Source organism: Mauremys reevesii, linkage group 1 (assembly GCF_016161935.1).
Source record: "Mauremys reevesii isolate NIE-2019 linkage group 1, ASM1616193v1, whole genome shotgun sequence".
NCBI classification, from domain to species: domain Eukaryota; kingdom Metazoa; phylum Chordata; order Testudines; family Geoemydidae; genus Mauremys; species Mauremys reevesii.
Genome location: NC_052623.1, coordinates 282,050,439 through 282,194,617, shown reverse-complemented (window position 1 = coordinate 282,194,617; position 144,179 = coordinate 282,050,439). Strand labels below are relative to the sequence as shown.

The 144,179-nt window shown below is 42.6% G+C and overlaps 3 protein-coding genes and 1 long non-coding RNA gene across 10 annotated transcripts; 2 read left to right on the top strand and 2 right to left on the bottom strand.

Annotated features, from left to right (window-relative positions):
- Nucleotides 1–25,856: 25,856 nt before the first annotated feature.
- Nucleotides 25,857–136,309, bottom strand: POC1B (POC1 centriolar protein B). 7 transcript variants are annotated; one of them, XM_039497003.1, is made up of 12 exons: nucleotides 136,291–136,309; nucleotides 134,815–134,899; nucleotides 124,378–124,549; nucleotides 123,347–123,526; nucleotides 120,271–120,378; nucleotides 115,844–115,959; nucleotides 107,276–107,409; nucleotides 106,177–106,245; nucleotides 98,341–98,493; nucleotides 85,831–85,917; nucleotides 27,311–27,535; nucleotides 25,857–26,052 (listed from the first exon to the last, which is right to left on the bottom strand). In XM_039497003.1, exons 3-12 carry the CDS (start codon nucleotides 124,521–124,523, stop codon nucleotides 25,948–25,950), a joined length of 1,323 nt encoding a protein of 440 aa, XP_039352937.1. In that variant the 5' UTR covers nucleotides 124,524–124,549; nucleotides 134,815–134,899; nucleotides 136,291–136,309; the 3' UTR covers nucleotides 25,857–25,947. The 7 variants fall into 7 exon arrangements, with proteins under 7 accessions (XP_039352937.1, XP_039352935.1, XP_039352941.1 ...); XM_039497001.1 differs by lacking the exon at nucleotides 136,291–136,309 and adding an exon at nucleotides 136,010–136,164; XM_039497007.1 differs by lacking the exon at nucleotides 136,291–136,309 and adding an exon at nucleotides 135,844–135,862.
- Nucleotides 73,476–87,948, top strand: LOC120376900. The gene is made up of 4 exons (XR_005587473.1): nucleotides 73,476–73,711; nucleotides 85,822–86,031; nucleotides 86,688–86,774; nucleotides 87,712–87,948. It is a non-coding gene; the product is annotated as an uncharacterized LOC120376900 (long non-coding RNA).
- GALNT4 (polypeptide N-acetylgalactosaminyltransferase 4) lies at nucleotides 130,899–134,369 on the bottom strand. The gene has a single exon (XM_039497000.1). It carries the CDS (start codon nucleotides 134,079–134,081, stop codon nucleotides 132,330–132,332), a length of 1,752 nt encoding a protein of 583 aa, XP_039352934.1. The 5' UTR covers nucleotides 134,082–134,369; the 3' UTR covers nucleotides 130,899–132,329.
- Nucleotides 136,310–139,791: 3,482 nt separating the features above from the next.
- On the top strand, nucleotides 139,792–141,646 carry LOC120376884. The gene is made up of 2 exons (XM_039497008.1): nucleotides 139,792–140,607; nucleotides 141,009–141,646. Exons 1-2 carry the CDS (start codon nucleotides 140,113–140,115, stop codon nucleotides 141,150–141,152), a joined length of 639 nt encoding a protein of 212 aa, XP_039352942.1. The 5' UTR covers nucleotides 139,792–140,112; the 3' UTR covers nucleotides 141,153–141,646.
- The last annotated feature ends 2,533 nt before the right edge of the window (nucleotides 141,647–144,179 follow it).

Genomic DNA, 144,179 nt, shown 5'->3' with positions numbered 1-144,179 from the left:
AATATACAGCTAGTTATTTCTGGCTATTCCTATTACTCAGACATTATCTGAATGCAGTTTTTGGAAAACAACTAAAGGAGCCTCACTGGAATATTTTGAAAGGTGCTTATTTGTTAAAAAAGGATTGCAATTTATCTCTAAATAATGTTTCTGAGCCAGATCCTCATCTGTTATTGACCTGCATTGGTTTATACCAGCCAAAGGTTTGGCCCACTATATCTAACCTTGTAAAAAAGTTTCTGAAATTATTTGCCTCCCTTACACAACTGCTGTCCAAAGAAAACAAACTGGGCAGAGGGGAACAATCTTTTGTAATAGATGTTAAATAATGTTGCTGCGATCATTTAAAGCCATATTAAAGGGTAGCCTGCTCACACCTCCACACACAGAGGCATTCCAAGAAGTTGGATGCTGTAGGAGAGAGCAGAAATTACTTTCTCAAAAGATGCTAGACATAATAAAAAGTTTATGTCTAAATCTTACAACTAACAAATGGCAGCACAACTGAGGGAACAGCTCCCTAAATAGCCATTTACATAATGTTAAATATACCACGGTAACAGTAAAAGCCTAACTAGCCAGCTGTCAATGGACTATGTGCATGTGGAACTGCTGACATCCTCCATGTACTCATTGCTACTCTGCTCCTTAATCTGTTGCTAAAAGATGGCAGGAGCCTCTATTGAACAGCTGTAGAGTAAAAAAATGTATACAGAGAAGTCTCCGATTGTCTCCACTTCACTACACAACCCTGATTCACCCCAGAACAAGGCTATCCCATGAACTGAAGGAGGCAGAGGTCACATGAAGAAAATAGTATGTGGTCACATAATTAAAAAAACTATATCATAATGCATACACATGGGGGATGAATTAAGGTTCCACAGGCAACCTTAATACTGTCATATCCTAACTTTTGAGGGCTTGATTTTGCAATCTGATTGTTCTTTTAATGTAGTTTTTTTATGTGTAATGTTCTAGGTTTTTAAAAAAAAGCAAACTGAAAAACCAGAAATTCCACCATGTGGCATCATATGGACACCCACATGGTTCATCAGAGGAGTTGGAAAGATCCACTGCACAGATCTTGGTCACAGTAACTGATAGCAGTAGCAGGTTGTCATCCTCTATGTGCATCAATAAGACTCATACATTGTCAGTGGGTTTCACAGATACTTGCTGACAGCAGGGAAATGGTGAGACTCAGGATTCTTGGATTCCATTCCAGACACTGGAGGTGAATGTACTCTAGTGGGCAGACTCTTCTACCAGTTTCCCCCAAGTTTAGCCCCTTCTGCTCTGTTCCTTCCAACATGTTCCTGTCCTTTCCCCATTTCTGGCTCTTCATCCCATACACATTCTCCATGCGTACCTAGCCCCAGTCCAATCCTTATGCTTCTCATCCCAGTCCCAGTCTCCTTTCCCAGCTAGTCCTAATCTCATCCAGTCAACTCCCCATCTCCTCCTTGCTCCCACTCTCGATCTCCTTGCCCTGATAGTCCCAGTTACCCCTTTAGCTCCTTGTCTGAACCCCCCTGCCTGGCTTCCAATTTCACCCCTTCCCTGGCTCCCAGTTGCAGTCTCCTTACTCAGCCACCCCCAGTCTCCCTTCTCAGCTCCCAGTCTCCTCCCAACTGCCAGCTTCCAAATCCCCTCTCCACATAGCTCCTTGTACCAATCTACTACCCCATCCCAAGTGCTCTTTGTATTTTAATCAGGCAGCTTCCTTCTCCATGGTGCCTGGGCACAGCAGGGCAGGCATTAAGACCACAAGTTCCCTGCTCTTTGTTCTGGTGCCTAGACTCAGCTCAAATCCACAAAAGCCCAGAATTGTAAAGAAAAGTCCTGCTGAGCCCTGGACAAGAGCATGCCCAGTGCAGATGGAATCTTCAGAGTTTTTATCTGCAAAGTTCTAGCAAGAGAAAACATGATTTTTCAAAGACTAATAACTTGGCCACATTTCAGTGGATTTTCATGGGAATGTGATGAAGACGTCACTGACAAAAAGACCACACCCTGGCCAAATGTTAAGTCTCTGCTGCAAAGCATAGGACATCTTAATGCTTCTTAAAGAAAAGGTCACCCAATTTTTTTAACATGGGTAAAATAACATTTTTAATAGTTTTGTTCTCAGAAATTAAACCATTTTGGGTCAAATTCCAAAAAAATTCAGCCCGAGGCAGACACCCGGCACGGAAAATTACAGCCAAGCAGTTAGACAAAGTTATAAACAACTGGGAGAAAAAAACAATGGTTACCTCCCTTTTGTAACTGTTGTTCTTAGAGATGTGTTGCTCATGTTCATTCCAATTAGGTGTGTGCACGTCGCGTGCACAGTCGTCAGGAGGTTTTTCCCCTAGCGGTACCCATAGGGTTGGTCCAGGTGCTCCCCAGACTCGTGCCTTCATGGCACTGCATATAGGGCCCTGCCAACCTGCCACTTCTTTGGTTCCTTCTTGTTGGCTGGTTCAGACAGAGGGGTAAGTGGGTGGGTCTTGGAATGGACATGAGCAACACATCTCAAAGAACAACAGTTACAAGAAGATGAGTAACCATTTTTTATTCTTCAAATGCTTGCTCATGTCGATTCCAAGTAGGTGATTCCCAAGCAGTTCCTATGAGGTATCAGAGTTAATGGATTCGCTGATTGAAGCACCACTCTGCCAAATGCTGCATTGTCCCTGGCGGCCTGCTGAGTGATGGCATAATGTGAGGTGAAAGTGTGTATCTATGCCCATGTCACAGCCCTGCAAATCTCCTGTATAGGGACTTGTGCCAGGAATGCAGCCAAGGAAGCCTACACCTTCATGGAATGCACTGTCAGTGCAGGGGCTGGTACCTTTGCCAAGTCGTAGCAAGTATAAATGCAGGACGTGACCCACGATGAAATCTCTGGGACGACACCGAGAAGCCCTTCATCCTGTCCGCTACTGTGATGAAGAGTTGGTTTGAGTTACAAAATAGTTTTATTTTCTATATAAAAGGCAACGCCTGCCGAATGTCTAGGGAATGGAGCTTTTGCCCCGACCTGTTGGCATGTGGCTTAGGGTAGAAACCTAGGAGGAAAATGTTCTGGCTTGTATGAAACTGATTCCACCTTTGGAAGAAAGGCTGGGTGAGGCTGTAACTAGACTTTATCTTTATAGAAAACTGTGTATGGAGGTTCAGATGTCAAGGCCTTGAGCTCAGACACCCTCCTGGCTGAAGTTATCAAGACCAGGGATGCCACTTTCCATGAAAGGTAGAGGAGTGATCCTGTTGCTAAGGGCTCAAAGGGGGGTGGGGTGGGGAAGCATTAGCTTGGAAAGCACCAGGTTAAGGTCCCATGCAGGTATTGGATTTCGAACTTGAGGGTATAACCTATCTAGTCCCTTGAGAAAGCGGCCCACCATCGGACTAGCAAAGACTGATCAACTGTCAATCCCTGGACCGAACGCAGAGATCACTGTCAGGTGAACCTTTAAAGATGACTCTGCCAGACCTAGCTGTTTCAACAACTGTTTTAGTCTGAAGTCCCTCTTTTTTAGTCCTTGGTCAGAATCCCTTGCAAATCCTGCAGCGGTCTGTCCGATGGGACTTCAAACAGGATTTGTGGGGATCGCCTTTTGGCATAGGTTTATGGCAGGTCTTGCACAGCTTGAACCCTTGGGACCAAGGCATGCCCCAGTCCCAGGGAAGAGAAAACATGATGGAAGGGGGGGAGGGAAACCCCACAAACAGAAATTTAACTAACTACAGCTAAACTACTATAAAAACACTAATTCTAATCTAACTATTTACAGGTTTCAACAATAGTGACCACTAGGGGAACATTTGCTGAAGCAAGAGAAGAGAAACGCCCAACGACTGTCATGGGCGGTAAGAAGGAACTGAAGAGATGGCGGGTTGGCAGGGTGCCATGAAGGCACGACTCCAGGGGGCGCCTGAACCAACTTGATGGGTATCGCTAGGGGAAAAAGCTTCCGAGGACTGTGCACGCGGCGCGCACCCACCTACTTGGAATCAACATGAGCAGGCACTCAAAAAAGAACAGCATCTTAGAATGGGAAATGTTGGACAACCTTAATAACAGGTCGTGTTACCAGCCCCACCAATAAAAATCCCACCGACAGAGTTTTCTGGGTAAAAGTATTTGAGACTTCTTACCCACCTCTCCCTCTCTCTAGGGGTAAAAACTCTCAAATGAACCAAGTAATTCAAGGTTACATAATGCTGTCTGAACTGTAATTTCAACTCAAAATCCTCCTGCCGACACAATCCTCTGATTCAAACTTAATTCCAGAGCTGCAAATTATGTCCTTATTATGTAACTTGTTATCTCATGACAGCTCGCAGAAACTACCTTGGTAATTTCAGTTACCAAGAAGTTTTAAACTGAAGCTACAGGTTGATCCAAAGCAAATGGTTAACACCAAGGGAACCAATTTTCTTCCTGCTGTAATTACATTGAATGGAACTATGCCAATGATATGCCATGTGAACGTGAACAGAATCAAGATATCTACCGCATACTAGGCAGTAATCAACACAAAGAGAGATTTGCAAGCACAGTATTTTGATGCTGTCTCTCACTTTTACAGCGTTTGGCAGGCCTGTTGTTTATACACCATTAATATTGAATTGACGCTTTTGGGAAACTCCACCCATCCAGGATCAGGAAAGCTTCTTGATATGCCCAACAAGGTAGCAGCCAAGTGCACGACTGAAAGCTCCAAAATATTTTCAGAGGAAAGGGATGGGAGAGAAGACTTGGTGAAAACAGAGAGGGGAAGAGATAAGCAGTGAATTGGTAGACTGAGAAAAGGACACACAGCAGGGAATCAGATAAAGGATTGGTAGGCAGGGAAGCAGAGGCTGTGTTTGGGAAGAATAAGAACTATGATCTTATAGATTATATAGAGTGACTAACTATGGTGAATACAGACTAATCCGGTTGGGTGGGCCTGCTTGATGGACAGTCTATCTTTCTGATGAAGCAGTTCTCCTGAATAAGAAAATGCCAATCTAAAAAGTGGTGGTTAAAATACAAGACTAAAAATTATATTCACTGCAAGCTTCTACATTGTTTGGTAACTACTGTGCTAAAAAAACAGAGCTTAAATTGTCACAGCCACTCAGCACCGGCCAAATCATCCCCATTAAGTGCATTTAAGACACCAAAAGTGGAGGTGCAAATAAGTGGGTAGAATTTACACCCTGATGGGCAGACATGGTTGGCTGAAGCAGGAAAAACAATCAACTGTAGGGTGTTAGAAACTGAGAGATGGGGAACTAGTGTAAGGGGCTGAACTGGGATGGCTGTCTGAAGCCTGAGCCATCAGTGGATAGCAAAGTAATATGTTTCCATTGATCTCCTACATCTCATTTTCCTATCCACACAAGAGTGCAGAGCACAAATGGCAGAGAATGCCCCCCGCCTCCAAAGAAAAAAATCAGAAAATTAAATACTAAATAAACCTAAGAAGAGAGTTTCAGGCTTGCACATGGGCCTCTCTGACTCTAACTGAAGACATGGAGGTCAAAACTGGCAGAAATGACAGGGCAGTAAATTAACTGGCCACAATTGCAGACATCAGGGAGTTCATCTCTGAATTTAAGGCCCTGAGAAAGAATCTGATGTCCACGATTCTAGCAGTAAAGCAGGAAGTTACTGACTTGGGAAGATCATGTCACTGTTCTAGAAAATGGCCTACTAGAAACAAGTGAGAGAGACAGAGCTGCTGGAGCAGAGAAAAAGGGAGATGCATCTTAAATTAGATGATGTAGAACAGGGATCGGCAACGTTTGGCATGTGGTCTGCCAGGGTAAGCACCCTGGCAGGCTGTGCTGGTTTTTTACCTGCTGTGTCCGCAGCTCCGGCCAATCGCAGCTCCCATTGGCCATGGTTTGCCACTCCAGGCCAATGGGGGCTATGGGAAGCGGCACAGGCTGAGGGATGTGCTGGTGCTGCTTCCTGCTGTCCCCATTGGCCTGGAGCGGTGAAGTGCGGCCAGTGGGAGCTGTGATCGGCCGAACCTGCGGATGCGGCAGGTAAACAAACTGGCCTGGCCCGCCAGGGTGCTTACCCTGGAAGGCTGCATGCCAAAGGTTGTCGATCCCTGATGTAGAAAATAGAAAGAGGAGAAGCAATATCAGAATTAAGAGATTGCCTGAGAATACTGAAGGATAAAACCAGATCTTGTACAAAAAACCTTTATTTGCAGAAATGATCACACCCAAAGAGATGAAGAACTAATCTCTCATTTGCTGGTAGCTTCTAGGCTACTGACATTTATTCCAATGAAAAGCTGCCCAAAATTAGAGAAATGGTTTTTAAAAATATAGAAAGTTATTATAGAAAAACAAATTAATCAATTTTGTATCTAGCAAAATAGAGAGAGGACAAATAGATACTTAAATATTTTGTTACCATTTATTCACTATTCAGACAAAATATATTTGTCTGCAGGGGATGGGGGTGGACCCACCCCCACCACCCCTGTTCTATTTTTTGGAATTTTAATGTTTGACAGACATGTTTGGTTTGATTAATATGAGTTGAGTCAATAGTTTAATTTAATTTAATAAAATCACCAGAAACAACATGTCCTGAGTGGTGTAAAGAAGCTCACTCTTCAGTATGGTAAATAATCTGCTAAACAGAGAGATTTGATGATTATATTACGGCCTATTTCTCTAAACCAAATTGTAAGCTCTGTGTTGTAACGGTTAACGTTTTATTTCTGATGTTTACATGGCAATGATTTGTCAGCCTGTTAGAACTTCCTAAATAGTTGCATATAGAAAAAGAAATTATAAGCTAGTCAGTGGGTCAGTGATCATTTTATCCTGATCAATAGTTTGTTCTATGTAGGATCTTTCAAATTCTATAAGTAATTGGGTTTATATTCTCCTTCTCTGGCCCTGCCAAATCTATTAAGTAGAAGAATACGCATTCCTGGGTATTTCCCTTCTAAACTGCATGTTGACCTCTCAGATACTCAAAATACAGAGCAAAGGCACAATTCTCCCACCTTGAAATTCCTACCGTAGCCACTATTCAACACAAGAAAAGAGGAATAAATCTGAGAGTGTAAATTATACATGTATAATTTATAATTGCCGAGCAGCGCAGTCTTCAGAGCATTTTTCTTTCTTAATAAAATCAGGGCAAAATTACTGACATTTCATTTGTTATAATTTTTAATTGCACTGGAAAAGCCTTATATGTCTGCCTGTCTTTCTAAAATGAATCCAGGAGGCTGTAGAACAACATATTTGTTCAAGTTAAGGGCCCAATCCTGCATGCTCTCCATTCAGTTCAGCAGGAGTTCCATGAGCCAAGAGCTTGAAGGACCTAAATCAGTTAACTATGAAGCAAAAAACCAAAGACTGTTTGTTATGTAGATATCAATAAAGAAAATAGGAATTTAAGTTCAACTTATAAATCTGTCTTTAATTTACCTTATGGAAAAGTTAGTCTTCAATTGCTATTAATTTTGTTGAGTTCGGAGAACGTAGTGCTCAGTATGATGGCAGACTCAACAAAATATTTAAGTATGCAGGTAACTTTAAGAATGCAAATAGTCCCATTGACTTCAATGGAACCATTCCTTCAATGAGACAACTTGTGCCAAAAGTTACTTACTTGTGTAAGTACCTCGTTGAATCAGGGTTATAATATATTAGCAGTAGCCAGAATAGAGCATAACAAGTGCCTCCCAAGCTTCTCCAGTGAATCTCACTGCTGTCCTGTAATACTGTGCCTATTCCAAGGCTAGACCTTTTGCTGAGTAGATAGCAAAAGTCATGCCAAAGCATGTGGTGTTTTTGTGATGCAGATAAATAGGCACCAGTTACTGGACTGAGGGCACCAAGTGTGGTTAATTGTGCTTAAATCTGTATTCCATTATCCCACCGTTGTTTACATTTACTGTTTAACTACAGATTACTGCAAGTGCAAAACTCTCTGGGGAACTGTGAATTTACCAGGATAAGTGTTTGCAACAAATAAAAAACTAAGGGCTAAATTCTGACCATAGCAACAACACTGTAAATCTAGTGTAGCTCCATTTAACTTTAATTGAATTACTCTAGATGTACTATGGTGTAAATGAATGCTGAATTTGGTCATAAATTAGGAATTTATCCATCTTAAATTGCCCTTTCTCTTTCAAATCACTTTATTTATGTTCTAACCCAAACCCTGGGCTCTGTGCTCACAACATATATTTTAGAGTAAAAAATAAAACAATGATTAAAAAGCTCCTAATGTGTTAGACAGGTGCTCTCATGAGGAAGAAATGCTGCCTGGAGTATTTTGTCCTTTTCATCTCCCATGTATTGCATCTTTAATGTTTCGTTTTCCAAAATGTGCAAGATGAAGGTAACATGAAGCAGCAGGCCTTTTGCATGTGACTATTCTGGATTTCACCTACTTTTAAAAAAATCAGCAGGCAGAAGGTTTGATAGCTTTGAACATCACATAATTCTATCGCTGACACAGTTGTTTGTAAAGCCCTAATAAATAATGGCCCCTGCAAGCACGCTCTGCTTCTAAATGATTAATCTTATCCCAGACCTTGATATTCAATACAGGTGTAGGAATAAACACCGTAAGCCTTTGGGTTCCATCATCAGGGCCTGGAAAGGCTTCAGTGAAATTCTATAGTACAGAGACAGGCAAGTTCCTGCTACTTTCCCTTTGTTCTAATGTTTTATCTCTCTGAAAGGAATAGGGATTTCCTCTGGGGATTAGAAGTAGGAAGCAACTTGAGATAGAGGTCATTACAAGACAAAGCACGAAAGGATGAAAAAAGTGACTATATAACAGAAGTCTTTCCCGCCCCCCCTTGTCTTGGCAATTACTACCTCTTCGACAGCTGAACGGGAGAAGCTGCTGCATTTGTTTTAACCAAGTCTGTAAATCCTTGTTGCTCCTAGGACTCGCAATTGGGATTTTTTTTCAAGAAAGTGATCTGAGAAATTTAGCCCAGCTGAGGATGTTTTGTTGAATAAGAGCCTGATCCAAAGGCTCTGGGCACTGAGATCAGCAGGAGTTTTTCCATTGATTTGAATAGGCTCTGGGTCAGGCTCGAAGCTCCTTTTCTTTTCCCACCCATACCATGATGTTATACCTCCTACCCAACCCCATCTCTCCTTTTGCTGATAAGGGCAGGAACTGAAAGGAGGTTGAGAGAAGAGATTTAATTTAATTTTACAATGTAGAGGCAGTAAAGCACAAAGATGAAAATGAACCATTTTCTGATTATTTATAACACACCTGTAATGTGCATTTATGAATATGTTAAAGGCCCCTTATCTAGTACTGCCCATGGAACTGCTAACTTCCATGGCAGAATAATCTGAATAATGGCAGAAAAAGTCATTTTGTGTTATATTAGCTGCATCAGTGCTAAGTACCATAGCTCATCAATATATGGTTAAATAAAAGAAAGCCTTGTGTCTTTATTATTAAAAAGACACTAAAATAACAGCAACTACATTAATGTGTCATGAACCTGCCTTGTAACACTGAGTAGTAAATGTAGCTTATTTACCATTCACTGAACTGGCTTGGGAACAAATTTTTCAGCTTAATTTTAAAATCTACAATCAAATCAATATTGTACTTAGAGAGCAACTTTTGATACACAGATAAAGGGTATTGTGACTCACTTCCTAGAACAGGTGCAATACCACAACAAATGCAATCTACATTCCTTGCAAAGAAAAATACCTTTATGTGCTTTTTCCAATTAACAGTTGCCTTTAATTTTCCCACAAAGCAAGGGCTTCTATTGTATTATGCATCTGAAGCATGAAAAATTCCCGGAGGGGACACTCTGACAAATACATGGTGTTCCTGGATCCAATGCACAAGAACGCATTCTTTAACCATTTGGGGCAAAGAGTCCAGAATTTCTCTACTTCACAAAGCTTGCAAGTACATAGAGTAGAAATGAACGATGATAGTCTTGGGGCTAGATTCTGATCTCACACCATTGTATTCAAAGAGGTGTGTGAAAGACAGTGATCAGATCAATGGCAAGGTCTCTGTAATAGAATATTTAAGAAGGAAGTTCTGCCTGCTTATATGGACAGTAAAAGTCCCACAGCACTTTTTTCTTTCTTTTTTTTTTTTTTTCCTTTTTTTCCCCAGATGTCCTTAATCAAATTCCTCCTCCTTTCATTCCACTGTGACCTGCTCAGGTTAGTTGCCAATCACCTCTCCGGAGATAGCTGTATTTCAGGAGACTGTGCTGAGTGCATAAATTATTATAACTGAGCTATTTAGTGCCAGATGATGCTCTCCCATGAAAAATCACAAGAAGTAAAATTTCACAGGGAAACTCTAAGAGCTAAACATTCGGAGTTTGTGACTAATCATCATGTCAGAAAAGTGAGGAGTTGCCAGACTGCAGAGGGGTAAAGAGACCTGACCTTTCTCTTAGTGGGCGGATTGAGCCAATAGCAGTTTGTAAACTCAACCAACACTTTTCTCCTGGGTTTCTTAGTTTCTTCAGAATTTACACTTTCATTGTAAAAGTTTCTAGTTTTAAAGATTATGAACGTGAAACGTGCAGTGTTGGCCTTAATGAGTCTGCAACTAAGCACAATCAATCCCTAAGAGATGTGGGAGTATCTCAGGTACCTTCATCTCGAGAAATTGTAGCTCTGAAGCCCAAGGATGATAACTGATACATTGACAATCGTGTTGAGTAAGTACTCAGGTGCCTTGGAGGAAGAAACTGCTCTGGGTCAATATAATATCCGACATCATATAACGTTTCAGGAATCAGGTTTGCCAGGAGTAGAGCTGGGTGAAAGATTTCTGGTGAATAATAAATTAGCCAAAAATGCATTTTGGGGGGCATTGAAACTATTCGGGTTCAATTCAGCGAATAATTTAGGCAAAAACTAAATGGAAAAACTGTTTAAACAAAAAGCCAGAATTGTTCATTTTGGCCATTTCTAAATGAAAGGCATGGAGCATTTTGAAACTAAACATTTAATTTTGACCATTTAGAAACTCGGTATTTGACTTCATTTCAGAATGGTGTTTTCATTTAGAAATGTAGCTTTTTTTTAAAAAAGGGTAAAAAACACCCCAAAATGACCAAAAATGAAACATGCCTCCCCCCAAACCCCATTCGTTTTGGGTCAAACAAAATGTATTTTTTTTCCTTTTCGGTGAGAAAAACTGAAAAGTCAGATATGGTCTGAAGCCAGGGGCAGCTCTACAAATTTGGCCGCCCCAAGCAATCATGCCCGGGAGGCGCCCCCGAGCCGCGGGAGCAGCGGACCTGCCGCGGGCATGAATGCGGAGGGTCCGCTGGTCGCGCGGCTCAGCTGGACCTCCCGCAGCTGCGGGCGGCAGGCTGGGCCGGCGGACCTGCCGCAGTCATGCCTGCGGGAGGTCCACCGGAGCCCCGGGATGACCGGACCTGCCGCAGGCATGACTGCGGACGGTTCGCTGGTCCCGCGGCTCGGCTGGACCTCCCGCAGGCATGACTGCGGCAGGTCCGCCGGCCCAGCCTGCCGCCCCCCTGGGAAACGGCCGCCCCAGGCGGGTGCTTGCCCCGCTGGGCTCTAGAGCCGCCCCTGTCTGAAGCAAACCAATTTTTTTTCCAGATGTTTTTAGTTCATCCCCTGAACCAAATTTTTCAGCAGTTCTAGTCAAGAGAAAAGGAACAGTACGTTTTATTCATGGCATGAACAGTTACTTCAGTCTGAATTTGCTGTGGTATCTAGAAACATCTAGTTCACATTAAGCATGGTTAGAAGCTTAAGATAGGCTGTAACATAGTCACTTGGTGATGCTTCACAGGGGTGATGCACCTTGCTACCATCTGCTTTTAGCATGAGAGAGCCTTGTCTGTGCCTGCCAAGAGCCAGCTCTCAGACAACCCTGGCCACAGGCAGCACAAATACTCCCCTCTCAGCCCCTGCAGGCTACACTGTCCCTTTACAGGCAAGTAATAGGTATACATCAACCTCTGAGCCCTTGAAGCATCCCACTGGAGTGCCCAGCCCCTGGCCCACTGCCCACTCACAGAACTCTGATCCACTGCTCCCAAAGAAATAGTACCGGGGCGGCTCTATGTATTTTGCCGCCCCAAGCATGGCAGTCAGGCGGCTTTCGGCGGCATGCCTGCGGGAGGTCCACTGGTAACATGGATTCGGCAGCATGCCTGCAGGAGGTCCTCTGGTCCCGCACCTTCAGCGTCCCTGTCGCCGAATTGCCACCGAAGCCGCGGGGCCACCGGACCTCCTGCAGGCATGCCGCCAAAGTCAGCCTGACTGCTGCCTTCATGGCGACCGACAGGCTGTCCCCTGCGGCTTGCTGCCCCAGGCACGCACTTGGTGCGCTGGTGCCTGGAGCCACCCCTGAATAGTACACACCAGCTGACTAGTTTTAACTCTGAATCACCAGTCTGCTTAACACTCAGAACTTAGATATATTTATAGTGAAAACAAGAATAAGTTTATTATCGAAGAACAGAGATTCAAATGATAGTAAGAAAGAATATTGGAAACAAGTCATAACATGCTTTCTGGAGCCTAAATTTAAACTCACTAGACATTCCGCCGTTTCCTACAGAATCGCTTACCCCAAATCCTTTTCCAAACGTTTTCAGCAAGGGTGACATCCCCCTTTCATAAGATCAAGTCCAATGGCAGCTTGTCCTCACAGATGGAAGGATGCCAGAGCATCTCTCTGCATCCCCAAATACACTAGCCCAGCCCTTTGATGTTCATCTGAAAATAAGGTACCTGTTTCCTCCCGCTATTTACCTTTTCCTGTTAATTTCATTCTGACATCTCCATAACTTCTTCGTTAGCATTTGACTCACTATGAGGGTGACCAGATGTCCCGTTTTTATAGGGACGGTCCCATTTTTTGGGACTTTTTCTTATATAGGCGCCTATTACCCCCCACCCCCATCCCATTTTTTCAAAGTTGCTATCTGGTCACCCTACTCACTATGCTAATAAACTTCTCATGTAAGACATAGAATACACAGAGGTCCACTCAGGAGATAACTGTCTCCCACCTCCTGCCTGAAGAAGTTTTTCTCCAGGCATGGTACTTTTGAGTGACCCAACTTTAGCTACAAAGCCCAGAGAAAAGACGGTTACTCACCGTTGTAACTGTTGTTCTTCGAGATGTGTTGCTCCTATCCATTCCAGTTAGGTGTGCGCGCCGCGCGTGCACGGCTCTTCGGAAGATTTTTACCCTAGCAACACTCGGTGGGTCGGCTGGGCGCCCCCTGGAGTGGCGCCGCTATGGCGCAGGATATATACCCCTGCCGACCCATCCGCCCCTCAGTTCCTTCTTGCCGGCTACTCCGACAGTGGGGAAGGAGGGCGGGTCTGGAATGGATAGGAGCAACACATCTCAAAGAACAACAGTTACAACGGTGAGTAACTGTCTTTTCTTCTTCGAGTGATTGCTCCTATGCATTCCAGGTAGGTGATTCCCAAGCCTTACGTAGGCGGTGGGGTCGGAGTTAGATGTTGCAAAATGCAAAACTGCTGAGCCAAAGGTTGCATCATCTCTGGACTCTTGGGCCAATGAGGCAAAGGTGTGGACCGAGGGCCAGGTAGTTGCACGACACATCCCCTGAAAGGGTACGTGAGCCAGGAAGGCAGCAGAGAAGCCTGAGCCCTGGTGGAATGTGAAGTAAGGTGGCTCTATGGAACATGGGCCAAAACACAGGAGGTGCGGATGCACAACGTCATCGAAGACGAAATCCTCTAGGAGGAGACAGGCATGCCCCTTGTCCGGCACGCCAGCACGACGAAGATTTGGGGGCGTTACGAAGGGGCTTTGTCTGCTCGATATAGATTGCGGATGCCCTACGGACGTCTAGGGAGGACAATTGTTGCTCTCCTTGCTATAAGTGAGGCTTCGGAAAGAAGACCGGAAGGAAGATATCCTGGATGATATGAGAGGCTGACACCACCTTTAGGGAGGAAGGCCGGACGTGGTCACAACTGCCCTTGTCCTTGAGAGAGACAGTATACTGTGGGTCCATCGTGAGCGCCTGAAGCTCGGAGACTCGTCTGGCCTATGGAAAGGCTACAAGGAAAAACTGTCTTCCAGGACAGGTATGTCAGCGAGCATGTCGTCAGTGGCTCGAATGGGCAATCATAAAACTGGTTAGAACCAGGTCAAAGACCCAGGTTTTGGCGGGGGCCAACTGGGGGGGGTATAACGCTCCAAGTCCTTGAGGAACCTAGAAACCACAAGGTGTAAGAATACGGAGTGGCCACTCTCCGCTGGGTGGAAGGGAGAGATGGCTGCCAAGAGTGCCCTTAATGAGGACCGCGCCAGGTGCTGCTGTTTGAGAGACCAGAGGTAGTCCAAGACGGAATGGATCGGGACCTCGGCGGGAGAAACATTGTGCGTTTCGTAGCAGCAGGAGAAACGCTTCCACTCTGCCAGATACGTTAACCGAGTGGAAGATTTCCTACCACCCAGGAGAATCCTGTAGAACCGAGGCAGAACAATGTAATTCGGATCGGTTTAGCCACGCAGCAGCCATGCTGTGAGGTGCAGGGATTACAAGTCTGGGTGGTGAAGCTTGCCGTGATCCCGCGTTATGGGGTCTGGGCAAAGAGGTAGGGAAATAGGGTTGGCTACCGACAGGGGTAGCAACCTGGTGTACCAGTGCTGCCTGGGTTACACTGGAGCGATCATGATCGGGTGCGCTCCGTCCCTGCGGAGTTTTAGCAGGACCCTGTGAACCAGCGGGAACGGTGGGAAATCGTACAGCCGATGGCTCATCTACGGCATCAGAAAACCCCTCCAAGACTGAGCCCGGGGAGAGGCTTTGGAATGAGGAGAACTTCTCTCTCTTTTCGCTCTCGCGGGAGCGAAGAGGGCAATGCGGGGAAAGACCCACTTCCGAAAAACGGAATGGATAATGTCCAGAGGAAACGACCACTTGTGAGACAGGAAGGATCTGCTGAGGCGATCCGCCAGCTGAAACGCCTGGTATACAAGGCAGACTGCTCTCAGCTCTCGGACATTGATGTGTAAGGACAGCTCTTGAGCCGACCGAAGGCCGTGAGTGCGAAACTGACCCAGGTGAGCACCCAGCCGAGAGATGGGGTGTCTGTCATGAGGGTCCCCGAGGGGTTAATGGAACAGCCTGCCTGGATACACCAGGGAGGGCGCTGACTCCCGGTCGAGGGAGCCTAGGATGGTCAGGGGGAACGAGACGACCAGGAGTATGCTATCTCTGCCCGGGTGGTACACCAAGGTGAGCCACGATTGAAGTGGACGGAGGCGAAGCCTGGCATGTTTGGAAACAAACGTGTAGACAGCCATGTGACTCAGGAAACCTAGGCAAGTGCGAGCCAAAGTTGTCGGGAAGGTCCGTAGACCTTGTACAATTGTTACCATCGCATGAAACCGAGGCTGAGATAAGCAGGCTCTGGTGAGACTGGAGTCCAGGATGGCCCCAATGAATTCTATTCCCTGTGTGGGAACCAGAGTGGACTTTACTATTGATCATCAGGCCTAGACACAGGAACAGGTCCGTGTCGATGCCCACATGACTGGTAACTTGGGCCCGGAGGTCCCTCGAATAAGCCGATTGTCTAGATACGGAGAACGTGTATCCAACGGTGGCGAAGAGAGGCGGCGACTACAGCCATGCACTTTGAATACACTTGGGCTGTATAGAGGCCAACCGGGAGGGCCGTATACTAGAAACAACGGTAGGCCCCCAACCGGGGGTACCTTCTGTGTGGAAGAGAAATGGCGACGTGAAAATACGCGCCCTTCATATCGAGGGCAGCATACAGTCTCCGGGATCCAAGGATGGGATGACGGTCCCCATGGGTACCATGCGGAACTTATCTGCATCGTGAACTTGTTGAGGTCCCGCAGGTCTAGGATAGGTCTGAGACCTCCCTTCGCCTAGGGGATTAGGTTTCGTCCTTAGGTACCTCCTGTATAGCTCCGATGAAGAGGAGCGTCCGCACCTGTTGCAAGAGGAATCGCTCGTGAGAGGGGTCCCTAAGAGGGACGAGGATGGGTAGGCTTTTGCCCCATTGGTGGTTAGAAGGACCTTAATTTTGGCTCCTTTGGGGGCCTGATTGACGCCTACGACCGCGTAAGTGACGCCTGCTGGCAAAGTCCTGTCTTTGTCTAGGAGCAGGGTAAGAGCGGTGAGGCTGGGGACGGAAAGGTCGGCGCTAAAGCACCGGCGTGTGCATGCCGAGAGAGAGCGCAAAGTGACCCTGCTGCCCTTCAGGCTTTGCAGTCTAGGGCCCGTTTTTCCAGAGAACAGGCCTTTGCCATTGAAGAGCAAGTCCTGTATAGCGTACAGCAGCTGCGAGGGAAGGCTCGATAACTGGAGCCATGAAATGCGCCTCGTGGCAACACCCGAGGCCAGGGTCGTGGCAGCGGAGTCAGCTGCATCCAACGAGGCCTGGAGGGAAGCTCTAGCCAGCTTCTTCCTTCGTTCCAGGAGGGCATCGAACTCTTGAGAGGAGTTCTGAAGAACCGACTCTGTACATTTGCCCACCGCCACCCATAGTAGCGGCTAAGCAGGGCTTGCTAGTTTGCTACACAAAGTGGCAGGGCCCCCGCCGAGTACATCTTACGGCCCAGTAAGACCATTCGCCTAGCCTCCTTGGCTTTAGGGGCTGGTGCCTGCTGGCCATGGCGTTCCATCCCATTGAGGGACTGGACGACAAGGGAGCGGGGGGGGGGGTAGATGTACCTATAGGTACTTGTACCCCCTGGACGATACCATGTACTTGCGTTCCGATCAGAGGAGGGCCCGAGGAGTATGTTCCTGCCCCCGCCTCATCTGGGGAGGAGGCAGAAGAAAGGCCAGGGACAAGCGGGTCCTGTGTGGGCTCACGCTCCTGGACGACCTCCTGATCCGGTGGGATCTGGGAGCCCGGTGGCTGAACCGGGGCTTGCTCCGTACCGGTCGGAGGGGGACGGCTAATTGTCGCCTCTGGCACCCAGAGCTCCGGCCAACGGAGGCGAGATGGGAGCACCGGTATGCCTCTGGCGTGGTAGTACCCCCAAGGTGACTAGAAGGACCACTGATAGGTCTTCTGGAAGACTCTGGAGGGCACATTGGAAAACAGGGTACTGCGCATATGAAGTGTCCGCACGTGGCAACACTGATGCGTGGCTGGATGGCCCTGAAGGAGCTGAAGAGCCTTTGGTAGAGTCTCCTTCTCTAACTGACGTCACTCGACGCGGCACCGGGGATCGGTACCGGGAGACATACCGGTACCGAGAACGGGACCTGCCACCGGAGCTGTGCCGGGCGGTCGACCGAGAGCGCGAGGCTCGATGTTCAGGAGTGGCTACAGGAGTCTCGGTGCCTGGGGCGGTACCGGGAGCGGGATCGGTGCCGAGTGTACCGGGCCAGCGAAAGGGACGCGGACCGGTGCCGTGAGTACTAAAGGTACCGAAATAGAGAACGGTGCCGAGACTGCGAGCGGCGTCGGGACCTCGATCGGTGACAGGACCGAGAACGTCTGCGGGACCGCGATCGGGAACGGTGCCGCTCTGCGGTACCGACGCAGGGTGGCGTGAGCAAGACAGGCTCGCCGATAGACAATATAACCCGCACCGGCGGTGTCGGGGGTTAAAGCAGCGCAGGCTCTGCCCTTGCCATCAACTCCCTCGCTGTGGAAATGTTTCCAGCGTGGAGGGAATAGTGAGCTCGACCACAGCTCGCACCGGGGAGCGTTCAGGTGCTGGACTCGACGGCTCTTGCGTGTCCGGAGTCTACGGTGCTGATACTCTCAGTGCCGCAGCAGGTACCGGTGCCGGGCAGTACGACGTAGTAGAGCGCTCGGGCTGCGGAGCAGACGGCTCGGACGCAGCTTAAAAGCGAGCTCGACCACGGTTCGTACCGGGGAGCTTTCCAGCACCGGACTCGACGGCTCTTGCCTGGCCGGAGTTAATGGTGCGGATATTGTCGGTGCCGCGGCCGACATCGGTGCCGGGCGCTCCGACTGAGCATAGCGCTCGGCTGCGGAGCAGGCGGCTCGGACGCAGCAAGTATATTGTGCCTCTTCATCCTCCAGGAGAGGGAACCATGCTGAGTGGACGTCGGAGCCAGCGAGGGCCAGTGCCGGGAGGCCTTGGCGGTACCGGCGATCCGGTGCCGAGGGAGCGCTCCTTGAAGACTAACCAGCGCTCGGCGCTGAGAGCGGAGGAGCAAGAGCTGCCTCCCTCAGGAGCTGCTTGAGACGAAAGTCCTGCTCCCCTTTGTTCTCTGATTAAAGGCCTCACAAATGCGGCACTTATCTGTTAGTTGAGATTCCTCGAGGCACTTAGGAGAGGATCTCTTGTCGGCATCGGCTTGTGGCCGTCCGAGCAGTGTAAAACCCTGTGGACCGGGCATCGGACCCGGCACCGGGTGAGGGGAAGGGGATAAACCCTGAACCCCTGAAAATAAATACTATACTACAAACAAATAAAGTTAACTACAACTATAAACATCTGAACTATATACTAAACGAGAGAAACTACGAGTAGCTAGGGAAGTGGAGGTCAGCTAAGCCACGCTCCACTGTTCCAACGGCCGTCACGGGCGGGAAGAAGGAACTGAGGGGCGGATGGGTCGGCAGGGGTATATATCCTGCGCCATAGCGGCGCCACTCCAGGGGGCGCCCAGCCGACCCACTGAGTGTTGCTAGGGTAAAAATCTTCCAAAGAGCCGTGCACGCACGGCGCGCACACCTAACTGGAATGCATAGGAGCAATCACTCGAAGAACAACATAATTTTCAGCATATATAGATAACTTCTTATATATTTTCCATACATACACCTTGCAAGGACTATGATGACTAATGACACAGGCTTTCATTAGAAACCTTACATGACTTTTTTTTGTGAATCCAGGGGATCCCAGCATCCTTATGTAAGCCTGTGCTCTCTGCCAATAGGCATCAAAAGGTCCTTAGGTCATGCAGTTCCATATTAAAACTCCTTCTTTTTGTGCACTTGTTATTTGATATCTATTCTTGTACCCTCTTTACTTCCTCTAAAGTAACATGATTAACTTTAAAATAACATGTAACTGATCAATATATTTTGAAATATTTTTCAAAGTCACTTCATTAGTCAATTACAGTTTATTCCAATCCTGAATGTATTTGGCTGTTTTTTTCCCCCCAAGACAAACTGCTAACATGACTCACTCCAGCAAGATTATATTGCGGTCTCAGAGAGATGCAACTTGGACTTGGCAACCTCAGCATTGCTAGTGACCAGTGATTCTGCTGGTTCCAGCATTGACACATGCTTTCTAATTATCTTGACTGTTGCTTAAGGAATCATTCCCCCCCCCCCCATTTTTTCTCCTGGGTCAATAGGAATCTGGGAATCTCCAGTATTTAAGTAGTATTATTATTTTTGTGGACACCCAAAGGTGTGCTAAATGTTTCCTATAATGAAAAGAAGGCATGATTCCTGCCCACAGGAGTTTACAAATTTAAATTTGACATACCAACGGCGAAACACGTAGTTCCTAAAGATAGTTTAAAGAAACTTTTATCTAACTTTCAAACTTGTGTTGGGATTACAAATATGTAGACAATATTTAAGGCAAACTAGCAATTTACAGCATCTCTGTCAACTTGGATACAGTTGCGTTCTGCCTCTTTTTAGGGAAATGTAACCACCTCTCTTCCTGTATCTGACAATGCAATTGACTTAGTTAGTCATAGTATTGTGAAATTTGTAGCTTGACCGCTGTTTTTCAAATTCTTGTTTTTGTCTGTCTTCCCAGTGATAACGTTACTGTACCGTAAGTAGAAGTGAAATTAACCTTGCCAAATAGTTTATCAGTGCACTAAACTTCTGAGGAGCCATTAGGCAGTTTAAAATGGACACTTCAATGATTTATTTCACTTGAATCTGCAATTAAGCCATTTTTGCTCAATTTATACACAACTACTGTTAGGCCAATATGTCATTTCATATATTTCAGTGTTAGGAATAAGAGCTCTTGCTCTCCGCACAATTTGCCTAAATAGTTGTATTTTTTAAGGCCCCTACTATTAAAACATCATCCATTATAACTTCTGTACTTAGTGATCCCTCAAAGATCTGTGTAATTACTTTTTGAAATACCCCGAGCAGCACTAATGCTAAACAGCAATCTCCTCACAGATGTCGACATTTCTATGGCTGGTTTGGATCTGTGCCGGCACAGTCTCTTCTCCCCACAGGCCAGGAGAGCCAATATCTTCTGTCTACTCCAGGCAGGAGCATGTAGCCAGCGCGGTAAGCCGGGCAGTACACTCAATAATGGAGGTCTGCTAGGTCTGCTTGCCAGGCCAGGCAAAGGAATTTCAAAAATTCACAGGGCTTTACGGGGGGGCGGGGAGGGGCGGGCGCTTCTGCGCTCTGTGACCCTGGGTAGTGGAGTTCACAATGGTGACCAGAGCAGTCAGTGTGGGGCATTGAAAGACAGCTACTGGAAGACAGTTAGGGTCGATATAAGTAATACAGTGTCTACACTCGCACTGCATAGGCCTAAGTACATCGACTGTGGCTCTACACCAGGGGCGGGCAAAGTTTTTGGCCCGAGTGCCACATCGGGTTTCCAAAATTGAATGGAGGGCTGGTTAGTTTGCCCACCTCTGCTCTACGCTGCTTGGGGAGGTGGTGCTACTATGTTGGCCTAACAGGGCGCTTACATCAGTGGGAGACCAATTTAAGTGTAGACACATGCATGACTAGGTTGACATAAGATGCCTTGTATCAACCTAACATTGTAGTGTAGACCAGGCCTAAGGTAAGAGATTGTTGAGGTGGAGGGAAAAGAACTCTCTTGCAGACACTGATTAGGTCTATCCACCAAGCTAGGGAGGCTAACGGATGACCTCTTACATGCACTAACATGTCTATGTGGTACCTTCTTGGAGAAAACAACTCTGCTACACAGTACACCCTCTGAAACACAGGGTGTACTGAACTATGTAGGTGCATGCTGCCATATGCCCCAGAAGCCTTAAAAAGTTTCTCACCATGACGAGGGGATAAGCCTTTAAGTCTAGAATGAAGGTTTCCATTGCACAAAGCCTTGCCTGAGGTAGTAAGGCCCTGGCCATTGTCGAGTCCAGGAGCCTCCAATAAATTAGATTTTCTATATCAGAGACAGGATTTATCTAGGTTGATCAGCAGGCCAGGTGCATCAATTGGATCAGATTATGCTTATGCTGGACATCACCTGTGACCTGAATCAACCTCTTATCAGCCAGTTGTCTAGGTAAGGAAAGACATGGACCCCTCACCTCCAGAGGAATGCTGCTACTGTTGCCATACATTTTGTAAATATATAAAGGGCAGCCAAGAGATCAAAGGGAAGGGTCGTGAACAAACAATGGCGAATGCTGATGATGAATCTCAAACTTTCTGTGGTTCTGATGAATTGCCACTGAAAGTAAGCATCCTTTAAGTCAAGAACAGCATACCAGTCCCCTCACTCCAGGGAAGTAATAATGGAGGCTGGAAAGACCATCAGGAATTTTGATTTTTTTAGGAAGTTGTTTAACTCCCTTAGATCTAAAATAGGCTTGAGACCCCATTTTGCTTTCAGGATCAGAAAGTATTGGGAGTAAAAGCCCTTTCCCTGGAACAAAGGAGGGACCTCTTACATAGGTCCTACCAGGAGAAGCGATTGTATTTCTTGCAGTAACACTGCCTCATGGGAGAGGTTGCTGAAGAGGGAGGGGAATGGGAGGCAGGTAGAAATAAATTGGAGTGTATATCTCACTTCCACCATGCTTACAACCCACTGATCTGTTGTGATGTGGGTCCCAAGCACAATGGAAGTGGGACAGGTGGTTTGCAAAAATTGGAAAAGAAAAAGATGGCACTCTACGAACTGGTAGTGAGCTCTTGGAAGATGCCACTTATGTAGATGACCACCAGTGGCTGCTGAAGCAGAGGGTGCTGGTGGGCATCTTTCATAATCTCTGCTCTTTCTCCTTGGCAGGTCCTGGGCTCGAGGGGCAAAGCCTGGGAAATGCTGGGACCGATGAGGACAGAATGTCTTCCACTTCAAATGCCCAGGGATTTCAGTGTTGCGCTAGTCTTTGGGACTATGCAGAGTTTCATGAGTCTTTTCTGAAAGAGCAAAGGCCCTTCAAAAGGGAGGTCCTGGATGGTCTGCTGAATATCTCTGGAGGGAGGCCAGAAGAGCGTAATCAGGACAGCTCTTCATCGTGATGGCAAAAGGGCATGCTGCGAGCTACAGAATCTGCTGTATTCAGCCAGGCCTTCAGAGCTGTTCTGGAAACCAACTTGTTCTCCTTTATTAATGTTTGGAACTCCTGTTTAATCTCATCTGGGAGCCTGTCTTTGAACTTTGAAACCATATCCCACGGGATGAAATCATAGTGCCCCAGCAAAGCATGCTGATTTGCAATACAAAGCTGTAATCTGTCTATGGAATAAAGCCTCCGCCCAAACAAGTCCAGCCTCTTAGCCAATTTATTTTTAGGGGTTGATGCCTAGTGCCCCTGTCTTCCTTTCTCATTGGCTGCAGCTTCTACAAGGGAGCCTGGAAAGGGTAATTATATAGGAGTTTGAACCTTTGATGGGGGACATAGTACCTTCTCGCCACTCTTTTTGCAGTCTGACAGGGAAGCTGGGGTCTGCCTGAGGACCTTGGTAGGCTCTAAAATAGCATCATTAATAGGGAGAGCTATTCCCTCTGGGGCTGCAGATGCCAATATGTCCACCAACCTGTGGGTTTTTTTCTGGAGTTTCTTTGGGTGGATGTCAGGGGTGATAGCCATCTTCCTCATCCTGATAAGTCTTAAATCATCAGGAGGTAGAGAAATAGTTTCTAGCACAATTGTCTCATTGGGGGATGAGGAAGTGGATGTCAATGGTACTGGGAGCCAGTCCAGTTCCTGCTCCTCTTGTGGCTGCTCGTGAGAGAGATCCCGAATCTGTTCAGTGCCAGGCTCATTACGCTAGGGTACTTGTGGCATTGATGCTCCCGATGGCCAGTAGATGGAGCCAGGTGCGGTGGCTATGGGGACACACTTGATTGAGGGGAGAACCTCTTAGGTTCCAAAAGGGACATTGGTACAGCCCCAGTCCCCAACTGTATGTCCCCCAAGGTCCCATGCTAGTACTGAGGCTGAAAACAGGGCAGGCAGCTGGTATATGGTGGGACTGGCTAGGTTGGGACACATGGGATCCCACTTCAACATCCAAGGAAGAAGCTTATTCCTTGTGACCACGGCAATAGCGTAACCATCAGGACTAGTGAAGAAGGTTCAGACTCTGAAGAAAGGGGAGCTGGGGAGATCATCTGTGGCTTTCCCTTAGACAACACCACCTTCCTTGGTGTCCTAATGGCCAAATCAGTTAGAACTGCCTGGTGTGGAGGTGAAGCCGCTGATGTTGGTACCTTGGACACCGGTGCTGGGTAAGACTAACTGCTGGTGATGGCAGCACTGAGAGGTTTAACAAGTCTCTCATAGCCTCAAATGCCTGAGGAAAACAGTCTCTTGGTGCTGGTAATGCTGGAGATGTACTACTAACCAGTGCCAAGGTTGTTGGTACCTGGACCGTGATAGATGGCTCAGGACATAGCCACGATTCCAGCAGCAGATATTTCAATCTAGCTGCCCTGTCTTTTTTGGAGTGGGTATTATAGCCCTTACAAATGTCTCATGTGAGCTCCCCCAAGGCAACTGGAGTGAGGGTCACTATCAAGCATTGCCTTACCACAATACTGGCAGGGCTTGAAACATGAAGAGTGTGGCATATCTCTGGTACTGGAGCTGGTATCCAGACTAGGTGACGGACCCACACAAACAAAACATTTTTTTACACTAACCAATTACTAAAACTATACAACAGGTACTATTTACAGATTTCATTAGTGACTTACAGAAGCAAGGAAAGGGCGCTCCAACAACCATCTCAGGCAGTAGGAAGGAACTAAGGGGATCGGGGGGAAGTTCAGCCCTTTCTGTCTGCACATGAGGTAGAAAACACCAGAGGGTGCTCGTGCCACCCCAATGGGACTGCTCAGGGAAAGACTCTTCAAGAACTGCACACCTACAGTGGAATGGACATCTGCAATCACTCAAAGAACAACAAAATTATTCTGTTGATAAGGTTGATTTTTATTTTTAATAAAGGATAGCTCATTAGGAGAAAATAGCAACTGCATGAGATTTAAAGGGCTACATTTCTAAGGGCTTATCTACATGATGGGATAATAAATCCTGGGGAGGTGATTTCCTATTTCAAACAGCACTTTGTTAAAGTGTACTCTAGGGAACCTTTAGTGCACACCAGCAGGGTCTACATGGACCAATTAATGTGAAACACATTAGTGTACTTCAGAAATCACACCCTGTAGTGAGCATTGCTGCTCTGTGTAGACAAGCCCCTAATCCTCTCAATCAAATGAGGAAAACTCAGTGTTAAGGAAGAATGTGAAAATATTAAAATATAATAAGCAAAGTACATTGATCTAAAAGCTAGCATTTATGTAGCCACACATTGTACAGTGGTATAAATAATTGCATAATCCAAGGTCAGATCTATCTTAAACTTATAGATACGACTGCAACAATGACTTTCATTATGGAAGACATTTTATAAGTCTGCACCCAGACAACCAAACTGAAAGGCTAGTTCCCTATGAAATCTCTCTTCCCCAACAACAAGTACAGTTCAAGACCAAAATGTAAATATGTGATCTGATTAGTTATATATATCGATCGACCAAATTCAAAGATTATTATGCATCACAGATTCCGGTGATACATGGTCAGAAATGGGTGATCATGACAGAGTTTTAAATAACAATGTTTGAGACATGTTGTTTTCCCCTTTGACCCCAGTTCTGCAATCGAATCTCCACGGGTGTGCCCTTGTGCTCAAGCAGAGCTCTAGTGATTTCAGTGCAGCTCAATGCAGGAAAAGGGGTTCAGCTATACCAGTGGTCTCCAACCTTTTTACACCCAAGATCATTTTTTGAACGTAAGAGCAACCCAGGATGTACCCTGCTCCTTCCCTGATGTCCCACCCCTTCCCCGAAGCTCCGGCCTGCTCACTACATCCACCCCTCCCTCCATCGCTCGTTCTCCCCACTCTCACTCACTTTCACTGGGCTGGGGCAGGGGTTCGGGAGTGGGTGCAGGCTCTGGGCTGGTGCCGAGGGGTTCGCAGTGTGGGAGGGGGCTCCAGGCTAAGCCTTGGGCAGGGGTTGGGGTGTAGGAGGGGGTGAGGGATGCAAGCTCTGGGAGGGAGTATGGGTGCTGGAGGGGGCTCCGGGCTGGGGCAGAGGCTTGGGGTGCAGGAGTGTAATAAAAAATCTGCTTACCCTTAGAAAAACGGAACTGCCTAAAATCCCCCTGAAATTTCTTAGGAGTTGGGCAGGTCTTATCACTTCTCTATGTGTACAATTTCTACCTGCTGTTCTTTAGGCAACTTCATTTTAAGTAAGTCTCACTTAGGTTGAAAAAGCTGCCTTACCTCCTTTCACAATAAATGCCTTCCATCTAAAATTGCATAGTTTGTTGTTCAGTGCTTTTAAAAAAGTTTCTAGGCCTGGAAAAATATTTAAGTATAGGCTGCCAACTGGTAGAATGTAATGAGGATGAAAGGTTGAGAGGTAACAAACAAAATAAAGAGTGAAATCCTCACTCTATGGATGTCAAAGAGTCACCCAAAATGTGTATTAAAACTGTATTAATCTTCTGCTAAACCACATTTTATTAAATATGTTAACCAAATGTTAGTTTCCCACTGTGATTTTTAAAATATACTGCATGTGCCCTTTCACTTTTTTCTCCTTACAGCAATAGGTTAAATAAGAGACAAAATTTCCTTTTTGCTTATTGTGAGATTAAATAAGGCATCATCATTTATTAGTTCCCTGAGAACGTATGAAACATATTCAGCAGTACAGATCAAATACATTTGTACTTTTTATTCTCCTTGCCTGGCTTGAAGTAACATTTTGTGTTGATTTTCTAAGCATTCTTTCAGTTTATCTTCGGTCAAAGTCAGTCGCTGCTCCAGGATTGAAATAGTCTGCAAGAAGAGAACAGTAGTGTATTTTTTACATATTTCTGCAATATCATAAATGTGCACAATGCTTTATACACAAAAACAATGGCTTGTACTGAATAACAGAAAATACTATGGCTGCAATACTGGCTTCAGATAGTCTACCATTTAAACCCAAAATTAATACTATGCCTTTTTAACTAAGAAGATTGTCAAAAGGCATAAACCTGCCTCAACAAAACTTACTGGAAGGTATTGTATCCCTGGATAATTATTCATCTACACAAGCTTTAATATAAATAAAATAAAATATTATCCATTAATGGAACATATTGTTTGGGTCTCCAGCTACAAAAACAAGCACCGCAGAAACAACCAAAAAAAGAGTCTTTTTTTTTTTTAAGTACTAAATAAAAGGCATCCTCCAAGAATTCATTTTATTTCTAGAAAGGTAACTTTCTAGACAGTTCTGCTTTAATCTACATTATTCCACAATTAACTGATAGCCCTTTTGATTCTTCTGATAAATTAAGCATTTTCTCTCTGCATTTCTTTCACTACATTTATCTGACTACCCCATTTCAATTAGGCAGACTTTGAATAAATTACCAAGCAAAGTGCAATACCTTAAATATAAATTGGCTGGAGCTGAGTTACTGAGAGGAAATGTTGAGAATTTTCAACTGAATCAGAAGCCATTGCTTAATGCTAGTATTTGCTCCGTCTCACACTGATTATTAGAATTATGCCAGTGCCTGGACTCCACCTTGATACCTAGAACCTGAAGCCCTCAGGCTGAAAATGTCTATACTCCTGGAACTACCAAAAGATGGGGATGCTCTTCTCTTAACTGTTCTGCCTTTCTTACCTTGTTCATCCTCTGCCAGAGCATGATTGCTCAAGTTGGAATCTAACACTCTCTAGTCAACAGCAGGCTTCTGGTAAATCAACATTAGCAGTTACGACTGAAAAATACCAATTTCCCCAGCCAAAGAGTTAAAAATATAACAATAGCCTTTCAAAGTTTTAAAATGCCATTGGCAGTTGCATAACAAGAAAAAGCTTTTTACAGAAACTTCTATGTTGACTTTAATGAATTTAATTCATATGGCCAACATTTCATAAGATTGAAAGAATTCAGCAGGGCTCTAATCATCTGTAAAGTCAGCCCACACAACATTTTAATACTTCGGGTTATGAGCGTTGCTCCAGGTTTTTTACCCAGTAATGAGGGAATTACCATATTAATTAAGGAAGCATTACTAGTCCATTGCATACTCACTAAAGTCAAAACATCCAGCTGCTCCACAATGTGCTCTAAAGCATTACCCAGAGCTGGCGAGATGCCTATGCGCTTGTCCACGGTACACACAGCTGGTTCAACCTCATCCTCCAGCCTCCTTCTTGAGTTTGTGGGTGAGAACAAAGCAGGACGATACCGCAGATCTTCACTGCTCATATCATCTTTGAATGGGGAAATTCCATTTGAAGAGCCAGTTGTCCTTGACTTCATTCAGTTGGAATCAAAGGGAAAGGAAGGTATAAAGATCTACTTTTTTATGCTTCAAAAATATATTGGCACATACATAAGCACATACAAAAGGGTCAGTTTTGCTTTCTGTATAAGGTCCAATTTTATATCACATCCATTCATTCTCACTAAGGAGAGAATTTTGGCTGTGGCAGATATATGAGGGAACAAAAGTTCACAGTATATGGAGAAAATTCAGCAATCCTCACAGATGATGTCAACACCAACTACTATATCTTGGGTACATATGACTGAGGGATTAAGAGGTTTTACTACTGGAGATTAAAGTCAATGTAAATCTTTCTTTAATAAAAGAGAAAGGTATCCTATACAATGGAAAACAGCCATAGATAGTTTTTAGTTACTCATTCAGCTACATTTTCCTGGGAAACTGACTTCCCCAAAGAACAAGAGGAGGAAAAGATTGAAAGGGTACACACAACCTGAAGTCAAGGGAGAGAGAGGAGATTAAACTAATAAACAACGCTGATATATGAGCATTGCCTCAAGATCACAGTGACAGTATCAGTTCCTTTCATGCTGCTTTATTTCTGTTTTTCTTTGCACCCTCAGGAGTCCTAATGGCACTCTCGTGCGAGGAGAGGCTGTGAAGTCAGCAGTCACCAGATGGTCACTCACATCAACTTTACCTGGCTCTATCAAGATGCCAAGGGTCACATTCTTTTAATGCCTCAGATATCTTCCCTCTAAATAAACTAATGTTAGCAGCCACAATTTGTTTTCTTACACAAATTAGCCTTGTAATATCCAGTAGATTACAAAAGAAAACAGAATACACGAGAAGTTAAAATTGGAATGGTCTCTCTAAAGGTTCTTTAAGTCTTGTAAAACGACCCAATAAGCTTAGCAATGGAAAGATAAAATTCTGAAATTTTACCTATCTAATCCTCCAAAATACTAATGATTTAAACCTGGATATATTTTCAAATTAGAGAATCGTAAAATACATCTTAATTAATAAAAAATCCTTCTCAGCACCAACATAACTTTCTAGAACTTAAATCGCTGAATTGATTTAGTGTCCAATTTTCAAAGCTGGGGTGCTAGGTGTTGATTTAGGCAAATCAATCAGTAGTTAGCTAAAAACTGGATCTAAATCCCATTGAAATCAAAAGTTGTCTTTACACGGACTTCCATAGGAATAGGACCGGAACAGTAAATAAATAAAATAAATAAATAAAAAAGAGAGATTAGGCATTTAAATAGAGATTTAGGTGCCCAAATGTTAAGCACCAGAGTCTGAAAATCTGGCATTTGGAATGTAGTTTATTTTAAAGTTGTTTGCCAGTCAAGACCTTGTCTGCAAAGCTTGAACCTGCAGCAATTTCTTGCATGTGAATGTTTATAAACTCAGGAGAGAGAGTTTATAAAGGATACACTGTACTGAACTTTCAGTATAGTGTTGCTAGCTGCTGCTGTCAGATAATCCATAACATTTATACGCATCAACACTGTATATTCAAGAATATAGTATTCTAGTTGTAGGGAAGGGATGGAGTGGGGGCAGGAAGAGGCAGGAGTCTGGGGGAAGGGGTAGAGTGGGGTCAGGACCTGGGGCAGAGCTTGGGGGTTTTAACCCCCCCGCCCCCACCGGCACATTAGAAAGTTGGTGCTGTTGACTTTATGTATTTTTAGACATGTAAGAAGAAAATGGGGCTGTTGCAGCTTGAGAATTGTTGTGGCAGAAGAGGTACTGTTCATATCTTGCCTCTGTAGCTTTGGGTATGTGGAATGTCCTTCCTCCAGATCATAAAAGTACCTCAAACTCACTAAGATGTTTTTAGTTTTTTAGGATCCTTAGGAAATAAGATTAATAAGGCTCTTCTGCATGTGTGCCAGCCTACCAACTGGAAAAGTTCTCCAAAATTGGTTAATGGAGAAAAATAAGAAAAATAAATTGTGCTGCTATATACCAAAAATCATTCTCGTCTTACAACCTATTAATATATCAGAAGAAATTTGATTCTCAGGTTTAATTATAACAGGAAACTGCAAGAATGTTATTTTTTTTCTGATAATATTTTTGAAAAGCAAATTCATTTTCTTGCTCCATGAGTAATACATCTTTTTGTGAGATAAAAATGAAAAGATTATAAATGTGGTTAAGCAATACAGAACACAATCCTGGTCTTTTCTGAATGCTTACTGCTTTATAAATCAAGTTTTCTGATAAGCTATTAAAATGATTGCCAAGTAGTTCAAAACAAAACACACACACATTCATTTTTTGGGGGCGGGGAAAGGAGAATTCCTAAGAATATTAGACACTGACAAGTCTACCCTAAACCTGTGGTTCTCAAACATACTTGATCGTGCCCCCCTTCTTTGTGTCTGTAGTGGTTAACGCCCCCTGGCCCCGCACTACACAAGTACATATACCGATTTAATAAAACAGGCAACTCTTAGTAAATATTAAAAACAGTAAGGCATTGATTCAAACCGAGCCATCTAAGTATAGAGTAATATACATTTTAAGTGAGATCATACTTGCATCACAATGCTGTTACCAGTGTGACGGGTGCACCTGTTTTTTGGAGCACAGCAATTCCATACTGGGTAGTGCTTGAGAAAGCTATCCAGAGATCCCCTTCTACCTTCAATTAAATATCCACACTGCATCGTAGGAAACGGATTAATGTACAGATAGCAATGACTCTGTATAATGCTATGCAACACTTAACAGAAATCCATCAAAACTCACAGCGTCATCTAGAGTCAAATGCACAGCGCAACCGAGGACTTGATTGTATCTGGAAGAATCAGCTTAGCTAGTTATTCATTGCTGTGAGGAAAATGTGTGCAGTATATTCCCCCCCCCTAAAACTTCTCACACCCCCACCAGAATACATTCCACTCTGCCTGCCCCAGTTTGAGAATCTCTGCCCTAAACAGTGACCTACTTGGTAGCTGAGGTTTCCTGTTAGTCTCAGTGCTGATACAACCGATGTATTTTTGAATTTCTGCAGACTGTAAGTAAATCAGACAGAAATTTCATTATCAACTCCTACAACTTTTGTTACTAAATCCAATACAAATGTATCCTTAAAACTCCAGGGAGAAAAATCTGTCAACTTGAATAAGCAGCATGAGGAAATAAATAAAAAAGATTTTTTTTGTTGATTTAACAACAGAAAAATGCTCTAACATTCTAGAACATTAGCAGTTGAACGGGCAGTGGAGAGTGTTTTGCAGCTAGGTACATCAGGCGGAAAGTCTTATATTATCTTAGCGTCTTGAGTAGGACCCCTGGGACACTGATATTGTCTGCAAAGACTTCAGGACATGACATGGCAGGGAAGGGCTACATAAATAAGGGGGAGACAAAGAGACTTAATAGTTGTCAAACTTGAAAGGACCAAATACCTTCAATGCAAAAACAATCAATGCAGAGGAAAGCCACAAACATAAGACAAACCAGTGTTCTAAAGAAAAAATTATTTATCGTAAATTGTGCCCAAAGAATCTGTAACTTAGTTATAAACAAGGAAAGAGCACTGGTAAAGGTTTAAAAATTCAGTCAGATAATTTATGAGTATGACTACGTACCTAACGATTAATGGCATTAAAGACATCTAGATATGTTTCTATCAAAATATGGCCCACATTAGATGGTATAAGAGCAGCAATCTTCTTCACTTCAGTGAAGGAGCCATAACTGTAGAAATGAGAACTCTTACCTAATTTTCCATTTGCAGCTTCTCTCCACATTCATTTCTCATGGGCCAATGATTCCCACCTGTGGAATTTGGAGGCGGTCCCATGTAGCTGGAAGCTCCAGGACTAGGCCACCAAAAGAGTTCTTCCACAGCCAAAGAAACACTCCAGCAATCAATTATTAGATTAAAACAACTTGATCTAATATATTAAATTAACCTTAAGGCACCATATGTCTGTCTCCTTTTAGAGAAAAATTTCAATGTATATTCTGGTCATTTACCAAACTGCCAGGGTGGGTTGAATCCAGAGAGAAGTGCTAGCAGAAAGAAAATTATCGTGTAAGATATTTCTCATTTGGTTGCACAGCTTCTCTACTCATTCATTATTCACGGAAAGTAGCAAGCAAATGCCAGAAGGAGGAAAAGGATAAACAGAGTTTAATTATTCCAGAAGAATAATAGGAAGGAACGGGAGCTCCCGCACCGATAAAGCAAGATCTTTATAAATTAAGACGTTACATGGAAATCAACGGATGCTTTCTGCAGAGGAATGGAAACTTACTTTGCAAAACTTTCTGAGACGAGGTTCATATACTTTTCCACCCAGTGCATCTGATGGACTTCTCTGAATAGTTTCCCAGAAGCCTAACATGCCAACTGTATCCTTTCTGTGAACTGTCTTGAAAGGTAACAAATTCTTCTCTAACCAGGACATTATTTCCTATGCCACAGAGAAGCTATGACCTATGCTTACTCCCTAGTTTTCAAACCATTGTATGGGTTCTTCCACTTTTACTGTTGGATCTGGTATTGGTTACTGTCAGAGAAAAGATACTGGACTAGATGGACCAGGGATTTGACCCTGTATGGCCATGTTTGCAGGTTTTGATGTTTATTTTTTTTTTTAAAAAGACATCCCGACAGAGGTGTGTAATGAACTAAAATGATGTGTACTATAAGGATGGAAAATTGTCTTGAAAGCACGTTTGCTTGCACAGTGAGTATGTAAGGGTCTACAGTGGAAGCTGGGTTGGCGTTCAGCATGTTGTTTGTAGTTATCTACCCACAAAGGACATGTCTAACTGCATTTAAAAACCCACAGGTGGCCCATGCCAGCTGACTTAGGCTTGCAGGGCTCAGGCTAAGGGGCTGTTCAAATGTGGTGTAGATGTTTGGGATCGGGCTGGAGCCTGAGCTCTGGGACTCTGAGAGGTGGGAGGATCCCAGTGAGCCTGAATGTCTACAGCACAATTAAATAGCCTTTTAGCCCAAGCCCCTTAGCCCAAATCAGCTGGCACAGGCCAGCCGAGGATGTCTAATTGCAGTACAGACATACCCAAAGAGGCATTTGGATGTTATCTGAGAATATCTAATTTTGCACTGAATCAAGTGCATTGTTCTATGTCCTCAGAAGGATTTTCAGTAGTCGCATTTTGAGAAACCCACTGAGGAGATGAAGCTGATGCATAGCACCAGCAATCCTAGCCACTGGAAATAATTGACTACTGATGACACTTCAGGAAATGACTAATGCAATGAAGTTTTAGATTTTAGCAAATCTTTACCATTATGGTAAAATTACAGCCAGAACCAGGTCTGATTTTACCTTAGGATGAACAATTCTCTGCACTAGGATCAGAAGCTTCTCTTGATTTTGAAGTGGTGGTGGTTATGAATCTTTTCCAGCAGCAATTCCTTTATGAAGAGGTCTGCTTCTTTGGACACGGTACTGATTTGCACGTTGTCAGTGCATGGGTATAGGTGCGTAATGTGTGATCTATGCTCTGTTGTGACTACAACCAGCCTCTTAAAATTCTGGGGGCAGAGGTGGATCAAAAGGAAGAATCTTGAATAGGAATTGTGAGCTCTTGTACACAAATGCTCTTTTTGTGTCTGTGGTGCAGAGGATTTTGTTCGTTGGAGAAAAAATTATCTAGGTTTCCTTGGAAGCTTTTGTTCCAGATTTTTCCACCTGCCAGAGTAATCTTGGATACTCTTGGTGTTAGTAGCAACCAATGGATTGCTATGCTAGCTTTGACAGTGAGAGTTAAGGCCTCTCTGCAATCTCAGCTACTAATTTCTCTAATATTTCCCCCCAATAACTCCACACCAGCAAATCTGCGTTCATAGGATATCTGTTTAGAATGAGTAATGGTTATTACTGCATATAAAATGGCTTCCTTATAGCCACCAAGTTAGAATCCATTGCTCATCACAAATCACATCAAAGGTTTAACCAAGAAAAAACCCGAGATGTCTCCCTCCAAGCAAGGCTCATACCTCTAGACAATAAGCCACTTGTTTGTCACAATGGAAGCTTTCCTTACTAAATAGATGAAAAAGCTTTCATCTGAAAATCTATAACCAAGGCTTTGAAATTGCTGTGCAGTGTCTCATCACTCATATAGTATATGGTGTCCTTTATAAGGAAGTCCCTTTCTGAAGGTACAACTGTGTCTTTCACTGGTAAAGCTATTTCTGCACCAATTTTAGGCATCCCAAATGTACACAATTTCTTGGTATTTACATAAACATTTTAGTTAAACATTTAGTTTAGTCAGATGTTCACATTTGGATTTTATGATACCTTCAAAGGCATTAATAATTATTACTTTCTTGTGTGTGTCAGGGGGTGATGCATATGTCGTACTACCCCCCCGTAAACAGCCAGGCAAGGAAGGCAGGACTCTATTCATCTTGGCCTGGGAACCACACAACAGAGAGATACCTGTAAACCTATCTCAACTGGGAAGTAACTTGCTAAATGGCCCTGGGAGCCTGAAAGGCGGTCTGCCTGCTCCCATTGTCTGGCTAACATCCAAGAAAGTACTGTAGGAGTAACTTAGTACCACTTAGGACTTTACTCAGTAAATCAGAATCATTCTGAATATGGGAAGAGATTTCTCACTTACCCCTCTGTAATCCCACAAAGGTTCAATTTTGTTGGGAGTGGGATCCTCATGTGCCTCTGTTCTAGTCACTGATTGCCTGAAGTGACAGCTTTAAGGAAAAAATGAGGTGGCAGAGTTTTCAGACTGTACAAAATTACTCAAGATAGTTAAGTCCAAAGCTGACTGCGAAGAGTTACAAAGGGATCTCACTAATTGGGTGACAAAATGGCAGATTAGAGAAAAAAGATGGGTGAGGTAATATCTCTTTTTGGACTACTTCTGCTGGTGAGAGAGACAAGCTTTCAAGACGCATAGAAGATCTTGCGTTACAGCTAAACACAAGGTGGAACAGATTGTTTAGCATAAGTAGTTAGCACATATTGAAAAGGACTATTCAAAGTAGAGTGGACTGTTAACCCCTCTGCAGTCATAGGACAAAAAAAAGGGATTAGCAGATTGTTGTAATAAACCATAAATCCTGTGTCCATGATTTTTACAGTAAAGCAAAGTTATGAATTTAAGTTCCCAGGCTTGTCTTTTGAAGGTGTTGTGCAGGTTTCCTTTGAGGATGAGAACTGACAGGTCAGATATAGAGTGATCGTTTTGTGAAGTGTTCACCCACAAGTGATATGGTGTTTTTGTCTTATTTTCCTGTGTGAGTTCATTTGAGAGCATGGTGATTGTCTGGTTTCACTCACATAGTTGTTAATGAGGCATTTAGTGCATTGGATGAAGAATACCACTTGTTGTGACAGGCATGTGTAGTATCCATGGATTTTGAAAGGTGTGTTGTGGGGGGTGTTGATCACTGTAGCAGTGAAGATATGTCTGCAGGTTTTGCATCTGTTGTTCTGGTGCTGCTTTGAGTTGGTGTCCTGGTCTATGGAGAGCTTGCTTCTGATGATGAGTTTGGAAAGGTTGGAGAATTGTTTGAAGGCCAGAAGTGGGAGGTCAGGAAAGATTTCTGTCAGGATGGGGTCCTCATGGAGTATGGGTTGTAGTTATTTGATGATCCCCCATATGGCTTCCAATGTGGGGTGGTAGGTAACAACTATGGGTGTGTGCTCAGAGAGGGTTTTATTTCAGTATTGATAAAAGTTACTCTCAGAGTATTTGGGTGGCCCGTTCCCTGATGTGATCTACTTCTCTGGTGGAGGGTCCTTGTCTGGTGAAGGAGGGTCAAGTGTGTTAAGATGTATATCGCAGATTTACTTCTTGGAGCATATTCTGTGTGATCTGAGTGCCTGGCTGCAGAAAACAGATTTCTTGGTGTATCTGGGGTGGTTATTGGGTCTATGAAGGTAGATGTGGTGATCTGTGGGTTTCTTGTATATGGTTGTCTGTATGTCATCTCTCTCACCAACGGAAGTTGGTTCAATAAAATTTATTAACTCGTGTACCTTGTGTCTCTAATATCCTGGGACCGACATGGCTTCAACTACACTACATACAAAAATGACAGATGAAATTCAGTGTTGATAAGTGCAAAGTAATGCATATGGGAAAACATAATCCTAACTATAATACAAAATGATGGGATCTCAATTAGTTGTTTCCACTCAAGAAAGATCTTGAAGTCATTAGGGATAGTTCTCTGAAAACATCTCCTCAATATCCGTCAGCAGTCAAAAAAAGCTTACAAAGTTAAGAACCATTAGGAAAGGGATAGAAAATAAAACAGAAAATATCATGAAGCCACTATAGAAATCCATGGTATGCCTACACCTTGAATACTGCATGCAGTTCTGGACGCTCCATCTCAAAAAAGATATATTAGCATCAGAAAAGTTGCAGAGAAGGGCAACAAAAACGATTAGGGGTATAGAATGGCCTGTTCAATTTAGAGAAGACATGACTAAGCAGGGATATGATAGAAGTCTACAAAATCATTAATGGTGTGGAGAAAGTGAATAAGGAAGTGTTATTTACCCCTTCACATAACACAAGGACTAGGGGGTCACCCAATGAAATTAATAGGCAGCAGGTTTAAAACAAACATAAGGAAGTACTGCTTCTTCACACAACGCACAGCCAACCTGTGAAACTCAGTGCCAGGGGACATAGTGAAGGACAAAAGTACAACTGGATTAAAAAAAGAATTAGGTAAATTCATGGAGGATAGGTCCATCAATGACGATCAGGCAAGAGGTCCTTAAACCTCCAACTGCCAGACTCTGGAACTGCATGACAAGGGATGGATCACTCAAAATAATCCTATTCTGTTCATCATCTTTGGAGCATCTGGCACTGGCCACTGGGCTAGATGGACCATTTGGGTGACCCTGTTCATATGTTTTTAATGTGGAGCCAGCCTGCAGAGCAGAGGAGGGGTAGAGAGAGAGAGAGAGAGAGAGAGAGAGAGACTCATTTCTACCTTACAGAGTCTGAAACTCTTCCCCTGGCAGACCAAGGGTTTACGGCTTATGATCTGATGGCACAATTCCCATTCCATTGATTCATGAAATTTGATCCCTTTTCCATGGCACAACGAGGGTCCTTGGGTTGAAAGCCAGACAGGCACAATTCACATTAGGATGCAACCTGAAATAGGGCTGCACGGGAAGAACAGGTTTCTCTGAAGCCCAGATTTGCTGCAGGGTGGGTAGCGGTGGTGACAAGATACAGAGCACTGAGAGAACCTCTTGTGTAGGAGAAAAGCCTCAGGAAACACTCTCTCAAGGGAGAAGGCAAAGGAGAAGGGTGTTAACCTCTCATTTTTGCCCCACTTGTTCATTAACAATATTAACTGCTGCCTTAGGAACGAAACACAAGCTTTTTCATTTTTGGACCTGGAACATAAGAATGGCCATACTGGGTCAGACCAATGGTACATCTAGCCCAGTATCCTGTCCTCTGACAATGGCCAGTGCCAGATGCTTCAGGGGGAGGGGGAACAGAACAGGCCAATGAACAAGTGATCCATCTCCTGTCATCTAGTCCCAGCTTCTGGCAGTCAGCGGTTTAAGAGACACTCACAGCATGGGACTGCATCCCTGACCACTTTCCTAATAGCCACTGACAGACCTATCCCCCATTAACTTATCTCATTCTTTTTTCAACTCAGTTATACTTTTGGCCTTCATATCATCTTCTAGCAACAAGTTCCACAGGTTCACTGTGCATTGTGTGAAGTACTTCCTTATGTTTGTTTTAAACCTGCTGCCCATTAATTTCATTGGGTGACCGCTGTGTTATGTGAAGAGGTAAATACTTCCCCATTCACTTTCTCTATATCATTCATGATATGAGAGACTTCTATCATATCTCTCCCCCCCCCAGGTTGTCCCTTCTCTAAGATGAAATATCTTTTTTAAGATGGGGCGACCAGAACTGCATGCAGTATTCAAGGTGTAGGCATACTATGGATTTCTATAGTGGCATTATGATATTTTTGCCTTATTTCCTAACCCTTTCCTAATAGTTCCTAACATTGTTAGCTTTTTAGACTACTGTTGCACAGTAAACAGACCTTTTCAGAGAATTTTCCCCAATGAGTCTAAGATCTTTTTCTTGAGTGGAAACAGCTAATTGAGATCCCACCATTTTGTACATATAGTTGGGATTATATTTTCCAATGTGCGTTACTTTGCGTTTATCACCATTGAATTTCATCTGCCACTTAATTGCCCAGTCACCCAGTTTTGTGAGATTTCTTTTAACTCTTTGCAGTCAGCTTTGGACTTAACTATCTTGAGTAATTTTGATTTACCTGCAAACTTTACCACCTCACCGTTCAGCGCTTTTTCCAGAGTACTTATGAATATGCTGGACAGCACTGGTCCCAGTACAGATCCTTGGGGGAAAAAGCTACTTGCCTCTCTCCACTGTGAAAACTGACCATTTATTCCTAACCTTAATTTCCTGTCTTTTAACCAGTTACTGATCCATGAGAGGACCTTCCCTCTTATCCAATGACTGCTTACTTTGCTTAAGAGCCTTTGGTGTGGGATTTTGTCGCAGACTTCCTAAAAGTACAAGTATACTATATCCACGGAATCACTCTTGAACACATGCTTGTTGACCTCCTCAAATAATTCAAATAGATTGTTGAGGCATGACTTCAGTTTACAAAAGCAATGTGGACTCTTCCTTAACATACCACATTCATCTATGTGTCTAATAATTCTGTTATTTACTATAGTTTCAATTAATTTGTCTGGTACTGAAGTTAGGTTTACCGGCCTGTAATTGCCAGGATCACCCCTGCAGCCTTTTCTAAAAATAGGTGTTACAATAGCTATCCTCCAGTCATTTGGTACTGAGGGTGATTTAAGCGATATTTGAGTTCCTTCAGAACTCTTGGTGAATTATTACTGTTTAATTTATCAATTTGTTCCAAAACCTCCCCTATAGACATCACAATCTGGGACAGTTCCTCAGATGTCTCCTAAAAAGAATGGCTCCGTTGTGTGAATCTCCTTCACATTCTCTGCAGCAAAGATCAACACAAAAAACTCATTTAGCTTCTCTGTCTTGGTCTTTCTTGAGAGCTCCTTTAGCACCTTGATCGTCCTGTGGACCCACTGATCTTTTGTCTTACTTTCTGCTTCTGATGTACTTAAAATTTATTTGCTTAGTTTTTATTTCTTTTGCTAGTTGCGCTTCAAATTCTTTTTGGCCTGTCTAATTATAGTTTTACATTAAACTTTCCTGAGTTCATGCGCCTTCCTATTTTCCTTAGTAGGATTTGACTTCAATTTTTCAAGGATATCTTTTCGTCTTTAACCACCTCTTACTTTGTTGTTTAGTCATGGTGGTATATTTTTGCTCCTCTTGCTTTTTAAAAACAATTAATTTGGGGTATACATTTAGTTTGAACCTGTATTATGGTGTTATTTAAAAGTTTCCATGAGCAGAAGGTTGGAGCCTTGTCCTGGAGTCTCCAGCAACAACAGTGGTCCGCCACTGAATTCCACAGGTGGCAGGAATTAGCCCATGAGTAATGAACTCAGAGAGAAGCTGTGCAACAGAATTCAAATTAGTATTCAAATGGCTAAGGTTTGGTGTCAAGGAATGACATTCAATGCTATTAAAGTGGTAAGGGAAAACTATTGATTATTAGTCCATATGCATCATTTTTAGTACATATCCATCATTTTTACTCACTGTCAAGCGATCTTTAATAAACAATTTTTTCAATTAACTGCTTCTACCTAACAGTGCTGTTTTTCATGGGATGGTTTATATAATGAAGTCTGAGTGTCCCCATCCCTTCAAAGCAGCCTTTTTCTTTAGAGCACACAGAATACTAACAATTCATAAACACTGATAATTCAATTTACTGCAAATGACGTTGGGAAATTAGGTTACTGTTCAAACAAGTGACTGCTATGTAAGATTTTAGAGTAATAGCATGTTTTTAATGAATACAGTTGGACTAGGCAAGAATTAGCCGTATTTTGAATTATTACTTTTAAACAAAGCTAAAAAGAAAATTAAAATAGGTACAGTATTTCTATTCACTGCCTGTTAACAGTGAAACTGATTCACATTTGAGCAACTTCATGTAACTGACAAATTAGAAGGACAAGGAGCAGAGATAATGAATCAATAGGAAGCTATTTCTATAGCATTACCAAGCGGATGTTTAGTAGGAAATTAAATTTAGACTATGAATGATGTCATAGTCAGCACATGATAATTGATCATCTTCACTTTTTGTCAAGCAAAATGGCCAAAACTCTGTGGGTGGCACTCTGTGAAATCTGTGAAAGGAGCTTTCATGTAACCTGATCACCCTTGCATACCCCTGCATGTTTTCCCATGGAGCTTTTGCACTTATCAACTAGAAACAAATATTGTAAAGACTCTCTTTTCCTCATATATCATAATAATTTATTAAAATGGATGTATTCATATATATAGGTGATCTGATCAGGTTCTTGTTTATTGAAAAAGAAATTAAAAAAAATTCTTTTGGAGAAAGAATGAGAAAAACAGAAACCCAACCCACACAACTGCAAAACATCTGCCTTTAATCTTTTGTAAATCTTCACATATAGAAAGCATATTTGATAGCTTCCTGTGGAATATCCTAATCGTCTTATAACAAGGATGGAATTGAAGGTAGAACTTACCAATGTGACAAGCTTTATAATGAATCCCAAAGTTGGCAAGGCCTGTTATTTAATAATCATCCTTTCAGTTATGAGCATATGGTCTACTTGCCTGTTAACATTAAAATAACTAAAAACATTGCGTCACAAACAAGACAAGCCCAAATAGACCAAAGAACAAAAGCATCACAACCTAGCCTATCTCCCACATACAATGAACGACCCATCAATAAAATGGGCTTATACTGAGCAAGAATTTCAATGTTATTTTTGTATTTGGCAGTTTACAAAACTCCCTCCCTCACATTATTACAAGATCTAAACTATTCTACCCAGTCACATTAATGGCAATCCTGGAGTTCCCAAGATAATGTAAGTCACAATATAACACTTTAGTTCAGGGGTAGCAACCTATGGCATGTGTGCCAAAGGCGGCATGCAAGCTGATTTTCAGTGGCGCTCACACTGCCTGGGTCTTAGCCACCGGTCGGGTGGGGTGGGAGGGGAGGCTCTCCATTTTAATTTAATTTTAAATGAAGCTTCTTAAACATTTTAAAAACCTTATTTACTTTACATACAACAATAGTTTAGTTATATATTATAGACTTATAAAAAGAGACCTACTAAAAATGTTAAAATATATTACTGGCATGCAAAACCTTAAATTAGAGTGATTAAATGAAGACTCGGCACACCACGTCTGAAAGGTTGCTGACCCCTGCTTTAGTTTATTAAAAATTGTCCATAAGCTGAATACAAAAGAATGGAGAATAATTGTGGGACCGAGGTAAGAGCTAGCTAGATGAAGTGCAGCTGGGGGAAGGGAGGTAAGGCTAGGACAATATTTTTGTTAACTAGGTTCATATTTTGGGGTCTTTTGTTAGATTCTCAGTCGCTTCTGGATCATCATGTAGTAGTGGCAGCTACATTAAAGGTGCCTGCTTGGCCAGGAGCTGTGACCTTTCATTTCAAATGCAGATCTTGTCAGCATTATCCATGACTTTGTCACCTCCAAAATGGATTACTGCAGTGTGCTCTCCGTGGGGCAAGCTTAAAAGATTATCAGCTGCTGTAGTGTGAAACGTGTATCCCCATTTAACAGTTTCTCTCACTTGGAACATATCACATCTGCACTGCACAGACTGCACTGGCTTCTTTTTAGTTCTGTGTGCCATTCAAGCTGCTGATTTTAATCTTTAAAGCCCAGTATAGTTTAGGCACTAGGTATCTTACAGCTCATTTACAAAGGCAGTCTAAAATGGGGGAGTGTATCATAAGCCACAGCATACCACAAGTTTCCCTCTAAAGTTTTTGCTAACATATTATGTGATTTAATTCACTCAATAAAGACAAACCATGCCGTGTTAACAGCATGGTCAAGGCATCACTATGTTATAACAATCCTTTAGCATGGTCAGTTTGGCTCTTAGACTGTGTTTTACTTTATGTTCTGTCCAGACATTTGAGACCAGCTACATGGCTCTCACTGGCAATGGCTAGATTTGTATGACTGAAGCTGGAGACAGAGCAGGCTTTGAGGAGGGTCCTTTTTTCTGGAACTTGCTTTCCTCATTCACTGGACAAAGCCAGAGAATTTGTTAATCTTCAAAGAAGTGATGCAAGCTGTATCTATTTACCCAAGCTTCTGCTTGACAACATGGCTTAAGAGAAGTTTTTGTTTCTGTTACTGAAGAATTAGTTGATTTTTCTATAGTTGAGTCAATAGTGTTAAGTTTTAATTTATTTGGCTTTAGTGATTACCTAGAGAATGTGACAGATGCATTCCTATTTAAAATGATAAATAATGTAAAATGATATTGGGCCATGGTGGTATGGTCTTGTGGTCATTAAAGACCCTATAGCACTTGTATCAAGTATGAGGATAACCCAAGCATCCTAATCAGAATCCACATTAAGTATATTCTGTTGATCTAAACTTCTCTGTAGTTTCATTCTCACTTCCTTCTCCATGTTCCAATTTAGAGACTGCTGCATTGCACTAATTGGTGAGACAGTTGGTATATTTAGTTTGTGTAATCAAATCAGTTATTACAGTTTGTAGTCATACCAATAAAACACAAGTGGGCTAAATAATTTGCCCAAAATCTAGCTAGATATTCCTAGTCTAAGCAAAACTCTCTTGGTACCAGACCATAATACAGAAATTCAGGCCAAAAATTACACACAGAGTCTTGCATGGTCTCTTATCCATCTTAGTCATCTCCAAATCTTAAAAAAGCACCTGAATTAAAAAAGTCATAAGAACCAAAAGAACTTTGAAGTGCAGGTATATCTCATATTACCCACACAGAGAGTAAACATTTGGCCTCTTTCACTCCAGTGAGGCAACCAGTGTGTTAATTTAGAGCCCAACTCTGAGTGGCAGTACTGGAACCCACATTCACAGTCAACAAACTGAGAAGGATAGGAGCACTTGTGGCACCTTAGAGACTAACAAATTTATTGTAGCATAAGCTTTCATGGGCTACAGCTCACTTCATCTTCATCGGATGCATGTAGAGCCAATAAAGTGAGCTGTAGCCCACGAAAGCTTATGCTACAATAAATTTGTTAGTCTCTAAGGTGCCACAAGTACTCCTATTCTTTTTGCGGATACAGACTAACACGGCTACTACTCTGAAAACTGAAAAGGGTTAAACTATTTTCCTTAGTAAAGCAGATCGTTTCACCTAAAATTGCTGAGCACTTTATTATTCATTCAACTAATAAATTCAGCCTTAAGTGGATTGAACTTTTAGAGGTGACTGGGTCATTGGAGAACAAGAAAAACTGGTGGCTTGGTTGTATTAAAAACACATTTAAGTCCTTGCTGCATCTGCAGCTGTGCTCTGATAAATCAGTTATTTATTTATTTGCCAGGATTACAGCTGTGTTAAATTTAGCACAGCTGTGACAGCATCAGATAGCAAGCTTCTCTGAGCCACGTTCATAGCAATAAGTAGATCTAGGAGTATTTTGAACCGATGTAGTTGCACAGCAGAGGGATTGACCCTTCTTATATGTCTGGAAAGTGCACAGGACGTTGTGAGTATTATTGCAAACAAGTATTAAAACTAACAGTTTTCTATTGCTAATTTCCTCACGATTGACTATACTCAATACTTATCCACTGAGAAGATACAATACACTTGCCTATAATCAGTGCATGGTATATTGTGCGATTCCATGCCTGCAGAGGTTACTGCAGAATCCATCAAACAGAATTTTGCTCCAGCTTCCAAGCTTTCATTAGAAAAATTATATTTATAGCCCCTATGATAATGAAACCTACCAAATGTTAACCAAGTGTAAACAATGTTCTCTTCCTAAGACCGCAGGGTATTCACTCCGAAGGCAAGTGAGGACAAAATGTTAGCATTGTTAAGTATTTGACAGACAGAAACATCAAGTTGTACTTATCCCATAAACCAAAACTGCGCCTCAATTTTCTAGATGCCAAGTCCCCAAGCGTTCCCTGTACCCAGCTATTAAAATCTTCAGCTTCACACTGACAACTTTACAATGCAGTTTTGTACAATACAAGACCTGGCAACATATTGAAAAATCAAAATTTTAGGGAGAGAGTAAAACAAATTGCAATTAACATCAAAATATGCAAAAGGTATTTTCATATTTAACTCAGTAAAACCTTCCATTTTTTAAAATTTTGCTGCAGTAGATTGCTGGAGAAATCAGGGGCCTTGTGGCAATGTTTATGTTCTGCTCACGGTGGAGTGCATGAGGTCTAGGCTGCAATGGATACACTAGTCCAGTGTAAATGTAGGTAATCAAGTATATATAATTATTTCCCAAATAAAAAGAAATGTAGTTTTGCTTGCAAATAGCAAAAACTTCTGTAGTCCCTGATCTCTCACTCTCTCTCTATATACACACACACACACCTCTACCCCGATATAACGCTGTCCTCGGGAGCCAATAAATCTTACTGCATTATAGGTGAAACCGCATTATAGCAAACTTGATTTGATCCACTGGAGTGCACAACCCCCCACCACCGAGCGCTGCTTTACTGCGTTATATCCGAATTCATGTTATATCGGGGTAGACGTGTATATCTGATATACTTTAGGATCAAAGTCAACTGAAAAACAAATCACTTATGTCTGAAGTTTTGTTTTTTTAAAACCTCCTATAGTTACCACTAACACCCACAATTTCTATAGCTGTCAGAGGTAGAGTTTCTTTTTTCCTCACTGTTTGTTCACTTTGTTCAACTGACAGCACTTTGTTTATAGCTTGGATCACAGTTTTCTCTGTATTTTCAGGCCCCAATCCTGCAAAGGGATCCACATGCATGGACTCAAATGCTTCAAATCAATGGGATTCCCTGGATGAATATAGATTTACACATGCAAATCCCATTGCAGGAGAAGGGACCTAGTTAGTTTCTTTTGTTATTTGATTCCATTTCCTTAATAGTCTTATTTTCCTGATTCATCCCACAACTAAATTTTGATAAAGTTACTGCAAGTATACAAGTGTTATGTAAACAAAGTATTACTGGAATTAGTAACAGAAAAAATCCACCATTTTAATCAGATTTTGCCATTTACTGAAGTGCTTAGAGAAAAAACAAATTGGATAAGGTTCCATTTTCTTCCACCAGCAAAGCACCACAGGTAAAAAACAAAACAAAAAATGCAACCACCACACAGGAGAGTGAAACCATGAAAGGTTCCATTTCCAAAGGTGAGAAATTCCATACCAGAGAGTCAATTCTAAATATAACAATTCAGGAAGAAGCATATTGAAATACTTTCATAAATTACAAAAATACTTATGCAGACCTCACAGACTAAAAATAATGATGTGCACACCATGGAAAAAAGGTAAAGGAACGTAGTAAAGGCTGGTCCTCAATTTATCTGTAAATAGCTGCAGCAGGAAGCTCTTAAAACTCAGGACAGATAACATGAAACCACTGAAACTTTCCCACTATTCACAATCAAAATAAACTAGCCAATTTTAATTTACAGTGAATTACTTCAGACTACATATGTACACATTCAGGGAAACATCTTATAGGTAGAATTAACAGTAAAGTGTTACGTGATGAGTTGGCTTTGTCGATATATTGACCTTTGTTCTAAAAAGTGCTTTGAAATATCAGACTCAGCTTACAGAACTTTCTTTTAGCTGTGTGAGAAAAAGAATTTTCTTTTTCCAGTAACTGGCAACATAAGAAAAATATCCAAGTCAGAAAATTATACCTACTTGCACCAGATCCTGATTTCCACTACTGGGAATGGTATTTTGTCTTGTCTTGGATACTAGAAAGGGATAAGCTAAAAAATAAACCTTAGACCAACTACCACATAGACCAAACTAGACACTGCAAAGAAACAGTGGCTGTTGAGCCAATGATTCATTATGAAGAGACAAACCTCTACATAAAATGTCAACTAATGAAGGGCCCCACTTTGATTACTTGCTAACACTAGGGAAGACAGGCCAGATACCATTCATTCAGTTTTATGTTCCAAAGCCAAATCACATAGAAATTAAATTTAAAAAAATTAACTCTTGGAGTTAATAAGCTTATAATCTTTTGATTTCAGGTAGCTGGGAAAAACCTGTCTTTACTAGTTTGCACTGTACTTGGAGGGAGGAGCTAATGAAATATGTATGTATCTGGTGCACCAAACCTCAGTGGGGAAAAAAGGTAGCAGAAAATCACTGAAGGTCAGTTTGAGCCTTGCCCTTATGTGGGTGAGCAGGGGGTAGGAGAAGAAGAGGACATGAAGAACCTACCCCTCACTTTGCACTGCATGCATAAGGGGGCCAAGCAGAATTGCAGCTCATGTACTCCAGGGAGTGCAAAGAGCTCCTCATGTTCTACCATCTGTGGGAAGAGGTGGAACCACAGCTCCAATCCCTGTGCTTCTTATAAAACACACCAGCAGAGCTGGCCAGCTGCACAGGAGAAGACTAAGTTGCACCCCTCAAAGGGCCATTAGCAGGTGCAAAGCCACTGTACAGCCACTCCAAGTAGCTATTTTACCTCCCTAAGGCAAAATGCCTCCTGGTGCTGCTTCCCTGCCCAAGACCAGGCTGTGTCGAAATTTCACAAACTGAGCCATTATCATGCATATTCAATACACAGCTTTCCCTTTACACTTTATTTTTTCCTAAGGACATTTCCTAAAAACATAGCAAGTGAGACTCATCCCATCATCCTTCAGCTTCCCTGCACCACCAACTGAGCGGAAATTCACAGCTCAGTTTCTTTCTCTCCGAGGTGCCTGACAGCAGTTGTTCCTTAGCTATTAGTCTACACAACTAATACACAAGTAGTTCCAGTTATCTTAAATAAAAGTAGTTTACTTAGTTTAGGGTAGAAAGCAAAGAGAAAAATCAAACACATTATATAGCACATAAATATATAGCCTTTGGTATCTAGCCAGTGTCTCTCTTTCTAGCTCCATTTCTCCCCAGTGTATCTTTAAGGTTATGACCACACTAAGATCAAGCATTGTGTTTTAAATTTAGGTAAGTAACCATGATTTAGCACAACTTTCCTGGTCTACACTAAAAGCCAAATAGTGTCTAATATCATATTAGTTAACCCTTTTAAAACATGATGCTTTTTTCTAGCATAAACATGGTCAGTAAGTCTAGGTGTTAGTGTTCATTAACATGTTATATATTAACTTATTCTTAGGCCAAGTAACAGCACATTAAGTCCAGTGACACTTCCAACTTACTGGATTCATATTTTCTCCAGATATGCAATGTCTTCCCTTCCATTAATTTGTTTGGGTTTGCAGCTGCATTTCCATTCTTCCACCAATTTTCAAAGATGTCTTGGAACCTGTTTAAGTAGTGATTCCTTTAAATGGGATACACAAATGTTCTGTATAAAAATGAATCCAGTAGTTCATATGATTTAACTTCAGTACCGTGGAGCACTTCAAAGTATACGTCATGCCTCTTATGTGTTTGAGGACACAACTTCCTTGGAGCAGTTTGCTAGCATGCTAATGAACACTTTCACCCTAGGGATTCTCCGTTTCCTTGGTTCCTACAGTTTGGAAAGTAAAAGTTCACAGAAAAAGAATTATATTCCTATAATGGTATATAACTGGATCTGCTACAGCAGTTCATTATGTTATTATATATACAAAAACTGCATTAAAAGAACAATAAGGTGGCAAAGTTAATGACTCAAAGTTAGAAAATGCCGGAATCAAGGCTGTCTGTGAAACCTTAATTCAGCCACTTTGTGTGTATGCATGAGACAGCCTTCATTTACATTACCACATACCATTTTTTCCCACGGGACTGCTGCTTCATTCAGTACACAGGATGGAGCTGCTCTGGAGATGAATCAGGGTTGTGTAGTGAATGAGACTGTTGTCTCCTCTGTGCTCTCCTGGCTCTCAGTTTCTATGTCCTATGTCAGAGTGGCTCCAGGAGAAGCAACTGTTGGCAAAACACTGCTCAGCCCCACATTGCTCAGTTGCTCTACAGGACTGTCTAGTCCAGGGGTCTCAAACTCAAATGACCGTGAGGACCACATGAGGACTAGTACATTGGCCCGAGGGCCGCATTACTGACACCTCTCCCCCGCTGCCCTCGGCCCGCCCCCACTCCACCCCTTCCATGAGGCCCCGCCCCGCCTCTTCCTACCCCTTCCCTGCCTCCATTCCAACCCATTCCCCGAAATCCCCACCCCAACTCTGCCCCCTCCCTGCCCCCAGGGGGTGCAGGAGGGGTGTGGGGTGTGGCGGGGCTCAGGGCAGGGAATTGGGGTGTGGGGTGCAGGAGGGATGAGGGGTGCGGCAGGGGGTCAGGGTGCAGGAGGAGTGCAGGGTGTGGCAGTGGGCTCAGGGCAGGGGGTCAGATGCAGGTAAGGGGTTGGGGTACAGGAGGGGTGTGGGGTGCAGCAGGGGGCTCAAGACAAGGGGTCAGGGTGCAGCAAGCAGCTCAGGGAAGGGAACTGGGGTGCAGGAGGGGTGCAGGGTGTGGCAGGCAGCTCAGGGAAGGACGTTGGGGTGCAGGAGGGGTGCAGGGTGCAGCAGGGGGTCAGGGTGCAGGGTACAGCAGGGGGTTGGGGTGCGGCAGGGGGCTCAGGGCAGTGGGTTGGGGTGGAGGAGGGGTGTGGCAGGAGGTCGGGGTGCAGGGTGCAGCAAGGGGCTCAGGGCAGGGAGTTCAACTGCAGGAGGGGCTTGGGGGGGCGGGCTCTGGCCCGGCGCGCACTGTGGGAAGGGCAGGCTGCCTGCCTGCCCGCCCTGCCCTCGAGCTGCTCTGGGAAGCAGCTGGCACGTGGGAGAGCAAGGGCACAGGGGCGTGTGTTGCTGTTGCTTTAGGCACCACCCTCAGCATCTCCCATTGGCTTGGAACAGGGAACCGCAACCAATGGGAGCTGCTGGGGGCAGTGCCTGAAGCAACATCAACACACGCCCCTGAGCCTCTCTTCCCCCACTTTCTGCTTCCTGGAGCAGCGCAGGGGCAGGGCAGGCAGGGAGCCTGCCCTGCCCCCAGTGCACGCAGGGACAGAGCCGCTCTAGGTAAATGCTGGGGGGGGGGGGGAAGCTGTGAGGAGCTCGCGGGCTGCAAAAAATAACTTCGCGGGCCGCATGCGGCTCATGGGCCGCATGATTGAGACCCCTGGTCTAGTCAGAGATAGGAGCTCTGAGTTCACTGCAGATGGAATCTTCAGAACATTTAGCAGCCAAAAATCTAACAAGTCTCTACTGATAACACATAAACACTGGTTTTCAGAGGTTTATAGATCAGGAACATTTGGGAAATTTTTAAACAGACAGCAAAAGGCACATCCTGACATCAGGGGAAACCCCTGGCTAAATTTAAAGGATAGAGGCATTAGAGTTTCTCAGTGAAATGGTTCTAAGCATTTTTTAAAACCTGGGCAAAAACACATTTTCTCCTAATTGTATTCTCAGAAATGGCAGAACTGTTTAAGCTGAAACAAAAAAAAAAACCAAAAAAAAACCCAACCAACCAAAAAAACACAAAAAAACAACCAACCAAACAAAAAAACCTCTGCCTGAAGTTTAAAATGGTTTAAGTTTGCCTAAATTATAAGTACAGCTGGGTGAATAATGGATTTTTCTATATATATTGGCAAGAAAAAAAAGAAAAGAAAAGAAAAGAAAAGATTATCTTTGGATTGAACCAAAAATGAAAATCAAATCAAAGAATAAAAAATAATTTGTTTCTGGTCAAAACTTTTTGTTACACCAGCAACAAAATGTTTAGTTTTGATTTCTAACATTTTGGGTTTTATAAGTTTTTAAATAAAATTCAAGAGAAAATTTTGAAACAAAGTTGTTTGAATCAAAAATAAAAACATTTCATTTCAAAAATGTCAAAACAAAACATTTCAATTTTTTCAGATTTAAGGTTGGTTTTTCTTCTAGCCAAAATAATTTAGCAAAATCAACAGGAATTTGCTATATGTTTCAGTGTCACCAAATATGCATTTTTCATCAAAAAAAGTTTTGGTGGAAAAACTTCATTCAGCTCTAGATATATGCAAATAAAAACAGGCTCAATAAGAACCTTAACCGGGTTTTATAACTTTAACTACAGGCAGCACTACTTGTGTTGCTTATCAAATGTATTACACACACACACACACACACACACACACACACACACACAGTACTATAGCAGCTGTAATGACACAGAACAACAAAGCATTGATTATCAGAAAAAAGTATGACTCATCACTGAAGCTAAAGTCCATAGAAAGACTGACATTTCAAAAAGAAGCCTTTTGTCATTTGTCAGAGTAAAAAAGTTTGAGAGAAAAATTAAGTGAGAAAAAAACTCCTTTTACACTTTCTTAGAAAACATTATGATTGATGGCTTAAGAGAATTTTATCAGGCTCTATGAGCAAGTTCACATTTGGGCTAAGAACCAGAAAAAACAGTTGCAAACCTCTTCTGTAACTGTTCTTTGAGATATGTTGTATATGGCCAGTGCATTGGAATTGGAGAACTTTTTCCCATAGTAGTACCCTTTGGGGAAGAGCATGCACCCTCCATGTGCTTGTGCTGTCTGCTAGGAGCATAAAGGGCAGGCTGCCCCAACCACTCTCACTTCCTTCACACATTGGAAGACCATATGTGTGATAACTCAGATGAAGAGGAGGAGCGTGGGGTATAGAATGGATGTGTGCAACACATCTGGAAGAACAGCAGTTATGGAACAGGTTTATAACTATTTTGCCTTCCTCAAGTGTTGCACATGTCCATTCCACTTGAGTGAATCACAAGCAGTTCCTGATGGAGGAAGGTATAGGAGTCTATCTAAACAAGGACTGCAACACTACTCTCCCAAATTAGCATGGTCTCTGGAGGCCTGGGAGATGGTATAATGCAGGGGTCGGCAACCTTTCAGAAGTGGTGTGCCGAGTCTTCATTTATTCACTCTAATTTAAGGTTTTGCGTGCCAGTAATACATTTTAACATTTTTAGAAGGTCTCTTTATATAAGTCTATACTATATAACTAAACTACTGTATGTAAAGTAAATAAGGTTTTTAAAATGTTTAAGAAGCTTCATTTAAAATCAAAATGCAGAGCCCCCCGGACTGGTGGCCAGGACCCAGGCAGTGTGAGTGCCACTGAAAATCAGCTTGTATGCCACCTTTGGCACGCGTGCCATAGGTTGCCTACCCCTGGTATAATGAGTGGTAAATGTACAAACCAAAGACCAAGGGGCAACAATGCAAATGTCAGAAATGGGAATATAAGCTAAGAAAGGTGCTGAAGCCGCGTAAGTCCTTTTGGAGTGACCTAATGCCCCATTAGCTAGGTCATAACAAATGAATACAAGTGGAAATCTGGGTGGAGATCCTTTGGGAGGTAACTGGTTTCCCTTTCATTCGATCAGCAAATGAAACAAACAGTTGTGGAGATGCCCAAAAAGTCTTTAGTCCTGTCCAAATAGAAGGCCAATGCCCTTCTAATGTCTTGCATAAATCTTTGTGAGAGTGAGGCTTCAGAAAGAAGATTGGCAAACAGTCTGATTCAAATGAAACTCCAAAACCCCTCCATAAGAAATTTTGGGTGAGGACATAGGGCCACTTTGTTCTTGTTTTAAAAAGTTATATATGGAGAGTCAGTCATGAGAGCCTGGAGCACAACCACCCTCCTAGCTGAGCTAACAGCTATTAAAATGCAACTTGGGGTTCAAAGGAAGTTCCATCAATCCTGAAAGAAGCAAGTTTAAGTCCTAGGAATGAATTGTATCCTTTACATAAGGGAAGAGTCTGTCCAAACCTTTCAAGAATCTGATAGTGATAGGGTCGGAGGACACAGGCTTGTCAGCTATAAGAGGACAAAATGCAATGAGGTGTTCCCTCTGTGAGCTAACTGACAGCCCCATCTGCTTTAGGTGAAGAAGGTCATCCAGGACAAACTGGATAGTAGCCTTGGGAGGAGACGTATTCGATTTTACAAAGTATGTATGTATATCTTCTTATTACTTAAAATTACTTATTACTGAATTGCCACAGAACAGGCAGACTCCAGAGATCTAACCATTGAGCAGCCAGGTGGTTAGATGCAGACTGATCAGGTTGGGATATGCAGCGTAGCCATAATTTTGTGATATGACTGGATCTAAAGGAGGGGGAACCAGATCTTGAATGGAGAGGTTCAACAGTGGTTTGAGCATTGCCCTCCTAAACCCAGGGTTGAGAGTTCAATCCTTGAGGGGGGCATTTGGGGCAAAAATCTGTCTGGGAATTGGTCCTGCATTGAGCAGGGGGTTGGACTAGATGATCTCCTGAGGTCCCTTCCAACCCTGATATTCTATGAACAGATTTGAAAACCAATTTTGACAAGGCCAGGGAGGGAGAAGTCTGCATGAGTGGTTTGCTGCCCTCGACCAAGAAGTCAAACAGACTATTTGGAAATTGATGGCTGTCCTGATGTAATAGATGTAGGACATTTTAATGGGGTCACCAGGGCTGTCTTAGACTTACTAGGGCCCAGGGCCAAAGCCTGAGCTCCATTGCCTGGGGCTGAAGCTGATGCCTGAGCCCCACTGCCTGGGGTGGCGTGGCTCAGGTTACAGGCCCCCTGCCTGCGGCTGAAGCCCTTGGGCTTCAGCTTTGGCTCCCCCACGCAGGGTGGTCAGGCTCAGGCTTCGGCCCCCTTACCAGGGGCAGCGGGGCTCAGGCAGGCTCAGGCTTCAGTCCCCTTTCCTGGGGTGATGTAGTAATTTTTGTTGTCAGAAAGGGGTTGTAGTGCAATGAAGTTTGAGAACCTCTGATGTAGGAGGTGGAGGCAGAGATCTCCTCCTTTTAAACTTATGTCGTGTCTGACTCACTGGTTAGTATGATGGATATTTCTGGTGGATCTGAGGCTTAAACTGCTTCTTTTTTATAGCAGGAGCATAAATGCTCAAAGATTTTAGGGTCATCCTGGAATCTTTTAAGGAGTACAGAGCCTCATCCATTTTGTCTGAGAACAAACGTGGTGGCGGTTTGCCATTCTAAATTGTAAACTGGCTTTCACCCAAACAAATCAATTTTTTAGGCTCTTTGTCCTTGGGAGTCAATTTTATCTGGCTTTGCCTCAATTTTTTGATTACAGCTGTCACCACTAAAGACATTAGGATAACATGCAAGTCAAAATATTCATGCCCCCAAGCTTGATACCTCTTCTCTGTTCTTTTGGCCAGGGGTGCTAAAGAAGAGGGAGTCTGTCAAAGGATTTTGGTGAGCCCCAAAGCCACACTAGTAGGGGCATGAATGGTGGTCATTTTGAACCAACGCACCCTGAATCCCCAGAGAATTCCCCAATCCTCTTCAAAGGCTCCTGGTAAATGTTATAGTCATCAGTGACAGGAGATGATGACTCAAAGACAGTAGCCTCATCAGGGGGTGTATTAGTGTATCAGGCTGGTTTGTTAGTATAAGAACCTCTGAGGAAGAAAGAAGAATAGCTGTAGATAAATCCTCATGTAGCTGATGGGTACCAGAGGCAGTACCAAGCTGGGGAACAGCATCTTGTTGGTGAAGCTGGCCTATCGTTGGTATCAAGGATAGTCCCAGTTGGGAAACAGCACTTAGAAGGTGGTCTAGTGTCATATTAGTATCGAGGATGGTAGGACTTTGGATGGCACTGGCAGGACAATCTCGTCCAATACCAACAAGAAGAGGACCTTAAATCTGAGGGAACGCCCCATAACTTCCAGAAGGGCCAATTTCCTACAATATCATTGAAAAACCTTATTGAATTAAGTTTATATATCTTTGGGATCCATTGTAATAAATGCAAAATTTATGTAGTATTGTGGGTTAGGATTGTATGTAACCTCTCTAGAGGAGAAAAGTGATCTGAGGCCTGGGAGTTCAGAGGACTATATGGAAAATGTGCCAGAAAAGAATGGATTTGGGGAACAATTATGTGAAGTGGATTTCCTGGGGAATACCTAGGGAGAGGTTAATGCAAATCCCCCAGCTCTGGCTATGCTAAACCCCAGCCTTCTGAAGCTATGTCCTGAGGAGTGGGTCATTGTCTGCTGATTACGTGATCCCTGAGACAAGATCAAAGGCCCGAGTGCGTGAAGAAACAGCTGAACTACCCAGTCTGAATTCTGGTTCTGAATCTGAGACAGTTGTGAACTTGCAACCATGGGGAAAACCCAGCTGTGGGTTTTGAAGGACTGACACCTACTACAGTTGGGGTGACCTCTGGTAAGCCTTTTAGCTCACGTGTATGTTTTTATTGTTTTTAGGATGCTTTTTCTGTAATACTTTCACCTTAAGAATAAATACACGTGCTTAGAAAGAACTGTGTGACAACTTGCAACTGCTTGCAATTACGCTGTTCCTAGCCTTCAAAGAGAAAGAAAAGCACAAACAGTGGCCTTTTAGGCAGTCTGGCTGGCTGGCAATATCACAGTGTAAATCCAGGGAGCTGTGCAACTTAGAAATCTCTGATCAGGAGTGAGAGAGATATAGGTCTTTGCCCAAGAGGTAACAGCTGGGAGCCAGAAACCTTTAAATAGGTGTCCTTGGTGGGTTATGGAGGAGAGGAATACAGGCGCTGTTATCCTGAAACTGTGAAGAGTCATCCTGCACGAGCAGCAAATCTAATACTAACAAATGTAAGAGATGCCATGCCACCACATATGCCTTGGCCATAGATGGTACTGATAAAACAGCTGGGGGAACAAAACTCAGCCTCAGACAAAGCAGGAAATGGAGTCTTTTTTGATGGTATCCCTTGACTTGGCAGAATTGACAACTTGGTACGGTTTACGGCAGAATGCAGTAAAGGGGATCACCTGTCCAATGATGCCAACATTGAAACTGATTTCTCCTTATGGGAGTCTGACAAGAATCTAGCCCTTGAAGGAGAAGAGACTGTGGCTGCATGAAGTGAAAACCCCAGATTTCTTATGGCTAGACAAAGCCAAATCACCAGACTTCTTTAGATGCTTACATAGAGGAGGAATAGCTCAGTGGTTTGAGCATTGTCCTGCTAAACCCAGGGTTGTAAGTTCAATCCTTGAGGGGGCCATTTAGGGAACTGAGGTAAAAATCTGCCTGGAGAGTGGTTCAGCTTTGAGCAGGAGTTGGACTAGATGACCTCCTGAGGTCCCTTCCAACCCTGATATTCTATGATTATGGGGAATGGTGTCTTCTATCCCACTCCCTTTGGCACAGAGAAGCTGCTAAGTCTGGCAGCACCCTCTTGGAGGGGGTTTAGACAGAATTTTCCCATATTGAGTAGCTGGGTATTAAATGAGGGCACATAGTTGCCTCCATCAGAAGATCTCTAAAATAAACCACTCTGCTATTTTTGGTTCAGGGTTTAAAAACCTTGCAGATGGGGCACTTATCACAAACAAGGTCCTCAGCCAAACACTTTAAGTAGCTGGAGTAAGGACTGCTGATTGGCAACAACTTACTGCAGCCAGAACAGTGCTTGAAGCCTGGAGACTTTGGGGATACCCATATACAGAGCAAAACTCAATAAAAACAAAAGAAAAGGGGGGTAAATGGAAACATAATTCTAAGAGGATCTGTTTGCAAAGTGTATTTTATTTTCCATTAAAAATTTTAGGAGAAAATTAAAGTTTATTTTTGTCAAAAATTTTCATTGGCAGTTTTTGGATTTTTCCAAAATGGCAAAACTGAGGATTTTTTTTTCAATGAAATCTGAATTTTTTTTGACAGAAACAGAATATTTTTCCTGAAAGTTTAATTAAAATGGCATTTTACATCAGAAAAAAATAGTCGGTAAAAAAATTTCAGCCAGCTCTAGTTCTAAGTGTATTCCCAGCCACAACTATTTTGAAGCTACTGCAGATTCCCATTAAATTAACTATTTTCTCTTACCAAAAAAACAAAAACAAAACAAAAACCCACCTTTTCCAGAACACAAAGCCCGATTAGAGCCACAACTACATTTAGGAAGACTTCCTAAAATGTGGCGTCAGTAGATTTGGTGTTTCTGATCATGTAGATGTGCACGTGCACATACACACAAAATGGTCTTTTGGGTAAAGCACTGGATTGGGATTCAGAACTGTTCTCTTCCTGATATAATAGACACTTCCCATGTGAATGTGACTGTCTACAGTTGTACTATGCTAGAGTGTAGTTTTACAATCTGCACTGAGTAAGGGATGGTGCATAGTTGTACCAGCTCAGGAGCAGACCAGGAGTGACTCGGAGTCACAATCTACTCTGCACTGGCCAGTACATGGGCGTGGAAGGAAGGCAGGGAGCTAAGGTTCACCTATCCCTGCTCATTCTTCAGTATAGGAGGAAGAACAGCAGCCCTGTGGCTGCTGCTTTCCCTCCAGTGCTGCTACTTGTGATATGGGTAGCAAGTACAGGGGGAATAAGATGGTTCCTTGGATCCCTGCATGAGCAGGCAACAAGCAAGGGTCACTAGTACTTTAGTTCCTCGTGTGTATAACAAAGATAATACTCTCCCAACACAAGAGTTTTGTGAGGATAAATTAATTAATGTTTGTGAGGTGTTCAGATACTCTGGTACCACACCATACAACAGATAACTCTATAAAAATAAATTCACTGAATGTTATCTTTCTAGAATTCATTTTTAGCTGCTGTCAGGAGGGAGCCTGGCATCCCAGTTCCTAACTTTCCAGAGAGAGAGAGAGAGAGATTTTTTTTCTTTTTAAAAAACATGCTTCATTGGCAGATCTGAGATTGTAAAAGAGCTATCAGTCTCTCTCCCCTTATGATGGGGGAGGGAGAATTTAACAACAGGAAGCTACCTACAACAGCACCAGATATGTTGCTCTATTTCTGTGGAGAAATGCAAATCCCTCCAAGTCAAATCATTTGCAAGAATATGTCATGGAGTAAGAGAAACCCATCTGCAACACAGCCACAAGAGATCCCCAGCACAACTGACTGAGGAGTCAGCCAAAGAGCCAGATGCTAGTGCCAGAAAAATAGTATTTCACAGCTTGCCATCTAAACCCCTGACTGCCAGCCAGGAAAATGAGAAATAGTACTATGTAATGGTGACAGCACTTCAGTACTTGACTAAAACGTTATTAATAAACATTACATTTAAAATGGTGGATGAAGTAAGGTTTCAAAAGGACAAAAAGTGCTCTAACAATACTTGTCCGAGAAAACATTCCAAGTGAAAACATGTTTGAAAAATTATTTTGAAAAACTATGTATATGCTATTTTTATTCAATAATTGGAGTAAAAGGAAAAAGACCATGTTAATCAATTTCAGGGAGTTTTAGTAATGCATAGACCATTTGGGACATGCTCTCTAATTTGTATGGATAAATGTAACACTCAGTGCAGCCTAGAAGAACACAAGGGTGGGATTTTCAGAAGCACTCAGCACTGGCCTAACCTTGCCTCTACTGGAGCCAATGGAAGAAGAATTAAGCCATTGCTGAAAGTTTTGGAGAATCTCATCCTAAATGTTCAAGAAACGTTTCTGTAGGGTGGTCTGACATACTTGGTATATTTTTGACATCTCATTTATTGTCATTAGTATTCTATTATACTAAGCTTTTGATACAGTCTCCCACAGTATTCTTTCCAGCAAGTTAAAGTAGTATGGGCTGGACAAATGGATTATAAGGTGAATAGAAAGCTGGTTAGATCATTGGGCTCAACAGGTAGTGATCAATGGCTCCATGTTTAGTTGGCAGCAGGTATCAAGTGGAGTGCCCCCAGGGTCGGTCCTGGGGCTGGTTTTGTTCAATATCTTCATTAATGACCTGGAAGATGGCATGGATTGCACCCTCAGCAAGTTTGCAGATGACATTAAACTTGGAGGAGTGGTAGATATGCTGGAGGGTAGGGATAGGATACAGAGGGACCTAGACAAATTAGAGGATTGGGACAAAAGAGATCTAATGAGGTTCAACAAGGCCACACGTGCAGAGTCCTGCACTTAGGACGGAAGAATCCCATGAACTGCTACAGACTAGAGACCAAGTGGCTAGGCAGCAGTTCTGCTGAAAAGGACCTAGGGGTTACAGTGGATGAGAAGCTGGATATGAGTCAACAGCGTGCCCTTGTTACCAAGAAGGCTAACAGCATATTGGGCTGTATAGAAGCACTGCCAGCAGATCGAGGGATGTGATCATTCCCCTCTATTCGACATTGGTGAGGCCTCATCTTGAGTACTGTGCCCACTTTTGGGCCCCACACTACAAGGATGTGGAAAAATTGGAAAGAATTCAGTAGAGGGCACCAAAAATGATTAGGGGGCTGGAGCACATGACTAATGAGGAGAGGCTCAGGGAACTGGGATTGTTTAGTCTGCAGAAGAGAAGAATGAGGGGGGATTTGATAGCTCCCTTCAACTATCTGAAAGGGAGTTCCAAAGAGGAGGAGTTAGGCTGTTCTCAGTGGTACCAGATGACAGAACAAGGAGTAATGGTCTCAAGTTGCAGTATGGGAAGTTGGATATTAGGAAAAACTTTTTCACTGAGAGGGTGAAGCACTGGAATGGGTTACCTAGGGAGGCGGGGGAATCTCCTTCCTTAGAGGTTTCTACGGTCAGGCTTGACAAAGCCCTGGCTGGGATGATTTAGTTGGGGATTGGTCCTGCTTTGAGCAGAGGGTTGGACTTGATGACCTCCCGAGGTCCCTTCCAATCCTGATATTCTATGATTCTATTAGAAGTTCTATCAAAACATGTACATTGTCCAGCAACAATTAAAGTGTTAAACATGGTGGTACATAAGCTTGGTAGGTATACAAAGACAAGTTCTGTTTGGCTGCACTAAGACCAGAGAATTCACTGGTAATACTTTGGATGTAATTTTTCAAGATTGTTGTAAAGAACTATGTTTTGAAGCACTTTTATAGCTGACTAGAGCTTTTTGGGCTGCTGTTGTTGAAACTTAAAAGAAAAAATAAAACCCCAAATTGAAATAGATACCTAGGTATCAGAAGGGTCATGGTTCTAGAAGCCCATTAAAGAGCACCAGGATGCAATTCAAGTCACAACTGTGACAAGACAGCAAATGTGAGCAATTGTTCAGGGAATTTGTTGGCTACTGGAGTTTGAAGATCAAATTTACATACTAACTAATGCCACTATTGGTATGTTTAGGAAGTTTTTGCCTAGCTGAGGTGCCAACATTAGGAAAATAGGGGACATTAGGGACATTCCCATTCTATCATCCACCAGCATGGTAATTATGTGGTAATTTAGTGCCACAACTTTAAAAAAAAGATTAAAGAACACGTTCACTGTGGATTGATTAGTATTTAGAAATACACTATATATTCAGTGTACATTCCACATCATTAAATGCATGCAAATGTAGCATATCAATTTAATTGTGTGCATAATTTTAACTGTATGGCAATATTGTTAAGTGAAAAAATTAAACCTTATTACCCCATAATGTAAATGGCATAACAGTGTGCGCGCACACACACACACACACACCCTGTAAATATAAACTTAAGTATAAAGAAAATAGGAATATTGAATAAAATGTGTATCATTTAAAGATAAGTTACTATATCTAATGCAATAGTATAGATGTGTTTTATTCATACCACTTACCCAGGCAAATTCACTTCCCAAACATTGCTGCAGATCTTTTACACAAAATGCCAGCATCACAAAATAGAAGATTTAAAAATAATAAATATATCCCTGGACAATTACCAACTTTTGGAGGTTACTACACAGAACTACACAGTATTGGTATAGATTAGCATTCACTTTGTTTTCTATTTTGCACACAAAGGGAAGTTTATACACCACTATATTCACAAACGTTGCTCAACCCTTGTTAACTCTTCTGTTGCTCCACAATACAGTGGTATGCAATGTTATATTCACATCAGTGACCTCCAGATAGGAGCTGTCAAGAATTATATTACTCAATGTCAATTTTTATTAGCTAGGTCTGCACAAATTGGTGTATCCCCCTAAAAATGCCACATCAAAGCCTTGAGACAAAATTTCAGATCTAACATAAATCATTTTTTCCAGTTTAAATGAACTTCCATTTAATGTGATTAATTTACATTGGCAGCTGACACACAAATACAGGTACATACCAAAACTAGGATAGAAAGTCAAAGTGTGTGGTACCTCATATTTGAGCTCTGTACAATATGAGTTTCTTGTATTGCTATACAATAATAAACTGGAGATTTGGTCTAGAAAATTGTGCTCTTATTGCTAGAACAGGACAATTGGAGTCCTGAAACTTGGGTTCTGTTTCTAATGGGAGCTTTGCCACAGATTTCAAGGAGTGTGGGATAAGGCATCTGTAAAATAGGATAATGCTCATCCATCTTTTTATAAGTACAAGAGCCTCTGATGAAACTAACTATGTAAGTGCAAGGATATTATGCACAAGAAAAGCACATTAACCTTGGAGTGCACTGTTTTTGAATTAATGCAAAAAGCAGCAGCTGCAGCATGAACGACAAGAATTTTAGGTCTGGGCTACTGATTTTAATTATTTTTTAAGGCAGGTGCAGACTGTAATGCTATATGCCATCTACACGCTTCCCTATATCAGGGAAAGTAAAATGCACTAAGCACTTTTAAAATGGTGATGAAACATACGCAAAGACCATCTACAAAGATCAGATTAAATGCACAGCTTGTTTACACACAAGATATTGTTGGTACAAACATTGGTCCAGATCCTGCCTTTCATTTGTGTAAGCATAAGGATCCAACCATGTAGCAGTACCATAAAAATGAATGGTCTCTGCACAGGCACAAGGATCTGCCTGTGCTGATTAGAATGCAGGCTTAAGGTCTCATTTATATTTAAAAGACATTTTAAAGCTCAACGTGAGATCAATATGTCAAGGCGCAATTAAAGATGCCAAGAACATTTAATTGCTTTACTAAAGTAATTATATTAATAGTACATTATACATCACATACTAGGGGAATAATCATTAAGATCAACTGTGGTAGAAGAAAGACATGCATTAACAGGAACATTATACTACTCCCCATTCATTACTACTTTTCATTTGTTGAACGCATGTTTACAACAGGACCAAATAATTAATTTGAATATTTAATCAGGCTATCAATTTTTAATTATCATATATGTATTGCATGGCATCAGATGTTTACTTTAAAAAAAATCACCCAAACGCTACAGTAACATCATGAAAAATGTTTTGTTTTTACTTAGCAATATGGGAAGAAAGCCTGCTATGCTGGATCAGCCCATCTACCCTGATATTCAGCCTCTAACAGCAGCCAAAACCTGTTGCTTCAAGAGAATGTGAAAATTATAAATTGCACTTATTTAATTTTGTACATGGAGAGAGAACTACTTCCTGATCCCCACCGATAATCAGTTTACATACTGAAATACAAAATCTGACTACCTATTTCATTGCTGTAAATTGCAAATGTATTGTGATTTATTTAAAAGTTTAGAACTGTAGGTGCCTGATATAAGTTGAGAGTTACCTAGAGGTGAAATATCCGGGGCTGAAAATAAGCATCTAGGTTCTGGTTTAAACTGTAAACAAGATTTCTTCATGCCTTGTCTCCATCTGTCCACTCCCAAGTTAACTGAGGAGCCAAAGTCCTCATAACCAAAAACCCCATCCCATAACCCCTGTAAACGTCAGCACTGTTCCACCTTCACAACCACCTGAAGGTGGCCAGTCAAAGGATGCAACCACCACAGCTAGATACCAGAATAGAAACACCTAGGGGAGACTACAATAGCCACTGAATTATCCTACCTACCCATTCCCTACCTAGTTCATTTCTCAATCTCCCTACAAGCACTTCCCAAACAAAATAAATCACACTGCCATTGATCTGTAACCTCACTCCCATTACCATCAAATACAACTCCCCTCTGTTTGAGATCCCAGAACAAGGACAGATTACTTTTAACATCTATATTTAGATTGAAGAGAAATTGACAGCTTTTGTCCTTCAAAGTTCAGGTCTTTATGGTGTGTCTACGGTGCATTAAAAGACCTGCAGCATGGCCTCAGCTGGCTCCCATCAGCTGCGTCATGCTTGCAGGGCTATGAAATTGTAGTGTAGACATTTGGGCTTGGGCTGGAGCCCAGGCTCTAAGGCCTGAGCTTGAATACCTACATTGCAATTTCATAGCTCTGCAGCCCAAGCCCTGCAAGCTCAAGTCAATTGGCCCAGGCTGTGAGATTCAGTGCTGCGGATGTTTTAACACAGTGTAGACATACCTTAAATGTAAATCTTCACTCAAGAATTAATTCGAGTTATCTACTGTTCTTGAGTTAGTCTACCTCAAGAGAGAGCAACCACACTGTGAAACACTCACATTATTGTGTCCACACCCACATGGTATTCACTTGTTTGTGGTGCAGATCCTCTGGCTCTTAGCACTGCAGTAAGCTAAGATGCTTTTGAATTCTTTCCCAGTGGACTATGGGGGAACTTGTCTGTCTTTCTGGGCACATGGGTGGAAATTGTGGGATGGCATTAGAGGGTTTGCAGCGCTTGAGTGGCACTAACCTATGTCTACATTAGAATGCTTGTGTTAGTAGCTGACAAGTTGTGCTCACTTAAGTTTTAGTCTATACCCCCTTTTGGGCTGGCCAACTCAAATTAATAGGACCACAGATCCTGAGTTAAGGGCTTTGTGTGCAGACAGGATTGAAGTTCGGAGCAACAGTTGTGTTAACTTTGCAGTGCAGACAAGCCTCAAGAGTGTTGTGGATGTTTGCTTTTTGTTTTTGCATCTCCTGCAACAGTTCTTGATATCACTAAATCACAAAGCCTGCATCTAACAACAGAGTAGCAGGCTGCTCTCCTTCCTGCTTTCACATTACCCCACACAGGCTTGGTAATTGGCTGCTTAACTCCTGTCATGAAGGACAGTGCAATTCCAAGCTTCTCCTCCCCTCTCTGGGGGTATGGAGAGGTACACACACGCCCTCTCCTGAGTCTGGAGATAAAACACTCTCTATTGGTCAGGAGACGGTATCAGATAAACCCATACAGTATGGTACAGAATACAATGATTTTTTAAAAGCATTGTTAACATGACAATATAAAGAAAACCTGCAGTGCCCAGAAATAGCAGTTGGCACTATAATCTCAGATCAACAGCTCAAAGTGCCACTCTGCTGGCTGGGGGCCTAGTGCCTTCATAGGTATTATAAAGCAATAATATATTATAAATATAAACAAAGGGGAAGTTGACATGTAGACATTTGATATGGGAAGCTAAAGGTATCATGGAACATGTCTATGGCTATTAGGGCAAAGGACAATAAGGATTGTTCTTAAATATACCAAACCAAAACAAAAATAGTAGACATAGTATGGCAGTGTTAAGATTGTTAATAATGATGCACAAAAAGTGTGTGTTTAATAAGTATTTCTGTTCTTTATTTTGAAAGATGGATGTATATTCATATTTTACAGTGGTAAAGAAATAATTTCTATTCCAACAACAACTAAGGAGAGTGTTAAACAGCATCTATGTTTAAACATTTTTAATTTCTGGGGAACTAGATAACTTGCATCCCAAAATCTTTTAAAAAATTGAACCAGTGAACCACTGATGTTAATTTTATAATATATCTTGGAACACTGTTTCCAGTCCTTTGGAATTTCTCCAAATCTAATGCATCAATATTTAAAATTGGCAAACAGAATGACCTGTGTAACTTTAGGTAGGATAGCTTGATAATGATGTCCGGCAAAAAAAATCAGTGAACAGCTGATATGAGATGCAATCAGTGAAGAATGGTAGCATAATTAATGCCAATCAGGGAGCTTTAATGAAAAACAGATCTTGTCAAACAAGCTTAATACTCTTTTTCAATTAGACTGTAATCTTGGTTGAAAAAAAGGAAATGCGTTGACAAAATATACCTAGACTTCTGGTTGATGAATCTCCAAAAGTTGATGAATCTCCAAAAGTAAATGTTGAATCATCAACAAATGGTGGTGTTTCTAGTAATTCCAGTAGAATCTGTTACTGGCCCACTGCTGGTCAATATCTTTATCAATAATCGAGAAGAAAACAAAATAATTTCTGAAAAAGTTTACAGATCACAAAGATTGGTTGAATGGTAAATAATGAAGACAGGTCAACTCTACAGAGTAATCTGGGTCACTTGGTAAGCATGGCTCATTCAAACACCATGAATTTTAATATAGCCAAATACAAGGAACAAATAAACTAGATCAAACTGGCAGGATGTGGGAGTGGATCTATCTTGGAAAGCAGTGACACTAAAAAGAACTAAGGTGTTATGGTATATAATCAACTGAACAAGAGTTTGCAGTGTGATGTAACATCTGAGTGTGCAAAGGTAATCATTGGTTGTATAATAAGCAAGGAAATATCACGTAGGAGGAGGAAGTTGCTATTACATATGTACTACTGCATTGGTAAGACCATTGTTTGATTACTTTGTCCAGTTCTGGTGTCTGCACATCAAAAAGGATGTGGAAAAACTGGAAGAGGTTCAGAAAGAGAGCTACAAGAATTATTCAAGGTCTGGAAAACTTATAGTGAGAGTCTTAAAACATTGTTTCATTTATTGAAGAGAAGGTTAAAAGAGCTCATGTGGTCTGGATTCATAAACACCTAAAAGAGGAGAAGTTTTCTGATAGTAACAGATAAATGCATAACAAGGGATTCTCCATCACTTGAAATCTAAGTCAAGATTGGAGATCTTTCTTAAAAAAAAAAAATGCTCTAGCTCAAGCAGATGTTAGCTTCATACAGAAATTACTAGGTGAAATTCCATGGCCTGAGATATGCAGGTGGTTAGCCTGGACAATCATAATGGTCCCTTCTGCTCTTAACTATTAATATGTACTTTTTCCTCATGCACAGAAACACAATAGGCACTGCAATACTGCTCTTATTGCTAGTTATTGACCACATAGGGAGTACCGCAATAGCAGCAGGGAGAGCCACTGTAATGGAGCTGACATGGACATAAGTCACTTCCATCATTTAAAGTGGAGCAGGTGGCTGCATTCCGTGACTGAATGAGATGTTAGCAGTGTAGTCAGTAACAGGATAAACAGAATTCTACGGCCTTGACTTGAGAGCTGTCAGATAAGCAACGGAGGAACAGCTTTAAAATCAGTTACAAAGAGAAATACACTTTATTTGAAAGTGCTTGATCACTCATTTTGAATCTTAAATATTTGTATTTTTTGTTTTGTTAAATAAGCATTTCAGTTCACATTCAAATTTTGCAGCACACATGGTTGTCAGCATCCTGTACCAAGCTCCGACTCGTGCAATGGTTAGGAATAACAGGGTAAGTCAAGGGCACTGCTCCAGCCTCAATGTCTTGTTCCCGAGCTTTGTATCAGTTTGTGTCACAGCCTTAGCACACAACTTCAGATAAAAAAATATAACCCATTAACTTTTAAGGGAAGGGGAAAAAGATGGTTACTCGCCGTAGTAACTGTTGTTCTTCGAGATGTGATGCTCCTATCCATTCCAATTAGGTGTGCGCGCCGCGCGTGCACGGCATCTCGGAACTTTTTTACCCTAGCAACTCCGGCGGGTCAGCTGGCGCCCCCTGGAGTGGCGCCGCTATGGCGCCTGTTATATACCCCAGCCGGCCCGTCCGCTCCTCAGTTCCTTCTTGCCGGCTACTCCGACAGTGGGGAAGGAGGGCGGGTCTGGAATGGATAGGAGCAACACATCTCGAAGAACAACAGTTACTACGGTGAGTAACCATCTTTTCTTCTTCGAGTGATTGCTCCTATGCATTCCAGTTAGGTGATTCCCAAGCCTTACCTAGGCGGTGGGGTCGGAGTGAGACGTGGCGGAGTGTAATACCGCGGAGCCGAAGGCTGCGTCGTCTCGAGACTGCTGCACCAACGCGTAGTGGGAGGCGAAGGTGTGGACCGAAGACCAGGTGGCCGCTCGACAGATGTCCTGGATGGGGACATGAGCCAGGAAGGCGGCCGACGAGGCGTGCGCTCTCGTGGAGTGTGCAGTGAGGCGGCATGGCGGCACGCGAGCAAGCTCGTAGCAGGTCCGGATACACGCAGTGACCCAGGAGGAAATCCGTTGAGAGGATATCGGCTCGCCTTTCATGCGGTCAGCAACCGCTACGAACAGCTGGGGCGAGCGCCGGAAGGGTTTAGTCCGCTCGATGTAGAAAGCAAGTGCCCTGCGGACGTCGAGGGTGTGCAGCTGTTGTTCCCGAGGCGAGTCATGCGGCTTCGGGAAGAACACCAGGAGGAAGATCTCCTGGTTGAGGTGGAAGGCTGACACCACCTTTGGGAGGAAGGCCGGATGTGGTCGAAGCTGCACCTTGTCCGCGTGGAAGACGGTGTATGGCGGACTAACCATCAAAGCGCGGAGCTCAGAGACTCGCCTCGCTGATGTAATGGCGACGAGGAAGGCCGTCTTCCAGGAGAGGTAGAGCAGGGAGCACGTGGCTAAGGGCTCGAAAGGAGGACCCATCAGCTTGGCCAGCACGAGGTTCAAATCCCAGGTCGGGGCAGGACGCCGCACCGGCGGGTACAAGAGGTCCAGGCCTTTGAGGAAGCGGGAGACCATCTGGTTAGAGAAGATGGACCGACCTTCCACGGATGGACGAAAGGCGGATACTGCTGCCAAGTGAACTCTCAAGGAGGAGACCGCAAGACCTTGCTCCTTAAGGTACCAGAAGTAGTCCAGGATGGTAGGGACAGGGACGACGAAGGGATTGAGGCCTCGCTGGTCACACCAGAGCGCGAACCGCTTCCATTTCGCCAGATAGGTGGAGCGAGTGGAAGGCTTTCTGCTCTCTAGTAGGACTTGCTGAACTGCCGCGGAACAGTCCCTCTCCGCGTGGGTCAACCACTCAGGTACCAAGCTGTAAGATGGAGGGACTGCAGGTTCGGATGGCGGAGCCTGCCGAAGTCCTGGGTAATGAGGTCTGGCCACAACGGAAGGATGATGGGATCCCGAACGGAGAGCTCGAGCAGCAGGGAGTACCAATGCTGCCTCGGCCAGGCCGGAGCTACGAGAATGACGGTGGCTCTGTCCCTCCGAAGCTTCTGTAATACTCGATGGACGAGCGGGAACGGAGGGAAGGCATAGAGGAGGTGATCCTTCCAGGAATACAGGAAGGCGTCCGACAGGGATCCCGGCGCGTGACCCCGGAACGAGCAGAACAGGTGGCACTTCCTGTTCGCCTTGGATGCGAATAGGTCTACTTGGGGAAACCCCCACCTGCGGAAGATTGTGTGCACGACGTCGGGACGGAGAGACCACTCGTGGGAGAAGAAAGACCTGCTGAGATGATCGGCCAGCGTGTTCTGTACTCCCAGAAGAAAGGACGCTTCTAGGTGAATGGAGTGGGTCACGCAGAAGTCCCACAGGAGCATTGCCTCCTTGCAGAGGAGGGAAGAGCGGGCTCCGCCCTGCTTGTTCACATAGAACATTGCTGAGGTATTGTCCGTGAACACTGTCACACAGCGGCCTTGCAGGTGGGTGCAGAAGGTGCGACAGGCCAGACGGATCGCTCGCAGCTCGCGGACATTGATGTGCAGAGCGAGCTCCTGGGGCGACCACAGGCCTTGGGTGTGAAGATCGCCCAGGTGAGCTCCCCAACCGAGCGCTGATGCATCCGTGGTCAGAGTGGCGGACGGGTGAGGAGGATGGAACGGGACTCCCACACAAACAAACAATCTCCTGGTCCAGCCACCAGTTGAGGGACTCTAGGGTTGGCTTGGAGACTGTGACCACCATATCGATGGGATCTCGATGCGGCCGGTACACCGACGCGAGCCAAGCCTGAAATGGGCGGAGATGAAGCCGCGCGTACGCGGTGACGTAGGTGCATGATGCCATGTGGCCCAGGAGGCGGAGGCAGGAGCGCACCGTCGTGGTTGGGAAGGAGACGAGGTCCCGGATGAGGGGGACCATCGTCTGATGTCGAGCTCGCGGTAGGCAAGCCCGGGCCAACGAGGAGTCGAGGACCGCTCCAATGAACTCCACCCGCTGCGACGGGATCAAGGTGGACTTCTCGGTGTTGATGAGAAGCCCAAGCCGTCGGAAGAGGGACAGTATGTCTGTCAACTGGACCATCACCAGCTGCCGAGACTGTCCACGAACCAGCCAGTCGTCGAGATACGGGTAGACATGTATCCGACGACGGCAGAGGGCTGCGGCAACCACCGCCATGCATTTGGTAAATACCCTCGGTGCGGTGGAGAGCCCGAACGGCAATACGGCGAACTGGTAGTGGGCGTTGTTGACCACAAACCGGAGGTAACGTCGATGAGGAGGATAAATCGCGACATGGAAGTAGGCGTCCTTCATGTCGAGGGCGGCAAACCAGTCTCCCGGATCCAGAGAGGGAATGATGGTCCCCAAGGTGACCATGCGAAACTTGGGCTTGAGCAGGTACTTGTTCAGCTCGCGAAGGTCCAGGATAGGACGTAGCCCCCCTTTCGCTTTGGGGATGAGAAAATAACGGGAGTAGAATCCCCTGCCCCGCCTGTCTTGAGGCACTGCTTCTATGGCACCCACGCTCAACAGAGTCTGAACCTCTTGTAAGAGGACTTGCTCGTGAGAGGGGTCCCTGAAGAGGGACAGGGAGGGTGGGTGGGAAGGTGGGGGTGAAACAAATTGAAGGCGGTATCCCGACTGGACTGTTTGAAGCACCCAGTTGTCTGTTGTCAATTGGGACCACGCCGAAAATGGGAAAGGTGGTTGTAAAATAAAGGGGAAGGATCCGGTAGGGAGAGTGATGGGCCGTCCTCGAGCGTCCCATCAAAAGGCCTGCTTGGCCCCCTGAGGGGCCTTGGAAGAGGCCTGGCCCTGGCTACGCCGATTGCCGGAAGGACGACGGCGATTTTGAGCCGGTCGCCGGCTACTGTACGGCCGATAGCGTTGCTGGTAGAAGGGCCGGGAGGGTTGCTGCCGGAAGGACCTGCGCTGTGTCGCCGGCGTGTACATCCCTAGGGTGCGGATGGCAACGCGACCGTCCTTTAGGGCCTGGATCCGGGAATCCGTCTTCTCAGAGAAGAGACCCTGCGTGTCAAAGGGCAGGTCCTGCAGTGTATATTGCACCTCCGGTGGCAGGGTGGAGGACTGCAGCCAGGCGATGCGCCGCATCGACACGCCGGAGGCTAAGGTCCGAGCTCCGGAGTCCGCAGCGTCGAGGGCGGCCGTGATGGAGGACCTAGATGATCTCCTTCCCTCGTCCAACATCGCCGCAAACTCCTGGCGGGAGGCTGATGGCAGGAGCTCTGTGAACTTCGCCAGGGACGTCATGATGTCATAGACGTACCTGGCGAGGAGGACCATCTGGTTGGCGATGCGCATCTGTAGGCCGCCTGCCGAGTAGACCTTGCGGCCTAGCGGGTCCATGCGCCGGGCGTCTTTGGACTTAGGCGCAGGGGCAGGTTGACCGTGCCTCTCGTGGTCGTTAACCGATTGCACGACCAACGAGTCCGGGGTCGGGTGGGTATAAAGATACTCATAGCCCGTAGGGGGAACTGAGTATTTACGCTCAACCCCGCGGGCCGTGGGAGGGATGGATGCGGGTGTTTGCCAGAGCGTGGTGGCGTTTTTCTGGATTGTCTTCACAAAGGGCAACGCCACGCGCACGGGAGCGTCCGCGCCCACCACGTTGGTAATGGGGTCCTCGTCCTCCTGGACCTCCGCTACTGGGAGATCCATGGCCGCCGCCACCCGACGAAGCAGATCCTGGTGGGCCTTCAGGTCAATGGGCGGCGGTTCCTTGGCTGAAGCACCGGCCACCGCCTCGTCCGGGGAGGACGATGAGGACAAGCCCTGCACGACGGCCTCCGCCGCAAGGGCTGCTGACTGCGCCTCGGCTGGGTCATGCTGCATGGAGGACTGGTGGTCCGGCGGAACGGAGGGCTCGCGTCGAGGTGAAGGAGCCGGCCGGCTAACCGTTGCCTCGGGGACCCTGCGCTTGGAGGCCGAGTCTCTCGGGGGAAACGGTATGCCCTGCGTTTCATACTGGGCCCAGGGAACCCAGAAGCCCCACCGTTGAGACCCCTGAGGTTCGCCGTGTGGGGTCGGTGGCAGGTGCGCGTTGCTGTCAGCGCCGGAGGCCACCGATGCTGGGCGGGATGGCCAAGGAGGTGCTGAGGCGCTGACGGATTGTACTGCCGAAGGCGGCAGTCTGTCCACAGACGGTGCCGAGGAATGGTGCGTGTACATCCGGTACCGGGATGGTGACCGAGACAGTCGGTCACCGCAGTGCCGGGAGCTCGACCAGTGCCGGGAGCTCGACCGGGAGCGGGATCTGCGGTGCCGGGAGTGGCTGCGGGAGTCGCGGTGCCGGGAACGGTGCCGGGACTGAGACCTCCGGCGGTGCCGACGCAACGGCGATTGGGACCTGGATCGGTGCCGGGAGTGCGACCGGTACCGGGATGACGAACGGTACCGGGACTCCAACCGGCGTCGGGATGGCGACCGGTACCGGGACGGCGAGCGGTGCCGAGATCGGGATCGGCGAGATGGCGACCTTCGTCGGGACCGGGAGCGTGACCGGGACCGGGAGCGTCGTTTGTGCCGGCGGCCCGATCATCATCACCGGCTTTCCCACGGACGCGACAGCCCGCACCGGCGGTGCCGGGGGCTAGAGGCTCGGTGCCTCTACGAGCTGTATCAGCTCACGCGCCGCGGAGAATGTCTCCGGCGTCGACGGCAGTCGTGGCTCAACCGTGGACGGTGCCGGGGAGCGTGGCGGTGCCGGACTCGACGGCCCTTGCGTCGCCGGAGTCAACGGCCCGGTGCCCGCCTGGTGCACGGCCACTGCGGGAGTCGCAGGTGGCGCAATAGTCTTGGCTGAGTCCTCAGCGCGGGACTTAGCGATCGCCTTTGCCAGCCTGCGCTTCCTAGCAGGCAAAAGGGAGCGGTGCCGGGTCTTCGCAGTTGCTGGCTGAGGCTGCGGCGCCGGAGCGGCTCGGAGCAGCCGGTGCGCTCTGCACCGATGAGGCTCTCGGTGCCGGCGCGGCCGGTGCCGGGGGCTGTAGCGACGCCTCCATGAGGAGCTGCTTAAGTCTATTGTCCCGCTCCTTACGCGTTCTCAGCTTGAAGGCGGAACAGATCGGACACTTGTCTGTGCGATGACCTTCGCCGAGGCGGGTCCCCGATCAGCATAGGCCTCTGGCAGATTGCGCAGGGCTTAAAGCCCGGTGCCTTGGGCATGAGCCCGCACCGGGGGAGGAAAGGGAGGGGAAACCCCCCTAACCTTATCACTAAAACCTAACTAACTAACTATAACAACTAACTACACGTACTATGAACTAACTATATACAAAAAACCTTTAGCGAGAGCTAGGGTAGTGGAGGACAGAGAGCACTCCACAGTTCCAACTGGCCGTCACGGGCGGTAAGAAGGAACTGAGGAGCGGACGGGCCGGCTGGGGTATATAACAGGCGCCATAGCGGCGCCACTCCAGGGGGCGCCAGCCGACCCGCCGGAGTTGCTAGGGTAAAAAAGTTCCGAGATGCCGTGCACGCGCGGCGCGCACACCTAACTGGAATGCATAGGAGCAATCACTCGAAGAAGAACCACATATTACACACACTATAAACACAACCACCACCAAACATTTTCATCATTTTAAAATTCAGTTAAATTAACTGAATAAAATACTCAACTAAATTCACTTGTGCCACTATATCCAAAACAAGAGGGGTTTAAAAGATTTACGGAACTGGTGACTGCTAGGTTCTTTATTTTCCATTGAACTAACAGACTCACAAATGGCATTTAGACCAGTAATAAATCATATCCTAGGTCAGCAGAAAGATCATTACAAGCTGACAGTCCAAGTGAAAGAAGCGCTTTTCTGAAAGTGCTTTAGTAGTTATTTCCTGTGTGAAAGACTAGCTGCTAGTTTTTGCATTCCTCAGGGTACAGTTCTTCTCAGAGGATGTTACTCTTCCACAGGAAGAGGAAGGAACCAGTTGTTATTGGATGCGTGGGTTGATAGCTGCCGGACATTTTCTACATGCCTCAGAATCAGCTGTGAGAACTTGGATAAACAGCTTAGATTCCCAGCCTAGGGAAAAAAATTACTATGACAGCTTACAAGTACAGTATCTCAGGAAGTTATGACATAGAAATAATACCTGGAACTTTTACACATCCAGTTCCCAGAAATGTGCTGATTTGCTAAAGGAACTACAAAAAAGAACAGACTGACTTGATAAACTTTCTTTAACCATTTCACTTAACACTGTGTTTTGCTGCCACATTAAAAAAAAATTGACTTTTTTTTTTGCCAGCTATACCTCATCTACTAGAAAATAATCAGTTAATTTTACAACATGAAACAAAATATTAAGAATTTCATTATTAATCATGTTTATTATAGTATTGCCTAAGGGCCAACCAAGAATAGGGCCCCATTGCCAATCCTGTCTTAAAGAGCTTACCATCTAAATAGACAAGACAGACACGGGGTGGGGGAAGGAGTATAACTAGAGGTGGATTTTGTGGGGCCCTGGGCCAGAGCAAGTGAGAGCCCCTCCCCACCCCTTCTGCCTGCAGTCTCCCCTGCCCCTCCCTGATGTTCCTGTTCGATAAATGGGGTTGGGGCGTGGGGGCTTGCCCCACCCTTATCCAGCACTCCTGCTGGGGAGCAGAGTTGGGGCACAGGGGCTTCCCTGGCAGGAGTGCTGGGTGGGAGGAGTGGGTTGGGTCGGGGGGCACCCATTTTCCTAGGCCCTCCATTTTCCCAGGGCCCCAGAACATGTGCCCCATTAGCCCAGTGGATAACCCGCCACTGAGCATAACACACAAGCAGAGTGAACGAGATGATGATGGCAAATATGTCAGTTCCATGATTCGTTCCACCCTTTGGGTGGGATTACTTAGGAGGGGATTGGCTAAATGGAAACAAACGGAAAGGGACAGGGGAGAAGAGGTGCAGGTGCCGAGTGAAGCTGTGTGTGTGGCAATAGCACTGTACATTCACACCCTGGTGAAGGCTGCATACTATATCTCCACCTGGACAAGCCCTGACTGTCCAGAGATCCCGGCTTTGGCTGCTACTCTTCTAATGGCTTAACTTTGGAAAATGGGATCGCAGGGAGTCCATTGCCAAGAGCATGGGGTCAGACATAAGGTTTGCACCTGTGTGCCTGCCTAGAGGCCCAAAGCCAGAGACAGTGCTTAAACTATGCCCAGCCCCAGAACACTAGTGGTACATGGAATGCAGAGATTGGATCCCCCAGCAGCAGTTTTGCAAGTGTCCAGCCAAGGGAGCTTGACTACATCTGGTACAGTCCACTACTTTGCATTTGTACAATGCCTAGCAAAATAGGGCCTTGGTCTTGGTTGGCCCTTAAGCACTACTGTTATAAACATGATTAACGACTTTACTTATTAACTAATACTATAGCTGAACGAATGTAATTATTGGGCACAGGCTACATACTTAAAAATAGCACAGGAAATCTTCCTCTCCAACTATATAGGATATTAAGTCAAGTTCAGTCTTCAATTGACTCAAAGCACTATTAATGAACACCCTGGCATATATTAATACTTAATTATGCAGCAATGCAACATACATTCCCAATTCTTTCTTAGTATACTAGTAGTTACATGTCCTGTTAGAATATCATCATTATAAACAGTGCAAGGAAAGGCCATTAAGATCATATCTCTCCCTTATTACATATGTATTACTTCCCTCTTGTGTATAGCTAATTTTTAGATCCATTATCAATTGCACGAGCATGCCTCTTAAAGTCACGTATACTGCACATGTCAAGTAATTGTGATGTGACTGCATTCCAGAACCAGAGAATCAAAACCTGAGACAATTTGGGGATTCTGCCTATGTACAACTTATGAATTCTGATTGATGAAATTATTAAATTGTTGTATCATTAGATGTCTCACTGTATGTGCAGTCAGCCATGGGGCTGTATTACGTATTTCCAGGACCAGGGACAATGGATAGTTGTTAAGGCTAACGACTGTACTCCAGTTGAGAAACTAGCCCAAGCAAGTTTGTCTGCAGACGGGTAGGATTTGGAGCAGCAGAATTTTCCCAGCAGCAGAACAAAGGAACCAGGTGTTAGTGGTAAGATTTATAAACTCAAGAGAAAGAAAGAGAGGGGCATGCTCTCCTGCGAGGAGGGCACAGGGAGTGCAGGGGCTGTTTAACTCTGGAACGAGGCAAGGTAAAAGGAAGCTGACTTGGAGGAGGAGTAGAGACTCCATAATTTGGAGAAGAATTCAGAATTCCTCAGAGAACTCTGACATAAGCAAAGGAAATGCTCCAGAATGAGGAGGAAACTGAGTCAGGAAAGTGTGTGTAGTGTTTTATTATAACTTTTCTGGATCTGTAGGTCTTCTATGCTATCTAAGTAAAAAGAATGAGTGTGCTCGGAAACCTTTGCAAGGCCTATCTATGTGTCTGTTTGCTTCACCTATCACATGCTCCTAGAGAGTTAAGCCATAAACCTAGAGTGACCACACTGTTGGAGCAGAGGGAATGAGTGTGCTCAAGCTACTGGGGAGGCTGGGTGGGTCAGCACTGGTTCTGGGGCCTAGAGCAGCTGGGCTGCAGGATCCCATTTTCTTGAAGGAGTAACAGACAGAGCTTGTGCCCAGGAAATGTGCAAGAGGGGCCAAAGAGAGACAGTATTGTAGCCTACACTGACCAAGGGAAGTTTAAGAGCACGCTCATTTAGTGTATTGTACAGGTCAGGCCGGAGGAGGAGGAGGAGGAGGAACAGTGTAGATCCCTGTTCAAAACTGTAGAGAGAGGAACAGAAAGGTCCCTTCTTCCTTCACTTTTTCGTAGAGATTTTCTTTGTTCTCCTCTGTTCCATGTAATTCTGATGCTGCGTTAAGCCAAGGAAGAAAGATGGTGCCCCAGCCAGAGGTATCAATGGCAGCTTCTTCCAGTAAGATAGGGAAAGAGCTGGAGAAGACTGCCTGTACATTGGGAGGGGAAAATGGTGCAAAATCTTGCTGCCATATTGGCTACTACTTGCCTACGTGGCATATGATGACAATTAATCTATACTGGTAGTAGTCACATCCCAGAAGGTAATTTCAATTGTGTGTAAAAAAAACTGCTAGAGTTGTGGATAGGCACCTTTCTTGGGAGAGGTTGTGGGAGAAGAAGGGGAGTCTATGTTAATGTCTGTGAAAATAAATAAGACAAAATCTTTTCTGCTTTTAGCATCGAGAAATCCAGACACCTACTACTAAAGGGGCATGGACTAGTTAGCAATATTTCATCTTTCTGAATGATAATTTCTGAGCATTAACTTTGTTCCTAACCCCTTCTTTAAAATGTTACGCTGTCTCCAAAAAAAAAAAAATAAAAAAAAATTTGATCACTTAAAACATTTTGAAAACCTTCAAATTAATCTACTCCTCACCAAGCAAAAAGGAACAATGCTTATCCCCCCCTTAAAATATTTAGCACACGGTCTTAATTGTAGAGTCGATATTGTGTACGAACAAAAAATACATCTTGCATTTGATAAGTATCAATGGAGGAGAGGGCAGCAAATATGTATTACAGGCAACATAGCTAGTTCAGACTTCACACTGCTCTGCTTCCTTCAAATCCTGTTTACATGAGCAAGGTCAACAGATGGAACACTAGAGAGCCTTCAGAGTGATTTCCTGCTGCTGTCAGAACAGCTAGTGAGACATCAGCTTACCCCAGGTTTATCATGGGACCTGAGGTTAACTGTGCATTGGTTTGCACATTTAATTGAAAAAATACACTCTCAACATATAAGCAAAAACCAAAGGGTGGGGCAGAAAGAAACAGTCCTACAGGAAAAAAAAAAGTCCTTTCCAACTTTTACTTTTTGGTAACTCAGGAACACAAAGACAATACTAAGATGTCTGTAGTACAGTGGGGGCGGGGGAGGGGAGGGAGAAGGCAAGTAGTGTTTTGAATGGAAGAGAGAAAGCCACCTTTATAACAAAAACAAACTAGTCTGCGATCCTCACACATTAAAGAACTGTAATCTGTGATTCTATATCTTGCCAATGAAGAATGTTGTTATCCTAAAGATCAATGTATTTTTAATGAGCTACATTTACTATTCATTATAAGTTTAGCAGATTAATTACAAATTACTGGCATTATTTGAGGGGGACAATAGGTGAATACCCTTTTTTCCACATTGATTTTGAAGATAGTACAACATTTAGTTTTTAAACTTTTACATCTTTATAAATTGTGTTCTTTCGAGTAGATTTTTTCAAATCTCTGCTTACGTAAGTAGTTAGGATGTGGCTCCTAACTGGTTTTGCAATGTTGTCTAGTAACTAGGATACCCCGGTGTCACAACAGTTACTGAAATATTTTCTGTCTTCACAAGTGAACTCTCTCTTCCTGAATATATTTTGTCCATAAAATAATATTTCAGTGGTCCCAAAAAGTTTCCTGGCACACCCCCTCCCCACCTGTAATGGAAGTTGTCTGGGCCCCCCACACACCCCGAAACTGTGGTTGGGATCTGGGGTTGGGAGCAGAGCCGAGCTGCAGTTGGGGCTGGGAGCAGGCCTGTGGTTGGGGCCAGGAGTGCTGGAGCTGGGGCTGGGGCAAGGTGGTGCTCCCTCCCCCACCCCCTGTGGAGGCTAGCCTGGGCCCCGCCGTGTCCCCCTGAATGTTCCTTCGTGACCCCCCTCCCCAGTTTGTAGTATTTATTGGCTACAATAGGATTGCAGGGGGGGAATATTCAGAACTGGCAGTCTCTTCTTGCTAACAATGGTGCAAATTCCAGTTATTTTATTATTCTTGTATGAACAACAGCAACAAAAAACCAAACAAGGAAAAGCTAACACACAGCCACATCTAGGGATTGCTTTCTTTCCTCATTTTACTGCAACAGAACTAACAATCAATAGTCCATAGTGCCCAAGAACTATTTCAACATATAATTCAGTAACTCCCAAAGCTTTCATAATTTTAATAAGGCAGCAAGACACTCCATAATTAAGGTTATAGAGACTTTTCTCATTAGAAATCTAATTCTGTCCCTTAATCTAAAATACACAAAAAAGTCTTATTCTCAAAGATGGTAGGATAGATTGGTTTAAGGTAGAATTTTTCCAACAAGTATAAAGTGAATTAGAATACCCTAAAAAGGTAGTTCAAAATTTAAAAAATTAACATTTTTTGACACTTTGTAGCAATTCCCCTCTCCCCCCGCAATAGATAGAAACATTCTTCCTGGAAGGTTGGGGCCCTACTGAGTTTCCTATGGTTTACAGGGACCCTATACAAGGGTCCTAAGGCAAGGTATACAGAAGGCCCTCAAAGCGACAAAGGATTAGGCTCGCCATGGGAAGGTTTAGCGAGAGCTCCCCCAACTAATCTAAAATTTGTAAGGATTTTGGGGAAAGAAGCCTTCTGTAGCTTTCCGAGGGAGGGAGCATTTTGTTTCATTTTTCTTTAAGAGATGGAGTGGGTGTCCCAGAGACAGCAAGGGGGGCGGGTGAGATTAGGAATGATGGCACGAGAGGGATGAACAGGTGATGGGGAGATGATGGGTGATGGAGGGAAGGTGGGGCAAATGTCATCATAGGTGAGGGGGAAGTGGAGGGTGTAGATGTGGGATCTGGATTTGTGCTGGTGGGGAAAGGAGAAAGTGGGGACTGTAGGGGGTAAGGGGAACAATTATGTTGAAATGCAGCCAGAGGGAGGAAAGAAAGGGACAAGCACAGATTCTATGATGCAGAAGGGTGTGGTGAGAGCCATGGCTGAGTGATAGATGGACAAGCTAACCAAGAAACCCACTCACATTTGGTACATTATTGGCAGTCATATAGGTGAGTTTTGTAGTTCTCTCTCTTATAATAAGGACGACAAAAGGCTATAAAGTGAAAGGGATTCTGTCAGCAATCAAGGGGATGCTACCAGGGATGTATCAACACTTCATTTTATTATTCAACTCCACAAGATGCATTCTGGACACAAATGTTTCATAAAGCAGTCATAGGTCAGGTAAATAAATGAATGAGATTAAATTAAGTGATTGGGCGCTTTATAATATCTCTCTTTGTTATCTATACATGTACACTTGAGTCCTGCAATCAGTGTTAAGATTCAGATGCAACACACTTCAAAAATTATTGAATAGCCAGAAAATTCTGTCTGTTGAGTGGCCCTACTGGGTCAGACCACAGGTCCATCTAGCCCAGTATCCTGTGTTCCAACAGTGGCCAATGCTATATACCCCAGAGGGAATTAACAGAACAGGCAATCACTGACTGATCCATTCCCTGTCATTCACTCCCAGCTTCTGGCAGTCAGAGACTTAGGACACCCAGAGCATGGGGTTGCATTCCTGATCATCTTGGCTAATAGTCATTGATGGACCTATCCTCCATGAACTTATCAAATTCCCTTTTGAACCCTGTTATACTTTTGGCCTTCACAACATCTTGTTAATGAGTTCGACAGGTTGACTGTGAATTGTGTGATGTACTTCCTTTCGTTTGTTTTAAATCTGCTGCCTGTTAATTTCATTGGGTGGCTCCTGGTTCTTATGTTATGTGAAGGGGTAAATAACACTTCCCTATTCACTTTCACCACATCATTCATGATTTTATAGCCCAGTGGTTCTCAAACTGGGGGATGGGACCCTAGGGGGGTCCCAAGCTTATTACATGGGGGGTTGTGAGCTGTCAGCCTCCAGCCCCAACCCGCTTTGCCTCCAGCATTTATGATGGTGTTAAATATATAAAAAAGTGTTTTTAATGTATAAGGAGGGTCGCAATCAGAGGCTTGCTGCGTGAAAGGGGTCACCGCGTTATAGACCTCTATCATGCCCTCCCGCCCCCACTTAGTCATCTCTTTTTGAAGCGGAACAGTCCCAGTCTTTTTCATCTCTCCTCATATGGAAGCTGCTCCATACCCCTAGTCATTTTTGTTGGCCTTCTCTGCTGTACCTTCTCCAATACCAATATTTATTTATTTATTTATATGGGCAACCAGAACTGTAAACAATATTCAAGCTGTGGGTGTATCATGGATTTATATAATGGTATTATGATATTTACTGTATTATTTATCCCTTTCCTAATGGTTCCTAACATTGTTAGCTTTTTTGACTGCCGCTGCACATTGAGCAGATGTTTTCAGAGAAGTATCCCCAATGAGTCCAAGATCTTTTTCTTGGGTGATAACTGCTAATTTAGACCCCATCATTTTATATGTATAGTTGTGATTATGTTTTCCCATGTGCACTACTTTGGATTTATCGATATTGAATTTCATCTGCCATTTTGTTGTCCAGTCACTCAGTTTTGTGAGATCCCTTTGTAACTCTTCACAGTCTGTTTTGGACTTAACTATCTTGAGTAATCTGTATCATCTGCGAATTTTACCACCTCACTGTTTACCCTTTTTTCCAGATCATTTATGAATGCGTTGAACAGTACTGGTCGCAATGCAAACTCCTGGGGGACAGAGCTATTTGCCTCTCTCCATTCTGAAAACTGACCATTTACCTCTACCCTTTGTTTCCTATCTTTTAACCAGTTACTGATCCATGAAAGGAACGGTCCCTTTTATCCCATGACTGCTTACTTTGCTTAAGAGCCTTTAGTGAAGGACCTAGTGAAAGGCTTTCTGAAAGTCCAAGTACACCTTTATCCACTAGATCACCAGGGCTTGCACAGGGGGCAGGGCAGGAGAGGGAAGGGGGGAGTTTAGAGAGGAGGGGGAGGGGCCTCCCTTCCGAGTGCCCCCTCAACTAACCCCCCCCCCAGTGCCCCCAAAAAAAAAACAAACTAAAACCAAAAATAAACTAAACTAAACCAACTTCACACTTTACTATAGGAGACAATGCAGGCAGAGCCAGCAGCTGTCAGAAGGGGATCTGCAGGAGGGGAGTACCTGCCATATGATGCTGAGGCCCTGTGGCGGGTGGGGCCTGTGTGCTGCCTCGGGTGGGATGAGCTGACCTCCAGGGCCTGGAGGGGACGTTGGAGGAGAGGAGAGGAGGAGGAGAGGAGCAGAGAAGAGAGGAGAGAGGAGAGAGAGAGGGAGAGAGTAGCACTCTCCTGAGAGGGTCCTTCCTAGACCAGCTGTTGGAGGAGGAGCAAGGAGGAGGAGGAGGGCCCAGAGAGGAAGAGAGCAGAGGAAACCAGAGGGAGTTCTTTGGGTAGGGCCTTCCGTCTCCAGGGTTCTCCGGGAGCCTAGAGGGTGGGACTTCTCTAGGGTGAGGTTCTCCAGGGGGGAGGAACAGCAGTAGTTAGGAGGAGGTTAGTTATGGAGAATCGAGATAGCTGAATGTAGAATGCTGGTGCTGTGATAGCCGGTGACTGGGCATCTAGATGTGGGGTGCTAGTGTCGAGGAGGGCATCTAGCCGATGGTGTAGTGTAGAAGGCCGGTCGGCCGGGAACATGGGAGTAATAATGTAGGAAGGGTTAGGAGAGAGAGTGGAGGAGAGAAATTTAGGCTGCTCTCTAGTGCAGGACTTAGAAGAGGGGCTCAAATCCAGGACGCCTCATTGGTGGTGGCAGCAGAGGGCCAGGTAGGCAGGCAGAGCAGCAGAGGGAGGCAGAGAGAGAGGAGGAAGTTCTGAGATGGTAGGGAAGGGGAGAAACTAGGAAGGATGGGAGGAGGGACTGGAGATGGGAGGAGGAGGAGGAGGAGAGGAGGAATAGACCAAGGAGAGCTAGGAATTGGCTAGGCTAAACAGATGCTGCTGAAGAGCTTAATTAAAAAAACTGCAGCAGAGAGGGAGATGCGTGGATCAGGGAGAAGTGGAGAGCAGAGAGAGACAGATGATAGAGAATCTAGTAAGAGAGTCTAGAGACAGGAGATGATGGAGAGAGAATGAGAAGTATAATAGAAGAGAAAAGAGGATAATAGAATCAATGATAAATATCAAGGCAGGCAAATAAAAAAAAACAGTTTATAAAAACAGAAGGCAGAAAATACAGTGTAAGAAATTTTGAACAAAGTCTAAACAAATGCCAGAGGAATAAATAATAAGATGTGATAAAGGAGGTGCCTTGTATAAAAGGAGGATATACATAATATGACAGACAATCAAACATGGTGTGGAAAGGGACACCGGGACACAAACACAAGGGTACAAAATATAGGCACTACAAGATAGGAGCAGGGAGACAATAGCAGTAAAGTAAAAAAGAAGTAAAATGAATGAAGTAAATATCTAAAATATAAAAAAAAATTCAAAGTAAAAGTCTACAAAAAAAAGTAATCTCTATAGTAAAATACCCATACAATAATAGTGGACACCACCTAAACCAGGACAGTAATAGTGATGATGAAAATCAAAAATTAAAATAGAGAGGAAATAAGAAATTAAGAAATTTAATAGTGGGGGAATTCAACAATCCCCAAATTGACTGGGGATAAATTTACTTGATTAAAAAAATGCAGAGAAATAAAATTAAACATTTGCTAACCCATGGGAAGAGGAGAGGAGATGGAGCAGATTGAGTGGAATGAGATTTAATCCTGAGTGGAGCGCAGGAGCTGGGAGGAGAGGGAAACTATAACATAGTGATAATAGATGGCAGGCATTCAACAAATGAAAACATCATCAACATCCCAACTGTGGAACACTGACAATCAAAAGGGGAACTATACAGAAATTTAGGGGGTTAAAGGAACAAGCAAAAATGAAGGGGGGTAGTTAGAAAAAAGTTAAAGTGCAGTGGGAAAAAAGAAAAAAGTGCAAAGTTGCTTGGCTTTTTTAAAAAATACCATAAAGAAAAGTAAAAAAAACTAAAAGAAATAAAAAAAAAATTAAAAAAAATAAAAAAATAAAAAGTTAAAAAAAAGTAAAAGTAAAAAAAAAAGTGAGCAAAAAAAAAGAAAAAAAAAAAAAGAAAAAGTAAAAAAAAAAGCACAAAAAAGAAAGGAAAACAAAAAAAAAAAACAAAGTAAGAAAAGTTCAAGGAAAGCCAAAGATAATAAAAAAACAAAAAAAAAAAAAAAACACAAAAAAAGCAAAAAAAAGTCAAAGAAAACAAAAGCATGGGAAACCAAGGAATAACAAGAACAAGGGCGCTTAAAAGAAAAAAAAACAAATTAAAATAAAAGGATGATGGATTAAAAGATTTAAGGCGGAGAGGATGTCCTGGCTTCAGTCTTGGATCTGAGTCTGGCTGAGGAACCTGAGCTGGAGGAACTGTCTGACTGAATTTTGGAGTTTGAGGAGGTGGAGATTGAGGAACTGTCAAATTGATAAATTAAATCATAACGATAACAAAGTAATTAATACCAGACTCAACTCAAAGAACTCAAGAAAGAAACAATGAAAACCAAGAAAAGGTCTGTAAATTAACTGTAAAAATAACCTGTCCTTTAAACAATGAGGTTTGTAAATGAAAAAGTAAAGAAAAGGGCTAAAGGGACTGGGAAGTTAAATAGGGGCAGGTGATCCAATAAAAGCACTCCGTTGATTGAAAAAATAATAAAAAAAAAATTAAGATAAAATAAAAAAAAAAAAAAAAAAAACAAAAAAACATAAAAAAATAAAAAATAAATGTCTTCTATCTCTTTCTGTAAAAGTCTTAAATAGTGTCTTACTAAAATTAAGAGTCTTTTGAAGAGGTCAACAAACATGTGGACAAGAGGATCCAGTAGTGATAGTGTCCCAAAGGAGGCACTTCCTCAAAAGGCTCACCAACTGTCCTCAATAAAAGTTAATTAAAAAAGTCATGGAGAAAAGGAAGGTCCTTTGGTTAAAAAAGGATAGGGAATAAAGGAAGGGAATTAAGGGTAAAGGGGAATGGGTGAAGGGGTAACTGGTGGTGTTCCCAAAACTAGGTCCAATTTATTCATAAATGATCTGGAGAAAGGGAAAGTTATGATCTGGAGAAAAAACAAAAAGGTGAAACAGTAAGAAAGAAAGCAAGACTAAACAAAGCAAGAAAAGAAAGATAAAACCAAACAGAAAAAAACAACAAAAACTCAAAGCACAAACAAAATAAAAAAAAAACAAAATGGCAAATAAATGTAAAAAAAAATAAAATAAAAAAAAAATAAAAAATAAAAATTACAAAAAAATACACATACTAATACAATAAGCTAACCGAGTCTACAAAGAGAGTCAAAAGATCTATGAAGAGAGTCACGCAGAAGAGCAGAACGCAGAAAAAGCAAAACAGAAAGCAAAAAATAAAAAGGGGATAACAGGAATAATAGAGAATAAGACTGAGAATATATTAATGCATTTATATAGCCCCACATTATAAATACTGTGTACAGATGTGGTCTCAGATGTGGTGTCTCTCCTCAAAAAAAACTAATAAAAAAGCTAAAAAAAGAACTAAAAAAAAAAAGAAAAAAAAGAGGGGGGAGAGGGAGGGGTTGAAGAAAAAGAAAGAAGCTAGAGGTCTTGGAGGGAAAAAAAGAGGAAGAGGGGACATAAGAGAGGTATATAAAATAAATATTGAAAGTGATGTGTGGAAAGGAAAAGGAATAAAGAATTTACTTATTCCCATAATACAAGAACTAGGGGTAGGAAAATAAAATTAAATTAATAGGCAAAAGGTAAAAAAAGTAAATTTTTCTCTTTCTCACATGGCACTTGTGAAACACCTTGGAACTCCTTAGAGGAGGAGTAGACTATAACTATGTTTATAAGGGTAAAAAGGACTGACTGGATAAGTCATGGTGGCTAAAAAATGGCTATAGCTGGATGGGTAAGAATGGTGGTGTCCCCCTCTGTCTGTCCAGAGGATGGGAGGATGGATGAGAGGAGAGAGATCTTCAGATCATTGCCTGGTTCACTCCCTCAGGGGCACCTGGCATTGGCCACTGTCGGTAGACAGATACTGGGCTAGATGGACCTTTGGTCTTACCCGGTACGGCCTTTCTTATGTTCTTATGTTCTTGTACACATGTTCAGTGAGGCATCATTTCCCTTTACTAAAGCCAAGTTGACTAGTCTCCAAAATATTGTGCTCTTTTATATGAGTCTGGTAATCCTGTTTTTTTACTATATTTTCAATCAATTTTCATGTTACTGAAGTTAGGCTTAGAAGCCTGTAACTGCCAGGATCACCTATGGAACCTTTTTTTAAAAAATTGGATGATAGCTAATGTGCTGCCAGTCATCTGATACAGAAACAGATTTAAATGATAGATTACATAACATAGTTAGTAGTTCTGCAATTTCATATTTGAATGTCTTCAGAACTCTTGGGTAAATACCATCTAGTCCTGGTGAGTTATTACTGTTTAATTTAACAAGTTGTTCCAAAAACTCTTCTACTGATACTTCAATCTGGGACAGTTCCTCAAATCTGTCACCTAAAAAGAATGGCTTAGGTGTGGGAATTTCCCTCACATCCTTTGTAATGAAAACTGATGCAAAGAATTAATTTAGCTTCTTCATAATGGCCTTGTCTTCCTTGAGTGCTCTTTTACCACCTCAATCATCCAGTAGCCCCACTGATTGTTGGGCAGGCTTCCTACTTCTGATGCGCTTAATTGGTTTTTTTGCTGTTTCACTCTTGTGACTGTAACTTTTAATTTTCACTTAAATAGCTTCCTCATTTTTGTATACTTAATCTTTCTGAAGTTAAATGCTACTATGGTGGTCTTTTTTTTGGTATTTTCTCTCCCACTACTTACAAGAATTATAAAATAAATACACAGTAAAGTGAGTGGATTATTTTGACCCCAGCTAGGTTAAAGAGCTACATTTTCTTGGTGACACTGAAAACACAACAGCAAAATTGCTAAGGAGATCAAAGCATCTGAATTGCAACAGCCAAATGTTATGTGAGGATTTCAGTTTGGGAGGAAAGAGGGCTAAACACCACTAGAACCTCTACACAGCATTTCATCCAAGGATCTCAAACCACTTTTAAAACATTAAATAACTTACCACACACCTGTATGTAGGTGTTACTGCCACCATTTTATAGATGGGGGCAGAGAGATCAAGTGACACAAAATCTGAGGGAAGACAGGGAGCAAAACATACATCTGTTGCACAGTCCAGTGCTTTAACCATAAAATCATCCATCCACTCTAGCCAGATGAAACCTACTTATGGTGATTACCATTGCCTTAGAAAGCACCCTCTTTACAAATCCTGTCATCTAATAATTAAATTCAGTGGAACAATTTCAGAGCTAATAATTCAGGGGGAGGGAGAGGGAAGGAGGAAACATTCTCATCCTAGAAAAGGATTTCTCATTTTAACCTAACTCTAGAACAGTACATCTTTTATTATCCAACACTAAGTGTGCATTTTTCTCCTCCTACGAAAGCACCATTTAAATATTGCCTTTCTTTCCTCCCACACGCCACTGTTACATGAAAGTGAACACTAAAAGGAACTAATCCTATCATTCCTTCTTAGAATGATGTGCGCTAGCTGACACCATAAAAGGAGAAAAATCAAATAATATCATTATTAGCACTCTATCAATAAGAAGACTGTTCTTTGTTTTCCAGTATGTCTACTTGTCTGCAACTTAAGTTAGCAAAGTCAAATATTTCATAAATTAAATATTTACACAGAAACAATGTGTGATTTTTCAATAGCTAATTATGAGCTTCTCTTCAGTACAATAAAAGATTAAATCTCTTAAGCCAAGTGAAAACTTCACTCTTGCACCATCTTCTGGTTAACACTGAATTGTGGAAGGAAATTTGAACATGGTGGCTAAGACGTTAAGACTTTCTTAATAGTAAAACTATTTATTGGACTCTGACCAGGGGCGGCTCTAGGCACCAGCAAAACAAGCTGGTGCCTAGGGCGGCCAAATCTAGGGGGCGTCCCTTGCGGCCGGGGGTGGGCGGCAGGCTGGGCCGGCGGACCTGCCGCAGTCATGCCTGCGGGAGGCGCCCCGGGATGACCGGACCTGCCGCAGGCATGACTGCGGAGGGGGCGCTCGTCCCGCGGCTCGGCTGGACCTCCCGCAGGCATGACTGCGGCAGCTCAAGTGGAGCCGCCACGTCCGTGAACTGTCGGCAGCCGCGGGGGGTCCAGCCGATCCGCGGGACGAGCGCCCCCTCCGCAGTCATGCCCGCGGGAGGTCTGCTGCTCCCGCGGCTCCGGGGCGCCTCCCGCGCATGACTGCTTGGGGCGGCCAAAACGCTAGAGCCGCCCCTGACTCTGACTACATTTTATCAATTTAGAGAAGTCCACATTGCCACTAACCTATTAATTTAAACTATGCTTTGTCCTTCCAAACATGTCCCTCCCCAGGAAACTTACCGGAGAACTGAAATACACGGAGGAACTAATATCTACAACAGGTGGGTCAAGCGTTTGTGTATCTGTCACATCGAAGCTAGGATCTATCTGTCAAAAACAAATTTTGCTGTTAGTATTTCTGTATCAATAGAAAATGGAAACAAGACTGAGCCCACAAAGACCATATGTTAAATGAGGGCATCCCTATCAACACAGCTACAGGTAAGGGTAATATATTCATAAAAGAAACTGCTTTCTTGAAGCCTTTCCTGTTATCATAATCATAATGTATTGGTAACTACACATTTAAGAAACCAATTATATTAACGCAGATCATATCAAATAGGTTGACAGTCCATACTTTTGTTATAAACCTCAAACACCCCCAAAAAATAAATTGACTCAAAGGTTCTTATTCTTAGCACAGGAGCTACGAACCAAGAAGTTAAATTTAATGATAGAATATGAAAATGTAGGAGTGGAAATAACAATTATAAAATTGATTTAATCAGGGCAGTTAACTCTGATATTACCCAAAATTTAAGCCAGCTGCTGATCTCCAATAGAATCACTAATGACCTTTGAAGAAATGCATTCCAGGAAGCTTTTTTCCAAGCTTCCAAATGTGGCCGCTATATATTTTCTCATGTGATCTGAAGCCCAAACTAAAAGAGAAGTATGTAGTTTCTGCAGTCTATTCTTCTGAAGAGTCCTTGTAAAATTTCTGCTATGCTTTCATCTTTTTCCGCTCTGGAAATATGATTGCACGTAGCTAGACTATGAGTACAATTTTCAAAAGCATCTAAGTCATTTAGAAGCCTAAGCCCTACTTTCAAAAGAACTCTAATTCTCATTTGCAAATCATGTTTCTTTTTTAGGTTATGAGGCAACAGTGGTTTCTGTGGTAGGTCAAGCGTCTGAACAGAAGTCACGATGTCTGAAAAACATGCAAAAACTGATTCATGGTGAGCTACTATATTAAAGTGATTGACTATGAAGATCTGCATTCTGCCTGAAATGCATTACATAGCTACACACCACAAAATATCAGAAATCTGTGCTGTCAAGATACTAATTTATTTGATATTGTTTGGTTCTATAAGTTGAACAGAAGTTAGAAGTGCTTGATTTGTACCTTTTGTCATGGTTCTGAAAATCTTCTTTATCTAAAATGGGAGAGCTAAGAGAAATATTAATGTGAATGTAATATAAAAACCTCATGAAAACAGAAGGAAAATTCTTCTTACACCTATCATAAGGTTTTATATGACTGCCGATTACCATAGTATCTGAGCATCTTGCATGTAAAATGCACATAATAGTTTATTGTGGACTTCAGAGTGATTTTGTTTTTGAGTAAAAACGCTAGTTGGGGGAGATTTGAAACAGGCTGGCTGGCCCCTTAAGGGGCGTTGGATGCAGCCTTGGCTGTGACAGATTAGCTACTGTCCCAGCTAACCTGACTGGCTAGGAATCAGATGGCCCTATGTAATTATTAGACCCAGTTAGGAAGGGAGCATGAGATGCCTGTGGAGAGCTCAGTCTGGAGAGAGGAGCTGCAGAAGGGCAAATGGCACCTCTGGCAAGCCCTGGAGAAGGATAACTACCAGGAAGACAGCCTGGAAGAGGATGAGGGAAGACTCCCACAGGGGAAAAGCTCTGAGAGTCAGAGCTCTATAGCGGATGAGGAAACAACTGAAAGCTGAGCCCAGATGGTGCAGAACCCTTTTCTCTATGTTGTCCTATATTGTCTAAGTTTGTTATCAGCACTAGGTGGTGCTGAGAGAGTTACTGTCTGGGAGAGTTTCTGGGTGAAGGAGGCAAATTAGTTGAGTGTCATCAGCATACTGTTGACAGCTGAGTACATGGCATCTCACTATATTTTGCATTGATTTCATGTAGATATTGAAGAGAGGAGATAATATGGATCTCCATGTGCAGCCTTTGGAAAGAAAGACCAATTACCCATTATGACACAGAGCTCTGATGGAGAGGAACAACTGGAGCCACTGAATGCTGAGCCCTGCACTCCTCCTATGTCATGTAGGTCATATATTATTCCAAAATATGCTGAAGACTTTGGAAACTTATCCCCTATGCATCAATGACTCCTAAGCATCAAACTCAAAATTATTATAAAACCAGATATCTGCTTCTCTTGTGTATTAGTCTCTCTTCCTTAAAATCCCTTCTTAAAATCCAATTGATATAAGCTTGCCTATAAACCATAGCTTTAATTAAATCTAAACCACCACCAAAACATACATCCCATGTGACTACATAATCTTTGTGTTCTCACTGCTGTCCTATTCTTTCTCCATCCTTTCCTTTTGTTTTCCCCTCTTGCTAGCCTTTTGTTTACTTTGGCCCCAGTCACACAAGCTGCTTCATGTTGACAGATCCTAACACCCATGAGGAGGCCCAGTGAAGTTAGTGAGGCTGTACATAGGAGCAAGGGCCTGCCTACACGGAGCAACCTGCAGATCAGGACCCTACACTAGGTTTTTCTGGTTAGGGAATCTATCTTGTTTATGTGAAGTGCTATGCATGTCTGTGGAACCCTATGTTTTTACACCATTTCCATCACCTTGTTATCTGAACATCAAACCCTCTGATATGTTCTTCGGTTCAAACATGTTTGGTCCAAATATGTTCTTACAGTCCAAATATTTGGACTGGATAAAAAGTAGAAGAGTGTGTCATAGAGCTAAGGAATAGTAAATGAATTGCATGGCCAGTGTGAGGAATAGGGTACCTGTAAAAAGAAAGCATCTTACATAATGTATAGCTGTGGTATATCATGATGCAAGCCGTATTGTACAACACAATTGAGTTGAACGTATTAACAATCAAAAAAACCTTATAAAATACACTTAAAATATTGAGGGAATAACTCTAGGAGTTGCTCTGAATTTACCCCAGTGTATATGTGAGCAAAATTTGGCCCCCAACTGTAACTGCTCAACCAATCTGTCTTCTCACTATTGCTTGTAGCACCTTTACTTTCTGTCAAGAATCATTACAACAACATACATGACAAACCACATCCATAGTTTAATTTCAATTCCCAGGGCACACTATTCAATACAATCTTAAAGCAAATAAAATACAATAATAAGCACATTTCACCACCTTTTTCCATTTTCCAAGGGCTTTACAAACATTAGGGATACTTGCTGTGATTCACTGAGGAGTATTGCTGTCATTAGTTCAAAACCAGAATTTCAGCAAAGGACATAGAGCTATTTTACAGAAGTTATAGTGAAACTAAACTATTTCCCATTTCAAGGCAGATGCAACAATATTAAGCAAAGAAAATGAATCTCTGTACAGAGCATAATTTGCACTTTTGTAAAAAAAAATGATATTAACATTTGTACTCAAGTGGCATTTTAAAATTATCTTATTTTAGTTTGGTTAGACTACAGCTATCCTATTACACTTACATAATAACCAAAAATATTGAAATAACCATCCACAGATTTATTTCTAAAGTTTTTTCAGCAAAGATATCTAGAACTTGTCTACACGCAGGATACATTAGTTTAAATAAAGAAAGGATGTAGTACTGATTTAAACTGGTCATACACAAACTTGCACCATTCTACATTGGTTTAAATCGGGTTTACTTTGGTTTAGCTCATCTTTAGAGGCAAACTAAACTCATGTAAAACAGATTTAATCTGGCGTAAGGATGACCACACAAAAAGTTGCACCAGTTTCACTAAATAGATGGAACATTGCACTTTGAGTTAAACTGGTGCAACTTTGTTTAGAGCAAGCTGTAGACACCAATAAGAATGAAAAAATGTAGGCATAATTTCCTGTTCCTCTCTACAACTATAATCTCCAGTAATATGTAAATATGTTTGCATGGATGAAAACAAGTCACTAAAATCAAGTATTTGGTGTTTTCCTTCATGTGGCTTTTTACCAAAGATAGCTATATATTCTGTTCTGTAACTGTGCTGTACAGGACGTAGAGCAAGGAAATTCAGTTAAAAAAAATCCCTAGCCATTTATAGAATAAGGTGAATCACGAGCAATAGGCAGCATAGGCTGATAAAGAATAAGCACTGCCAAACAAACCTTACAGTGGTTTTATATATATATATATATGCAAAATCAGTTGACAACAGAATCATACTGCATGTAATATATTTGGGTTTTAATAAAACATTTATTACTGTTTCAAAAAAACAATTAAAATTGGCTTACATAAGAACTTAATGCACTGTCTTGATAATTGTAAACAAGAGGAAACTCTAGACATGAATAACTATGAATTGCCACTGTAAAGGACAATGAATCACCTGCCCATGGAAAGAGCAAGAATTATTCTAGATCCTGGTGGTTAGGCCACTCACCTAGGATGTGAGAAGCCCAAGTTCATGTCCTTGCTCTAATGACTTTATTTACACACCATGGAACAGCTTCAACAGGACAGACAGAGAGACCCACAACAGAATACTCCATAACCCAGTGGCTAGAGCATTCTCTTGCCAAGTTCAAATCCTTTCTCCGCATAAGGCGGAGGGGGAAATTAAAGCTGGGTCTCCCATATCCCAGGAGAGTACCCTAACAAAAGGGCTAGAAGTTATATGGGTGGTTTTCCTCCCTTCCCTTTGGCTTTTCTGAAAATGTCTGAAATTGAAACAAAAAACATTGGAACAAAATGAACCAAAATAGTTCGTTTTAACCCAACTTGAAATTTTTTTACTTCTCCAATTTGAAGAAAAATTTTAAAAAAGAATATTGGTTTTGGTTCAACACAAAACGATTTTTTCCCCATGAATTTTCACGAGTGCCAGCAAACTGAAATATCCATTATTTACCCAGCTCTACTTAATAGGGGGGAGAAACATGGGAAGTGGTCATCCTGAAAGAGACCTAGAAGTGATACTGGAAAGCCAATAGATACGTGATCGGACTAAAAAAGGCAAGGGGACTTAGAACTTTTCATGCAATAGCAATCTCATCCTGGAGCAGGAAGGTAACAGTCTCTCTTTATGTGAGTCTGCAATATGCTTCCTGGGCACAACAGAAAGATACCGACAACGTGGAAAGAATTCAAACAACAACCACCAAAAAAAGGGCTGCAAAGCTTGTCTACAAGATAAAAACGAGAACTAAATATGTATAGATAAAGCAAGAAAGTAGGGAGGGCAGGACATGAAACAGTGTACAAATATTTCAAGGGTACAAATACTGAGGATAATTATTTAGTGTAATACATATAAGCATAATCTAAAGCAATGGAATGAGGCTAAGAGAGAATATTTAAGACAAATCTCTCAAAATATTTCCTGACGTCAAGATGAACTACATTGTAGAATAGTCTCCCCAAGGGTATTGGTGGAAATTTCATTTAACGTTAAAAAAAAAAAAAAAAAAAAGGAGTGAGACTGGACAAAACCCTAGAAAGTACAGTGTATCAGATAATTCTCCATTGACAGGATGATTGACTGGAGAATCTTCCTTAGTTAAAACAGTACCTAATCAATTAGGTTATAATATTAAACATGTTCATTAATCTACTCTAATAATTTCTAAAGGAATATTAACCTTTGACCTATGCAATAAAAAATAAGCACTTCTACAGAAATTTCCATTCAAAGATCTCTCAGCACTTTCCGAGTATTAATTATTAAAGGGAATTTGGTCTTAAAGTAGAGGATAATAGCTAAAGAAAATGAGGTAGACTGAGATTAGGTCATTTGCTGAAGATCACAGGGAAAAAAGTATGGCAGAAAAAATTACTAGAATCAAGGTCTACTGTCTCCTACTTCTGTGCTTCAACCACGATTGTTATTCTACTGACCTCCATTAACTGGCCTGAAGAGAGTAAATATAAAAATATTGTTATACACTATAGTTTTATAGTGAATTTAATCTGAAAATCTGATTTTGTGCTGGGTTGACGTCCTCAAGGTAAAACAAACCAAGAAAATATTCTCTGATTTTTACTGCCACCTAGTGTGGATTAGTAGTCTGTTCATCTAAGAAAAATGCTGATTTAAAATTACGCAGAAAATTTAAATGTGCAACTGGACAAGCAAAACATATTCAAACTCATAATACAAACACAATGCACTTAAATATAACAGAATATTGCATTCAAGTTTGAACATCTTTTTAAAGTGATGTACTAGCTCAACCTTCCATCCATTTAAAAACCTCGACTACATACGGAGGATTCAATTAAAGCAGAAATACAGAAAGCTCAAAAAACACAACTTAGTCTCTTCCAGAGTGGTGCACATAACTCAGCATATTACACTACAACTGTACGCCTGAATAATTAAACCTAAAGCAAACCTTGCTATCTCCAGATAAATAATACACAACTTATGTTTTCACAGAAAATCCATTAAAAAAACATATTGCATGAAAGACAAGAAGTCCCTTATGTACAGAACATGTTCTTCCCGTTAAAAGTTTAACTGTAAATCTAAACCAGTTTTGTATTGTGTAGATTTTAATCTAGTCTTTTTATTCAGTGTTTCCTACTATAATTCTAGATTATTATCTAGATAATTATGACGTTAATTACTGCACATATTGCAGTTTATTTGGTTACTCCCAACGCCGATATGTATTCCATAGCAAAAGGGGACTAAATTCCATGGCAAGAATGCCTAAATTCTACAGCAGTGGTTCCCAAACTGGGGTTCATGAACTCCTGGGGGTTCACAAAATGGTATGGAGGTTCTTGGGAAAAAATTCCCTAATGGTGGACAGAGCTGTCCATAGGGACCCCAGGCAGCACGGGGCCAGCCGCCCGGAGCCCCTGGACTTCCAAGAGCTAACCAGATCAAAGCAAGCATATCTATCACATGGAGGAGATTTAAACTTGAAGACTCCTTATAAGAAATGGAAAGGGAAGTAGGTATTTTTTGCTGTTTTTAAAATTAAATAGGCAGCTAGTATTGTTTTTTAAATTATTATGAAGAACAAGTTTAAGCTTTATTGTAACGTGCGTTGTTTGCCTGGACTGTTCAAGACCTGAATGCTTGTGTAGGAGGAACTCTTTGAGTTGGCTTCTTAAATATCTTCATGCTGTTTCACATCTGATACTCCTTGAGCCTAGGAGCCTTCTCTTATAATAGGCTTATTCAAAATGATATAAGCTACGAAAGTGAGATCTTGGAAGAATGTTGCTGTTTTCATAATGTAATAAAAATACTGTAATGATAAATAATAAACAGTGTATAATAAGCATGTCATAAAAACAAATTTTATATTTCCAAGATTGCTGCTTTTATAATCAGATAAAGGAGAAAATCCCTGGAAATATTCATTTTTAGGGGGAGTTTGTGAGACTTGATATTTTAGTGAAAGGGGTTCACAGGTTGTTAAAGTTTGGGAACCACTGTTCTACAGTAATGTTAAAATTACTCTGTAGTCCAAACACGCTTTCCCATCCAGTTATGCCTTGAAAAACATTCAATGGCAATTTAGGGGTTTACGATATTCAGATGCAAAATAAATCAATGCTTATTTTCAAATATGGTACCCAGCTCCAATCTGTGGGCCTCAACTCCTGCAGAGCGATCTACTAGGTGGCCTGGCTTAGAACCTTCTTGTCCCCATTTAGGCCAAGAAAGAGAGTAGCTTGCAGCTGGCTTCAGCAACTCACTTCTCCAGGCCTTGACTTCTGTGTTGTTCTCTAGGTAGCTCAAACTATATTTCTAATTTTTCTCTGTTCACAGGCTGTAAACCGGACTCCAGCTCTGGCTCCCTAACTTTCTGGCTCCATGGACCTATAGTCTGATCTATTAGGAGAAATTCTTAAATTGTTTAGCTTATGAACATGAAGGAAGTGTGACCTGTAATCCAATTAATTCCTCCTTGTGGGGAAGATGGGTAGTAAGAGCCAGAAACAATCAGGCCCCAGGTCATGGAGACAAGATAAAATATCAGATGCTTGCATCAACCAAAATGGTAAATTTTATGGCATATCTGAAAAATGCCAATATTTGCAGCTACACAACCAGGTGGTCTTAATTAAGATGAATGGGACAATTCAGAGCTATTATTTCAGGCTCCTTGTTAACACAGGAAGACAACACTGGATCTATTTATACCAGTGGTTCTCAGACTTTTCACATAGCAAGCCTCTGAGTGTGACCCCTCCTTATAAATTAAAAACACTTTTAATATATTTAACACCATTATAAATGCTGGAGGCAAAGCGGGGTTTGGGGTGGAAGCTGACAGCTCACAACCCCCCATGTAAGAACCTCACGACCCCCTGAGGGGTCCTGACCCCCAGTTTGAGAACCCCTGATTTACACTCTATAGACATTCTCAAGACTATCTCAGCAACTATGGGTATGTCTACACTGTATTAAAAAATCTGAGGCACTGAGTCTCAGAGCCAGAGTCAGCTGACTCAGGTTTGTGGAGCTTGGGCTGAGGCACATCTCCCTCATAGGGTCTCTGTGCCCAGACTCCAATCCAAGCCTGAATACCTACACATGGGGTGGGCAAACTTTTTGGGCCTAGGGCCACATCTGGGTGGGGAAATTGTATGCAGGGCTGGGGCAGGCGGCTGGGGTGCGGGAGGGAGTGTGCGGTGCAGGAGGGGGTGCAGGCTGCAGGAAGGGGCTCAGGGCAAGGGATTGGGGCAGAGGAGGGGTGCAGGATGTATGAAGGGGCTCAGGGAAGGGGGCTGGGGTGCAGGAGGGATGCAGAGTCCAGGAGGGGGCTCAGGGCAGGGGTGCGGACTGCAGGAGGGGGCTCAGGGCAGGGGGTTAGGATGCGGCAGGGCGCTCAGGGCAAGGGGTTGGGGTGCACAGGGGTGCAGGGTGCAGCAGGAAGCTCAGGGCAGGGAGGAAGGGTGAGAGGTGTACGAGGGGACTCAGGGTAGGGAGTTGGGGGGTGAGGGGCAGGAAGGGTTTGGGCTCTGGCCCGGCGCCGCTTACCTAAAGCGGCTCCAGGGTGGCAGCGGCATGCACCAGGGCCAGGGCAGGCTCCCTGCATGCCTGCCCTGTCCTCAGCCCCGCGCTGCTCCAGAAAGCCCTGCGTCCCCAGCGGGAGGGAGGAAGGAGGACTCTGCGTGCGCTGCCCTTGCCAGGCCTCCAGGTACCTCCCCTGAAGCTCCCATTGGCCGGGAACTGCAGCCAATGGAAGCTGTGGGGGGTGGTGCCTGGAGACAATGCACAGAGCCCTTTGCCCCCCCACTGGGGGCCGCAGGGAAGTGGTGCTGGCTGTTTCTGAGAGCAGCACGGGGCCCATGGCGCCACGGGGGGTAATACCATGGACCAGATCCAAAGTCCTGAGGGGCCGGATCCAGCCCATGGGCCATAGTTTGCCCATCCCTAATCTACACTGTACTGTTATAGCCCCATAGCTGAGCCAGCTTACCTTGGCCAGCCATGAGTCTTTTATCACATTGTAGACATATTCTTTATAAGGTTTTTTTGGGGGGTTTTTTGGTTAAATGAAAGCTTACTTTTGAGAAGTGCAGAATACTTGGAGCTCTGGTTACTCCTAATCTCAAACATCAGACTGATCATTTTAAATGATGTTAATTTATCAAATCGTAAAATTTTATAAACTATAAAGATGGAATTTGGTGCCGTGCATTAAGACACATAATGCATTTGAATTTTAAGCAGGACTGGATAAATTCCTCACTATTTGTGATCATATATTATAGTAGCTACCAGTTACGCTTTAGGAAGGAGAGTGATCCCCTGGAGGATTCAAAGATACCTTCACTAGTGCCATCATTGTGTACAACATTACACAATCATCAAGATGCAGTATGGATGTACTCGCACCTTCCCTGGAAGCTTCAGGTTTCTGTCACTATAGAAGGTAGAATACCATGAGATGGACCAATTATGGAAGTCCCTAAGATTCATAAGTTGTGCTTTTTTTTATGAACATGTTGTCCAATTTCAGTATTGTTTGATTCCCACACACACAGTCATGCATTCTCAGGGTATATCTATACTAGAGTGACTGCACTGGCACAGCTATGGCTCCGCAGCTGTGCTGCTGTAGACACTTCCTACATTGACAGAAGGGGTTTTTCTGTACATATAAGTAATCCACCTCTCTGAAAGGAAGTATCTAGGTCAACGAAAGAATTCAACCATTGACCTAGATGCATCTACATTGGAGGTTAGGTCAACCTAACTACATCAGACAAGGCATAATTTTTTCACAGCTCTTAGCACTGTAGTTAGATCCATCTAATTTTTAGATGTAGGCCAGTCATTAGTATTTTTTTCCTAAGGCAATTAAATAGTTTTCATGCTTGCTGTAGAGGTGTCTAGGTCTCTTTCTTGACACATTTTGTAGCAATATATTCTATCCTTCTTGAATATTCAATCTTCTTCAGTCATTGAGGGGCCCACTTAGGGATCTGGGGCAAAATCAGTACTTGGTCCTGCTAGTGAAGGCAGGGGGGTGGGCTCGATGATATTTTGGGGTCCCTTCCAGTTCTATGAGATAGGTATACTTAATATTGCTAGATTGCATTTCTGTTTCCATAAAGGCATGAAAGGTCATGCACTCTTTTATTACTACCACTTAAAATTGAATAACCTATTTGTGGTTTTGCCCTTAATGCTTGTATACATTCTAAAGAATACAAAAAGCAGCTCCTGGGGCCTCTTAATGTGGTACAATGCCCAGCATCACTGGCTTCATTTTAAATATAAATAAGCCTCAGATTTAGTTAAGGACTAACTTCTCATTTGTTTTTTGTCAAAGCTAAGCAGCTCTGCATTTTGTTTAATGTTTCCATTTACTTGCACACTGGAGACATGAGTTACTAGAAGGATTAAGTATCATAACCAGATTGTCCTACGGCTGAAATACACTACATACCCCTATTTGTGTGTGTGTGGGGGGGGGAAGAATGGCAGGGCTATTTCAGGGGCAGGAAATGAAGTATGAACAAAAGAAGAGTGAAGTTATAATCTGAAAAGTGACTCTAAAATGGCATAATGAGACACGGGATAATACATCTTCCAGGTCAAGTTTACTCAGTTTAGAAAACTTTTTTCTGAGACATGCAAACGGAACATGGGATATGACAGTCAATTTGTGTTATTACTAGTTTGTGAGCAGTGAACCCTACACAACTGAGGTGCTTCAATTACACAATTGATTGTACCTGCTATATAATACACCTCACTTGGAGGCAAGGTTTACTGGTAAGGCATACTCAGAAAAGGACAGCTTGACTTTCACATCTTCAACGTAGTTTGCAAGTCTGAATGTTCTTAAAAAAACCCCAAAAAACAATTTCTTTCACATAGAAACTGAGTACACTGGATCTGGAAACTTTCAGAGACGGTAAATGCTTTTACTAACAAATGCCACCTCAAAGATTTAGCTAATAATTGGTCATTCAAAATTTTAAGGCAACCTCTCGCTATCACCAGCATTGTTATTTGCTGCTCTGATGATTCATCAAAGACCATTTATACCATATGAGACAGCTGGAGAGAAGTTACAGTACTTATTTCATTATTATCTATTGGTAACATTGTAATATTTTTTTAATTTTGCTGACTGAATCAGACATTAGAATGGAGGACTTAAATCACAGAAACAACAATAAATTGCCAAAGTTATTATTGGTGATCTACATATTGTTGCTGACTGAGTTTGTCACATTTTTTATTTGTGCTATCATGCTGAAACCATTGCTTTTTAATATGACAAAATGTTACAGCTAGCATAACTATCTGCAGAAAAGAAGAGTAAAGGGAGATTTGATAGAAGCCTTCAACTACCTGAAGGGGGGTTCCAAAGAGGATAGAGCTAGGCTGTTCTCAGTGGTGGCAGATGACAGAACAAGGAACAATGGTCTCCAGTTGCAGTTGGGGAGGTCTAGGTTGGATATTAGGAAAAGCTATTTCACTAGAAGGGTGGTGAAGCACTGGAAGGGGTTACCCTAGGGAGGTGTGAAATTTCTATCCTTAGAGGTTTTTAAGGCCCAGCTTGACAAAGCCCAACAAAGTGAAGTACCACAAACTTTCAAGTATAGTTAGTGCTAATGAGAAATGCCAAGAGACAGCATTCTGCCCTTAGCTGCTCACAAGAACACAGAGCTTGTATCCAAAATATAGACCCAAATCTTCCTCACTACGATCAAGAATTTGCAGTGATAGGAAAAAAAAATTGATCAAGCCACTCTTGATAATTTACTTTAAACAACTCTAAATCTTTACAGTATTCATTGTTTTATGTGTCATTAATGAGAGGGAATAATTTCTGAATTATAATAATCATAAAGTCTTATTTTCATATTATGAAAATGAGGATGTCAATAACTTTTAGAAAGGCTAATAAAGATATTTCAATACATTCAGTGTCTGTTTCTAAAAATTTTATATTTTTTGAAAAAAGAAAACGCTGATACTGATAATAAAGGACAAGAAATTGCTTAGCACTGCATTAACTGGTGCCACACAGGCCTCATCTCAGCAGAAACGGTATTTTGACAACCAATGTTAGTTAGAGAGAGAAACTGTAAATATTAGTGTGGATAATCATGGAACTTACTTCAATTGACTGAGATTGCCCATCATGGGGATGAGGTGATCTTGGATAAATATCAAGAAGGTGAGGTGGGTCATCAGTATGTATTCTTCTAATATGTTGTTTAAGAACTTCCTTATAGTTAAATGTATCAAAATTGGTCTTCCACAGTAATACCTGTAAATCAAGCATCAACCTTATTAAAACTGAATAGTTTTTTAAATAAGGAAAATAACTATCCAAAAGGAAAAACTACAAGAACTTGATTTTCAAAAAGTAATGGTGCAAATCTTCTGCTCTCCAAATTGCAATACAATAGCTATGTGCAATTTCCATAAAGAACCTACAATATCATTTTAAAGGCAAAACACTGTTTAAAATAATAAAAGGTTCAATGTTATGAATTTTACTTTCAGCATATTCTAATATCCAAACCATAACTGTTTAGTGATATTCTGTTGATTACAGTTAAAAATACAAGCACCTCAAAATTTGTAACAGGAAAAAAAAAAACATAACAAGACTTGGCAATATAAGGTTTTGGACTTTGAACTGAAATATAAATATAAGGGTTTGTCCCCTGACAAACCTATGCTTGCAGGAGATAAAGAAATGTTAACGAATAATAGCATATGCTCCACACCCCACCCCAATTCTAATAGATTAAAGAATAAAACAGAATAACATACTTATACTGAACTAGAAAATGAAGGATTGTTAAATAAGATTAAGAGCTTTGATATAGCTATACTTTACTAATTTGTAATTATGAATAATTAATTATAGATAAGCTAACACTTAGGTCAAGTCCTTGCCTGGTATGAGTGTGGTTTTGTCAATTCTTCGATATAAAATTGCTGAATTGTTTAAGATGATGTTATTTGCTGTCAAGATAAGTAATGTATTGTGTTGGAAGATGCAAGTAAGAGGTACACAATCATGTAATGATAAATAAAAAACCCTTTTTCTGGAAAGATCCAGGAACATGGTAACACAGAACAGCATGATCCAGAACCTGCAAAACTATCCGGAAAAATGCAGAAGTTGGGTAACTGAAGCTTACTCGTATGTAATATATGGGTACATATAAAAATTGAACAGGTGATGTGCTAATGTGCTACAGCCAATTGGATAAAATGAAGTAATTTGGAACACAGAAAGGTACAAAAGACCTAAGTGAACAAGGTCCAAACTGTAGAAACACTGAACCAGAAACTGAAGTACAGGACTAAAGGACCAGACCAGGAGATCAGAGGAGGCAATGACCATCATGGAAGATGAAAGGACTTCCCAGTGCCCCAGAATGTGGTAACTTGGGTTGTTTACCAATTCCGTCTTCTCTGTTATTACTGTATAGCATAATTATATGTTCAGACACTGTAAGTAACAATAATTTTGTCAAATTTTATAAAGGGAAAAAATTGATTAAGCCTAAACCACCACCATATTTGGTAAATTGTTCCAATAGTTAATTCCATCACGGTTAAAAAGATTCACTTTATTTTTAATCTGAATTTTTCCTAGCTTCAACTTCCAATCATTTGATCTTGTTATATGGATCTGTGCTATACTGAAGAGCCCTCTATTATCAAATTTCCATTCCCCGTGTAAGTACTATTGTCAAGTCATCTCAACCTTCTTTTTGATAAGCCAAACAGATTGAGCTCCTTAAGTATTTTCTTAGACACGTTTTCCAATCCTTCAGTTAGTAGATGGCTCTTCTCTGAGCCCTCTGATTTTTCAACATCCTTCTTGAATTTTGGACACCAGAACTAGACACCATATTCTATCAGCTGTCCCACCTGAGCCAAATACAAAGTAAATAGAGCTGCTCTGTTTCTATTCAATATCCCCTCATTCATGCATCCGAGAATTGTGTTAGCCTTTTGGCCAAAGCATCATACTAGGAACTCATGTTGCCCTGATTATCCACCATGATTCTAAAGTCCTTTTCGGAATCACTGCTTCTCAGGGTAGAGTCTCCCAACCTGTAAGTATGACCTACATTTTTTGTTTCTATATGTGACCTTACATATTGGCCATACTGAAATGCATTTTTGATTGCTTGGTAAACTGGACACAATCTAGATTACCTGTACCAGTGACCTGTCCTCTTCATTATTTACCACTCACCTAATCTTTGTTTAACCTGTAAATTTTATTAGTAGGATTTTATGTTTTCTTACAGGTCATTGATAAAACTTAAATACCTTAAGACCAAGAATCAATCCCTTCAAATCCCCACTAGAAACACAACTCAATGATGATTCCCCATATACAATTACATTTTGAGACCCATCAGTTACTCAGTTTTTAATCCATTTAATATGGGCCATGTTAATTAAAAAAAACTAGAACAATACAAAATGAACATGTCATGCAGTACCAAATCAAATGTCTGTTTCCTTTAAATTTCTTTAGTGGAAGGACTCCATGTAGGACTATAGGCCTAGTTTTGGCCTCAATGCGATATTGTTTTAAGTTGGATTTAGATATTAGCATGAGTGATAGGCCCAAAGCATTTGACCAAAAAGAATGAGATCACAAGAAAGGAGGATTGTTAAAGATGTAATGACCCATGCAATACCAGTGTTATCTTATTTAAGGTTTAGGTTGAAGTAACAGAAATGAAGAAAACATGGTCAATTGGGTCCAGGGCTCAGCCCAAAAATTCCTTTCCTTGGCTTTAGCTAAGATCCAATTACCAGCAATGACATCACTTGTTTATTATAGTATATAAAATCAGGGATTTTTTAGGAATGAATGTCTTCATGAGAGCTTTTCCTTACCCCTCTGGAATCACACCATGATGAGAAGGTATCACCCAGGGCCTGATTCTGTTGTAAGTATTTTGGCCAATGCTTATAACTGAATTGTTAGTAGGATACAGAGTATGTGTGTGTATTGTTATATTGTTATTTTTGATATAACCAACACCAAATGGACTCTGGAATACGAAAGAAATGTTTGCGTGGAAAAAGAATCCTGGCAAACCTTGATAAATCTATGAGGGGAAATTATTTCCAACATGCCAGTTTGAACAAAATCTGACAATTATGTAGCCTCTCTCCAAATTAAGAAAGATTGGTATGGAGAAGACACAATATAGTGCTCTGTTCACATGTTCATTTTATAGCTGCTTGACTAGCTCCTCAAAAGTTATTTGTTGGAGTCATGACAGAGACCAGGGAAACTGTACTAAAATGTTTGTGGGGAGGAAATTACAATATCTGTGTGTATAGCAGGAAAATTAAAAAAGGGTTCAAGGAAATTCAGTAACTATTTGACTACTCCCTTGACTGGGGGCTTTCACAGAACATGCCCTTTTCAGAGACAGGTAGGGTACAGAGAATGCGCTCATCACTTATTAATTTTTGGAAGAAAGACTGACGTAGTTTTTGGGCAGTTCAACCTTTACTCTATTGCCAAATAACTGGACTGTTATTGTTACTTTTGACTATTAAAAATCTGCATTACACGATTGTTTCAAGTCTCACCTCTTCCATACTGCTGCTTCTTGACTGGAAATCTAAAGTGTTAACTGTACAAAACATTTGAAAAAAACAAAACAAAAACAAAAAAAAAACAACCTCTGGTCCTAGAAGGTTACACATTCCTTATGGAATTGTTCGCTATCATGGCCTCTCGGGGTGGCCTCTTAAGGGGCCTCAGCTTCACCTAACTGCCCTCCCCTCATTAATTTGCTGTCAGTGAGGTCAGTGTTTGCACCCATACATTTCTTAAAGCCTGTCACTTCTTAGGTGTATCTCTCTGCTAGTCTCCTGGCTGTTTTCTTGGAGGCAACCTGGTGCAAGGCTGTCACCACTTTGCTACCGCAGGCCTTTCTGCCTCCCCTTCTTTCTCTGCCCTCTTCTCTTTATAGCAGACCCTATTTCCTTTATTGGCTGCAGCTGTGGGTGCCTGCCTCCATCATTGGCAGGTCTGGCAGCTGCAAGGGGTTGTGATCAAGATGCTTGCTTGTAAACAGGAGGGACTCTCCTCCCTGTTCTGCCTATGTTCAGTACGAGGTTTGCAGACCCTGTTACATTCCTCCTTTCATCTCTGTGGGTGACCACTCAATTTACCTATGCCATTTCCTCTTCTCACTGGACAGAATTTGGTTAACACTGTTCACATGAATAACTATAGCCTGCTACTCTTAAAAAAAGAAAAATGAAAGGTTCTATGGTCTGTTGTGCCAAATTTTAAAGATTAAGATATATTAATGTAAACTGTAGCAAAATACACAGGGCACCAAGAAAATGATAACTGGCTAGAATTATGAATGGGAAAGAAAGAGAGCTCTTTGAAAGGTAAATAAAAACAGGGTAAAATAGGATTGACAGAGAGACTTCATACATTTTCGAGAGTAATAGCCAACATGATATGGAGTATGTTCCTATGGAAAATCTTCACAAAAATGCCATGTAATAACAATACCCCCAAAATAAAAAAGCATGTGATATGCAGGATTCTCTTGCATCAAATTAGGTGCTCCCTTAAGAACTGAAAATATCTACGATGAGAGATTTATGTGAAAGTTAAAAAATATTTTTAAAAAACCTTTAAGAATACCACAAGAGATGCCAATACTATAACATAGAATAGCTTGAAGACAGACAACTATAAAGAAAACACTATGTAATGTGGGCGGGGGGTGGGGGAGATTTCAATATGCGCAAAAGCATCACTCAACCATGCTCCTTAAGCATTTTAAAAGGAAAGAAAAAATCCAAAACAAATTCCAATTTAAACCTCCATATAGACTGGAAATGTAAGCAAGTGACATCTGATTGAGCTTTATCTATTCCATGTAATTGGACAAAATAATCCACTTCATAACGACAAATTTTGGAAGACATTTTTGTTCTATTGTCTTTACATAAAGTAGCCTTTTCAACAGATGACAAATGTTACTAGATCTCCTAAGGAATTACTACAGGGAAATCTGTGTCCTTTATGTCCATCAACTGTGCTAACTGTAGCTATTTACTAAAAAGTCTTAATAATTACCTCCAGACATCCCCTAAAATGAATACATTTAGTGTAGAGATTATTAGAGAAGCACTATAGCAGTTCCAGAAAGTTGAGTTGAGATTTCAGCTTAGACCAGGAATTAAAAACCTCTTTTGAGAATTATAGAGCGGTCACTGGCTGGCCAGTGCAACCTCCCTGGGCTGAGCATAGTTGAGCGGTCTCTTTCTCTCTGGTGCCCGCATCCTTGCTCACTCTGAGACTGAGGTAGCTTGCACCCCATTTTATGACTCAGCCCTCTAGTCGGGTCATCTATAGTCCTATCCCTTCCAGGGTAATAAAGACTCCAATAAAGCAGAAGTCTAATGACCTGGCAGCCCCACTGTAGGTTTGATAACTTTGGAGGATCAGTGTGGGAACCCAGGCCTTCCCTCTTCTCTGGGTTCTGGCCTAGGGACTCTTATTAAGCATCTAGAGTGCTTCCATAGACTCCCTGCTGTTTCCCTGTGCCACTTCCTGCTGTCAGGCTGATGCAAGAGGCTGCATGCTGCCAGCGTGTCCAAGGGAACTGTCCCCTTGAGTTCTTTGTCTGCGTGCAGCCCCTTGCACCATGAGCCTTCTCCAACTGTTTGGGAAGTCTCTTTAAATTCTTTTTCCTGGGAGTTCTCCTCCCTGTTCTGTTCTCTTTTATTCTGGAGGCTCTTCTTGCCAAGAACAGCCATTTATCTCAACTCTGCTTAGTCACAGCTTGGGAAGTAACTGTTCTGCCCATTCACCCCTTCCTGGCTGTTACAGTGGAGGGTTTATATGCCCCTCACAGAATACTGTACTGTATCCTCCGTAGAACAGCACTTATTCTTTTTAGTAAGAAACACGCTCCTCAGAATTTCCATGTAAATCTGTTAATTAGTTTATTAATTATAATTATTTTACAATGAGCCCTTTAAGAATTGTTTTTGCTAAGTCTGTTTTGGCTCCTTAATGCAAATAAAATTCCTAGTAATTTTTCAGATCTGAAGTCTGACTCACTTCTCATGTGCAGCAAAATGTAAGGTACAGGCTACTTTAATTTTTTTTTAATTAACATTTTGTTATTTTTAACCATTTCTACTCCCATTGAAATAATGGAGTATTTTTGTCATTGAATAAATGCTCAAGAAGCTGTAGATTAAAATGTTTCTATCCTTCATGGTTGTGAAGAGCATCCAAGAGATGCAAAGTGCCCTATTCATTATCTTGAGATGTATGGATAAATAAAGTGTTGTGTTCCTTGACAGGTAAATTCATAAGAACTTTGTACCTTTTGAAGGCTGTTAAGCTTACCATAACAATTTCACTATATCACTATTTGGTGTGCTTTTTTCACCTCCAAACTGCAGTCTTTAATTAGCACATAGTAAAGTGAAAAAGTATTTGCACAAATTTGGTAAGATTTCCTCCTTTTATGCTCAAATATTTTAGTTGTTACATCTAGCTTCATTTTCATAATGATTTCATTTATTGACCACGTGTCTTTCTGCAAATTTTTTCCACCTCAAGTTTCAATCTTTTTTACTAGCAAAATCCTCCAGCATCAATATCCTTGCTTCAGTTAGAATTAATTTCTCTCCAATATTTGCCAGTCTTTTGATTGCTGTTGCAGATTCATTGTCATGTCAGCAGTTCTTTTATTTCCTTTGAGTTTCCCCAACTTATTTCTAGAAAAGGTGCCACGTGAAGCTACATCTCTGGTTCTTTGCATCTGATTGCACTTACGTAAGACAGTGGTGTCTTCTTTCTAATACCACCTGAGTCTTTAGTTTGAACTTTATTCCTTCGAGCTGTGTTTTCTATTAGTTGTTGAATAAAATGCCATCCTTTTCTTCCCCCAACAAAATATGAAACATGTTTGTAATAACTCCCCGGAGTGTCACTTCCACAAAGCTGTTCTCTGTGCCTACATCATGGGCTCCCAAAACACATTTTGTTCTTTTTTTGTTGTTGCCACCTAATACTGAGGAAGCATTTTACAGACTATAAAGTTCTAATCCAAGTGCTAAATGATTTCTATCTTCCTTAATTGTGCCCCTTTATTCTTTTATGATGTAAAGACCCAGAGAACCAGCTCTAAGACCAGATATGGTGGCATTTCATAGTGACCAGATTTACCCACAGTGGCACAACCTACTGCACCCACAGTTGAGATAAGGATTAATTATATGACTCACTGGTTTAATAAAACTTATTTTGCCTGGAATTATTAAACTGATACTCTATATGAAATCTAGTGCTTTGGCTAATTTAAACTGGCAGAACAATAATCTAAACAGATTTTACCCCATCTCAGTCCAAATTTTCTAATATCTCATTAATTTGTGCACTAACAGACTAGGTACCTTCCTCTAATTAGAAGGGACAACCTAGCAAACAGAGCATGTATGTAGATATATATATATCCTCTGTGCATATCATCAAAATCATCATCTTTAACCAAAGCACACTAGTAACAGCAAAATTACTTTCCTGCTGTGCACTTCTGAATAGAAGAGATTTGTCTGAATTACTGTATTATGATCCACATTGTTTCCCTGAACTTGAATCATTACTTCTGATGTCTTTCTTATGATATAGGACTCATAAAATACAAATTGAGTGCACTCCTGTTTTTTTGTGGTAATACTCAGTTGGAACTGGTGACTGTAAAAATGTAATTTTATTACACAAAACAAAAATAAGATATCGCAAATTAAACTTGTACTAGAAACAATTACTAAAAACATGGAAAATGGATCAAATAAGTCTACTGTAATTCTCATGTTTCAAAACACTATTTAACTCATTCACTCACTGTAAATAAATACTGAAAGAATAATTGTTTTATATAGAACTTCAAGTTTTTAAACAAACCTGTGCATCAGCTCCACCTGATGCAAATTTTTCCCCACCTTTGGAAAAGGCCACAGAAAGCACAGGTCCCTGTAAAATTAAAAGCAAGTTCAGTAATATGCTAAAATAATTTATTTCTATTACAGTCTCTCTCTTTACATTGAAATATAGATAGTCATCTATTGTTCAACAGAACTCCAGAACTGCAACAACTTTCTAAGGCTAATGAATAAGATAGACAAAGTGGATGAGGTAATATTTTTATTGGACTACCTTCTGTTCATGAAAGAGACAAGCTTTCAAACTTTCTGAAGAGCAGGAGCTCTGTACAGCTTGAAAGCTGGTCCCTTTCACCAACAGAAATTGGTTCACTAAAAGATATTACCTCACTCACCTTGTCGCTCTAATATCCTGGGACCAACATGGCTACAACAACACTGCAAACAATTAATGAGATATAGTCCAATTGCAATGATGATTTCTACAAAATTAAAGTTGAGTGAAAAATGACTACTACAAATCACAGGAAAATATTAGGTCATGATTATTGCCGTATTACTTATTATTTTAAACAATACTGTATTTCCCATATCTATTTTACTTTATATTTACTTTACTATATATTTGATATTTTTATCATAAATAATTCAATCAGAAAGTAGGGCTTGCTGCATATTAGGGAGGAAGAAAGAAAAGGAAAGTGGTGATAGGAGGTTCTTGTTAAGACTGTCACACACTCCTCCGTTAACTACAGAAGGTTTATACAGCACATGTACTTATCTACTAGATGATTAGTTGTTCATCTGCAAATGACTGAAGAACATAACCCTCTTGATTTCAGATATTAATTCAGTATGAAAACTGTTACACAGCACTAAGCACATACACTGTAGTGGCATGACTGTCACTTAAGGTCATGCAATTTCAGTCAACTTGTGAGAAGCTGCATTACTGCAAGAGTTTGTTTTCCATTGAAAATGTCATGCACTGGCAAATAACTGCCATCATTAGTGCACTATGCAAGTGTATTATTTCTCCTCTAATGAAGTTATTAAACATATTGATATGATAAAATCTACTAACATTTCAGTTAAAAAAGAACTACTAAGTACTACTATACCTTGTGTCCATGAAGCGTATATATAAGTCTTCCTTCTAAGAGATCCATAATTTTAAGGGTACCATCAGCAGAAGCAGTGATGAGATAGTTACCAGAAGGATGGAATGATACACAATTAACTCCTCCTCTGTGAACTAATTCACAAGAGACAAAATTCAGATGTTGATACTAACTATTGAAAATAAAAATCTACGTTTCTTATAGTAGTTGCTTTCTAGTGCTCAAAACAATAATCAACTCCCATTATTACTGAGAGAAAATAAAAACAAATGTGAAAGAAAGCAGTTACTCAGTTCCATGCCAATACAACAGAAAAATTACAAAATGAAGAAAAATTCTGAGATGCTAAAGTAATTAATGCTTTTATTAAAATAAAGGATGCGGACTTGTTTGCTTTCCAATTAGCAGGGGGGATTAATTTAAATTCATTAAAAATATATTAATTTAACAAAGAAAAAATATACCTCTACCTCAATATAACACTGTCCTTGGGAGCCAAAAAAAATCTTACTGTGTTATAGGTGAAACCGTGTTATATTGAACTTGCTTTGATCCACCAGAGTGCACAGCCCTGCCCCCCCAGAGCACTGCTTTACCGCGTTCTATTCAAATTCGTGTTGTATCGGGTGGCGTTATATCGAGGTAGCGGTGTATCTGAGTATAATTGCAGCTTGATTACAGAAAGCATTCATGGTGTAGGAGGAGCTTTGTTGACATCATGTATTAAATTTATCAAGAGACACAAAGAATCCAGACACTAACATATAGCATGTTAAAAATCATAATATTAAAGAGTTTGACAAACCAAAAAATATAAAGCAATTCAAAGCAAAGGCTATTTTCTGTGGTTAATTTCATACTGTTAAACCTAAACTCCTTATGATCACATACCGGTGAGTGTGTTTTCTGCTACCTAGACCCAATAACATGAGCTTAGAATGAAAAGAAAGCCTTAGCACTGAATGTCCCATCTTTTATTGGCCAAACTCAGATGGTTAAGCTGACTTTCACATGGGGATTTTTAAAATAAAATAAATATGAATTCTTAAGATTATAGCAACTTCTCAGAGTCTGTGAAATTATAGGACAGTTTCAAAGGAACCAAGTTGATATACGTTGCAGTTTTTAACTCAAATGGCATTCTCCTGAAAGCTAAAAATGTAGACAATATGTAATATTGAGTCACTAAAACATATAAAAAAGACATATTTAATAAATATTAAATGTTTACATTATTGTTTTCTGTACTGTCAGTTTCTGTTCTTGGAGAAGGGGGACCGAGTGATATTAATCACACTGTCACATCCTGATGTAGCAAAATACTTCGGCATATAGCTAACTTCAATGGGACTATGCACAGGCTTAAAGTTAAACATATGCTTAAACATGTGCTTCACTGGATCAGGGCCCTAGTCAATCAGGACTGGATCTTGTGAGATGCAGAGCACATTCATCTCCTATTGACTTTCCTTGGATCCTACTGACTTTAAACCAACTGTAGCTGGACAATCAGCAAATCGTACGACCTGCCCATTACCGAGTGGCAACAGACACTGAATGGAGCCCATCCTCCTATTCGGTCATAAGGATGGTGGCCCAGACATAAAAAACAGATTAAGAATGTCCTTTCCTTGCCCCAATAAACAAAAGTATCACAGTAACTATAGCTCTTTTTAATATTTTTTAAAATTTGGCTATTTGGTGGAAAATATTAGTCTTTGCTACAAGCTAATGGCTTGGTGAATTTCAATATACAAATAGGTAGCAGCTATATTTAATAGTACAAAAAACAGAAAAAAGTTGTTTTATACTAAACTCCACTCACAAAAAAGCCTCTTTGAGCAGTCATGCCACTATAAAAACTCAAAATTATGACTTTTAAGGAAAAATTGTTTTTGGAGGAAGAAAAGGAAATGTCTGTATTTTAGCTGTTTTCTAATCATTTGAAAATAGATTTAGGGCATGTCTACACTACTAAGTTAAGTCAACGTAATGTAAGTCGACATGCAGACACTGCAGTAAATAAGTCGGTCGGTTGTATCCGTGGAGTGCATCCTCACTAGCAGCGCTTGCACTGATGCACAGAGTAGTGCACCACGGGTAGCTATCCTACAGTGTAACTAGCTGCAGGGGGTTATGAGAAGGGCTTGCAACACCTCATGGGACCAAAACATTGTCACAGGTAGGAATGCAAACATGGCTTCAGCCTCCCACGATCCCGCTTCCTCCATCCCTCCCCTGATATCAACGGCAAACAACCCATATTTTCTTGTGTCTTTTTTTGAAAGCCTGGCTTAGGCACACGTATGCAATAGCCAGAGAAGCAGGGACCTCGCTCAGATGTGCATTATTGTTGTGAGCATTACAAACACCTTATGCCTTATCCTGCAGTATTTCCAGAGCCGAGACAGGAGCCACAGCACGGAACATTGCAATGTCATTCAAGCAGCCCAGCTGCAAGCCATAGAAAGAAACAATTCCCGGTTACTTCTGGCAGTTATAGAGCAGCTGAGCACAAGTGGCACGCCGTTTCTGGTCCTGGGAAACAAGAACTGACTGTTGGGATCGCTTTGTTATGCGGCTATGAGATGATGAACTTTGGCTACAGAACTTTCAAATATGGAAGGTCATCTTCCAGGAACTTTGTGCAGAGCTTTCCCCAGCCCTGAAATGCAGCAACACCAAAATGAGACATGCTCTGACAGTGGAGAAGCAAGCGGTGATCGCTCTGTGGAAGCTTACAGTGCCAGACTGCTACCAGAGTTGCTAAATCCTCTGTGGGAGCTGTTGTGATCCAAGTGTGCAGGGCCATTAATCAACTTCTGCTAAGAAGGGTCATGACTGTGGGCAACGTGCGGGACATAGTGGATGGTTTTGAACGGTGGGGCGATAGACAGAATGCATATCCTTATCTTAGCACCAGACCACTTAGTAACCGTTAGGGATACTTTTCAATGGTGTTGCAAATACGGGTGGATCACAGGGGGCGTGTAACCATCATCAAGGTGGGATAGTCATGACATGCGCATCTATAGGAACACAACTCTGTTCAGAAAGATGCAAGCAGGAACCTCCTTTCCAGATCACAAAATAACTACTGATGACATTGAAACGCCAATAGTGATCCTGGGAGACCCAGGCTACCCCTTGCTCCCATGGTTCATGAAGCCATACAGTGGCCACGTGGACAGCAGTAAGGAATGGTTCAACAATAGGCAGAGCAAGTGCAGACTGGTGGTGGAATGTGCCTTCGGCCATTTAAAGGGTCACTGGCGCAGTTTGGTTACTAGGTTAGACCTCAGTGAAAGCAAATCCCTATTATTATCACCACTGCCTGCTGTGCGCTCCATAACATCTGTGAGGCAAAGGGAGAGACGTTTCTGCAGGGGTGGGGCATGGAGACAGATAGGTTCACAGCTAATTTTGAACACCCAGATACCAGGGCAAAAAGAAGAGTCCAGCAAGGAGCTCTGCATCTCCAGGAGGGTTTGAAAACCTGTTTCAGTAATGAACCACAGTAATGTGCACCACTTATCTGCGTTGTGCCTTCCCATACAATCCCCTAGTTGCATCAGTTTCCCTGTACCGCCCTCCCGCTCCCAAGTCCCCACAATTGGAATAAAGAGCATTTCATTCTTGAAACATTGATTTTTATTGCACAAGCATAAAGAAACTGAAAGACCAGGAAAATAATTTAACCTTGGGCAAACAATGTGATAAAATTGGGAAGGAAGAAACCAAGTCAGCTTGCCTGTGAAAGCACAGTAGTCTTGCCATCAAAGATCTTTGAATGGCTGCCGTTCGTTCTTAGTACCCTCTCCCAGAGTTGAGTGAAAAGGATACTGAACTTCCCCCTCACCCAACCTTCTGGAACGTTTTGGGGAGGGGGATTGGGAACAGGGCGATGCTTGCAGGCAGTTTTGCAGGGGCTGCAAAGGGAGTCTAGCCTCAAGGTGTTTTTCTTGAAGCTCAACCAGATGCCTCAACATGTCTGATTCGTCCTTCATAATCTGCATCTCATTCTGCATGCCACCCTCATGCTCCTGGGATACTCTCCATATCCATGTCCAGTTTTTCAGACAATGAACTACTCCAGGCTCCATGTCAGCGGTCCCAGAGGCATTCATTATCTCACTGAACATGTCATCACGTGTTCTCTTTTTCCGCCTTCTAATCTGTGAAAGCCTCTCTGCTGGTGTGGAGGACGTGCTGAAGGGCAAGCTTTCCACTGTAAGGCACGCAAAGCACAAGGAAACCATTGTCAGTGCATACCATGGGTCTAGTGCAAGGTTGCTATTTAAAAATCACTCCCTTATTACACTCAAGTTCAAGCCAGAACATAATCAGAATCCTTAGCTATTCAATGAACCGATTTGCTGTTTCACCCATGGTGAGCACGGCTCAGTGGCTTGGGCGCAGGCCCGGTGCTGCACCTTGTGGGAAATCCACATTGGGAGCACATGTGGACCATGACCCTACCCCCTAGCAACATGGATGTAGCTTTGAGACCAGGGACCAGCGTTAAGCCTCCAAAATTGTGGTCTTTGTCCAAGGAGGAGGGGCAGGGGTTTGTGGCCACAAGAGAGCACAGAAGCCCACTCCCCACTTCTCTTAATGCTGCTGGTAATAGTCACCCTGGATTTGCAGAATGTGAGGTCAGCACCGATCCCTGCCAACAAAACCACCAGCATGTTAAAGGAAGTGTGGCTGAGGGGCCCAAAAGTCACATGGGTGGTGGATCACATGGTCTAATATTTGCAATATGAGCACTCGTAATGAAAACTTCCACCATCTCCCCTAGGTGACCTTATGTGATGATAGTCTCCTGAAGGAAACAGAGGTGGCAAGAGAGCAAATGCTGCAAGCATTTGTGAATGGACCCAGTCCTTACATTGCTATGCTGTGTATCGCAATGCCAGCAGAGTTAATACTGGAGTGCCATGGGAAAGTGTCATACCATGGTAGAAGAAATTAAGCAGCCCTCCCCAGAAAGTTTCCTAGAGATCTCCATTGAGGATTCCCAGGCCATTCCTGTGCACACAGTCTTTTCCGGAGGGCACTCTCTATGTAGCTGGAGCAGCCACTGTGAAGCAGATATCCACTGCACCTCACTTTTTCATAAGATTAAACAAAATATAAGAGCATGTAACCCCTACAGTTTGATTGGAATTGCATACTAACTAGAGGTGCCTTCCCTGACATCACGCTCAGCCACCATATTGTCCTGTGACTGGCTGGGCTCCGAGGTTAAAAATAGCTCCTGGTTCTCAAGGTAAATGGATCCACTGCTTGCCTGTCTCCCATTCTCCTCCTCTTCCTTGTCCAGAGTGTTCTCCTCATTGTTGCCTGAGGTAGCCCGGGACTCAGACTCCTGAGTCCACTTGATGTTTGGGGGTAGTGATGGGGTTGCCGTTGAGAATCTCATGCAGCTCATTGTAGAAGCGGCATGTCTGTGATGCAGAACCAGAACGACTGTTTGTCTCCCTTGTCTTCTGGTATGCCTGCCAAGTTCTTTGATTTTTACGCGGAACTCCTGCGTGTCCCTGCTGTAGCCCTTCTCTCCCATGCCCTGTGCAGTCTTTGCGTAGATGATTACACTTCTTCGGCTGGATCGGAGCTGTGCTTGCACAGACTCTTTTCCCCACAGACCAATAAGATCCACCACCTCCTGTGCACGCCAGGCTGGAGTGTGTGTGAGGTATTGAGTTGCCATGATCAGCTGGACTGGCAAGCTCTCCACGCTGATCAAACAGGAAATAGGAATTCAAAAGTTCCCAAGGCTCTAACAAGGGAGGGACTGTTTCCTGTGTACCTGGCACTTGTGCAGCAGAGTTGAAAATGATCTCCAGAGCAGTCACAGCAGAGCATCGTGGGACACTTCCTGGAGACCAATTCAGTCAACTTATACAACACTGTGTCTACACTGCCTCTCTGTTGACCCATCAACATTGAATTAAGCACTATGCCTCTCACGGAGGTGGAGTAATTAAATCTATGATACAGATGAGTTAGGTCAGAGGAAGAAACCTGGTAGTATTGACGCATATATTATTAGGTCAATGTAAGGTGGCTTCCGTCTACCTAAATTTGTAGTGTAAACCAGCCATTAGTAGGAAACTGATATTCTATAAATATTGAATTATGCTATTAATCACAGATGTGTATGTTTTCTAAAAGCAGCAAAGAGTCCTTTGGCACCTTATAGATTAACAGATGGATGCTAGAAGAGGGCCTCATCCTCCCTGATTGAACTAACCTCGTTATCTCTAGCATGCTTCTTGCTTGCATATATATACCTGCCCCTGGAAATTTCCACTACATGTATCCGAAGTCGGTATTCGCCCATGAAAGCTCATGCTCCAATACGTCTGTTAGTCTACAACATGCCACAGAACTCTTTGCTGCTTTTACAGATCCAGATTAACAGGGCTACCCCTCTGATACTATGTTTTCTAAAACTTTCATACTGTAATACACTGAAATACTGTAACATATTGAAAATCAAAAGGAGGAAGACGAAGAAAAATAACACCTACTTAAGATTCACGGATTGTCACTGTAGACTAGAATGTCTGCAGAGTCAACACAAAACTGGAAATAGCTACAAACATGACTGACGACCCTTTTTGTTTAGAATATCACCAGGTTAAATTATCACTGAGTTTCGCGGTCTGTTACCATGCAATTTTTAAGTTCTCAGCCACTCTGACTTTACTAATTATAGCTGTGCAGTACAGCTATAGTAAAGCATGTGTCTATGGTACGCCAAGAGACCTACACTATTGTGATATCAGAGGTAACTCAACCAACTGCCACCCTTACACATGGTGTTCAACTTTTTTTTCCATTTGCAGACCTCTAAAATTTTTTTGAATGGAGGTGTGGATCCCTTTGGAAATTTTAGATATTGTCTGTGGACCCTGAAAGGTTTGGGGACCACAGGTTGAAAACCACTGCATTACAACTAATTTTTATGCAACACTTTAATTGGTTGTATGAGAAAGACTGCACAGAAGGTGGATTACTTGGCCCAACTGCCAGTTTTTCAAAACCACTTACAGAACAACACAACCAACACACACACACACACACACACACACACACCCCGTCACAGCAGCGCACACTGCTCATTTGCCACCTGCACAAAATCGACACAAATCTTCCAGGACTGTCACTCTGTCTGTATAAAAAGAACAGAACAGGAGTACTTGTGGCACCTTAGAGACTAACAAATTTATTTGAGCATAAGCTTTTGTGGGCGACAGCCCTAAAGCCTAGCATGTCTGGTGAATCACTGTGAAGTGAAACAGCTAGAACCATGGCTGATGGCTCTTTTTTATTTGGAATATCATGAGGTTCAAGCATCAGTGGGGCTGTCAGAACCAGATGGAATGCTGGAGTCCAAAGGTTCCATGGTGGTTGGAATGTGACAGTTGATCAGAGAAAGTGGGAGTAACAGCTATGTGGGGTAACAAGGAGATGGTTGTGCTGCCAACCAGGGGGCTGCTCTGTGTACAAACTTTGGGGAACAGGTACAAACAGCAACATTGCTCCCTGCAACACAACACATGGAAACAAGAGCCCTTTTTAATCAGATTTTTGACACACACGTTTAGGAATTTCACCCATGCAACAGGATGAGCTTTCAGCTACTAATTCAGAATTTTTATTTAGAACAGTATCCCCCATCATGCATCTGTCTCCTCCCCATATCTCCAGTCTTTCCTAAATTTGTAGACTAGAACTTGAATTCAGAGTATTATTTCAACGTAACATGAAAACTACTTGAACGTTAATTTTCATGCCATTTATTTCTCCCACATTCTGCCTTATTTGAATAATAAAAATACTTATCTTTTCATAACTATTTTCCAGAGCACTTTTCAAATGTTAACTATTACTTGCAACACCTATATGGAAAGCCAAACACTGAAAGGATAAGTAACTTGTCCAAGGCCAGAGAACTACTCAGCGGCATAATTTGCATTAAAAGACAGAAGTCCCATGCTCTAACTCCCAATCTCACGCTCTAACCACTGGACCACACTTTCTCAGAGTTAGCTGTTATTAAGCAACATCTGTTATTAAGCAACAACTTTATTATAGCTGTTTATTGTCACTGAGGAGTCTAGCACATGTGTCACTTTCACAATGGCCAGGTAGAAGATTCTGCATTAAAAACTAGAAAACAGCATTTGTCTTCAAATCCAAGAGGCAGTGGGATTTCCTGCCAAGAAAACCTCACAAGTCAACTGTTAAACTGAATGAAATAAACCTTGTGTGGCCACTTTATAATTCCATTTTGGGCATAATTTCATCAGTCTTCTCTCAAGGAGAATTAGCGGAAGGAAAAAGAAAAAGGAAAAGGAAAAGTATTCTCAGCAGTATAAAATGAGATCAAGGTACACTAAAATGTAAATAAAGGATAGTTAAGGGAATATTTCTTAATGTTACAAGACATTTTATTGCTTCCATTTTAAAGAAATTCTAATATAATTTAATTTATAATATAATTATAGAAAAATTAAGTAAACAGGTTTAGTTACCATGAGCTATGTAAGCTTTTACCTCGGTAATGCTGCAGCAACTTGTTCATTCGAATATCCCAGAGCTTCACTGTATGATTAGAACCTGCAGAAACTACGCATGTACCACTTGGATTGAAATCAACGTAGTTTGCAAAACTAGATGGAAATCATGAAAACAGATTTAATGAGTTTTGCTGTTTTAACAGCAATAGCTATAATTCAAGAGAATTAATAAGCACGTAAGAACGGCTATACTGGGTAAGATGAATGATCCATCTAGTCCAGTATCCTTTCTTCCAACAGTGGCCAGTGCCAGAAGCTTCAGAGGGAATGAACAGAACAGATCAATCATCAAGTGATCCATGCCATCATCTACTCCCAACTTCTGGCAATCAGAGGTTTGGGACACCCAAACCATGGGGTTGCATCCCTGACCATCCTGGCTGAGAGCCATTGATGGACCTATCCTCCATGAACATATCTAATTCTTTTTTCAACCTAGCTCTATTTTGGCCCTCACAATACCCCCTGGCAACGAGTTCCACAGGTTGACTGTACATTGTGTGAAGAAGCACTTCTGTGTGTGTAAACCTCCTATGAATTTCACTGGGTTCCCCCAGTTCTTGTGTTATGTGAAGGGAAGGTTACACTCTCCTATTAACTTTCTCCACGCCACTCATAATTTTATAGAGCTCTATCATATTCCGTGTTAGTTGTCTCTTTTCTAAGATGAATAGTCCTAGTCTCTCCTCATATGGAAGCTGTTCCATACCCCTAATAGTTTTTGTTGCCTTTTTCTGTACTTTTTCCAATTCTAATATATCGTTTTTGAGCTGGAGCAATCAGAACTGCATGTGGTATTTAAGGTGTGGGCATACCACAGATTTATACAGTGGCATTAAGATATTTTCTGTCTTATTATCCCTTTCCTAATTGTTCCTAACATCCTGTTAGCTTTTTTTTTTTAAAAAAAAAAGCTTCCGCTGCACATTGAGCAGATGTGTTCAGAACACTATCCACTATGACTCCAAGACCTCTTTCTTGAGTGGCAATAGCTAATTTAGAGCCCATCATTTTGCATGTATAATTTGGATTATGTTTTCCCACGTGCATTACTTTGCATTTATTTACATTGATTTTCATCTGCCATTTTGTTGCTCAGTCATCCAGTTTTGCGAGATCCCTTTGTAATTCTTCACAGTAGCTTTGGACTTAAGTATCTTGAGTAATTTTGTATCTTCTACAAACTTTGCCAGCAGACTGTTCACCCTTTTCCAAATCATTCATGAATATGATGAACAGCACTGGTCCCAGTACAGATCCCTGGGGGGCACTGCTGTTTACTTCTCTCCACAGTGAAACCTGACTATTTATTTATACTCTTTTTTTCCCTCCTGTCTTTTAATCAGTTACTGATCCATGAGAGGACCTTCCCTCTTATCCCATGACTGCTTACTTTACTTAAGAGCCTTTGGTGAGGGACCTTGTCAAAGGCTTTCTGAATGTCAAAGTACACTATTATCCACTATTCTCATTCTTGTCCACATGCTTGTTGAACCCCCTCAAAGAATTCTAATAGATTGGTGAGGCATGATTTCCCTTTACAAAAGCCATGTTGACTTTTTCCAACATATTTTATTTACCTATGTATCTGATAATTAATTCTGTTCTTGATTATAGTTTCAACCAATTTGTGTGGTACTGAAGTTAGGCTTACAAGCCTGTAACTGCCAGGAACACCTATGGAATCTTTTTAAAAAATTGGATGATAGCTAGTATGCTGCCAGTCATCTGGCACAGAAACAGATTTAAATGATAGATTACATAACACAGTTAGTAATTTTGCAAATTTCATATTTGAATTTCTTCAGAACTCTTTGTTGAATACCATCTAGTCCTGTTGATTGGATGTTAAATTTAATTACATTACAGGTACTATTATTGAGTGGTTCAGATATATGCACCTCTTGGATCAGATCCTGTCCTCCACTTAGGACTAAATCAAGAATTGCCTCTCCCCTGGTGGGTTCCAGGACTTAGTTACTCCAAGCAGCCATTATATGGTGATTTGCCACCTGGTAATTTGGGTTCTTCACATTCATCGAGTTATAGTCATGGATCTAAATTCACCTAATCAACAGGAAGAAATAGGGCAACAAAAATGATGAGGGGGCTGGAGCACATGACTTATGAGGAGAGGCTGAGGGAACTGAGATTGTTTAGTCTGCAGAAGAGAAGAATGAGGGGGGATTTGATAGCTGCTTTCAACTACCTGAAAGGGGGTTCCAAAGAGGATGGATCTAGACTGTTCTCAGTGGTACCTGATGACAGAACAAGGAGTAATGGTCTCAAGTTGCAGTGGGGGAGGTTTAGGTTGAATATTAGGAAAAACTTTTTCACTCAGAGAGTGGTGAAGCACTGGAATGGGTTACCTAGGGAGGTGGTGGAATCTCCTTCCTTAGAGGTTTTTAAGGTCAGGCTTGACAAACCCCTGGCTGGGATGATTTAGTTGGGAATTGGTCCTGCTTTGAGCAGGGGGTTGGACTAGATGACCTCCTGAGGTCCCTTCCAACCCTGATATTCTATGATTCTATGATATTCTAGGGGAAAACAGAACACTCTTGCTACACTGGATGGCTGACTCTGCTCAGTTAGGGACTTTGGATTTTCAGAGCAATTAAAATGCTATTTATTCTAAAGAAAATACTTAGACAAAAGACAGTCCTAACTCTGCCAATGGAACAGAAGGTTTTGTCTGGCACAGAGACTTGGAAAACACAAATTACAACTACGGAACCGATGTTATCAAACATCCCTTCAAGTCTCCTCAGACAGTGGGAGCACACACAGACGTACCAAATGAACAGAATAGACCTAGGAAGAGTATCTAGAAAAACAGAATAGTTTAAAGTCTGCCTTCTCATGGCAGCATCAGCAGCAACAAGTGTCCCTAACATAATCACCAATCGTAGCAGCAAAAGGAAAAAAAATTAGAAAAGGGGATTTCCCTCCTGCGTTCCCTCCCAGCTTCTAAACTCTTATTGTTACACCAAAGAAAAGCCCCACACTACCTTGCCCCTCAGTCACAGCAGGCTTCCATAGCATCAAAGGTCTAGGTAAGACACTTGGGAGCCCACCATTCCTGTTCCATTACAGTGATTGCTTCAGAAAAACATGATCTATCCCTTGCACAGAAATATGAAGGACTATGCATTGAACAGCAATGGGTAAATCATCTTGATTATTCAAAGAGTTGATGTACTAGCAAATGTCCTTATAGAGGAAGGTTAAAACTATTTTGTACAGTGTCAATGGCTACAAAGTGCTGGGGGTTCAGCTATAGATTTGGAGAATTTGTCCAGGAACTGGCTTATTTTAATAATTGTAATATTTCTGAACGATTCTCCTGTTGACTTATATTTATATTGAGCAAGATTAGGGACAAAGACAAAAACAGTGAGCTCAGTGAGGTCAGACTGTTGAGGAATCTGCCAAAGCTCCAGTTATGTATTTGTTTACACTTATTTTTCCACATCTGAACATCACTGGTATAAAACAGCAGATGACTATAATAAGCAGCTTGGACTAACCAAAAATGGGGGAAAAAACCAAACCAAAACAAAAAACAGAAAACATGCTTGGGGAAAAAAAAAATCTGGTTTCCTTTCTGCCATCCAACTAAGGATAGGGGTTAAATTTCCTTCCTTGAGTTCAACAACAGGAAAAAGCTCTCCATTAGAGGAGTGTTTGAAGCCTTAAACCTAGAAAACTCATTTCATTCTAGAAAGCAAGTCCCAAGCTCTCAATAGTAAAATTGAAGTGCTATTGCTGCTATACTTGCAGGAAGACAGATAGTGACAGGCCGCAGAGCTCAAAGTACTTTTCAGCTCAGACAAAGGGTGGAGAGAGATAGCATAGCACTAGTGAAACTAATAAAGTGCATATATTGGGCTTTTCCAAGAGGTTCCATGCATCCCAAAAGCTCTGACTCCCTATATGTTTAAAAGAATATGGGATAATATGAAACCAAAGTATTTTCTACAGCCAAAGAAGGCAAAACACACTGTATATTAACCCCCCCATCAACTAATTAATGAGTATGAGGGGAAAAAATAAGAATTCTTCACTAACAAACATCCTACTCTAAATTAACAGAAAGGAAAATATTGGGGAAAAATTCAAAGATAAAAGTAGTCAGGAGTCTAATCCAGTCATCTTCTCAAAACAGGTTTGGTCTCATCTCCTGAAGACAGAAAAAGAGATGAGCACATTTAGACAGACAGCTGGCTTCTTAAAAATAAATTTTTTTTGCATTTCTTTGATTTCCATCTGCTGGTAGAAAAGTTTGCATCTATTTTCAAGTATTGCATAGAAATGTTGGTGAAAATTTGATTTAAGGCAGCACAAAATATGAACTTTGTATCATGTTAAATATACTTTTGCACTCTTCTGTTGCGTGGCACTTACCCTTCATAGTCTGTAAAGCTATCAATGCATATTTTATTTGCTGCATCCCAGATTTTAACAGTTTTATCCTCACTGCAAGATGCTATTAATCTTCCATCAGGTGAAAATCTGTAAAGTATAAAAAAGGTTTCTATTTAAGAAGTAGTATCAAATATTCAGTAATACAAATAACTGAATAGTAAAATATTAAAAGGTATTTTCTAGGACAATCTCAGTTTTCAGTTTAAGGGTGTTATACTTACTGAGAAATGTCAAGTTCACAAAACTAGGCAGAAAAGATTACCCCTTCCTACACCATTTATTAAAAAAAAAAAAAAAACCTTTTCCACCTCTGAACACCCATACAGCTGAATGGGGGAGGAGGGTAGAAAATGACCTGTAGGCTGAATCCAAGTATGAAAGTTTCAGCTCTAAAGGAGAAATTTGCAGAAACATTACAAGTGAATGGAAACAGAGGGTCATACTAGAACTGTGCATTTAAATTTTAAACTAAGGTTTTTTCTACCATGAATATTTTAGTGGTATTAAACATACTCATGCTTGAGAGTTTTCACCAGGTAAGTCTTTCTAAACTAACAACGATCCATCAATAATTACCCTAAACTCTCCCAGACTAGCTAATATGTTTTTTTTTGTTTCTTATTTTTAAAAGCAATTTTTCCATTAATCAAAGTCAAACTTATTAGTCTAGTTTCTCCAGTACTCATTACTTCTCTTTTTTAATACAGGTGCAGTATTGCACTTCTGTAATCCTCTGCAAGTTTTCAAAACCAATTGCCTTATGTTTTGTTCTTCTTTTTACCACTTTCCTCTAGTGCTCTACAGTGAATTTCATTATGTGCTGCTATCAGAATATATTCATATTTTTCAATATCAATGCTGATGTTAAACAATTGATGTACCTCTCCTTTAGAACCAAGCAGAACAATAATGGGCAATTCACCCTCTGTCTTTAAGTAGTGGGCCAGCCCTATTTTTGCTTTATTTAAAGAGAGAGATCAGGTGAACGAGGTAATGTCTGTTACTGGGCCAAATTCTGATGGTGCAAGAGATGCACAGAGCTCTTCTTCCTCTGAAGAGCGCTGTGCAGCTCGAAAGCATGGCTCTTTCACCAAAAGAAGTTGGCCCAATAAAAGACATTACCTCATCCCCCTGGTCAGTCTCATATCCTGGGACCAATACAGCCCTCAGCACTGCAACCAACTGTGCATTTAAAGAAATTTTCTGGTGCACTATCCATTTCTGTAAGTCATAAATAACAACCTGCTTTGTACTTTGGCTTGTAACCATCCCTATATAACCTTACTATCTGAAGAGAAAAACAGGAATTTGAAAGAAACTGCATGTATGCGGAAAAGCTAAAACATAAGTTTCAAACACAATTACAGAATATAGGAAAAACAGGATAAAAATACGTCTTACTTTTTCTTCAAAAAAATTCCCATATCTATTTTTTTTTCAATATTTTTTGTGTACAGTGATAAGTAAACAACTAGATACATTTACGTATTATAGCCCAGATATTTAAAGGTATTTAGGCATGCTGTGCTCAATGTACAAAGCCTAACTGATTTAGGAGGCTAAATTTCATTTTCAAAGGGGATTTAGGGACTTAGGAGCCCAAATGCCAGCAACTGGCTAGGGGATTTTGGCTTCTAAATCAGTTAGGCATTGTACATAGAGCTCAGCTACACCCGAGTGTTGTCAGAGGGCTGTGTAGCTACTTTTGATTCTTTTAACTCTTTCTTTGTTACTGTTACTTGCTTGGCCAGCATGCTGTCTAAGCCATCTCACTGCCACAGACATAAGTTGCAAAATTTTTGCTTTTTTACTTTTATTACTATTTCTTAGAGCCTCGGTTTCTACCATCGCTCTACATATGCCAGTCCATATTTCCCCACTCTCTTTTTTAAATTCATATGGACCCCCTTTACTGGCAATCCAGCGGGTCCAAGAGTTATCAAACTCTGTGGGGATTATAAGGGAGGGGATCAGGGGGTTTCCTAGCTCGAGGTTTGCTGCCATGTTGGATTGCGATTCTTAGATCAGCGGTCGGGGTCACCAGTGTTGTCAGAGTGCTGCCGGTATGGTGCTCTGCTCTGTTCAATGTTGATATTACTTGGCTGCGTGCGTGTGTTCCCTCTGTGTGCTGCCCCAGCTCTGCGCAGATAGCTGACACAGCAGACCCGACGAGAATCCCCAATAACCAGAGTCTAGTAAGACGCAAAGTCACGTCGACTAGGTTTATTGCGACCTTGGACACAATTGCAGTTCCCCGTAGATTACTTAGTCTACCGGGCATACTACTAATAGGTGCCTCTTGGCAATGGACCCAGCTCAGTCAGTGGTGGGACTTTTTACTGCCCCCTCGACCGGACAAAGACACCGCCCCAGGGATACATTTTTATACACAGGTACAAACAAGTTACACATCACTTCTGACATATGAGGTGCAACCCCTCTACATAGCAAGGTACAACCCCTCTACCTAGTAAGGTGCCGCCTCTCACCTTGTACATGTTAGTTTGAACAAAACAACTCTATCCATTATATTACCCTTTTGGCCCTGTCATTGGGATGGGTCAGTTTGTTCCTTGTTATCTGTGGGGAGTGTACAAGTATGCAAATGTTCTGATATCTAGTGTTCAGTACCTTTTAGGTATGTCTCTTTTTGCAGCATCAGCCCTTTCCTTGCCAGCTTCTGTGAGCAGGGCCTGCCTCTGGCTCACAGCTTAACTTTGCTTTATGTCAGCAAAGTCTTGACCACTACTTTAGTTTAGGCCTCAGGCCTCATACCAGGCCTCTGATACCAAGGTTTATATCTTAGGGCCTCCTCTTACTACACCAAGTACCTTTAAAAATCTGGGCCTATAGCACTAAACTTATATCATTTTAATAATATACCTGAGGATACATGATTCACATTTAACAGCTTTCTACCATTTACACATTTTTCTGCATGCTTGGTCAGCCTCTGGAAAATAAAATGCCTTGTTTGACGTTCTAAACAAGGAAATTGGCATATAATGCTCCTCCTTTACAAACTCACTATGAAAGAACACAATACAACACTCACTTGGCACAGCGAACCCAGTGTGTGTGCTGGAATAAGGAAAACAAAAGGCGCTGACGGTGGACACTCCATACTTTTATTGATTTGTCATTGGACGCTGTAACTAGGAACTGGCTATCAGGTGAGAAGTTCACACTACGTATAGGTGCAGTATGGGCTTTCAGAGCTGAAGATTCTCCATGACTGAAAATATATGTTAACATTTTACACAATATTAACCTTGTAGAGAATATAAAACTCAATAATAATCTGACACTGATTAAAAGATCAAAATTAATCTATTCCTCCCTGAATACACCTATACACAAGAACAATCTCTCTTGGTAAAACCTGATTATGGGCTTTAGAAAAAGCCACACAGACCTTTTGAAGAAAAAAAAAAAGGTTTTCTAATCTAGCAGAAGTTTATTTATCTAGATGACTAACTCTAAAATATAAAAGTGCTTTGCCTTGCCAGCATTTGCCTTGCTTAGTTCAGAATATGTAATTAATGAAATAAAAATATTTTAATCTACTGCAATAATCTAACAATCTTAAGAGTGAAGGTAAAAGCCTCTATACTGTAAAATGGCTTTATGATATTTTTTGTTCATAATCACTACCATTTTTCTCTAAAGGAACAGACAAATTTTGATTGAATGAATAAAAGTTGCTGTGTTGTCTTGGCTTCCTTCATCACTTACCCCCAAATTGCAAACGGTTGCACAGAATTTTAGCCATACAACTCCCATTTAAGTAAATGTATCCTTTGAGTTTGAAAGAAACACTGCCACATGAATTTTAGGCCTTCTTCCTCCTGCCACCCACTCATGCTTGCTTGCTTTGAGCTAAGGCCTCCTAATTTCTGTACTCTTATAGAACTGCAGAGGAACCAAGGAGAATGAAGAACCTTGCTTCCAGCTGCCGGCAGACTCCCATTATCCCTTAAGTCCACCTGATGTGGGAAGGGGGCAATAATCTACAGATCTGAAGTTTCTCCTATATTGATATTGCAGTATCAAAATATATAACCAATACACTTCAGTTATACTCACATACAGGGAATCCATAGTCTAACAGTCCGATCCTGAGAAGCAGATGCCATGAGGTGCCCATCTGGTGAAAACTGTACACTGGTCACAGCTTCCACGTGACCCACAAATCTGAAAGCTCTGGACTGTGGCTTCAAATTCCATATCATAAGAAACCTATCCAAAGATGAGGAGGCTGGCAAGAAATAATTTGAAAGCTATTTTCTGGCAAACAACTAGATCACTTGAAATAATAAGAACTCCGATAATTATTCAAATTTAAAATACACATGTATTATAGCTACATACTTAACTGGTGGCAGTACCTTAAATTCCACTATCATTAACAATCTTTTAATTTTTAATATGAAAGTCAAATGACAAAAAATGCCTACAAAAACAATGACCATGGATTTTATCAACGCCACTGAATTTATTATTTATTTAATGTTTCGAAAGAAAGGTTTGGTCTAGTGGCCCTAGTACAAAGTCTGGGAGCCAGCCAGGAACTCCTAAAACAGAAATTTTGACACTAACATTGGCTCACTGTGACTTCAGACAAGTCACTATAAAAATGTTCTCATCTGTGAAATGACATTATTTTTGAGGTGTATTGAGCAAATTAGTCTGCAAAGCACTTTGAAGATGAAAATACTGTAAATATTCCGATAATTATAAACACAGGTTTGACAATGCTGAACAAAATTTAAAACACCTGGAAACAGGCTAGCAAATATTGCCTTTTCTATCTGCAGCTATTTAAAGTCATAGTAGTGACATGAGCCACATTTTCACAGATGAGTGCCTAAAGTTCCGTCTCTACTGTGGGATTTTTAAAAAGCACTAAGTGTTGGCCTAACTCCACAGAGGAAGGCTTGTGCTAAAGCTGTACTTGAAAATTCCACTCCTAATATCTGTTTCAATCACCTAAATTGGAACATAGGTGTCCAAAAAAGTAATTAGGTATCTAAGTACTCAAATTTGAACATTTTGCACAGTCTTTGAGTTAGTGTGAATTTAATGGGAAACTGAGGTTGTTGTTTAAATAACAGCAAGCACTGGAACATATTTGTGTGTTTTTGCAGTCAGAACAGCTGATCTTATACTGGACATAATTCTGTATAATGATGTATTTAACTTTTTAAGCAAAATGTTTTCCAGACTTTGCCTGGAAGTTTCTGAGCAGCTGAATGAAAATGACCAGTCTGGTAAAGTTAGGGTTACCAGATAGCAACTGTGAAAAAACGGGATGGGAGTGGGGGGTAATAGGCGCCTATATAAGAAAGAGTCCCAAAAAACGGGACATCTGGTCACCCTAGGTAAAGTTCTATGTCAGTGCTTCGAAAAGATGAAGGCAGGGAAGGCAAGGGAATGACTGGTGTGTAGTGGGTGGGGATGGCATAATCAGAAAGGAAAAAAAGAAAGGAGAGAACAAAAAGAATTCCTTCCTCACTGCAAGTGGGAAAAGAGGGGATGGGAGAATAGGATCTCCCTTGCAATTGCAGAAGATGTGAAGAAGTTAATACTTCTCTGCCCAACCTGCACCAGCGAGGGCAGTAATTTGGGAGGAAAGGGATGTGGAAGAGAGCTCTAAATTTAAAGAGACATATACAGCACAAGGCAAGACTAGTACATAAGATGATTAGCCCCCCAGTAGAGTCTACACAGTCCTCTCCATGGATCTAATCCCCGCTTTTCCCAGAAGCCAAGGAGAAGAGTAGTCTCTGAGGCAAGGTGTTATCACTGGATCCCCTACTTTGGAGGGTGTGTGGTTAGTAGGTATATGATAAGTTTTTCAAACTTTGAGAGTACATTATTTTATAGTAGGCCCTTTCTGATAATATTTTGTGTCTTTTTTGGGGGGCGGGAATTTGAGTTTTGAAATAATGGGACAGATTATTTATTAGGCCACTACTTCCTAAACTAAATATAACCCACAAACCACCAGCAACCTATGGAGCACAAGCTGGCATATCACATAGCACTGGCTCTCTTCCTTGCTTTCAGACATTAAACATATTTTTAAATTGCATTCTAATTCCTTCCTTTTACTGCTTTACTCATTTTTTTAAAATAACCACAAATAAGTATCGGTCTAAATCAAGCTGAAAAAAAAAAAGGAGACAGAGAGATAGACACGAGCACAATGAAAAGAAAGGAAATTCTGAGCAGAAGCTCTCATTCCATCCTTAACTAAGGCCCCAATTCTGGAAAGGGGACTGAGTCCCATTAATTTCAATGGGATCCTGAGACAGGCTGAATATTTCTGCTTCCAAGAATTGGGACTAACTGTGGTGTACCTTCTACATAAGACTTCACACGATCTTAAACCTCTGCAATACCTTAGTACAATAATATAAATTAAGATATTTCAGAATTTCTTTCCTTATTTGTCTTTTGTGAACACAACATGGTGGAAAATAATTATTATAAATACATCTGTGGTTAATGTTGCTAACAGCAACAACTTATCTCTTCAACAGTGGTGTTGAAACCATATTAGCTGCAACTGAATTTTAATTATTCTTTATCTGTAACAAAATGCACTTTATAAGTGATTAATAATTATTACATTTAAATTAATTCTTCTGTTTCTTTATTCCAGTTTAAGATGGTTCTCTGAGTTATCCAAGCAAAGTATTTCACAGAATTTTTTATAAAATTGATTCCCTTTTTGCACCGTTTTCCTTTTCCTCAATAAGATATTATAAATGCATTAAGTTCTACATAATTCAAATAAAATGTTAAAATACCTATTTAAACGTGACTCTTGCCAGGCAGGGGCGAAATATGATGTCCCAAGCCATTGTAGACCAAGCCTATTTGTAACAAAATGTGTTACTGGATGCATCAATACTGGAAAATGTAATGTGGTATAATGCTGTTTGATCTTTATATAGGTATGATACATTGCCATGTTTAAACACTCTAGGTGGATCCATGGACTAGTTTTGTAAAATCGTTTATAACATGAGCAGGTCTCGTATATGCACTACCCACAGGAGATATGTGAGCACCTTTCATGTTCAAACATGGTTCTAGTTAAGTATCTGCCTACACTACATTAATGATGTTTTAGCAGGGCAAAAACTTGACTGCACAAACCTCATGTCATAACATTGTTGATTCTTGTCTGTGTACAAAAAACAACATTACAACCACAGTTTTACTTAAGTATCTAATGAAGCAGCAAAGAATCCTGTGGCACCTTATAGACTAACAGACGTTTTGCAGCATGAGCTTTCGTGGGTGAATACCCACTTCTTCGGATGCAAGCAGTGGAAATTTCCAGGGGCAGGTGTGTATATATAAGCAAGCAAGAAGCAAGCTAGAGATAACGAGGTTAGATCAATCAGGGAGGATGGGGCCCTGTTCCAGCAGCTGAGGTGTGAAAACCAAGGGAGGAGAAACTGGTTCTGTAATTGGCAAGCCATTCACAGTCTTTGTTTAGTCCTAAACTGATGGTGTTAAATTTGCAGATGAACTGGAGCTCAGCAGTTGTTTTTCCACAATTTCTGCCTGTGCACGTCGGCGGAAGCATTCAATGTATAGGTCCAGACAGTCATTTCGACCCTCAGGAGGAGTCCATGTGGAGTTCTTCTTCTTGTGCTGTTGGTGGGAGGGTAACTGTGTATCAGTGCGCTGTTCAGTGTTGTCCTGGAAGTATTCTTTGAGTCGGAACCTCCCTGGCCACACAATAGCAGATTTTAAGGTGGCCATCTTACAGCAAAAAAACTTTAGGACCAGACTCCAAAGAGAAACTGCTGAGCTCCAGTTCATCTGCAAATTTAACACCATCAGTTTAGGACTAAACAAAGACTGTGAATGGCTTGCCAATTACAGAACCAGTTTCTCCTCCCTTGGTTTTCACACCTCAGCTGCTGGAACAGGGCCCCATCCTCCCTGATTGACCTAACCTCGTTATCTCTAGCTTGCTTCTTGCTTGCTTATATATACACACCTGCCCCTGGAAATTTCTACTGCTTGCATCCGAAGAAGTGGGTATTCACCCACGAAAGCTCATGCTGCAAAACGTCTGTTAGTCTATAAGGTGCCACAGGATTCTTTGCTGCTTCTACAGAACCAGACTAACACGGCTACCCCTCTGATACTTAAGTATCTAATGATACAGGCAATAGAAATAGAAATTAACAATAGATTTTTCTCTACATATTTTGCTTTTCTTCATATGAATCAAAGACTAGTTCAGTGGTTTGAGCATTGGCCTGCTAAACCCAGAGTTGTCAGTTAAATCCTTGAGGGGGCCACTTGGGGAATCTGGGGCAAAAATCTGTCTGGGGATTGGTCCTACTTTGAGCAAGGGGTTGGACTAGATGACCTCCTGAGGTCCCTTCCAACCCTGACATTCTATGAAACAAACACGAGGTTTGATACATTTCTGGGCTGCAATTATTAGTAAAAGGGCACTCAATCAAGGATACTTCTTTGGCAGTAAATAAAGACATCTGGACTTACTTCTAGAAGTATATAGGCTCACCCCCACCCCTCAATACTGCCAAATTCAGAATAAAAGTTATTGGCCATATTGATCACATGTCTACCAAAGACAGTAAGGTTCCATCTAGAATGGAACTCCTACTGTACTCAAACCCCCACAGAACACCACAGCAGTGCTGATATTGTTAACAAGATTTAGTAGGACTGAACTGTGCTACAGCTTTGACCCTTTGTAGATCTGCTAGACAGTTAAACACATGATTTGGTCTCATCTGCTTAATGCTCAACTATATCAGGAGGCTACCTTGCTGTAACCAGGTCACGCAGTAAAATAGGAATTACAGTGTAGATGAACTTAAATACTCAAATCAAATGGGGACATTAAAACAACTATGCCTCTTTCAAATAGACTTTCATCATTAGTTACAGTGGTAAATACATATACAACAGTAATTCTAAGGAGTTTCTATTTGATGATAAGTAAGTTTCTGTCAAAGGGATGGAGAGGCTGCTTAAATTCAGAATCTTCATTGGGTATTAAGCAGAAGAGGTTTAATATTATTAACCTTTATAAAATGCCAAAATACTGGAGTTCATTCTAAATGTAGTGGGCACTAATATAAGTGGCAAAGATCAAAAACAAAACAAAAGCCAGAAACTAACCAACGTTCAGTTATTTTTATTACTGTTTTAAAAAAAATTACATTTAATCAATGTTAAATTTACATACTTTCGTCATTTAAAATCAGTAGTTTAAAATCCACATATAGTAATTTTATTTCCCCCAAATTCCCATAAAACTATGATCGAATTAAAAATAGATATATTTATACCTTTGTTTCTCAGAGTATCAGATTTTCCAGAAATCTGTACACAGAATTAAAAGTTTACAGTAGCAATGCTTCAGTTATGGTTGAGATTGCCATTTCCAAGTTCCTATTATCAGATATTTATAATATTATAAAAATTGCTCCAATTGGGCAGAAGTGTTGCATTCTTAGTCATATTTTTCTATTTAAAAAACCTGAAATATGGGATAAGAAAATTCTCTTGAATTGTTTGTCAGTTATAAGTGCATTGAAAAAAGTGTAATATTTAAGAAACTTGTTCATTCTTATTTTCTGCTCAGATAGCGCAACAACTTCTTTTTAAACTTCCAATTCATAAAATAGTCCACCAAGAGGAGAACAATAGTTGCTAGGTTTAAAAAAAAAAAAAAGTTAGAATTGAATAAAAATTGCATAGTCTGCATGCACTGTACTTCATTTCCCTTACTAAATAAGTATGCATGGCATACAAGGTAGATGCACATGCAAGCATGAATCCATTTGGAAGTGTGCATGCTGAAACAAATTTATTTATGGTAAGGCTTTCACAAATGCATGTGACCTTATAAAGCTTGCTCTTTCAGAATGTCATGGGCTGTAGTCTCTCAAAGCAGTAGGTCTACAACGGAATGCAGAGGTATTCCTTGGCACATCAAGTTTGGTGAATGTGCCAAGGAATGCCTTGCTGATCAACATAATGTTACAATTCCCTTATTCTATACCAATTTATACAAATCAGATCTCAAATTAGTCATTTTAAAATAAATTACAAAGACTTATAATGCCCAGTGCCACATAGTGGCAATCATTTTTACTATGGCCCTGCACTACACTCCTAATCCAGAATCTTCCTCATCTAGTCCCTCTTTCAGCCCAGCCCCAGAGACTCTTGCCTCAACTTGCTGGCCACTTCTTTCCCTTCCTCCCTCCAATCCTTCAAAAGTCCTTAGAAATACCCCTGAACACATGCCCTTTTCCTTCTTGTCTCATTATTTCTAGAAAGTCCCTAGCCCTTTTACGACCCCACTTTCTCCCTCCCAACAGCCATCTCCTTTCCCTTCTGCCTAGCCCTGGCTGTAATGAACCAACACCACATACTATATCCCACTAGATCTTCCCCGGATTTTGTATTGCTCACTTCCTGTTATTAATTTGTGACTTTATCTGAAGGTAAGAGCTGTCAGTCCAAGATCAAGATTTGGTATCTGGTGGCTACTGCTAGACAGCACAAGATGAACATCGAACCCCCCCCCCCCCCAAATAAAACCACCTGGATTTGCGAAAGCTTAAGCCAATGCCTTGAAGAATCATGTAGAGGCCCCAACACACTTGGTACTGGCATTGTACTTTTTCTAGAATATGCAATCCAATGATCACACACCGAAGAAACTTTATTTGAACATCCTAGCTATGATCACATATTTAAACAAACACCTTAATGCAATGGTTCTCAACCTGCAGGTCGCTTGCGGTCCAATCAGCACACAGCTGCAACCCATGTGACGTCCTCAGGGCCACATAGGCCGTATACATATGGAGTGAATGTGGCCCACATAACACATGCGGGCTGCATATGCAGCCCGCAACAGTAAATAGGTGGAGAACCACTGCCTTAATATCATTATGAAAAGACCTACACAAGCACCTCTTTCCTTCACCTCCTAACATACTGATATATAAAATATTACATATATTTAAAAAAAAAAACAAGAAAGAATGCAAAAGATTATGTAAACATAACGGTAGTGTTGAGACTATAAACAAGTGTCCAGAAATTGAGTACTCACTAATGCTTAGAGGACTCAGGATGTGCATACTAGTTCTGAGAATTCAAAGATGAGAGACAGATGTCAACATGAGATCCATCCTTTTCTCTCTCACACTCAAGATAAATGCACCACACACACTCTATCGTCTCCAACCCCCAACCATCCCCTTCCCACCCCCAACCTCCACCTGGCCAACATTCTCATACTGCTAGCCCATCTTCCTAGTTCCGCTATCTCTAGTATTAGGGTGCGGGGCGGGGGTGTTGAAGAACCAAGTTGCTTTCAGGAACTAGGGCAAGACTGAATTAGGGAATGAAGCAGGGCCAGTCCTAATGTTTCCCGTCTTCCAAGTAGTTAGAAAATAGAAACTTTCATTCCTTTCAAAATAATATGACCTCTTCAACACCCTTAGGAGTTGGCAGATCCCCAATAAATTCCTGGATGATTATACAACGTACTAAGGATTAAGGTTTGACTTCCCACACCAATGTTAACTCAGCCACGTACTACTGTATTATTTATTCTGTGAATATCTAAGTAAACACTGCTGTGAGAACCTTAACTTCTGTAGATTTAAATTCTTAACCATAATACGGAAGTAACAGATTTTCTTTCACTTGATGTAAGAACTCTTCAGGTCTAAAACAGGTCATGCTCTTCCTAAAACTAAAATATAAACTGAAATGCAAGCAATAATGAATCAAAACTCTACAAAAATAAAAACCTTAAGTCAGTACAAAAAGGCACTTTTAAATATTAATTCCCAGTATTTGCCAACCCACTTTTGTACACTTCAGCATAAGAGATTCAGTTTCTAAACTACTATAGGGAAGGCTCTCAGAGGACATCCGTGTATCAAAGCACAGCCAGCCACTAATTTACGCTGAAGTTCTTCAGATAACAACTATCATCAGTGGCTTTTTTATTTCTCAAACTTCCAAATTTGATTTTTATCTGCAGCATTACAAGTCCTCATTTGCACATCAGGCCGACCCTCAGAAGTACGATAAGCACTAAGGCACTTTCCTGAATGAGGATGATAAATAGTCCCATCCTCTTTAAAATGCCATATGATATTTTCTGGGATAGGGGATCTCTCTTTTGGGCAGCTCCTCATGCCAATGAAATCCTTTTGTTCAGGGACTTCAGCACATAGTTCAGTGACAGAATTAAACCTAATTTCTTTACTCAATGTATATTCAAAGAACTGATTGCCTCCTTGACCATGACATCCAAAGAGAGACACATGAGTCCCAGTAGGATTATGTTCAGGTGAATTGTAGTCTAAACATTCTGATGATATTCCCATACTGTGGATAGCTCCATGCCAGCCCGGACGATCCTCTGGTACATGTAAGTTGGAAAAAATATTTTTCAAATACCAGTCAAAACTCTTACATTTCAAACGCTCTCTTAGTAGTTTTCTTTCAGAAATATCACCGTAATTTTCTTTTCTTGCTGGAGGATTTCTATTGTAAAAATGTTCTTTATACTCATCCATCCACACTTCAGCAGCACGTGCAGTGTTCTGAAGGAAATTTGGCCTCGCATATGGAGCCCGCTTTGGAAACACATGGCCTACATGGGAACAAGGATGGATCTCCAACGTGCCACCACATTGCCACACCCTGAATGATAGTTCTAAATTCTCCCCACCCCAGACATCCATCCCTGTGTCATATGTACCAAGATACTCAAAATACTTCTTACTAACTGCAAATAGCCCACCAGCCATAGTTGGGGATCTAATAGGGTCAGTTTTAGATTTCCATCTTTGACGTTCATGTTCAGGCACAGAATGCCACTGAAATGTCAATCGCCAGTCAAATCCCCCAATCATGGGCTCACCCGTCTGCATGTAGAATTCAAATGTATTCCAATCAATGGTATCTATAACAGGACAAATGATCACAGTCTCGTTCTCAGCAATCCTCTCTAAAAGTGGTTCCAGCCAACCAGAGTTACACTCACAATGACAATCTAGGAATGTGAGGACATCACCAGTAGCAAAGGTAGCTCCAATTAAGCGTGCACGAACCAGTCCTTCTCGTTTGCTGGTTCTTATCAAACGAACTCTTTTCAGGTTACTAATGTACTTTTCAAGTTCACCCTTCAGATATATTTTATCGCTCAAGTCATCCACTAGTATAATTTCTTTTAGAAGTACTGCAGGAGATGTTTCAAGAACGCTGTGAACTGTCCGCAGTAAGGTTGACCAAGCTTCATTATAGAAAGCAATTATAACAGATGTAGTTGGAAGTTTTCTATAGTTGTAAGATTTGGCTTTACATTCATACATTCGATTGTCCTGTATGTGACGATGTAGAGATATTTTGTCACTCAAATAAATATTAATTGCATATTTTTCAATCAGCTCTTCTTCAAGTTTCTTTTCCTCAGGAGTCAACTGTGGACGAGTGGCCTTACCCCATTCTCCTGGCGCAGAAGAATCAGGAGGGGATTTTTCATAAACTGGACGAGCCAAATCCTCTGCTTTTTCTGCTCTGTCAGAAAAGTGTCTCTCCCATCTCCCATTGGTGACGCTGTCTCCGGTGGAGGCGGCATGGAAGGTAGAAACAGACAGCTCCACTACGAAGTAGGCAACCATCAAGAGGCCAAGCAACAGGCAGCTTCTGCCAAGCCAAGTCCATCTTCTGGCCAGACGGATCCTCATTGCACGCGATTAAATCAGCCGACGGCAGACGGGAGAGCTGTAAGTTCTTGCAGCGCTCTGCCCCTTCCTGGCACGGCCGGGAGCCGCGGGCGGGCAGCAGTTCCGGGCTCAGGGTGCTGCGAAGGGGGGCGGGAGGGTTGCAGCAGGTCCACTTCTTTCCGGATATAGAGTCCGGAGCGGGGATGCGGAGCAGCAAAAAAAAACAAGGAAGCAGCGTCCCTCCCCCGGCCCGCTCCCCGCCTCCAGTACAGCGCGCCCACGCCCCAGCTCTCTCGCGTCTTACTTCCTCCTCTCTGTCCCCGGGACAAACCCCTCCCTCGCGCACTCTCCCTCCGCCTTGTGGTTTGCTCAAAAAGTTGTCGCTTAAGAAAGGGGCAGGGAGCCCTTGGCCCGCCCGACCCAGAGAAACGCCTCCTACCCTGTGCGCCAGCCCCACCCGACGGGGGCCGGAGCTAGCACCGCAGCCACACAAACACGCTTCTCCGGAAGCCGCGGGGTAACTTTCCTCGCTCGTCCCGGAGAGCAAACACCGCCTCCGGCCCAAGCGACAACCTGTAGGGGCCACCCACCTGTAGCCATCCTCTCGCTCCTCCTCCTCCGCGCGCTCCAGCGGCACTGGACCCTCCCTCCCCATTGAGTACAGTCCCGTTGCAGGAGCTGGGCGTCTGGATCCTCCACGAAGCGTTCAGCACAAGCTGGCACGCTAACGCGCTACCAAAGGTAACAAACTCACCAAGTGCCGTGGTGGTCGGGCTGAAGTCGACGCCGGTGACTGCAGCTTTGTGGCCTTTAAAGGGACGAATTAAGATAGGATCCTCCTGGAGAAGAAGTTGTAATATCTGAGAACTCGGTTTTGAGTCACCACCTGATTGTTGTTCTCTGTGTCAACCCGGAACTCGCCATGTTAAGATCACACCAAGATCAATATTGAAAGGAGGTAGCTTCTCACAGATACAATTTATAGATTCTGGGAAAGCAGCAGCGCGTTAGCCCAGAATAAAACTTCCTGCCATTATAATAATAGGGGGGAAGGAGAGTACTGCACAGGTTGCATTACTCTGAGAAGTGCGGTGACAGCCAAGAGGCCCAGGCATAAGTGCTGGTCTCTCGATGTTGACATGGAGAAAAATCCCGAGAGGACAGGCCCTACAGAATGTCCCTGTCGCACAGAGCAACAACCCGCCGCCCGTGTGGATTCTGGCCCTGGATGGCAGTAAAATGCCATGGACCAAACAAGACTGATATATGCAAGGCCACCCTCCTGCTCCCCTTTAAGGGACTGTCTCTCTCCTCTGACAAATCAAAGTGAGAGGGCGTTTTGAATGCGTTTTGATTTGGTTACCGCCAACGAAAACCCTTGAACAGCTGTTGGACGCCCCCCGCCCTCCCGGTTTCAAGGGCAGGGGCTTTCCATTGGCAGAGCGAGCTGTGACAAACTGTTCCCCGTTCCCTGTGGGCTCCAGGCCCCCTGCCACTTGGCCAGTTCGCTCACTGAGGAGCGTCCGTCACCGATCTGCCCAGCTCCCCAAACGCCCATCACCGTGACAGCTGAGCGCTGCCCGTAGCGGTAACAGCAGGGCTAGAGGGGCACTAGCGGGGCTTGTCGCCTCCCCTGGGCGCGGCGCGGGGCCGGGTAACGTGCTCCAGTGCCGCGGCGCTGGCTCGCACGCCCCGGGGGGCAGCTTGAACCCAGAGCTCGGCCCGAGACAAGCGGGTCCCGGTGGAGAAGGGGCAGGGCCAGGAGGCGCGGACCCCAACCTACTGCGCCGCTTGGTGCCCAGCCGGAGACACGCTCATCAGTTCGGGGCCTGGCGGGCGGCGGCCCGGGGCTCGCCCCTCCCAGCGCGCACAGCGGAGCTACCGGCCCCCTCTGCCGCAGGAGCGGGGCTCGGCGGGCAGCGTCTCCCCAGACCCGCTCGCTCCCTTACCAGCACGGACGCCATGGGACAGGGGCCCGGCGCGCCCGCGCCAGGCGCCGCGATCCCCTGCCCTGAAACACCAGCAGCCGCGCCGCGGCCCAGTCAAACCCCCCGCGCTCCAGACCCGACTTGCCGAGCCCCGAATTCGACCCCAGCGGCAGCCCCTGCCTGGCTGCGGGCCCCTTCCAACCCTGTGAGCGCGGCGGCGAGCCTAGAGCCGCATCCATGCGATAGGCACTCGACTCGCCCTTAAAGAGACAGTGAGCTCCCCAGCCCAGTTGCTTGGTTACCGTGAGCGTCCGCGTCCTGCGCAGCCCCCTCCCCTGAACCACGCCCCCAGAGAAGCACGCGCGCTACTGCTCTAGCCCCAAAGCTCCGCGCGCGCGCTCAGGGTCTGGCTTGTCCCCGCCCCCGCTGCAGCGCGGCCTCCTCTGCCTCTGCCGCACGAGCCCAGCGGGACTGAACGCGCAACGGTGCTTGGGCTGCTGACCCGGCCCCCGGGGGAGGTGCGGGCCGAGCCAGTAGGCCGGGGTGGGGGAATCACCCGGCAGAGCCAGCTGGGGGGAGCGAGAACCACCTTCCTTCCTAACGCCTTGAGGTTCAGAGTCAAATCCCCCTCGTCTCAGCCATGCTACATCCATGTTGTGGAGGGGGCGTTTTGGGCGGGAAAAGGACCTCGTCTGGAGGCTGGGCCGTGGCTTCCTAGCCAGGCTTGGAAGGATGAGATTTGTATGGTAAATGTGGGCAAATGTCAGTGAATTTAAATTTCACACACAGGGTTGAAAAAAAGACATTCATCTGCACCAGTCTAGGCCAGGCAAAGTCAGCAAAATGCTGCTTGAGGTCAAGAGTTGAATTGAAGGCTATTCACTTTGTATATTTTAACAGGTGGTATTGAGAGTTGGTGTTTTAACAGTTATAAAGCTCTGACTTTTAAAATCTCCCTGTCATTAAATAATTGTCTTCCCCCATAATTTCCCACAACTGTGAAAATTTAATTTATTTTTTTAAATGCTTAAAATAATAAAAAAAAAGAATTCTGCCAAAACTACTTCTACCTGAAGAAGTATGATGCTGTATGAACTCCACATAGTTAGGGAATCTGCTGCGCAGTAGCAGATTTCAGGGGCTTGCAGGTTGGTTTCCCATTATAGAAAAAATCAGTGATGCAGAATCTAAATATTTAAAATCAGGTTACTTGTTTTAATTTACACTGTATAAAATCAATATCTCAAAGATTGTGATCAGAAATTACAGTAATAGAGGAGGGCATATAAATCCTCAAAGACAGATTTACACCACTCCTTGAACAAAGGCAGTCAAGCGGCACACAAGCAACCTCTTCTTTCACCAATACCCAGGGAGAAACTCTAACCCCAAAACTGACTAGTTAGAGACACGAATATAGAGCAACCTTTCCTGCTGCTTGCTTTCCTGCAGCTGCTCCCCAAAAGAAACATTGCAGAACTAACAGCAGCAGCATTTCTTCAAGACTGAACAGTACTTGTCCAATAAGAAAAAACATTAAACCTACAGGTAACAGTGCTAGCTACTGACTCTTGCCATAAAAATGTGTATGGAAATGGCTGAAAATGGGCAGAATCCAAAATTTGTTTACCTATCATTTAATGGGGTATGAACTGAATCAGATCACAAAAACTCCTCCCAGATGTTGCATTCCTTAAAGCCACACTGGCAGAAATGGATAAACCCCAAATAGAGCAATCACAAAGGAAACTGCTTACTGATCTCAAGGAAAGGAGAAAATACTTACAGAAAAGGTAATGTAATATAGGCTAGCTTAGTACGCTTTTATTCTATACAATTTACTTTTCTGTATTTTCTATGTCAAATATTATTGCTCTATTTAAGTAATTGGAATTGGTGGCTGTTACTGAGGAGATTCCCCCGCAGAAGAAATAAATCAGTGCTAAAAGGAGGAGGTGTTGCACCTTGAGCATTTGATAAAGCATAGACAAAGGGTGAGATGGGGCTTTAAATTATATTGCCAGGATATGGGAAGGCTAGGGACCAGGAAAAGGGCAAGATTTGGGAGGACTTCGGGTTGCATCGTAGTTTCCTGTTGGTCATTTTATGAATCTCATTTTCATGGTATCAAGTATCAGAGAGGTAGCCCTGTTAGTCTGGATCTGTAAAAGCAGCAAAGAGTCCTGTGGCCCTTATAGAAGGTCTGTTAGTCTATAATGTGCCACAGGACTCTTTGCTGCATTTTCATGGTAAACATTTATGAAATCTTTGGGGCTTCTGTAAACAGATTTGGCAAACTTTTATATTTGCACTGAGAATTTTAGTTAGAAGCTCTCTCTAAAAGAACACATTATTTGTTATTTGATATTTTGGCAGAGACAGATAAGGTGAACTTATTATGGAGTGGCAGTAACTACTTCATAGTTTGGGCTAACTTCCAATTACAAGCCTGATTTTCAACCCTTTCTCTCTCCCCCACACAGCTACCCCCAAAAAAGTTAATCCTCCTTAAATTTCACATACTACATCTCATCCTAATCAGGAAATTTAAATTTTGGCTCGTATCCCCACAATGGTTTGGTCTATAAACTTCATGTTTCTTTCAATTTGTTCACCTTGGTGGGCTTTTGGGGGTGGGTGGTTGTGGGGGAGTGTAGAAAATACCAAAGGCCAAGATTTTCAGAAACTTTTGATTTTCCTAGTGATTCTGGGTATCCAACTTGAGACCTTAAGGGATCCAAATTGTTAGAAAGGGCTGATCACCTCTCCTCTGAAAATCTGGCTCCTTTAAAAGGTGTCCCAAGTTGGATACTAAAACTCATTAGTCACTTTTGAAAATCTTGCTGTCATAGTTATGGGATTAGCTGCACTTCTGGCCTCTGAATGCAGCCCCACAGTGTACTGTAGCTCAAAGCCTGGTCTATAAACCAGGCTTGCCCTTTAGGGCTGACAGTGTTTGGGTACCTGCACAGTTCTTCCCTTAAGGAGGCTGTAGTTGGTTGTATACAATGAGACAGTCTTCTTAAAACCAGAATATTATTTATTTTAATAGTAAGAACAAAGCAATTAAAATTTAAAAAAGGATTTTAAGACGACGTGTAGACTTGATCTTACCGAAAGGCTTCTGTCCCATCCCCTGATTGTATCTTAGGCAGGATTAACTTCTTCAGGCACCCTTAGTGGAATGTCACGTGTCTCAGTCTGTTTCCCCTAAAACAGCTACCCTTGGTTGAATGTTCCCTTTTAAACCCACCAGAGTTCTTTTGATTGCCTGGGATCACAGGCCTTTTCCTGTCCTAGGGCAAAGCACTTTTGTAAAGTAGCTAACGGGGAGGCAAAAATCAAAGCTAGTAGTCTAGGCATTGTCCCTTAACAATTCTTCCTTCACCTTCTCCCCCTACACCCTTTAGCCTCCAGCCCTCCACCCGCCTGCCAAATTTTGTGCAACTCCATGTCTTATCCCAGTCTCTGCTCGCTGCAAGGTTTATTGGCTTTAAGCTGAAGTTTACAGTCATGTGCAAATTATTTCATGAGCTAATTTACATAAAATGTTACAAGGATCTGCATAAAACTTGGAAGCTATGAATATGACTAGGAAGCAGAGGTAGGGGTCTTTAGGACTAGTGGGAAGAGTGTTCCTTCTCGCGAACTGGGAAATTGTATTCTACTGCTCAGCAATGGGGATCTGTCCTCTCACCTCCTAAATTTCAGCTGACTACAGAGAAAGGAAAAGTAGCAGAGGAGAGTGGCTGTTGCAGGCCTCAGCAGTGGTGTAGTGGTAAAAAAAAAAAAAGTGGTGTAGCAGTCTAGGGAACCTTGGAAGATTTTGTTATGGCTTAGCTCAGGCAGTTCCGCTTTCTCAGCCTCCGGTTATTGTAGGACACAGCATGCTAGCTTTGACCTGCTGTAGCCGGCTGGGACTGCTGTGGTAAGTTCCTGGCTGTTGTCCAGGGAGGCAGCCCCAGTGGGCGGAGAGTGTCTATTGCATTATGTATGAGCTGATATGCTGCTGTTTGTATAAAATGAGGATGCTTTGTGTTTGTTTTAGGACTTCACCCCAGGCCGAGCTACAGGGCGCTGGGTCCCCGTCTCAGTGACAGCAACGCTTGGGGTCCCCGTTGCAGATGTGTCACTTTACCTTCATTAAAGCCAATTACTCTCAGTGTGGAGTCGGTCTCGTTCTTGCAGAGTACCTCGGACCCTTGTGGGCAATAACAAATGGCGCAGCGAGCAGGGTACTCTGGAAGACGATGCCGCTGTGGCAGAAGGTAGGGGAGGTAGGGAAGCCGTTGCTGTCCCTACAGCGCATACCGGGGTGGCCCCAGACGGAATGCTGGGGGTCGGTAGCGCGGACTTTGGCAGGCTGGGCGGCTCCAGCCAACTGGCCGGGATTCCAGCAGGCAGCTGGGGTTACGTCTGAGCAGCTGCTTGAGAGCTTACAGCGGTTGCGGGCGAACCGGCAGTCTGGGACGGAGCGGCGGGCGATGGGGGAGCTAGGGTGGCTCCTCCTAACCACCCTTTGGGCCCAGGACGAGGAGGTGCTCCGCTGGCAGCGGGCCCTGGACGAGAAGGCATCCTACGCTGACTGGTCCGAGTCTGGGACAGTGCCGGGAACACCGGTATGCTTCTCCGGTATGAGCTGCATCGGCTGGGTGTCCTGACACAGGATGCGCAGGTTAAGGCAGCCGAGGGGGGGAAAAGGAACACAATGAGTTAAAGCTAAAAAGCTAAAGATAAGAGACTAGCTCCAGTCAAGGACATGGCTTACAACTGAGACTTGGCGGACAACCAAGAAAAGGAGGGAGGCTTAACTGTGCCCAGGCCGCTGGGATGGCTGTAAAACCTGGCCAGACACTACCGGAATGTGTTAGATTCCTTTTCTCATGGGTAGAGACACGCTACAAAAAGAGACTGGAGCTGGGGGGGGGGGCAAGGTGGAGGGCTGGTTAACCTCTCCCTTGTCCACTGGCAGCCCCCATTGTGTCATTGGATTCTTTTGAAAGAAGCAAAACCATTACAGGGTGATGTGCTGGTGACCTTACCCCCGAAGAGACTGGAGCTGAACCACGACTGTGTTGGGAAAGAAGGAGAAACTCTTAAAAACCCACGCCATCGAAATGACTGGAGCCTAAATCCAGGACTTCCTGACCAGGAAGGACATTGAGAACTGACCCTGGTGAAGGAACGAAGACTTGTACACAGGCAGGCAGGCAATAGACAGAGAACTTGGAAAGGAATAAGGATCGGGCCCAAGCGGCCAGGCTACAGACAACAGCTTGGGAATTTCAAATATTCAGGGGGATACTTGGAATGGTGATTTAGCTGAAGAATGTATATAGTGCTATGTACTTGTAATTGTATTAGGCTTAAGAGCATATAAGTGGTGATGTTTTCTTTTAGTGTTAAAAAGTAGGAGTTAATAGTAAGAACCCTTAAGCTGTGAATAGCTTTGAATTTAGAAGTAAGCCAGGATGCAATTGTATTATTGTAAATGATTTAATTGATGATGTAATTTTCCTTTTTTTTGCCTGATGGTAATACGGGTACTTGTATATTGTATGTAATGATTGTTTGCCCAGTAGGGGTAGTTTTGTTTTTGTTTTTTTTAGATATTAAGAAAATTAGTGTTAGCTGTATAGTATTTAATGTATTATGTATTTATTTATGGAGTTTACATTTATGTTTTATGTTTGTTTTGTGGTGTTTTTTCTTTAGGATTCCCCCCCCTCCCTCAGTGTCAGTTTGATCACCTGACACAGGAGGGATGGATTGGTAACAGAAATTTGTCACAGTTTGGTGAGCAATAGAGTGGGGGGGGAACCCTGCAGAATTTATGTTATGTGTTTTGTTTTATTTTTGTTGATTTGTGTTTGTTGTGTTTGATGTTGTTGGTGTTGTATGTTATGAATTGTATGATTACAGGTGAGCCCTAATAGATTAAGGAAATATTATTTGGTTTTGGTGCACCATTTAGCTTTGGCTTTGTTTTGTTTAACCGGTTATTGTTGTTTTTTCTGCTCTGTTCATTTGGGCGTTGGGGGTGTGAGCGGAACTGAACTTCTCGTTCGTAATTCCTCAGGGTGGAAGCCATGTGTGCGATGAAGCTCTAAGGTTGTCCTGAGATTTTACAGTCCCGCCCCCCCCCGTAGCGGATAATGTAATGGAAGTAGGAAAAATCTGGCTTAGACTGTAATTTTCTCTGCTTTTTGTGTAATTTTTTGTTCTGGTTAAATACAAGCATACAAATGGGAATGCTGGTGTTTGTATTGCTAGATTAGCTCAAGGTTATGCTGCTGTTGTGGTACCGGAGCGCTGAGAAGGCGAGGGGGGGAATGTAGCAGTCTAGGGAACCTTGGAAGATTTTGTTATGGCTTAGCTCAGGCAGTTCCGCTTTCTCAGCCTCCGGTTATTGTAGGACACAGCATGCTAGCTTTGACCTGCTGTAGCCGGCTGGGACTGCTGTGGTAAGTTCCTGGCTGTTGTCCAGGGAGGCAGCCCCAGTGGGCGGAGAGTGTCTATTGCATTATGTATGAGCTGATATGCTGCTGTTTGTATAAAATGAGGATGCTTTGTGTTTGTTTTAGGACTTCACCCCAGGCCGAGCTACAGGGCGCTGGGTCCCCGTCTCAGTGACAGCAACGCTTGGGGTCCCCGTTGCAGATGTGTCACTTTACCTTCATTAAAGCCAATTACTCTCAGTGTGGAGTCGGTCTCATTCTTGCAGAGTACCTCGGACCCTTGTGGGCAATAACAAGTGGGTAGACTAACAAACTCTATTGTAGTTATGAGTAAACACAGGCAAACACTGTGCCTCTCAGAACTTCACCACCACCCTGCATGCAGGCTATTGATTAGCAAAGTATCTCAGTAGGCTTGAGGCAGCAGCACTGTCTCTTGTCTTGCCTCTGTCTGCCCTCCCCCTCGTAGGGAGGCAGGGGGTTGAAGAAGCGGACACTTGTTCACAGCCAGCTCAACTCTTACCCTGCCTGAGCTCCTCTACCCTTCCCAGCTAGCTCTGTGTCACAATAGGGCAGAGTTGGGAACCTGCTGGCTGCCTGAGTAGAGAATGAGCTGTGCAGATTGGAGAATGGAGTCCCAGCTGCTGGCCTGCTAGCAGCCCGCAACAACTTCTCCTTCCCCCTTGGGGGGACAGATACAGTGAGTAAGTTGGAGAGGAGGAAGCCTTAGGGATGGGCAAAACATGGATGAACGGGGCACTTGGGACACAAAGCCTTTGCAATGGAGGTGCTCATTTGTGTGAATAGATGGGGAACAGAAGGTGTAGGTGAGGGAGATTGGGCAGGGTAGAGGAGTGTGGAGATCTGGAAGAGGCGTGAATATGGGTGTCTGGATTGACCCCGGAGCCCTGGGAGAAGCAGAGCAAAAGAAAATAGGGAAAACATGAGGGACAGGGGGGTCATAAAGCAAAGTGAGATCATGGGAGGCAGAGTGGTGGACCATCATAGGTGTACATTTGAAACCTTTGGGGTAGAAGAATATTAGGTGTTGGGTAGAGGGACTGGAGATTTTGGAAGAGGAAATAGAAGGATAGCTGACAAGAAAGACTGAAGATGAAAAAGAGCTGCCCCTCCCTTTGCATGGATGTCACAGATAGTTACTCAGTCCAGTGAGGAGCAAGGAGGAGTATGTCCTGAGCAGTGAAGAAATGGGTTCCCTCAGCCTCCCAGTGCAAATGTCTGTAGAATGAAAAGGGCAGTCCTTAGCTTTCTGCAAAAGGTCAGAGGAAGGGGGAAAGGGACAGATTCCTAAAGTCCCTGTGAGACGATCTGTAGTCCAATCAGAGTTGAGGGGTTTGGGCAGATAGGGGCCTCCACAGTCAGTTCCCATTGCTTTCAGAAAGAGACACTTGGTCCAAAATTCCGAAACAGCAGCAGCTCTACCTCTTTTACTGATAAAAACTCTCTTTCAAGGCCAACGGGGGAGGCGAGAAGCCGTGGCCAGCACATCCTTCAGCCCATGCTGCTGCCCGCAGCCCCCATTGGCCTGGAGCGGCGAACCACGGCCAGTGGGAGCCGCGAAAGGCCAAACCTGCGGACGCGCCAGGTAAACAAACTGGCCCAGCCTGCCCGCCGCTTACCCTGGCGAACCGCGTGCCATAGGTTGCCGACCCCTGGTCCAAGCTTTTGAATGTGCATGTGAGCTCCCCAAAGCAGTGCATGATAGTAAGTTA

Excerpts from the sequence above, each read along its gene's own strand:
- LOC120376884 (XM_039497008.1), top strand. The coding sequence starts at position 140,113 with ATGTGTCACTTTACCTTCATTAAAGCCAATTACTCTCAGTGTGGAGTC. Across the intron at positions 140,608-141,008 it reads GGACAGTGCCGGGAACACCG|GGTGATGTGCTGGTGACCTT; the intron begins GTATGCTTCTCC and ends AAACCATTACAG.
- GALNT4 (XM_039497000.1), bottom strand. The coding sequence starts at position 134,081 with ATGAGGATCCGTCTGGCCAGAAGATGGACTTGGCTTGGCAGAAGCTGC.
- POC1B (XM_039497001.1), bottom strand. Across the intron at positions 106,246-107,275 it reads ATACGCTTCATGGACACAAG|GGACCTGTGCTTTCTGTGGC; the intron begins GTATAGTAGTAC and ends TTAATTTTACAG. Across the intron at positions 27,536-85,830 it reads CCGTGTATTTCAGTTCTCCG|TCAAGGACAACTGGCTCTTC; the intron begins GTAAGTTTCCTG and ends AACTGAATGAAG.